Source organism: Odocoileus virginianus, chromosome 28 (assembly GCF_023699985.2).
Source record: "Odocoileus virginianus isolate 20LAN1187 ecotype Illinois chromosome 28, Ovbor_1.2, whole genome shotgun sequence".
NCBI classification, from domain to species: Eukaryota; Metazoa; Chordata; class Mammalia; order Artiodactyla; family Cervidae; genus Odocoileus; species Odocoileus virginianus.
Window position 1 is genome coordinate 25,025,174 of NC_069701.1, and position 143,420 is coordinate 25,168,593.

The following is a 143,420-nucleotide window of genomic DNA, read 5'->3' on the forward strand; positions in this document are numbered from 1 at the left end:
TCTCTGAAACGGAATCGGATGATCTCAGTTCAGCTTTGGGGGATCTGTAGTTTCGGCCTGTGCCTTTGCGTCGTTACCCCTTCTTGTCACGTGACTGGGCTAAACGCACCGCCCTTTCCGCCCGCGACTGCTTCGCGGTCCGCAGACCGACACGTCACTGCTCGTCCCTCAACCAAACTGCTCCGAGCGTGTTCTTTCCGCGCTCTGGCTCTCAAGAGCCGGCCTATCACGGCTGGGCAGTTGGACGAAGTCCCGCCTTCCAGCTACTAAGTGATATCTGTATTGTACAGTTAAAACGTGGGAGCGCGGCTGCGTTCACGCCTCCGAGTCTGACAGACAGCTCCAGAACCCTATCGCTCTCTTGAAGTGTCAGATTGTACCTGAACTAGCCAATGGGGAGCAGCCCGGGAGGCGGACCCGGCGCTGCCAGGGTTGGGTGCACCGTTGAACAGATGGCAGAGGGAGGCGAGCGGATTCCTGAGGAACGCCGGTCAGGTGAGAAGGCCTTGGGATGTAACTTGAGGATTAGCGGCAGGTGCAGTCCAAGGCGTTGGTGGGACTGAGCGAAGCGCAGGAGGTGGGGCTTTAATGGCGGCGGCCGTGGGCGCAGGCAGAGTCTGGGGCCTTGCAGAGGAGGGGGCGTGGGACGTGGTGTGGGGGGAATGGAAGGATGTGAGGTCTGGGATGGGTCGTGCACTTAGGCCAGGTGGGCGTGGGAAAGATGGGGCTCTGGCACCGACTAGTCCTGGAGGGGGTGGCGCTTAGGATCCTTAGGTGGTGGGGTGCCCCACGCTGGGTGGTGCCGGAGGTGTTGAGTTCTGGGAAGGTAGGAGACGGAGGGAGGGACCTGCTGTAGTGGGCAGAAGTGGGGGAGGGAGGGACAGGCGTGAGAAAGTGTATGGGCAATTGGGAACTAGAACCAGGGTGAGACAAGACGCCGCACTTTGCAGGCACAGTTGAAGTGGAGGACAGATGCCCAGTGTTTTAAGAAAAGTGTCTTTGCCGTTAAGCGATGTGCGAACACGACCAGTGAGCAAAGTATGGAAACTCCCTTGAGATCCTGGTCTAAATTACCAGCTTCTTTGCTCAGTTTTCAAGGAAAGGTTCTAGTGCTCTCATTTCATCCGCTTAGTCTTCTAGGCATGTGGCTCCTATCAGCTCAGTAGTGGTAAGTTTTCCTGTTTCAGGCGTTGGAGAAAACAAGTACAGTCTTGAGGGATGTAACTGGTTTATGGACTTCCTAGAGTTAGGTGTTTATTTTTGATCGCACGGTATGGTTTTCCTTTGGGACTGTAATTAAAAATAAATGTACAACTGTTCCTCTGGGACAGTTAATTATGGAAAAAGATGCTTGAGTTCTTACTGTTTGGAGCTAGGAATATATGATTCTTCATGCCCTCCACCTAGTCCAGTGTTATTTTTTTCCCCTCCTTTCCTCTAGTAATAGTTGGAAAAAGATCTGGAAGGATCCAGGTTCCTTTTATTTTTTTTCCTCAGTCTTTAGTGTTGCATATTCTTTATCACTTAGCCCTTGACCAGCTTATGATTTAAGAAGGCAGTGCTGTTTTAAACAGAAATAGCTAAGCTCCTACTGAGTGCTGATAAAATATTGTCCATCAGGTGATCACCGTTCTGAATGATCTGGAGACTACTTCCTTCCTTCAACATTTTATTTTAATCTAATACCCCCCTCACCCACACACACACAGCCCAATCTTTTTTTTTTTTTTTTTTGGCCTTAGTAGGAAAATTTTATTTTCTTTACCCTGCAGATTGTTATCTGGTTCTATGAACTGTCTCTCAGATCAATGGCTTAAATCAGCAGTGTCAGTTACAGGATGCTTTGAGACAGTTGATGGGAAGTGGGTGTAGATTTGAGCAGTAGTTAAAGTGTGATATAAGAGATTGAAAGTGCAGTGATCTATCTGTGTGCCTCTCACTCCCCTCCTGAGTGCATGACTACTTGTATCAGTGATTAGTCATGCTCTCTAGTTGACCCTGCAACCCCACTGGGATTTGGAACAGAAAGAAGCTTGTAGCCAGAAAGTTTGGAGCTGAAATTTAGGGCTGTAAACGGTGCCGATTCAGTCATGACTTCTGCTTCTCAGCCTTCTTCTTTCACTTCTGTGCTCATTCCCTGCTTTCTTTCATACATTCCTGCCTTTTCTTGAATGTTGTGTTTCTCCATTTAATCATTCTTTTCTCTGTTTTCAGTCTTTGCTGTTTTCTCTCTTAGCCTGTCTTCCTGCGACTCTCTTGTTTTCCGTGTGTTTCTTCTTTACTCCTGTCGTACTACACGATTGCCAGTTCTGCTCCTTGGTAGCTGCAAAGACTGAGAAACAGAATTATGGTGATAAGAGTCTCATCATTCCTTTTCATCCTTGACTGACAGCTCTGACAGGCCGACTTCCTTGTCTGTTGGTCATAATTCAGGCTCAGCTTGGGTCTTAGTTAGTCCTGACCCTCTCCTGTGTATTCACTTTTTCCTCTCTCTGTGGTTCTCTCCCACCATAAAATATGAAAGTGAATTAGCTAAATCGAAGGTGTTTAATATCTCATGGTCTTGGCTTTCCAGTTTTAGCTATTTGACTGTCATCTGTTGCTGCCCATTGATGTGAAGATGACCAAGCTGGGATTTTTGCGGTTGTCCTATGAGAAGCAGGACACACTTCTGAAGCTTCTGATTCTGTCGATGGCTGCTGTGTTATGTGAGTGTGCATGTGGACCTCTCTTTCTTCAGGATATGGAAGGGAGAAAATTTTGGAAAAAAAAAAATAGCAATGGCTTTCTTAAATGCTTTGCTTTTTTCCCAGCAGATTGTTGTGTTCTTTTTTTTTTCACTGTTCTCAACTAGTAGAATTTTGTGAAATCAAAAGAAACAAGGATTGTAGAAGTTTGAACTAGTGATCATCTGGAAAAGAATGGGAAACGTGCTGTGTTAATTTTGGTTTTTCTTAGAACTGAAAGTGGTACCAGAGACCCTGGGATACTGAGTTTTGTAAAAGATATTTGTCTTCTGTAGTTGCCTGCCTCAGTATTTCTGAAAGTCTTTCCAGCACTTATTCTGTTTTCTTAGGTTTTTATTGCTCTTCATGAGTCATAAGTAGTCTAGATTCCCTTACCTCTTAGTTCACTCCAAAGGTAAGGTTGTGGGAAGGGGAGGTCAACGTATGTAGAAGATAACCATGTATATTAGGTGCAACACTAGTAGGTAAATGTGTTGTTATAGGCCTTGATAATAAGTAGTTAAATGTGTCCTACTTGAGTGGAAATGTGGGTATTATTGTCACAGGAAAATGAACTTCCTTGTTTCTTGTGTGTGGGAGGGATGGATAAATACTTTATTCAGTCATTATTTTGTATCTCCTGTGACTTCTGTGCTGGATAATGGCTGTGTAACATTACTGTCTACTATTGTTTTTCATGGTATATTGCCATTAAAATATTAATTCTCTGTTTTGTGCAGCGTTCTCCACTCGTCTCTTTGCTGTCTTGAGATTTGAAAGTGTCATCCATGAATTTGACCCGTGAGTACCTTTGCTTGGTCTGGTATTTCCTTCAAGAAGCATTCAGGTTAATGAGTTTCAGATTCAAATTCCAGGGAACTCTTGGTGATGGGGATGTACTTCCTATGCATTTCTACAGTGGTCCCCTTTTTGAAACATTTCCAGTGGAATTTGAGATCAAGTGGTCTCTCAAACTTATAAAAAATGAGAGATGCCTTGCTGGTGTGCCTACCTATTGCTTAAGACCTGGCTAAGCTGAGAGAAGTCTGACTTCTCAGCTGGGTCGACAGTTAATGGTATAGGCTAAGGGCCTGGTGTCTGTGTGAGGTTCAAGAGAAAAATCAGAGGTCGTGAACTTGAGATCCATGACTTTTTTCCTGTTTAACAGTTTGTATGGTGTAAGGTGGGTCTGTAAGTTAAGTTCTAAGACATTGAGCAAAATTTAAAGTTGTGAGTTTGATTAGGGATTTTATTAGCTAAAAAGAGACATAAGTGAAAGATATTTACTGAGCTTCATTCTGTTCCAAGAGCTTTTGTACAGATTATCTATAAATCCTCACAGTAACCCTATGAGATGGAGGTATTAGTGTCCCCTTTTTACAAATGTAACTGAGGCTGGCAGAGGCCATTCAAGGTCACATGTATAGTAAATGTTACATATATGATAAATGTTACAGGTATAGTGAATGTTACATGTATAGTAAATGGAGGAGCCAAGGTTTGAATTGAGGTTTGTCTCTGTTTCTAGACACTGGAGTAACTTTTGTTACTGAAAGTTAAGGCTTCATTTAAAATTTAGAGAGCCAGAATCATAGATTCTTGATGCATCATTGAGATCATAAAAATAGAATATTAGGTTTATGGAACATTGATTCAAGTTTAATACCCACATGTGTTTGCAAGTTTGTCATATTGTTTTGTGTAGATATTTGAAAGCACTTTGGAGGCATACAAGTACTAATTTTTTTCCCCCAGGAATGAGATAACTTATATTCTTTTGGTTCTTGATCACCAGTATGTTAGGGCTTTTTCTCACACCCTCTAGATGAGTGAACATTGAGATGAGATGGTCAGGGAAAGCAAGAGTATCTGCTCTGTAGTCGTAGAGACAGAAGGGATGGTACAGATCATGTGATTTGACACTTCCTTTTGCAGAGCAGGAAACTGATGCCCAGAGTGTGACCCCAGACCTGACCTTTTCCCACTATCTTGCACTTCCTCTGTCTCTCTGCCTCTCCTACTGTTAGGTGAAGGACATGATTCTGACACCTGGTGACTGCCTGCTACCCCCATCCTTTCTGTCTCTCTGACAGTTACCAAAATATCATGCATCAGAATAAATGCAATGATAGAGATTTATGCCATCTGCTACTTTACTCACTTCAGCTGCTAAAATCTGACTGACCAAGGAGGAAATAGGGTTAGAGGGGTGGACAGGAAAGATGGTTAGTCATGATCATCTTTAGTGATTAAACTGTTCTTTTCATTTTACTTATTTGTTTATATATATATTTTATTATATGTAATAAATTTGTTAATATATATGTAATATATATAAATAAATTATATATATGATAAATTATATATATATAATTATATGTTATTTGTCTTTCTTTTTTACTTCTTTTTAAATGAGAAACTTAAGGGGCTTCATAGCTTGAGCGTAAAGAACTGTGTTTTTCTGTGTATAACTCTAAGCATTTTTGTATCAAATACTTTTTATGTAATTTTTATTTTTATGCTACCATGTAGGTGGCATTCAGAACTATTTTATTTTTTTATTTTTTCTTCAGAACTATTTTAAATAACAACATGAGTAGATCTGATTACAAATTTAAATACTCATTAAGAGATTTGTGTTATGAAGTAGACTAAAAAATGTTCATCCTGCGTCTGGTGTTACACCCACATCTTTAGAGATGCTCCTCACTTGAAGTTACCCATGTGTCCTCACATGTGTTATGGAAATGTTCTTTTGTGTGTTGCTGTCACTTGAAAAGAGTCGAATCTATTGGTGTCCACATCTCAGCTGTCCTGTCTTTTGAGTGCTTGAATCTTCTGACTGGGGCTGATGCCTACTACATGCCAGCCTGGTGAAGTGTCTTAGCCTCCAGTTGCATTTCCAAATGAGAGAAGCAGTGCTTTAACTGAGACAAACATGGAGCTGCAAATGAGGAGGCTTGTGGTAATATGAAGGGATTTTCCTGCTTCAAATACTTTTGGGTACCAAACTGACTTTGATTGGAGTAATGATAAGTTCCTCAGTGGTGTAACCTGAGGAGCCAAATTCACTGCACATTGGAGCAAATACTTGGGTTTGGGGAGGAGCAGACACAGTTCTTCCCTGTCTTGCTACAGGTACTTTAATTATCGCACCACCCGGTTCCTGGCTGAGGAGGGGTTTTATAAATTCCATAACTGGTTTGATGACCGGGCCTGGTACCCTTTGGGACGAATCATTGGAGGAACAATTTACCCAGGTGAGGGGAACAGGATTTTTTTTCCTCACAGCACCAACTTATTTGTGTATTATGGAACAGTGTTTTATTTCTAATGTCTTTGTTTTGTGACACTTGTAATTTCATTCTGATTACAGATTCCTAAATGTAGATCCTATATAGAAGGGAGAATGTGTATGAGAGAGTGGGGATGGGTAGCTTTTCATAAATTTTGGACTTCTGATCAGATCTACAGGATGGAAATTTATAGGCCTCCTGCAGCTGCTTTGTTAATATTTCTGGTGGGTTGTTGAGCCCTGTGTTGTCACCTTATTGATAACTTGGATTTTCCCTTCCTCTTTCCCTTAAGTTCTTTGTCTTAGGAGGATAACCTGTTGACCTTTCTTCTCCCTGTTGCAGGCTTAATGATCACCTCTGCTGCAATCTACCATGTCCTCCATTTTTTCCACATCACCATCGACATTCGGAATGTCTGTGTGTTCCTGGCCCCTCTCTTCTCTTCCTTCACCACCATCGTCACGTACCACCTTACCAAAGAGCTCAAGGTGAAGGATTTGGGGTGACAGGAGGCTTGGGAATGGATGTTGTTGAACGTCTCTAGTAGATGCTAAAGGGTGGGGGACTGAGAGCTTAAGAAGGGCAGGGAGCTAGGGGCTAAAGACAGCTTTCAATGAGCCAAATTGCTAGTTTCATCCCAGTTCCTCCCTAGAGTTTGTGCTGTCTTATCATTAACTGTTTGTACATATAAGGGAATGTTTGCTGTATATGCAAAAAGAGTTTTTGTGTTAGTTTATTCATCACAGGACTGCCTCTTTTTTTTTTTTTTTTTTTTTTTTGCTGTCTTTATTTTTGGCTGCATTGGGTCTTCGTTGCTTTGTGCAGAAAGCGAGAGGGGCTGCTCATTTGTGGTGGCATCTCTTAATGCAGAGCCTGGGCTGTAGGCACATGGACTTCAGTAGCTGCAGCTCGACTGCCCTAGAGCGCAGGCTCTGTGCTGGCAGCGCACAGGCTTACTTGCCCTGCAGCCTGTGAGTGTTCCTGGACCAGGGATCTAACCTGTGTCCGCTGCATTGGCAGGTGGATTCTTACCCACCAGGCCACCAAGGAAGTCCTGGAAAAAAAATATTAAAGTGAGATTTAGATTTTGAAACGAGTATCCCTTGCAATCTAAAGGAGAGAAAAATAGCTACAAGATATGTTCAAAAACAGTTAGTTCTTCCTATTGGAAATGGACACTTAGCTTAACAATTATTTGTTGATTTTTTAAAAAACATTTATTTAAAAATTCTGAAACCACTTGCTTCTTATAATTAGAGTCTGTGATATGGTCTCGCCTTCCCCAGGTTTCTGCCTTGCTGACCCTGGCCCCTGGGATGTTACTCTTTGTGGCTGTGGTGTCAGGGATATACCTGAGAGGTGCTAAACCAGTTGGAAGGCTTGGGAAACTTGAGTTTAGTTTGAAAGCTCTTTCATCCTTCTCCTTGCTGCCCTGTTCAAGATTTGACTCTTATCAACAGTCAGGTCCTTCCTCTTTCGGTGTGTGGGTTATATTTTGTTTTTCCTCTTTCCCGAGATCACAGATTGACTTGGAATATTCCAGCTCTGTTATCTAAGCTGGCATCTTTAGTCCACTGCAGATTATCACCTCTGTTTGTTGACTTTTTAGCTCAAATACTTATGTCTTCCTTTGTCCATGCTTGCATAGCTTTTAGGTATGTGACTGGAGTTTCTGTGGTGTGCAGATATTGTTGGGGGGCACTCAAATCTGGGGGTACTCCAACCCAGCTGCCCATTCTGGGGCAGCATCTGACTGATTTCATGATTTGTCTGTTCTTAGCGCATGTGTACTCAGTTTCAGACTTAGTAACATGGCAGGGAGGGAATTGGTGGTGAAGTGTGTAGCTTTCTTGTGCTGCAAGCATTCCTAGCATCACATCTCCCTTGCAAAGTGTTGGACTATTCTCTGGGCCCCATAGAAACAGATTGGACTAGTGGATCCTCTCCTCTCCCACAGATGTATTGGTGTTGACTTCCTGTTACCCCTCTTGTCTTACAGGATGCAGGAGCCGGACTTCTTGCTGCTGCCATGATTGCTGTGGTTCCTGGCTATATCTCCCGGTCTGTGGCTGGCTCCTATGATAATGAAGGTAAGACTTAAAGTTTACCTTATTATCCAGTAGAGCTTTGTGAAGGGCAGTAGAATCTGGGTTCAAATCTGCTATTTAGCATTAGCAAAAATGGTGTCTGGGTGAGAAGATTAGAAGTGGGCAGGAAGGGACCTCAGACTCTTAAGTTTATATTCTTTATCATTTTCTCTAGAAAGGTAGCTGGTAATTTTCCTTAAATAAGGCCTCTGGCTCATCTCTATTCCTAAAAGTAGAGTTAGGTTTTGGAGTTGGATGGATTTTTGTTATTGTTTATTCACTGAGTGGTGTCTGATTCTTTTGCGATCTTATTTACTGTAGCCCACCAAGCACCAGGGTTGAATGATACTATTGTTTTAACACTGTAATCATTTGCTTTATTTTAGATGAAAGGAATGGATATTCTTAAAAAACCGTAATGACTTTTATTGACTTATTTCCAAATCACTCTGTATTTATTGAATGTTATTGGTAAAACAGTGTTAGGTATTACAGAAATAGTTAATGAATAAGAGTATTGGCTTATAGTTAAGGAATTTCAGAGGTAGACAATGAACAAAATAATTTAGCCCATAATCTATTAATGCAGATTAATGCAGACCTATAAAAATAAATACTGAAGAGCAGATAGTATTGTATCCATGAGAGAAGAATGAACAGAGTACTTTGGGAATGCAGTGAGAGAAGAGATTCAGATTTGGGGATCAGGGAAGGCTTTTTGGAAGTAGCTGTGTTTGAGCTGGGCCCTGAAGTTGAAACTTCATCAGGCAAATATTAAAGAGAGAGGCAGTTAGGGCGTAAAGACCAGCTTGTGGTAAGACATGGAGGCAGGGTGGTGCTTGATAGTTTGGGATATCATTAGGACTCAAATAGCAGGGAGTGCAGTGCCTGAAAAGAACAGCAGCAATAATGACAGAACACCGAGTGCTTGCTGCGTGCTAGATTCTGTTGCAGGTGGTTTACATGCAGAGGTTAAATTCGTCTTTACGGCACGTGTGTGAAGTAGACACTATTATGGACTTTTTTTTTTTTACCAGAAACTTAAGACAGAGATATAGAGTAATTACACTGTTAATGGGTTGTAGGTCTGAGATATGCAGGTAGTTTGTTGCAGATCAGTATTTAATACCCTAGTGTGGCCTTCTGTTGAATTTTGTGTTCTTTCTACAGGGATTGCCATCTTTTGCATGCTGCTCACCTACTACATGTGGATCAAAGCAGTCAAGACTGGTTCCATCTACTGGGCAGCAAAGTGTGCCCTTGCTTACTTCTACATGGTAACTCTTCACTTCCTTCTTCTAGGAGTCTCTCTATGTCTGCATACCTGTTGGGATCAACTGATGTAAATTGGAAGTAGCTCTTGGGGCTTGAGACCATGGAGCAGAGGACAGAAGCCTTTATTGTCTCTTGTGTCCATACAAAGCCTAACCCAAGGCAGGCAGATGATAAGATAGAGGAAATTTTTTTTAATTTTTAGAGGTCTCCAGATACTGTATTTCTTAGGGATACATGTCGGTTTGCCAGCTCTCTTTTCTGATATGTTTCCCTTACGTTTTTCCTTTCCTAACATATTTTTTCTGTTCAATCTTTCATAAACCCTGAGACTTCTTCCCTTCACTGTTTCTGCTTGCCCACATTTTGCATGTATCCCCAAATCCTCCATGTGACCTTATAGTAGGTCACATCCAGATTAATGCCGAGGGTTAGGGGCCTTTTGTTTTGTGATCTCAAGGATAGGAGCCATAGAGAACAGAGGACTGAGTTACAGTAATGGGTTTAATTTGATTTTCCTGTTTAAAGGGGTCAGTTACTTAAACTGTTTAAACCAGTTGGTGTTAAAAAAGTTTTTGGTTACCATAAATAGATGTTCTTTAAAAAGGTCACAGGTGACAAGGAGGAGCCCTGAGAGGAACTGTCCTTTTTCATCCTGTCCTAGGTCTCTTCCTGGGGAGGTTACGTGTTCTTGATCAACTTGATCCCTCTTCATGTACTAGTGCTGATGCTCACAGGACGTTTCTCCCACCGGATCTACGTGGCGTACTGTACTGTCTACTGCCTGGGCACCATTCTTTCCATGCAGATCTCCTTTGTGGGTTTCCAGGTGAGCCCTATACTGAGTGGGGTCTTTAGTTTCTTGCACTTTTTCCCTCAGCATCTGCAACTAAATTGATTTATCTTGGATTCTGGTGAGGATGTTAAAACTTACAGGTCTGACCTTGGACTGCTTGTGTTAACTGAAACAACAGAATCGTTGGTCAATAAAGTCTGCCTCCTGAGTGTGTTAATGTTTGTTCATGCAGTTTAATTGCTCTTAATTTAGCTTAAGTTTGGGGAGAAGCAGGGGTATTTTGGTAGAACTGAGTTGATGCGAGTGATCACAGTGGTCGTTTTCAGTCCTTAATGTGAATGATCCCATTCAGTAGTAATGACCCCTGAACTTCTTATTGGGGCCAAGTGATTAAGTCCTTTAGGAAGCAGTACATACACCTTTTAGCCGCATTACTCCATAGGGTTAAGAGACAGCTATTAAATCAGAGGAATGATGTGGTACGTATGATTTTTCATGTAATATTTTTTTTTTTTCATTTATTTTTATTAGTTGGAGGCTAATTTCTTTACAGTATTGTAGTGGTTTTTGTCATACTTTGACATGAATTAGCCTCATGTATATTCTTATGAAAGTGGAACCCTTATTCAGCTCAGCAAGTATTTTCTTTGCTCATCCCCTACAGTGTGCAATTTGCTAATAACTGGGAAATGTAAAAAGTAAAGATGTGACCCTGGTCCCTAAGGAAGTCTTGCTGAGAAAGATACTCGTGCAGCTCTCTGGCATAGCGGTCCTAGAAATGTAGCTCTGGATCAGCAGGCTTAGCAGCATCAGGGAATTCATTAGAAATGCAAATTCTGGATTTGAATCTCCTGAGTTTCAGAAGCTCTGGTGGTGGGGCTCAGCCGTCTGTGTCTAAACACCCCCTCTTCACTCCACCATGATTATGCTGCCCGGTGGAGTTTGAGAACCGTTTGTCTTAAGTTACAGGAGAGATCTAAGGTGTGTGGAATGTAGAGGAGAGCGATGTATTTCAGCTTGGCAGAGTAGGAGGCAATGGTATTTGCTTGGGGCCTTGAATGATGGGAATTTCAATGAATGCAAATTTTGGGAAAATGAGAAAATTACCAACAAGGCTCAAGAAATAGCCTGAGCAAAGGCCAGACATGTGATATTGATAGAGTATGGTACACTTTGGACTCCAGGTATTCTGTGGAAATGTGGCAGGTGAATTAGACCCTCTCCTTGATTGGCCCTAATTCCTTGGTAGCCTCAGAACTCACTGGACTCCTTGGTCTGAACTTGGTCTGGATAATTCAGGTCAAGGCTGGACCCATTGTTTTCCTGACTTTCTCACACATCTGCTTTCACCTACAGCCCGTCCTTTCATCGGAGCACATGGCAGCCTTTGGGGTCTTTGGTCTCTGCCAGATTCACGCCTTTGTGGATTATCTGCGCAGCAAGTTGAATCCACAGCAATTTGAAGTTCTTTTCCGAAGTGTCATCTCCCTGGTGGGCTTTGTCCTTCTCACCATTGGAGCTCTCCTCATGCTGACAGGTAGGAAAGGCTTTTAGTATTAAGTGTAAATGGGTATGAACATAGCATAAACTCCAAAAACATGGGTTATTTCCTGACCACAGGAAAATGCATTCTTTTTCTCCCATTTCTCTTGATTTCATGAATATTAAATCCATATTACACACTCAATCCATTTGTCAGCCAGTATTTGGATTCAGCATAGAAAGATCTTATTCGATCAGTATTTAATCTCAGAAGATTCACACTTGGTAACAGAACTATATTTACCATGCTTATCTTTCTCTTTTTTTCTTTTGTCCTTTTCTTTCCTATTGGTATATTGGTAGGTTGGGAGAAATCCTAACATTGTCTGCCCTACAACATGACTTCATCTAATCCTATATGACAGAACTATGTCTGTTTAGTTTGGTTAGCATGGCACATTTTCCTCACGTAGATGTTGCAGAGTCTGATTTGATTTTGCCCAGGACTCTGTATTGTCTAATTCAGAGCAACACTGAAGGACAGCTTGACTTAGTTTATAGCATAGGCCTTGGTTTGACCAGATTTAGTTTAACCCTTCCAGGAAGCATTTCCACCTTCCTTCTCTGAGTTTACTTACAGCCTGACTTTATTCTGCTGACTGTGCTGACATAAGTACTCTCAAATTTGAAAGAAAGGAATCAGTGAAATTCTCAAGTTATTTGTGACATTTAGACAAAAACTTAGTCCTCCTTTGTGTCAGAGAATCTTATTAAAATGGAAAGTTATGATTAGTTAGGATCGGATGTTATTTTGTTTCAAAAGTAATTATGAAATATTTGTTGCCTCTTTACTGCCAGGAAAAATATCTCCCTGGACGGGGCGTTTCTACTCACTGTTGGATCCTTCTTACGCTAAGAACAACATCCCCATCATTGCCTCTGTGTCTGAGCATCAGCCTACGACCTGGTCCTCATACTATTTCGACCTGCAGCTTCTTGTCTTCATGTTCCCAGGTCTGTCTGCCTTGTTCTGAAGTGGTCTTCTTTGTAAGAATCATTTGATTCAAAATAAGTAAAATACCCCCATCCTTATATTTTTATTGTTTTCGTTTTTTGCCTGTATATTTATGTGGTACAGAAGATGGCTTAAACACATTTTTCTAATATTTGAAGCAGAATGGAAATCAGAAATTGAACAATTGCAGATACTGGCAAACTCAGAGTCTCATAGTTTTTTGTTCAGTTGTATTACAAAATTCAACCCTAATTCAGATTTTTTTTTAAGTACTTCTCATGTACCCAACCCGTCATCCCTGACTCCTTCCTGTTTATCTTCTTAATAGTATTGAATTTTGACAGTAGGCATAGCTGATTGTAAAGCCTCTTCATCTAACTTACCTTCTGGCCAGTTCAGATATAAGAATTTACCACTGATAGGGAACTTTTTTTTTAATTGAAATAACTTTATATTTTTTTCTTACTATGAAAATAAGTTGTCTTTTATACAAACAGAGGCAAATATTAAAGTTTCAGGAGTTCTCACCACATACCTGTTGCTCCTGTTAACACTTGGAATGTATATTCATCCAGTTGTTTACTGATTAAAAGTCAGATGATACAGTTTTTCTCCTGACTTTTAAAATTTTTTAATCATAATTTATGTTATTTAGGATTATGTCAGTGAACTAGTGTTTAAGATACAGCATTTGTTAATTTTTTAAGTACAGAGGTATGTAAAGAAGGTGGCAAATGGTCCATAAACTTATGCAGCAGTATTTTAATTGATGTGTTTTATTCTGTTTTATAAATATGCTGTAGTTAACTACCTCCCTTATGTTGGACATTTAGGTGGTTTCAGATTTTGTGCTATTTTAGAGTGCCATAGTAACATCTTTGCATGTGTCTGATTGTTTTTCCAGCTCTTCACTTTTTTCCCTTTATTTTTGTAGTTGGCCTCTATTACTGCTTTAGCAACCTGTCTGATGCCCGGATTTTCATCATCATGTATGGTGTGACCAGCATGTACTTTTCAGCTGTAATGGTGAGGAATCCCCTCAGTCCTGGTGACCCTTTCCATCCTTGACTCTGGGGGTTTTCTTCTTCCCCCGGCATGGGAGATTCAGTGCTGACCATTGTGCAGAGGCTTCCCTCTGAGCACTTGAGGGGCTGAGTGGTAAAGCTGCTCGCTGTTGTTGGTCTTTCCCAGCAATGTATTGGGTGCTCACATTTTCTGATTGTGAGGCCCACCTTTCTTGGTTTCATACCCTTGTGTCAGGCAGAGGCCCTGTGCAGGTTCCTTCCTCTCTCTTCCTGCAGTCTCAACAAGGGAGATGATGTTTTTTTTCTTAACGGCTTGGGTGCCGAGTGCCAGGTTGTTAAAAGAGAGGAGAAATTTTATATATTGCAGTTAAGACAGTACTTCTCAGACTTTTTTGATTCCAAACCACAATTAAGAAATACTTTTTATAGCCTATCATTACTCAGGATGTATATACATACTTACATGAAGAACTGGGGGAAAAAAACTAAAAAAAAAACCACATAACTTCTACTATAGGTGTGTCAAGTATTTTCTCTCCTATTTTGTTCTGTTCCATTGACAGACCATGTTTGTTGAAAACCCCTAAACGGATGTCATCATCTACTAATAGGTTGAAATCTGTAGTTTGTAAAACACCGATTAGATTGTGATCTCGCTTCCTGTTTTTTTAGGTGCGTCTGATGCTGGTGTTGGCACCTGTTATGTGCATTCTTTCTGGCATTGGAGTCTCTCAGGTGTTGTCCACTTACATGAAGAATTTGGACATAAGTCGACCAGACAAGAAGAGCAAGAAACAGCAGGATTCTACTTACCCTATTAAGAATGAAGTGAGAAGCAACACAGAACAGGCTGGGGGAACTGTGTGTGTTGTGTGTGTGTGCACGTGCATGTGCAAGCATCTGTGGGGTTTTTTTTGACTGAGGGGGAGTAAAGTAGAGCACTGTCACCAGAGGTCAGAATTAATTCATATAGCCTCTGACTTATTTTGGTTCATTTTTTCTAAATCATTGACTGTGTGTAAGAAGCTGTTCTGTGCTATGTAAATTTAATTTGGTTTACAACACAATTCTTCTTCCTTGTCTAGGTGGCAAGTGGCATGATACTGGTCATGGCTTTCTTTCTCATCACCTACACCTTTCATTCGACCTGGGTGACCAGTGAGGCCTACTCTTCTCCCTCCATTGTGCTGTCTGCTCGTGGTGGAGATGGCAGTAGGATCATTTTTGATGATTTTCGAGAAGCGTATTATTGGCTTCGTCACAATACTCCAGAGGTGAAAATTTGGGAGGTGTGGGATTGTGGGGTAGGAGGAAGGGAAAGACATTTGCTATTAAAGTGAATCAAATAGCTTTTACATGGTAGAAAGCTTGGAGAAATTGGAACTATAGAACCTGGTGTTGAATGGGCCTTAAAGGTCAACGTCAGTTCAAGTCAGGATGTCTTCTGTAGCAGGCCTTCCTGGTTCAGGTTATCTGCACTCTGCTTGGACACTTGTATTGACAGCATGGTGATATTGTGAGGTAGGCCATCCCAATTATAAAAGAGAAAGGTTAACAGTAAGTAATGCATGTTTATTGTAGAAAAATCAGAAAACAAGTAAAAGACAAAGACACAAATTTTCTATAAAGGATCACCTAATGATAACCACTTTTAATATTTTGGTTTATACCTTTGGAGCATCTGAAGTCATTTCCTTTCTAGTAGCTACTGAGATTGGCAATTGTGAGTTAGATTTTTATAAGAATTTCTTTTTCTTTATTCGTCATATCCTGTGATTTATCCCCTCCCACCTCCTACCTCCTTTCTTTATAGGAGCTGATTTTTGTGTTATTGTTTATGATCATGTTTTATGGTCATTTCTCTGATGACACCAAGTTGTTTATTTGGAAATATTACACAGCCCCCTATACCTCCCACGCCATTATGTTTATTTTTATAAGATGATCTGGAATGAAAATATTGGCAATGTTGGATTGTATAATTTGCATTGAGATTTCATTATGGTATACAAAGGTAGGACCAGGTGCCAAGATTTATTTTCCTGTTAGGCATATGTTATTCTGCAAAGAGTCGGACACGACTGAGCAATTGAACTGAACTGAACTGATTCTGTAAAGAAATTAATTAGCTGTATGTTAATTCCTGTCAAATGCCGTTCCATTCCTAGTATTTGATTTTTGGAGTTGGTAAGACACTTGTAATTTCAATTTCTTATTCTTTTCAGGATGCGAAGGTCATGTCATGGTGGGATTATGGCTACCAGATTACAGCTATGGCTAATCGGACGATTTTAGTGGATAATAACACATGGAATAATACCCATATATCTCGAGTAGGGCAGGTAAGGTGAAGGGGTCATTTGAGTGTTTGATGCACAGGGTCTCATGGGAAATACTTCTCCATGAGGGATCAAATGGCCTGGAATTTTGCTCTGAGAAATGTGCATGTGTTTTTCCAGGCAATGGCATCCACAGAAGAAAAAGCCTATGAGATCATGAGGGAGCTTGATGTCAGCTATGTGCTGGTCATTTTCGGAGGCCTCACTGGGTATTCTTCAGATGGTAATGAATTTGATTATATTTCTAGCTACAAAGCTAAGAAAACTAGATGAATCTCGTACTTTTCTATCCTTTTACTAATATTATCAACATATTTTCTTAGTTGATACATATTTGCAACTTGAGGTTTGGTTATTTTGATTTTTGTTTCAAACAAGTAGGAAGTAGATGTAAAGAATTCTCATGCAAGTATCAAAAGTCAAAGTGTTAGTCACTTTGGTTGTGGCCGGCTCCTTGTGACCCTATGGACTGTAGCCTGCCATGCTCCTCTGTCTGTGGGATTCTCCAGACAAGAATACTGGAGTGGGTAGCCATTTCCTCTTCCAGGGGATCTTCCCAACCCAGGGATTGAACCGGGTCCCCTGCATTGCAGACATATTCTTTACCATGAGCCTCCAGGGAAGCCCCATGTAAGTGTGGCATGCTATAATTGTCTGAAGACCTAGGAATAGTTCCACAAGCAGTGAACAATAAAGAACATAAGGCCTCTGAGAATGAGCTTAAGAATTAGCATTTTTTAGTGGGTTTAAGCCATAGAGTCATCTCCCAACTTAAAATGTTTCTCATATATGTGTGTGTGTGTGTGTGTGTGTGTACATATATATATGGCATATGTTAACCATGTTCCCTATAATTATTAGCAAATCCCAGGGTTAGAAGAATCATCCAAATATAGTTCTCTGCCTCAAAAAAAGCTCGAAAAGCTTAAAGCAATACCTGTTTCAACTTTAAAAGGTTAAACACTTCTGAAAGTTTATAATAAAAATGGTAGTCCTCTGTTTCTAAACCACCTTATAATATCAGTTCCCAGGAAAATTATTCCTTCAGTTATTTCTTCTAGTACTTATATTCATATTTCTAAATAATATGTATATTCTATTCACGGATTGATCATTTTAGATATGCTTTATCAACTTCTTATATTAGATAAGGAATTTAGTTCTCTGTATTTCCCTCTCCCCCTTTCCATCTTGCATCTTCTCAGTAGAGTTAATGATCAGTTTTTGGTTAAATCCAGATAAAGCGTTTTCAAAATCTTGACTAAATAAGTACTGTGTACTGCTGAGTCAACCTTTACACCGTGGTTAAACATTCTTATCTAGAATAACTTGTTTTCCTGCAGTTAATAATTACCTCTTAATTTCTGTCTTAATTTTCTTTGACTGTATGGTTGTTTCTTAGAGATGTTCAAATTTAGATTATATCTGGCTTCTGATATGGACAGACTTAACAGATTCACCTGCATAGAATGTATAAAGTGTCAGTATAAAGTAGTAAGACTAGTTTCTATGTGTGTCTTGTAAAGGCAGAGGAGGAATGACTATAGCAGGGATGTGTTCCTGTGGACTTGCACTTTCACAAACAGTTGCTTCAGCACTGTTTGGTTGTGTGTGACTCTAGGTGTTTTTCTTATTGATGATAATAATATATGCAAATAGTACAGAAAGTTTTTTGTGTATGTATGTTTGTGTGCTTATGTGTTTGTATGCATATGTATTTTTATATATGTGAATGTACACACATAGGTGGTAGAAATAGATGGTTCCCTGGAATCTTTAGTATTCCATGAGACATATATATATATCTGTCTACCACATTTTCTTATTGGATCATCTGTTGATAGATTGAGGTTATTTCCATATCTTGGTTATTTTGAGTAATACTGCAGTGAATACTGATTTCTCTTGGAAATAGTGATTTCATTTCTTCTGGGTAAGAAATGGGATTTCTGGATCACATGGTGGTTCTATTTTGAATTTTTTGAGGAACCTACCTACTGACTCCTATAGTGTCTGTACCAATTTACATTATGACCAGCAGTGCACAAGGATTCCCTTTATTTAGCATCTTTACCAGCATGACTTTTGTCTTTTTGATGAGAGTCATTCTAGCAGGTATGTGGTGATGGCTCATTGTAGTTCTGATTTGCCTGCGTGCATGCTCAGTTGTCCAAGTCTTTGTGACCCCATTGACTGTAGGGCATGCCAGGCTTCCCTTGTCCTTCACTGTCTTCTGGAGTTTGCTCAAACTCATGTCCAGTAAGTTGGTGACACTATCCAACCATCTCATCCTCTTTCGCCCCCTTCTCCTCCTGCCCTTAATCTTTCCCAGCATCATGATCTTTTCCAGTGAGTCAATTCTTCACATTAGGTGGCCAAAGTATTGGAGTTTCAGCTTCAGCAGCAGTCATTCCTGATTTCCTTTAGATGGATCGGTTTGATCTCCATACTGTCCAAGGGACTCTCAAGTCTTCTCTAGCATCCCAATTCAAAAGCTTCAATTCTTCAACACTTAGCCTTCTTTGTGGTACAACTCTTAACATCCTTACATGACTATTGGAAAAACCATAGCTTTGACTATACAAACCTTTGTCAGCAAAGTGATGTCTCCGCTTTTTAATACACATCTAGGTTTGTCATAGCTTTCCAAGGAGCAAGCATCTTTTAATTTCATGGCTGCAGTCACCATGAACAGTGATTTTGGAGCTTAGGAGAATAAAATCTGTCACTGCTTCTACTTTTTTCCCATCTATTTGCCATGAAGTGATGGGACCAGATGCCATGATCTTAGTTTTTTGAATGCTGAGTTTTAAACCAGCTTTTCACTCTCTTCTTTCACCTGCATCACAGTGCTAATTAGTAGCTTTCTTATTTTTATAACTTTAGAGTTAAATGGTACTGTATGCCACTAGGAAAGTATTAGAAATAGTGAATTTTCATTGTGATTTAGCTGTAGCTACCTTGGTGATAAATAGTTTTTTCTTTTTCTAGACATCAACAAATTTCTGTGGATGGTCCGGATTGGAGGGAGCACAGATACCGGGAAACACATCAAGGAGCACGATTATTATACTCCAACCGGGGAGTTCCGTGTGGACCGTGAGGGCTCTCCAGTGCTGCTCAACTGCCTTATGTACAAGATGTGTTACTACCGATTTGGACAGGTTTACACAGAAGCCAGTAAGTGATTCCTGAGAGCCTTAATAACAACAGTAAGAAGAGTAGTAGCTAACACATACAGGATATTTTTTATATTCCAGGCACTGCTCTAAATGCTTTATTTCTACTAATTCATGTAATCCTTACAGCAGTCCAAAAGGTTTAATATTCCCATTTTATATGTGATGAAATTGAGGTACAAATAGGTTCCTTAACTGCACAAGGTCCTATAACTAGTGCTGAGTCAGGTTAAACTCAGGCAGTCTGGCTCTAGAAAAGTCTATGCTTTTATTCATTACTTTTTATTACCTCTCAGTAAAAGGTGTTATACTGGAGAAAGGATTATGAAAGGGAATAGACTTTACATTTCTTCAGATAAATTGAAAAGAATGTGCTTACTTTAAGTTTTTCCTTCTGACTCACAATGTCTTGGTTCTGCATTTGGGACTGTTTTTGAAGTGGATGCAGGCTTGTGACATCTGGAAAGTTCTCTGTCCCATGGAAGGGTTACTAGTGTGTCCCAGAGGTCCTGGGTGGTAGTCCTCAGGAATAGAGGTGCTTAGAGGTCAGGCCTCTGTCTTTTAGAAGAGATAACTCCGTGGACTCTGCCAAGCACCATCTTGAGGAAGATGTGAGTTAGGATAGCACTCAATTTGCCCTTCCTAACTGATGTCCTTTTTTGTAGGCCCTACTCTCTACACAAACTGCATGCTAGGGAGTAACATTCCAGTGGGATGATTTACCACATGGACTTATTGTTTCCTTAGGAAACGAGCACTGTAGAAAGAAATTTGTCGTCTTTTTTCCTCCCTTTCTAGAGCGTCCGCTAGGCTATGACCGTGTCCGGAATGCTGAGATTGGGAATAAAGACTTCGAGCTTGATGTCCTAGAAGAAGCATACACCACAGAACATTGGTTGGTCAGGATATACAAGGTGAGCAGGTGTTGCACTGTGAAAGCAGCTCTAGGGCTTAAAAATAGGCCACGTATTTCTAAAATAGGAATATTTCTGTGTCTGAAAAACAGCCTGCTTGGAATTTTCTTTTATTTTAGATTGTTCTTAGTAGACACCCTAGTCTGCTGTCATTCTGGTGGTGGTTGCAGTGATATTTTCCCAGCTGGGGTTAGGCTTGATCTGTTTTATTGAGTATCAGGCTTGGGGGACGGGGGAGGTAGTAGGAGAGTGTGTATGTGTTTGAACTATGTTTTCTTCTCTCCCACTGAAGAATTTATGGCATAGAGAGTCACATCAGTTCAGTTCAGTCCCTTAGTCGTGTCCATGGACCGCAGCACGCCAGGCCTCCCTGTCCATCACCAACTCTTGGAGTCTACCCAGACTCATGTCCATTGAGTCGGTGATGCCATCCAACCACCTCTTCCTCTCCCCTTCTCCTCCCACCCTCAATCTTCCCCAGCATCCGGGTATTTTCAAATGAGTCAGCTCTTCGCATCAGGTGGCCAAAGTATTGGAGTTTCAGCTTCAATATCAGTCCCTCCAGTGAACAGTCAGGACTGATCTCGTTTAGGATGGACTAGTTGGATTTCCTTGCATCCCAAGGACTCTCAAGAGTCTTCTCCAACACCACAGTTCAAAAGCATCAATTCTTCAGCCCTCAGAGTCACATAGAAGTGTGTTATATCTCTTACATAAGAAAAGGTTGAGAACCTTTGCTATATTTGGAGGATAGATCATTTACACAGCTCCTTACAAGGTACCCTGAGAAGCTCAGCAGAGAGTAGCTAGTCTCACACCAGAGCCAAACCAGGGAGCAGAATCCAGTGTAACCCCTTCCTGTCTGGGTGAACCCAACTCAGTAGAGAAGCTCTCCCTTGCTGACCTGATTGTAAACGTTAAACCTGATACCTTTGTGTTGCAGGTGAAGGACCTGGATAACCGCGGCTTGTCAAGAACATAAATGTTACGTCTGGTTCTGATCTGCTTCGCACTGAGTGCGTCCCATTTAGGGCGCTGAAGACAGTTTAAAAAATATGCAGTTTGTAAGAACAGAGCGCGATGAGATTAGAATTGTCCGAAGGTTTTGCCCTGGGCAGTGTGGGCTGGGCCAAATGGAATGATCTTTATAATTCTGAGCAGGTTACCAAATGAAATGTCATGGCTTTACTTTGATCAATTAAAGGGGGGAATTTTTTTTTAAATGTGCCTTATTTGTTTTGACTTATAACTGATTTGAGGAAGCCTAAAGTTTATGCTGGGCTGGTAGAAGGACAGAGAGCAGACCTCATCTGTGGTCTTAGCTCTCTAAATGAGCCATGTATGGGGCATTCTGTCATTCTCTATCTCTCAAATCAGGAAAACTATCAATGACTAGCCGATCCTACATATACAATTTTGTCATTTCAAAAACTGCAGCACCTAGCCCAATGCCTTGCACATAGTGGGTGCTAATTAAGCACTTACTGAATGAATAAAAGTTCACGGGACCAGAGGAGTGCCATTTCTGGGCAGGAAAGGCAGCTGTGTTGCCAGGATGTCTCTGTTCTCAACATCGCTTGTCCTTAGAGGTGCTTTGACAACAAGGGACAGGAGGTGACTACCCAGACCTGATCACACCAGTCGTCTTCGGGACTAGCCTAGGCATTTTTGTGTGTTTTTATTTTTGAGCAGGAGTAAATCCAGGGAGACTAAATCAATAGTTTTGAAGACAAGGCAAACAGTACAGTGTTCTCAATGGAGAGGAAGAATCTCTTCCAATGTATGTACAGAACTTGATGGTCAGCAGGTGTTCTTGAATTAGCTGACTTGTAACCATACATATCTCTTTGAAATCGCGCTTTTCAGCACTCTCACTCACCCATGAGAGAGTCCATGTCTCTGCTGGTTTCCTTAAGCTTGTGCCCTCAGCCTGTTGGTTTTACCTAAAGGTGAGCCTCTCTTGTCCCTTCGTCTCTGCCTCTTTATTATTACATCTTACTAAGAAGCCCTATGATCTGGTTTTGAAGGCCTTGCCAAGTTAGCTACAGAAAGCACAGGAGTCCCATCATGTTTAATGTCAGGACAAACAGCCTTATGTTCAGTTATACTAGGGTATTTTAAGACTTATGTCAGTGATGTATATAAACCCTTAGTTATTTAAAAAGAAAAGAACACAAGGTACCTCTTTACTGTTACCTGTTTAAGAAATGGGAGCAATGACCTGACTTTCAGATAAGTCAAAGTGGTGTTCCTAAAGGATGCTCAGGTCTACCTGTGTACCCAGGAAGCAGCCTTCCAAGCCAGTTTATAAACCAGGTGCTTCAATTGTGGGTAAGATTTAGAACTGATGTTAAGACTTGACTTACTGTATGTAAATACATAACTTGATTTATATACAGAATTCCTCCCTAGAGGAAGAGGTGGTTCTAAGGTGGGTTTTTTTTGTTGTTTATTGGTTTTTTTTTTTTAAACCAGTGGGAGTAATACCAGAGATCATTAGTGTTTTCCTCTGTAAGGATGATAAGCCTTTAATTTATCACTGCACTTGCTGCTCTTATGATTTTAATTTTGTTAATTTCTAGACTACATGAAGCTATTTTTTTTTTTAATTACGTGTAATTTCCACTGTTAGAGTGAACTGAGTGTAAAAAAACATTAATTCTAAAAAGAGACAACACTGTTTTCGACCCCCATCAGAGGTACCCAAAAGTTCAGGTACTTTCAACTCTGCTGATTCTCACATTATTTACCTCCATATCATTAAATAACTTGCTTTATTTTGCTATGTGTTGGCTCTTCAATTTTTAGTATTATCTGTTGACTTTTTGGTGTGGAAAATGAGGATTTAGCTCTTTTTCACCATCCTGCTATTCCCATGGACACATCCTTGCCATCTCAAGGTTCTTTTACAGTTATGGTTTAGGCTAACTCAGTAGTTTATACGTTAAGGCTTTTCACAACGAGACCATGTGGTATACTGCAACAACTTTTTTTTCTGTATAACTTTTGAGGGGGGAGAGGTTTTCATTTGTGTTTTGTTCTTGTCGCTAATTTCTCCCCAGGCTCTCCTTCATTTGTGCCAGCTTCCTTACAGTATGTTCAGATTCATTAAGTATTCATTCTTAGAAATGTCTTGTTTTGGTATATTCCAGTTTGGACTTGGTGTCGTGGATCCCTTCACTGTCATATTGTGTGTTAATCTCCTGCCTTCTTTCTTAATTTATTACCACTACCTTCCTGAAAAAGTGTATGGGAGATAATTTCTTGAGATCTTGAGTGTCTGTTGTCACACTTGAATCATAGGTTGACTTGGTGTAGAGTTCCAGGTTGGGAGTAACTTTTCCTTAGAATTATTTTTTAAGGCATTGGCCCATTGTTTTCTGTCTTCCAAATGCTGAGAAGTGCAATGATACTCTGATTCTTAATTTTTTGTATGTGTCCATTCCATCTCATTCCCTCCCCAGAACTCTTAGTATTCTTCCCTTTTTATGTAAAATTTGAAATTTTCCCAATAATGTATCCAGAAAGCTGGGTACTTTAAACTCGGAAAAATACGAAAAAATATGGAAGGTCAAGTTCTTCAGTCTGGGAAATTTCCTTGAGTTGTTTCTGGATTTCCCCAACTCCCTTTTTCATTCTGAAAAACAAGTTATTTGGATTTTGGACTTCCTGGATTAGTCTTCCAATATTCTTATATTCCTCTGTTTTCTCTGTTTATTCTTCCTTCTAGAGATGTCCTAAACTTTTTTTTTACTATCTATTTTGTTTTCTTTTTTTCTACTGTCATATTTTTTTAATATCCAAGAGCTTTTTGTGTTTGAATATTCCTTTTTCTGGACATCTTTCATACTAAAGTCCTCTTCAAATTCTTGCTTGTCTGCTCTTTTTAAAAAGGACCCTAAAAAGGTGATTGGAAGGTCTTTTGGGGGTGGGGTAGAGAATTATTGAATGTGGGCTTCATTTTCCTGTGATCTGGCTGAGTTGTTAACATTATGAAGTCCCTGATATCAGTATTTTTAAATCTTTTCTGTGTAGGTAAGGTTTCCTTGAGAAGGCTTTTATGTTCTTGGAAGAATATAAGCCAGGCTGCCAGACTTCTGGGAGTCAAGTGAGGAAAAAAGGCTCAGAGGTTTAACCTTCAGTTCAGTTCAGTTGCTCAGTCGTGTCTGACTTTGCAACCCCAAGGACTACAGCATGCCAGGCCTCCCTGTCCATCATCAACTCCCGGAGTTTACTCAAACTCATGTCCATTGAGTCGGTGATTCCATCCAACCATCTCATCCTCTGTCATCCCCTTTCCTCCCGCCTTCAATCTTTCCCAGCATCAGGGTTTTTTCCAGTGAGTTAGTTCTTTTCATCAGGTGGCCAGAGTATTGGAGTTTCAGCTTTAGCATCAGTTCTTCCAATGAATATTCAGGACTGATTCCCTTTAGGATGGACTGGTTGGATCTCCTTGCTGTTCAAGGGACTCTCAAGAGTCTTCTCCAACACCACAGTTCAAAAACATCAATTCTTTGGTGCTCAACTCTCACATCCATACATGACTACTGGAAAAACCATAGCTTTGACTCGACAGACCTTTGCTGGCAAAGTAACATCTCTGCTTTTTAATATGCTGTCTAGGTTGGTCATAACTTTTCATCCAAGGAGCAAGTGTCTTTTAATTTCATGGCTGCAGTCACCATCTGCAGTGATTTTGGAGCCCCCCAAAATAGTCTCTCACTGTTCCCATTGTTTCTCCATCTATTTGCCATGAAGTGATGGGACTAGATGCCATGATCTGTTTTCTGAATGTTGAGTTTTAAGCCAGCTTTTTCACTCTCTTTCACTTTCATCAAGAGGCTCTTTAGTTCTTCACACTCTGCCATAAGGGTAGTGTCATCTGCATATCTGAGGTTATTGATATTTCTCCCTGCAATCTTGATTCCAGTTTGTGTTTCATCCAGCCTGGTATTTTGCATGATGTACACTGCATATAAGTTAAATAAGCAGGGTGACAATATACAGCCTTGATGTACTCCTTTTCCAATTTGGAACCAGTCTGCTGTTTCATGTCCAGTTCTAACTGTTGCTTCCTGACCTGCATACGGATTGTTCAGGAGGCAGGTCAGGTGGTCTGGTATTCCCATCTCTTGAAGAATTTTCCACAGTTTGTTGTGATCCACACAGTCAAAGGCTTTGGTGTAGACAATAAAGCAGAAGTAGATGCTTTTCTGGAGCTCTCTTGCTTTTTCGATGATCCAACGAATGTTGGAAATTTGATCTCAGGTTCCTCTGCCTTTTCTAAATTCAGCTTGAACATTTGGAAGTTCATGGTCCATGTACTGTTGAAGCCTGGCTTGGAGAATTTTGAGCATTACTTTTGCTAGCGTGTGAGATGAGTCCAGTTGTGAGGTAGTTTGAACATTCTTTGGCATTGCCTTTCTTTGGGATTGGAAAATAACCTGCAGTACATAAACTTAATACTTTTGTTTTCAGTTAGGTATCCAAGACTTAACTGGGCCTGATCCTCTGCAGTTTAGATAACCATGTATTTTCCCTCTCAAGTCTAGGACCTACTTTAGGGAGGGGCAGTTCATTCCCTACACAGAAAAGGGAGGAGACCAGGGATCTGTTTGCTTCATAAATAGCCCTTCACCATCTTTTAGCCCCACCTTTGCCTCATTCACCACCAGGGATTCCCTGGTGGCTCAGAGGATAAAGTGTCTACCTGCAATGCTGGTAGACCTGGGTTTGATCCCTGGGTTGGGAAGATCCCCTGGAGAAGAAAATAGCAACCCACTCCAGTACTCTTGTCTAGAAAATTCCATGGATGGAGGAGCCTGGTGGGCTACAGTCCATAGGGTCACCAAGAGTCAGACACGACTGAACGACTTCACCTCATTTTTGCCTCATTCAGTTACATGTATGTTGTGTGCTCAGTTGTGGAGTGGATTGCCACTTCCTACTCCAGGGGATTTTCCCAACCCAGGGATTGAACCTGTAAGTCTTGTGTCTCCTGCATTGGCAGGTGGGTTCTTTACCACTAGCGCCACCTGCAAAACCCCATTCAATTACATGTTGTCATATAACTAATTCAACTTGAGCCTTTAGGGAATTCTAAGATGGAATTCATCTTCTTTCATCTATGTTAAAATTTTGTTTTTTCATCTATATTTATAGGTTATTGCCTTTTAAAAATCTACTTTAAAATAGTAAACTTTATTCCTTTCTGAAACCTTACTAAAATAGTAAATTGTAATAGTAAATATTAAAATAGTAAATTGTAATAGTAAATATTAAAATAACTTATTTTAATATTTACTATTACAATTAACTGTTTTAGTAAGATTTCAGAAAGGAACAGAGCTTCTTGTATCTATTCTCCCATATGCTATCTTTAGCTAATACTCTGCCTGAAATGTGTATATCTCATTTTTCTTTCAGGGTAAGATACCTTTACTGTATCCAGACAGAAAAAACTGTGCAGGCCTTCGCTTCATATTCTTTATTTGTAACAGGTAGTGCAGAAACTAGACAAAATGGAGTAAACAATCTGGAAAACTTACCTGAAACCTCAAGTGTAGTTGAATTTCGAAGTGTTGACTCGTTTTTTGTCCCTGACTTTTCTTTAAATCCAGTGTGTGCATTTCTGTACACTTATTTTACCAGTATCACAATCAAGAGCTAATTATGCTAAATGTATGTGGCCCAGCTTTAAGAACTGGAGAGTTTGATGAAGGTGACCTTACTTGCGCCTTTGAGTTCCTAGTCTTTACGGTCGAGAGGGAATATCTATTTCAGTTTTTCCACATTGTTTTGTTCTCTAGCCAGTCTCTTTCCCAGACTTTATTTTCCCACCTAAACTGGTTATTCTGCTTTTAAACTGCATCGTAAAAACGCAGCGTTTTTGCTTATATCTGCCTGTTTCTTACACATTAAAGACAGTGGGTAGAACTAAGCTATGCAGTTGCACTTCCTTCACAAAGGTTGAGTGGGAGGTATTGTTTTGGTGCCAGTTCGGACAAGACAGGGCAAAATTGGTTTTCTTGACATTATCTCAAGGCACAAAACAATAGCATTCTTCACCCGGATGCCTTCCCACCCCACTGCGGTGCGGCCAGTGTTCGATGCTTCTCGCTCACATCACAAAGTTCCTTTCATGCTAAACAGGATCAATTCTCAACAGCTGTTCCTAGCTTCTAGGCTCCAGTTCTACCTGGGCCGAGCTTTAAAGTCACTGAAGCAGCTCTTACGGCGTGTGATCCTGGTTACCCTGCCAGGCTACGGGGCGAGGTGCTCGGGGGTTCGGGGTGGCGGGCAGCGAGCCCCGCGGTGCCGCTCTCCCCGGGAGCGCGAGGCTGGACGGCGGAGTCACAGGCCGGATCCCAGTTCGCGTTTGGGCCCGGAGGTCATTCGCAACCGATGCAGTCCGCAGTTCCAAAACCTCTTAGGCCAGGATCTAGTCCCAATTCCAAAGTAACCCTGGTCCTGCCGGTCTCCGCCGGCATGGAGGACCAACGCTGGCCCCAGGAGCTGCCAATCCGCAGGTCCGCCGGGCCGGGAACGCGCACCTCTTTGCTTTACGGCAAGGGAGCGCGCGTTTGCGACAATGTGACGCCAGCAAGTTTTGGCGGGAAAAGCCCTGCATTTGGATTCCTGTGGTGGCGGGCAAAGGACGGCCTGGTGAGGAAGGGCGGCCGGTAGAGTGGGAAAGGCGCCTGGAGCTGGAGTTCGGGGACCACATGATTTAGGAGGGGCACGGCGACAGGACGTTCTCGGTTCCGATCCCAAAGGATCGGAAAGGCTCCCTCGGAGGCGTGGTTTTAGGAGGGTGGAGGAGTATGGTGGCGGGGGTCCTCGTTATACCGGGACTGGAGAGAAGCCTCCTCTGCTGGCTGGGAGCCCCCAAGGTTTGGGGCCCGGCGGCCCGGGTGCCACCCAGCCCTTCCTTCCGCTTCTTGGGGCAGATGGCCCCGCCCCGGGCTCCTCCTGACCTTGGGGACGGGGTAGAGGTGGGAATTGGGAGTGAGCGGGTGGGGAGGGGTGGCTGCGGTCCCCGCGGTTATTTCCTCCTCCACTAGCCCTCGTCCGCTTACCCTAACCCGAGACTTCACTTCTCACCCTCTTCACCAGTCCCCGCCGTACGGCACTGGTCGCCCTCATCAGCGCTGCTAGTACATTTCCTCTGCCGCCTGGAAAGCGGGGTTTCAGCTTCGGGTTTGCGTGGCAGTGGGGCTTGTGAGTTATCAATCAAATGCCGCGGTTTAGGATACTTGCTCATGCTTTAAAAGACTTGGATAGAATACGGATGATGTGAAACCAGGAGCTGTGATTTATCTTGGGGGAATCACGACAAGAGGCGGAGCTCAGAGGCTTCAGAAATGATTGAAGCTCGTCCTCACCAACCGTCTTTTCTGGGTTCCTGCTTTTACAGCCGCGGGACTTAGTGGAGTCATGGCAGTGCCCTTTGTGGAAGACTGGGACTTGGTGCAAACCCTGGGAGAAGGTGCCTATGGAGAGTGAGTCTGAGTCCGTCTTACCCGCCTTCACACTTGCTGTAGTTTTCTGTCTCCTTTGAGTACATATTCATTGTTCTGGAATTGTTTGTTTAAACACTGTGGCACCCAAAAGAACAGATCTTTGCATGCAAATTCCGAAACTTTGGGAAACTGAAGCTACACAATCTTTTGTAAGGGTTAACTGTTTGTTTTTTCTTCTTTTTGGGGGAGGCGGGGGTGGGTGGTACAAAACAGAGCAAAACAAAACATTTTTTCCCTAAAATTTAGAGATTTCTGAAGTCGGTTTTCTCCTCCCATATATTCTTTAATGGGGTTTGAACATAGTGGTTAAATGAGCAAATGAACAGACTCTGGAGCCACATTACCGGCCTTTGTTTTGTGAAGTTTATGCAAGCTCGCTCTTTTTTGGCCGTGCCATCCTGCTTTCCGGGAGGCGGACCAGAAATTGAACCTGTGCCTCAAGCAGTAGAAACATGGGGTGGGGTCTTAACCAGGGGACCACCAAGGAAATCCCTCGGTGAGCTTCCAAATATCCTTGTGTGCCTGTTTTTTCAGCTGTAATATGGCAGGAATAGTCCATATCCTGTAGGTACTTAGAACATTTACCATAGACATATATACTATTAGATTAATAAATGTTAGGTTATGTTATTAAAATTAAATGAATAGAGCAAGAATGAAATCTTGACATTTGGGACAACATGGACCTGGAGGGTATTATGCTAAGTTTAAATAAGTCAGACGGAGAAAAACAAATACTGTATGGTTTCACTTACTAGATGAAACAAAACAAATGAACAAATGTAACAAAAGAGAAACAGAGTTAAAACAAACAGGTAGTTGCCAGAGGGGAGGGTGGTGGGAGGAGGAGAGAAATACTTGTACAAACCTCTAGTTGCAAAATAAGTCTCCAGTATGAAATGTACAGTTGGAGAGTATAGTCAGTAATTATGTAATATCTTTGCATGGTAGGTTATCCTAACTAGACATACAGTGGTGATCATTTTGAAATGTATACAAATATCAAATCACTATTTCGTAATGAACTAACACAGCATTATAAGGCAATTATACTTCAAAAACAGACTCATAGAAAAAGAGAAGGTATTTCTAGTTATCAGAGCAGGGTGTTGGGGGAGGGAGATTTGGATGAAGATGGTAAAAAGGTACCAACTTCCAGTTGTAAGATAAATAAGTTCTAGGGATATAATGTACAACATGATTAATATCACTAACACTGCTATATGTTATACATGAAATTTCAAATAGTAAGTACTAAGAGTTCTCATCACAAGGGAAGTTATTTTTCTATTTTTAAAATTTTTTATCTAAAAAATGATGGATTGTCACTAAATTTATTGTGATAATCATTTCAGTGCTTTATGTCAATTATAGCTCAGTAAAACTGGAAGAGAAATTAAATGAATAGAGCATGTATATGTGTGATGGCTTAGTATTGCTGTTATTCCATTTTAATTTATCAAATGTTTATATATTACTTTTGGATGTACAACATAATGACTTCTTTGGAGCATTAGCTATTATACTTCACATTTCAGAAAGGAGTATTATCTGTTGAGGACATGGCAGAAACCACTCCCGTGGTTTCTTCCAGGTGGCGAAAGTAATAAAGGTAAAATAGTTTTGGATGAGTTATGTTTAATCTTTTGAAGTTTTAAAAGAAATACAGTTCAAATGTCTGGAATATTGTATTTCTTCCTTTTTCTTTTTAGAGTTCAACTTGCTGTGAATAGAAGAACTGAAGAAGCAGTTGCAGTGAAGATTGTGGATATGAAACGTGCCATAGACTGTCCAGAAAATATTAAGAAAGAGATCTGTATCAACAAAATGTTAAATCATGAGAATGTAGTGAAATTTTACGGTCACAGAAGAGAAGGCAATATCCAGTATCTATTTTTGGAGTACTGCAGTGGGGGAGAACTTTTTGATAGAATAGGTATGGAAAAAATTTCAGATAATTCTTCTGCTAAATAAGTTTTTAAATTTGTCTTAATTTGGGGGTTTCTGTTTGTTCACTGTCTATTCAGAATTGCTTATGCGAGCAGCGCTGGTGGTATAGTGGTGAGCATAGCTGCCTTCCAGAATTGCTTATGCAATAGTGAAACGAGTAAATATTTTTGTTTTTGCAACTTATATCTACACTGAATGCATATGTAGAGTCATCAAAGAAATTTTTCCCCAAGTTGTATATGTAATTTTGATTGGCATTTCTGTTTTGTAAAGTTTAAGAATGATAAGCTGTGGTTTCTTGGTGCGTGAAGTATCATAAGTGCAATGTATTTTATGCCTATGCAGTTTTTTTCTTTGTAGACGTTCTAGTTTCATGAAATCGTTGCATTCATTTACAGATCTGAAATAAGAGGTTGTTATATAAGTGAAATAATTGAGAAGTTTATAGGATTTATTTATATATATACAAACTGTTTTTGCTACTTAAAAGTCTTGATATTAAAGAATACCGAGAAGTACATAAAATATATTCTGTGGACCTAAATTTATTATTTAGATATACTGTATTAATAGTTAAAAAGTGATTATTAGAATCTCCAAAAAAATGTATCTCAGAAAAGAGTTGAGTATAAAAGAAATAAGTTCACAGACATGTATGGCTTTGTGGTGTGAGAAATTATATGAAATTTAAATTTGTTGTTAAATATTTAGGAAATCAGCTTAGATTTGCTAGGCTTCCACTTTGACAATTACAATTCAGGAGAAGAGAAAATATTGGCATAACATTTAGAAGAAATTAGTGGTGAATTTGAAGGATATCAAGTAAATCATAAGTAGTACAAGTCAGGGCTTTCAAGGTATATCTTGCATTCTTTTTTTTTTTATTTTTTTTTTATTTTTTTTTTTAATTTTTATTAGTTGGAGGCTAATTACTTTACATCATTACAGTAGTTTTTGTTATACATTGATATGAATTAGCCATGGATCTACATGTATTCCCCATCCCAGTCCCCTCTCCCACCTCCCTCTCCACCCAATCCCTCTGGGTCTTCCCAGTGCACCAGGCCCGAGCACTTGTCTCATGTACCCAACCTGAGCTGGTTATCCGTTTCACCCTAGATAATATACATGTTTCAATGCTGTTCTCCTGAAACATCCCACCCTCTCCTTCTCCCAGAGTCCACAAGTCTGTTCCATACATCTGAGTTTCTTTTTCTGTTTTGCATATAGGGTTATCGTTACCATCTTTCTAAAGTCCATATATATGTGTTAGTATACTGTAATGGTCTTTATCTTTCTGGCTTACTTCGCTCTGTATAATGGGCTCCAGTTTCATCCATCTCATTAGAACTGATTCAAATGAATTCTTTTTAATGGCTGAGTAGTATTCCATGGTGTATATGTACCACAGCTTCCTCATCCATTCGTCTGCTGATGGGCATCTGGGTTGCTTCCATGTCCTGGTTTATCTTGCATTCTTGATTTGGGTTATATTTTGTTATTCTCTAATTTTCCTGTGGTGTTAACTTATTTTTGCCACTTAACAGTTGGGGAAATGTGAGTTGTTAGCAATGTATGTATTAGTGGACTCCAGAGTTATTTCATTGTAAGCATTAGATTCTTTTTGCAAAAGTACAATCATAGATGTTTAACTTTAGAATTAGGAGACTATGTGGTTGATGCCTGACTGTATTTACCTGATAAACTAACTTTCACAATTAATTTTTTAGAGCCAGACATAGGCATGCCTGAACAAGATGCTCAGAGGTTCTTCCATCAACTTATGGCAGGGGTGGTAGGTACAGGGGTCTCTTTTCCTTTTATTTAAAATTAGTTTTAGTGAAATAAGTTACTCTGTTCTGGTATGCTTCCCTCTGCTTCTCTTTTAGGTTTATCTGCATGGTATTGGAATAACTCACAGGGATATTAAACCAGAAAATCTCCTATTGGATGAAAGGGGTAAGTTGAGTATTTTGTCACTGCTACCAAAATCATTTTAATACAGCCATACAAAAGCAGGATCAAGGCTTTTGCATTACTGAAATTTCAGGGCAGCTTCTTAATTTGCCACTCAGTTATGGTAAATATTCAGTAAGTATAGTTAAGGTGAAAGTTCTGCCTACAGTTTGTGTGTCTTAAAGGTGGGAAGTTAGAGAGGAAATTTGCTCTTCTTATTTGTTTTTTGTACAGAGTTCCTCCTCCTTTTATAAACATAGCCATCTTGATGAGAAGCTCTGGAGGCTTGTGGATCTTAAGTTTCTGTGTGTCTTTATATGCTTCCTTCCAGCCAGCTGGGTTTTTACATCTCTGAGAAAGTTGTGCCTAGAGTATTATTGATACCTCCTGCCTCTGCACAGCCGGGTGAGGACATGGCTCTGCTCTCAGTGTTTAAGTGCTCTTTTCTAGAAGACCCTTTTGACTCTAGGATCTTTCTTTAACCTGGTCCATGCTGTTTGTATATTGACAGTATTTGTCTTAAGTTAGTAGAAGCCATGAGGCCTTTTTCTAGTTTTAGTTATATGATGATGTCTTTTATTTCTTCTTTATTACAATTTATTTTTGATCACTTTAAGGTAGAGAAGCTCCACAAATCTAAAATGACACCAGCAGTTTTCCAGTAAACCTTGACTCCTTTTAGTATTTGTGTGTGTGCTCAGTTGGGTCTGACTCTTTGTGACGCCATGGACTGTAGCGTGCCAGGCTCTTCTGTCCATGGGATTCTCCAGGTGAGAACACCGGAGTAGGCTGCGATTTCTTCCTCCAGGGATCTTCCCTACTCAGGGACTGAGCCCGAGTCTTGTGCATTGGCAGGTGTATTCTTTTGCCACTGCGCCACCTGGGAAGCCCCTGTAAGTGTACCTGTTTACCAAACATTCTCATTCGGCACCATCCTTTCTTCCTTTGACTTAGATAACCTCAAAATCTCTGACTTTGGCTTGGCAACCGTGTTTCGGCATAATAATCGGGAGCGTTTGTTGAACAAGATGTGTGGTACTTTACCATATGTTGCTCCAGAACTTCTAAAGAGAAAAGAATTTCATGCAGAGCCAGTCGATGTTTGGTCCTGTGGAATAGTACTTACTGCAATGTTGGCTGGAGGTAAGAGCTATTTAATCATGATAAAATTCCTGTCCTTTGAAAAGCCAGGTTTCCTGTACCAAAATAAATGAAATAAATCAAGGAGTTCCATATTTATGTGATAGTATTTTAATATTAACCTATTTATAACTAAGTTGGAACTTTTAATCCCAAAGATTAAAAAAAAAATGATTTATGTGTAGCTATTAAATGAAATATCACAATAGCTCTCTCTTAAAATTATGTGAATACTTTTGGAAATAGTAAGGCAGAAGTGGATTATCTATCTTAGAAGTATCTTTAAAATTTCTTAAACCATGTTTAATTAATTTGAAGGAAACTTTTAATGGATTTGTGTCACTGATTATTTTCCCTTAAAATCGTTACTGTAAAATGATTTGAACATTCAGAAAACTGAGTCTTGTTTCCTTTTAGAATTGCCGTGGGACCAGCCTAGTGATAGTTGTCAGGAATATTGTGATTGGAAAGAAAAGAAAACATACCTCAATCCTTGGAAAAAAATTGATTCTGCTCCTCTAGGTAACTGGGTTATCTTTAAAGTACTGATTTCCTGGTTAATGAAGCCTAGTGCTGTTTGAATTTTTTTCTTACATATTTTTTTCTTTTTAACTTTTAATTCATTATATAAATAATACATGATCTTTGTGGATAAAGTAGAAAAATAATAAATAAAATATTAAAATCCAGCCCTATAATTCTAGTACTCAGAAATAGCTTCCTTTAATATTTTGATATCTGCATGTGTTTTGTAGTAGAAAATATGTAAGTATATATGTTTGTTATATATGTATATTATTTATAAGTATTTTTTTCACACAAAAAATGACATCACACTATACATGTTATTTTGTAAACTTTCTGTGAGTATGTGTGTTAATGCTAAGTGAACACTTTTTCATGACTATACTTGTAAGTATTCATCACTGTTTTTAAAAGCTGTGATGGTATTCTGCTATATGGACATGCCTTACTATACTTCTCCAGTTCACCTTTTTAGAGATTCAGAATTTTTTCTAATTTTTCACTGTTGTGAAAGAGATACGATGATCATCTGTATACCTTAATCTTTGTACATATGTCTCAGTTATTTAAAGTGAAACCCCAGAAGTGGAATTGCAGGGTCAAAGATGTATACAGTGTTTAATTATTATGGTTTACTTTGCCAAATTGTTTCCCAGAAAGTTTGTACCATTTCATCACAGTCTACCTAGTTTACATGTAAGCTATTTTTTTGGCTACACTTTGAGGCATGAGTCTTTGTTTTCCCACCAGGGAATGAACCTGTACCCTTGCAGTGTAATCAGGGAGTCTTAACCGCTTGACCACCAGAGAAGCCCCTTAAACATTTTTCTTTTTGACTAATCTAATAGGCCAACCTGTAAGAAATATATTCTAACTTTAAAATTTTTATTTTAAATTTAGTATCAATGAAGTTTTATGGATTTATTAGCTTTTTAATCTATTTTTGTGGACTTGTCTATTTTGCTCATTTTTGGTAGGAAGCTTTCCTTTTATTCTATATGAAGTTTTTAAGAAAATATTAGTGTCATTATATCATTGCATTTGTTACAAATATTTTTGACAGTTTGTCATGCATTTTTACTTTGTTATGCTATTTTGACATACAGAAGTTTTATATTTTATTTATTTAAATCTAGTGTCTTATCCTTTTTGATTTCTGACTGTATTGTCATGTTTGGAAAGGTCTTTTCTACCCTCAACAGTAGAAAAAAATTACCTATGTTTTCATGGCTTTTGTTTTGTTTTGTTTTCCATTTAAATCTTTGGTCCATTAGAAGAGTTTTTTGGTGTTGGGAGATGTATGAATTCTTTATCAATTAATTAAGGTCTTAGGATGATGGTTGTTTTTATTACTGTCTCTTAAAAAGTTACTGGAAAGTAAATTTTCATTATAAAATTGTGTGAATGAGAACTTAGTATGACATGTTAGAACAATGAAGTTTGGTATTGAAAATGATGAGGTTTTTTTTATCTTTGTGTAAATAGAGGTTTTCTGGTTTGTGTTTTGTTTTTGTATCTTTGTGTAAATATCATCAAGTGGAGAGAAACATTTCCGCCCAGCTCTTGTTCTATTTACAAACAACTGTGAGTCTGGTCTGGGAAGAATATTCAAAGATATAGACAGTAGCAAGGAATAATTGCATGAAATTCAAGCAAAAATTTAGTGGCTTTGTTTTCTCTTCCCCAGAAGTGGTATTTGGACCTAACGAGAGCAATAGGGAATGTGTGTTTTACACCACAAGCTATAGGCTTTTCTAATCTGCATGAATCTTGTAAATGTTGTCTTAATATTTTGTTTTCAGCTCTGCTACATAAAATCTTAGTTGAGAACCCATCAGTAAGGATTACCATCCCAGACATCAAGAAAGATAGATGGTACAACAAACCACTCAAGAAAGGTAATATGCTTAAAATACAAGTTTAAAAAAAATTTATTTATTTATTTTTTTCTGTGAAAGAGAAGGTACTTGTAAAGTCAGCATAAGTCAACAACACAAGATAGCTGTGGCCTCTGTCCTCGTGGAGATGATAGCCTCTAGTACAAAAAACAGAAGTATAAAAAATAATTTTTAGTTCGTTAATAATTATAAAGTAGAAAGTCAGGGTACTGTAGCTAAGAATTTGACCGAGTCTTTTTTTTTTAGCCTTTTCATTTTGTATTGGAGTATAGCTGATTAACAATGTGGTGATAGTTTCAGGTGCAGCAAAGGTGCAGCCACACATATACGTGTATCCACTCTCCCCCTAACTCCCCGCCCACCAGGCTGCCACGTGACACTGAGCAGAGTTCTCTGAGCTATACGGCAGTTGACCTAATCTTAAGTGACAGAGAACATTTACCTTGCTGAGGAAATAACGTTAAATCTAAGATTTGAAGATTAAAGGGGAGCTAGCCAGATGAGTAGTAGCAAGACGAGTGGCAGATTCCAAACACGGAAGCAGCATCAGGGATGACCTGGTGGTTAGAGAGTAGTGCATTTGAGGAGCTTGAGAGAAGGCGTGTGTGGCATGGACCATGTCTGGCTTGTTCAGCATTACATCACCAGTGCTTAGTACAGTGTGTGGTCCATTGTAGGCATTTCATAAATGTTCATGGAGTGAATAAGTGAGTAGAGAAGGGGGGGAGAGAGATTTGAGATGAGGTGGTAGATAGGAACCAAGCCATGGAGGACCTTATAACTCATGCTAAGAATCTTGGGCTTTAACTAAAGGCCATGGGAAAACCTTTTGGTAGATTTTAAGCAAGAAAATGACATGCTTATATATTTGGTTTTAAAAGATCTTTCTAGAATTTCAGATTCTTTACCACTGAGCCACCAGATCCAATTGGGAGGAAGAAGCTAAAAGTCTAAGAGAGAGGGAAGAAAAAAGCAGCAAGGTCCCTAAGGAGAAAGGAGGGTATGGGGTCCTTTTCAAGTAAAGGAATGAACATTTGGTGGGAGGACGGAAGAGAGGACAGGTAGGAATGCAAGTAAGTTAGATTTGGTAGCAGCAAATCGAGGGAGCTTCCAATGACTGAAATGGGAGATGTATGTAAGTAATGAGGTACTGGAGCGGGTCTCGGTAATTTGGCAGGAGTATAGATGTTTTCAAAGAATCATTATGGGGAAAGGAAGAGAAAACTGATTAGAGAAATGTATCGTAGCCTGTTAGGGGTGAGGATCCAGTGGAGGGGAGTAGCCATGAATTTACTGTGGCATCCTATTCTCTATGATGATTATTTTCAGTAAAGATTTATCCAAGGGAGTGATAGCTTATGGTGAACGATCTTGGATTCGTGATCTCTGAAAAAGATTTAACTTTGGGACCAGGGACCAGCGTTGATCACTCAAGAGCTTTTGTATAGCAGAGTTTTATTAAAGTGAAAAGGGACTGAGAAAGCTTCTGACATGGACATTAGAAGGGGGACGGAGAATGCTGCCACCCACCCCCCTATCCCTGCCAGCTAGTCTTATCAAGGCCTTATCAGACCCATTCCCATAACATACATCTTAAATTAATAAGATTAGAACCAACAATAGAAAGATCTTACCACCCACCCCCATAATACACATTTTAAGATGACAGGATTAGTCAGAAGGTTCTTGTTAAGGAGAAACATCATTGAGCAAGATACATTGTTATATTGACTAAGACAAAGCAATGTAGAAAGAAGGTTTGACCTTTTCTCCTTGAGAGCCCCAGACCCCTTTCTTCTCCTCAGAAACCTTGGGCTTCTTATCAACCTACCTAGGAATTGACTCTCATGAGCAATGAAGGTTGAGTAGAGCAGATTCATAACATTCATTGTCATTATCACAAATTATTTTTTATTTTAAAAGGCTTTGATCCTGTTGCTGGATCTCTTAGTCTTCATAGAACATTGTTCTGCTACCAAAAATGGTACCATTAAAATGACTGCCTTAACATTGACACTGTGCCCTTGGGACAGACTTACAGGTCAAGATTTATGAAATGTGTAGTTTGCACAATTTGACAAGTGATTCTGAGTCAGAAGTTCCTAACCATGTTTCTCATAAAATCATATAGGAAGAGCCACTGTCTATCATATAAGTATTTTATGTTTAAGAAATGAATTTAGATATGGTTTTACTTCTTCAATTTGCTAACTGGGAAAGCATCTGTATTTATGTTCTCTTTTTTAGGGGCAAAGAGGCCCCGGGCTACTTCTAGTGGTGTATCAGAGTCTCCTGGTGGATTCTCTAAACATATCCAATCCAACTTGGACTTCTCTCCAGTAAACTGTGCTTCTAGGTAAGGTCGGTTAATAATTAATAAAAGATCAAGTAGTTGTTGGATATAATAGTCCCCATGAAAAACAATCCATGTATTTAATGTTTTAAGATGAATATAATTTTTTTCAGTGTGAGAATGGTAATGCCATATAAGAAAGGCCTAAAGAACTTTATTTAAAGGTATATTTTTCTCCATATCCTAATGCCTCAGTGAAGAAAGTGTGAAGTACTCCAGTTCTCAGCCAGAACCACGGACAGGCCTTTCCTTATGGGACACCAGCCCTTCATACATTGACAAACTGGTACAAGGGATCAGCTTTTCCCAGCCCACTTGTCCTGATCACATGCTTCTAAATAGTCAGTTGCTTGGCACTCCAGGATCCTCACAGGTAAGGGAATTTAGTTCCTCAAATAATAATGGCAACTCTTATTTTTTATTGTCTTAAAGTCTTTTTTTTTTTTTTTTGGTCAATCTAAGAAATACAGTATTAACACTTGATACAGTTTTGTTTTTGTTTTTGTTTTTTTTGACGTGGAGGAGAGAATTAGGGGAGACTTTTTTTTTTTAATGTTTATTTATTTGGCTGCACTGGGTTTTAGTTGTGGCACACAAGATCTTCAGTCTTCATTGCAGGATGTGGGATCTAGTTCCCTGACCCAGGATCAAACCTGGGCCCACTGCATTGAGAGTGCAGTCTTAGCCACTGGGCCACCAGAGAAATCCCGAGACTCAAGACTTTCTTTCCTCTTTTTTTAGCCACACCATGGCATGTGGGTTCTTAGTTCCTTAACCGGGGATTGAACCCTGGCCTCTGGCACTGGAAGCAGAGTCCTGACGCCTGGGCTGCCAGGGAATTCCCTAGGGGAGACGCTTATGTATAAGAATCTGAAGTCAGAAAAAAGAATTTTCAAGCCAAATAGCTATAGTATGATTACTTTTGGTGGTAAGTCTGATAATTTATTCAGCTTTCCTCTATTTGACTTGTAGAACCCCTGGCAGCGCTTAGTCAAAAGAATGACGCGATTTTTTACCAAACTGGATGCAGACAAATCTTATCAATGCCTGAAAGAGACTTGTGAGAAATTGGGCTATCAGTGGAAGAAAAGTTGTATGAATCAGGTATGTTTCATTGATTTTTGTTAGATCTTTTCCTGAAGAAAAATTTAAAATATTTGAGTAAAATAAGAGATATCATTCTGTGGTTGATTCATGTTGATATTTGGTAGAAATCAATACAATACTGTAAAGCAATTACCCTTCATTTAAAAATAAATTTAAAAGTGCTATCATTTTATGTATATATTAAAATTTAAAGTAATTAGTCTAATTTGAAAAAGAAACCATTGAAATTTAAGTACAGTGTTTTTTCCTTAAGAACTAGAATTTCTTAAAAGAAGACTTCTCTAAGGTTATTACAAATACTAAGAGATTCAAGTCTTATTTTCTTTAAAACTATACATTATACTTAAATTGTAACAGCAATGAGCTTCCTTCTGTGAAAGATGGGTCCATTAACAATTCCATGCTTCCTCCATCTTCCCTGCTCCCAACTGCCAATTTTTGTTGTTTACATTGTTATAGCATATTTATAATAGACATTCTGATCTGTCTTTAGGCTTTTCAAAAGTCTTAATATTGTGAAAAACAAAGAGAAAGGAATATTTTGTATTCAAGGAGACTAAAGAGGCTTGATAAATAATGTAATGCATGATCTTTCACTAGATCATGGATTTAAAGAAAAAGAAAGCTATAAATGATGTTATTAGAACAATTGGGGAAATTTGAATGTGAGTTTTATGTTAGATAATGTTTTTGTATCAGTGTCAGATTTCTTTTTTTTTTTTCTTCTTTCTGATAAGTGTCAGATTTCTTTGGTGTGATCATAATACTGTGGTTTGTAAGAGAATGTCTGCAGGAGATACATGGTAAAGTGTGTGTAATTTATAACTTAGTTTAAAAACTAAAAAAAAAAGACAATCACGTAAAAAAGAAGTAAACATGCTTATCTAGGTTTATAAGGCCAATAAACATTTGTGGTTATTTATTGTAGGATTCTTTCAGTTTTTCTGTAGATTTGTAAACTTTCAAAATTAAAAGTTAGGGGAAAATGTTACTATGAGGAAACCTGAAGCCAGCCTGATTATACTCTCACTTATATAGATATCTTACTCCTTTTTTTTTTTTTTAGGTAGATTTATTGAGATAAAGCTCACATGATATAAAAATCATCACTTTAACCATTTTAAAGTACACAATTTAGTGTTTTTAAGTATGTTCACAGGATTGTGGAATTATCACCATTTAAATATAGAACTTCCCACTGCCCCCCAAATAAACTCTGTACCAATTAGCGGTCATTCTTCATTCCTTCCTCCCTGGCAATCACTAATATACTTTCTGTGGATTACCTATTTCTGGGCATTTCCTCTAAATGGAATCATATAGTGTATGACCCTTTGTGTTTGTCTTCTTTTACTTAATATAGTATTTTCAAGGTTAATTCATGTTGTAGCATTTATCAATACTTTATTCCTTTTAATGGGTGAATGATAGCCTGTTACATGGATAGACTGTTTTGTGTAAGCATTTATCTATTGATGCACATTTGGGATAATTATCTACTTTTTGGCTGTTATGAATAATGATGAATAATGCTGCTGTGATCATTCGGGTTTCTGTGTGAAGACAGGTATTTTAGTTTGCAAGGGCCATCGTAACAACATACCACAGACTAGGAGGTATTTGTTTGTTTATTTACAGAAATTTATTTTCTCACAGCTCTAGACACTGAAGTCCAAGACCAAGGTTCTGGCAGGGCTGGTTTCCTCTGGAACCTTGGCTTTTAAGTGGCCACCCTCTTGCTGTCTGCTCCTATGCTCTGTCCTCTCTGCACACCTCCCCTGAATCTGTCACTTTCTGTATCCTGATTTCATTTTCTAATGAAGACACCAGTCAGATTGGATTAGGGCCCTCTGAATGGTCTCCTTTGAACCTAGTCACCTCTAAATTAAAAGACACTTGCTCCTTGGAAGAAAAGCAGTGACAAGCCTAGATAGCATATTAAAAAGCAGAGACATTATTTTGCCAACAAAGGACTGTATATATAGTCCAAGCTATGATTTTTCCAGTAGTCATGTATGAATGTGAGAGCTGGACCAGAAAGAAGGCTAAGCACCAAAGAATTGATGCCTTTGAACTGTGGTGCTGCAGGAGATTCTTGAGAGTCCCTTGGACTGCAGGGAGGTCAAACCAGTCAATCCTAAAGGAAATCAACCCTGAATATTCATTGGAAGGACTGATGCTAAAGCTGAAGCTCCAATACTTTGGCCACTTGATGCAAAGCCAACTTATTGGCAAAGACCCTGATGCTGTGAAAGATTGAAGGCAGGAGACAGGGACGACAGAGGATGAGATGGTTGGATGGCATCATCAACCTAGTGGGCATGAATTTGAGCAAGCTCTGGGAGATGGTGAAGGACAGTCCCTGGGGTCACAAAGAGTTGGACACAACTGAGCAACTGAACAACAAGTACCTCTTTAAAGAGGTCTTATCTCCAAAATAGCCATGTTCTGAGGCATTGGGAGTTAGGGTTTCAACATCTGAATTTTGAGGGGACACGTTTCAGTCCAGAAGGAGATGTTTTCAATTTCTTTGGTATATACCTGTGATCAGAATTGCTGGGCATACAATAACTCTTGTGTTTATCTTTTGAGGAACTGCCAAATGATTTTTCAAAGCAGTGACACCATTTTACATTCCTACCAGCCATGTATGAGGGTTCCAATTTCTCTTCATCCTTGTCAACACTTGTTATTGTTTCTTTTTAATGAAAGCCCTCCCTGTGTGACAGAGAAGGCAATGGCAAAGCCACTCCAGTACTCTTGCCTAGAAAATCCCATGGTCGGAGGAGCCTGGTGGGCTGCAGTCCATGGGTTTGTTACAAGTTGGACACGACTGAGCGACTGAGCGACTTCACTTTCACACATTGGAGAAGGAAATGGCAACCCACTCCAGTGTGCTTGCCTGGAGAATCCCAGGGACAGGGGAGCCTGGTGGGCTGCTGCTTATGGGGTCGCACAGTCGGACACCTCTAAAGTGACTTAGCAGCAGCTCCCTGTATGAGGTGAGAATTATTAAAAATGTTTTTGTACTTTGGGCTGGGCTTAGCTAGACAAATCTGCTGATCTTAACTTGGGCTTATCCGTCCAGCTGAAGTTGATGGCTTTTCTGTGGCTGGTGGTCCAAGACAGCCTCATCCACCTTTGGAGTCTTGGTACTGGCTGTTGGCTGGGCCTTTCTTTCTATGTCCATCTTCTAGCCTGTGCTTCTAAAACAGTGAAAGTGGAAGTTGAAAGACCTCTTAGAACCTTCGCCATCTTCTGATCACTGTTGTAGCTTTTTACCCAAAAACCTAACCTCTCTTTTTCTTTCTTCTGTTTTAATAATCTTGTTTTCCCTCTCATTCTGGTTTCATTCTCTTCAACTGTTTCTTCTTTCAGTTGTATTTTGATAAAACACTAAATTTCTTCTGTTGCTAAGTGTTCACATAGACTCAATCCCCAGTGATGGCGCTGCATCCTGTTTACAGGTCGGTCTGAGTGGACACACATGTACCCGTCGGGAGAGGAAAGTCCTGGAAGGAATGGGATGTTTGGCGGCACTGCTCCTGTTGTAGAAGCTTTTCTCAAGTTTGCATCCCAGCAGTATCACTGAACTGAGATTATAGTTTTTATTTAGAGTATTTTCTACCCACACATATGCTTTAACCTTATTTTTATTGTCTTAGGTTACTGTATCAACAACTGATAGAAGAAACAATAAGCTGATTTTCAAAGTGAATCTGGTAGAAATGGATGAGAAGATCTTAGTTGACTTCCGGCTTTCTAAGGTATATAGATTAGCACATTTTTTAAGAGAGAAAGCTTTGTTTTGCTATTTTTGAAGTATTACATGTTCATTTTAGAAATTTTGAAAACACAAAGTGTAAAGAAGAAAGTAAGAATCAAGTCATCCACAGAAAACAGATTTATTTTTGAGACTGTATTAGAATAACCTTACTATTACTTGTAATACATGCTATATGGAAATACTCTTATGTGGAGATTTTTTTTTTTACTGGCATTATATTTTAGATATATGTTAACTTGTTTTTTTTATTTAATATTATGAACATTTGTTCTTGTCATTATCTATTCTTCCAAAACAGTTTTTCAAATAACATTCCTTATTATAAAAGTTTTTGTTTTTTGTGTAATCTGTAAATAACAAAGAAAATAAAAATAGTCATAAATTATTTTTATCTTTAATTACCTTTGGCATTTTGTAGCATTCTGAGCTTTTTCTTATTGAATTTGTATATAGTATTTTTCATAAAAATTGTGATTTGTCAAAATGTTTGCACATTATAGTTAATGAAACTTTATCTGTTATAAGCTACTTTGTGATTCATACTCATATACAGAGTTTTATTCACATTTCTGATTCTTTCTTTAGAAATTAGTAGTTCTGAGGTTATAGTTTTAGAGCCCTTGATACACAAGACCAAAATAGCATTTTCTCTATTTCCTGAAAGATTGTACATGGCTCTAAACAAGGCTGGAAGAGTTGGTCACTTTCTTTATATTGGCAGCTTGCTGCAGTACTATTGTCCAAATGCTTGGTATGGAATTAAATTAAGATCCTAGAGTAGTGAAATCCTTCTCATAACTGAATCACTGGCTTTGTTGCCACAGTGTTTTGGCAAGACTTAAGTGTAGTCGTGTAGCTAATTTTTAGTTTATAAACTCCCAGTGCCTATGAAAAACAGTGACCTAGGTCCAGAGCTCTCAACAATTGAAATGAACAAGATGCCATTGGTTTCTGCTCTCTGGGCCCAGTGTAATGGGCCCAAAATCAAATCAGAATTATTTATGTAGGCATTTCTTCTACATGGGCTTCCATTTTAGCTCAGCTGGTAAAGAATCTGCCTGCAATATGGGAGGCCTGGGTTCGATCCCTGGGTTGGGAAGATCCTTTGCAGAAGGGAATGGCTACCTACTTCAGTATTCTTGCCTGGAGAATTCCATGGACTGTATAATCCATGGGGTCACAAAGAGTCGGATACAACTGAGCGACTCTCACTTTCACTTTTCTTCTATGAAGTTGTTTTGTCTTTGTAAGAGGACCTGAAGATGAGGATAGCTGGACATATCTATGCATGTTTGTCTCTATGTACCACTAAAGAAAGTTTGATTTTATGACATAGTCTTTTTTTTTTTTTAACATGAGTTTTGGCTTTTATTCCTAATATAGGGTGATGGATTGGAATTCAAGAGACACTTCCTGAAGATCAAGGGGAAACTGAGTGATGTTGTGAGCAGCCAGAAGGTTTGGCTTCCTGTCACATGATAGATCCACTGGTTCTGGGATTCCTGGTGAATATAGTGCTGCTATGTGGACATTATTCTTCCTAGAGAAGATTATCTATTCTGCAAACTGCAAACAATAGTCCCTGAAGAGTTGTCTTCCCTCTAGCCAAACATTTTCCAATTCTTCTGTATATTCTTCATACAAATAATATCTGTATCTTAACTGTAAGTGAAACTTTGGGGAAAGGGTGGATAGAATTCATTTAGATAGTCCTTCATGTGCATTTAGCATCTGAATTGAGACCCGCCTGGTGGAAACCATGCTCTGGGGTTACATGAGTTTACCAGCATTTATACCAATATAATGAAAAATTATACTCTTGTCCCATTCTACCAAAACATTTGGTTCCATCCAAAAAGTACATATTTCCTGCACATTGACTTAATCACATGGATAAATTAGTAAAAAAAACAAAAACCTGTTATTTGTGGGGCAGTAAATTTATCAGTCAGTCTGAAGTGAAGCCAGCTTCAAAATGTATACCCCAAGATTTGTACTTAAAAGGGCCTGACCAGGTACATAAAGCTGTTTTTGAACAATAATTAAAATTGCAAGTTGGTATGTTTTTTTCTGGTATAGTTAATATGTATGATTGGTCTTTCAAATAGAAGTTGAGCATAAATTCTAGTGCTTAACAATCTTTACTCGGAATTACTGTTGCACATTTTAAATATTTTTCTATATTATTTTCTACTTTCACAGCCATATTTTAATTCTTTATTACAGAAATAAATTCTATTTTGAAAATGAATAGCTAACTCTGTAAACTCATTGACGACTAAACTTCTAGACAGTGAGGAATGAAAGAGGCTGGAGACGTAAGAAAGTAATGGAAATTGATCTGATTCCTGGCTTTTTTCACCTGTTAGTTTTAGTAAGATCTTGTTCTTTCAATACAATTTATATTAACATTTGAATGTGTTAGATTGGGTCCCAGTATTCCCATTTCTTGGTGATTTATAAAAATTAGCCAGTTATTCTAGTCTGAAGCCAAGAACATGAAACTTTATAGAGTTTATTATATATTGTGTATCTTGGTAAATGGCATTATTGTGGTATAGCTGTCGTTTTTCAAATAGTCACGTACAGATGTGAGAGCTGGACCATGAGGAAGACTGAGCACCGAAGAGTTGATGCTTTTGAACTGTGGCATTGGAGAAGACTCTTGAGAGTCCCTTGGACTGCAAAGAGATCCAACCAGTCCATCCTAAAGGAGATTAGTCCTGAATATTCACTGGAGGACTGATGCTGAAGCTGAAACTCCAGTACTTTGGCCACCTGATGTGAAGAACCAACTCATTGGAAAAGACCCTGATGCTGGGAAACATTGAAGACAAGAGGAGAAGGGGACGACAGAGGATGAGATGGTTGGATGGCATCACTGATTCAATGGACATGAGTTTGAGCGAATTCTGGGAGATTGTGAAGGACAGGGAGGCCCGCGTGCTGCAGTCCATGGGGTCAAAAAGAGTCAAGACACGAGTGACTGAGCAACAACAACCCGCAGGAGGAATAAATTTAAACCGATAGGCAGCTTCTAAGAATTAAGCCAGTACATTCTCAAATAAGAAATTTTGTTCTTGAGAATTGTCAGCCAGGGAATTCTCTGGCAGTCCAGTGGTTCAGACTCTGAGCTTCCACTGCAGGGAGCGAGGGTTTGATCCCTAGTTGGGGAACTAAGTTCCCACATGCCACACAGCATGTCCAAAAGAATAAGAGAAGAGAGAGAATTGTCAGCCAGCCATTGGTAACTCTCATAAACAAAGTTGTCCCTGGCTTTGACATCTCCCCTGAACTCTAGACTTTTACAACCATGGTCTACCTGACATTTCCCCTTGACTAATAGTCATCTCCTGACCAAATAGAACTTTTGATCCCTGTCCTCCAACCTACTCCTCCCTAGTTCCCCCCACCTCAATAAATGCCACATTTAGCCCCCTAGTTTCTTAAGCTAAAACTCTAGAAATCATCCTTGATACAGTTTTATACTCTGAATTCAGTTCAGCAGCTCCTATTTAGTTCAGCAAATATGTACAAAATAGGGCTTCCCAGGTGGCACTGCTCGTAAAGAACCTGCCTGCCAATGCAGCAGACATAAGAGACTCAAGTTCAGTCCCTAGGTTGGGAAGATCTCCTGGAGGAGGGCATGGCAACCCACCCCAGTATACTTGCCTGGAAAATCCCATGGACAGAGGAGCCTGGTGGGCCGCAGTCCACAGGGTCACAGAGTCGGACACGACTGAGCCACTGAACAACAACATGTGCACTCCCATTCTGTGGCTTATTTCAGACTTTGTGTAAGATTGTAGTTTTAATATAGTTCAATTAAGACTTTTCCTCTGTCTAGCAATTTTTGTTTCCTACTTAAACACTCATTCCCTACTTCAAAATCATGAAGATTTTCTTTTCTGTTATCTTCCAAAAGCTTTATAGTTTTGGCTTTCACCTTTAGATCTACAGTTTACCTGAAAATGATTTTTGTGTATAATAGGTCAGGTAACATTTTTTCCCCATATGGCTATCTAATTTAGCACTGGTGAAAAGATTATCCTTTCCCCATGGGTCTTCATTGACATCCATCTAGTGTTCAGATTTCCAATTCTTACTTTTTACAGTTTTTTGAATCAGGATAGAAATAAAGTCCATACTAGAAATTGACTGATGTCTAAGGTGCTTCTGGTTGTAAGTGCCCACTTTGTTCTCCCTCTGTCTGATTTTTTTCTCCTTGTAATTTATTGGTATAAGAACCCAGCTGGTTTATTGTTTCATTCTTAGTCCGAATTTGCATCACTGTGGTTCAGTTTCTCCAGGTTTCACCTGCCCTCTGTGTTTTCTGTAAATGGAGACATTTGGGCTCCTCTGGTGGCTCAGATGGGAAAGAATCTGCCTGCAGAGAACGAGACCTAGATTTGATCCTGCGTCAGGAAGATCCCCTGGAGCAGGGAATCTTCTCCCTTCCCCAGGAATACCCACTTCAGTATTCTTGCCTGGAGATTTCCATGGACAGGAGCCTGGCGGGCTTCCAGGCCATGGGATCAGTAAGAGTCGAACACAACTGAGTGACGAACACTCACTTTTTACTTTCAGGATACTAGTCCTGTGTCAATTTTATGTGTTGCATACAAGTGTTTAAAATCATGCATTTCTCTCTCTAAGTTTCACTGTACTTAATGCCACAAATTTTCATGTGTTGTATTTTTGTTACCTGGCTCAAATTTTTTTTTCTAATTATTTTATTGTTTATATTTTGACTCATGGATCATTTAGAATTGTGTTTTTATTTCCAAACCTTTGGGAGTCTGTTTATTCATATGACTCTAATTTCCTTTAGGTTCTTTCCCCCCTTTTAAATTGATTTTAAAATTTTGGATTCATTTATCTTTAAGCATGATTGACTTGTATTTTATTATTTTCAGGTGTTAAATGTAGTGATTTGATATTTTTCTAGATTTTTTTTTAATGTGGGCTATTTTTAAAGTCTTTACTGAATTCATTACAGTATTGCTTCTCTTGTTTATGTTCTGGTTTTTTTTGGCCATGAGGGATGTGTGCTCTTAGTTCCCTAACTAGGGATCGAATCTTCACTCTCTGCATCGGAAGGTGAAGTCTTAACCATTGGACTTCAGAGAAGTCCTTGGTATTTTTATACGTTACAAATGATCACCACAATAAGTCTAGTTAACATCTGTTACCATACAGAGTTACTATAGTATTGTTCACTGTGTTTCCTATGCTGTACATTACATTCCCCTGACTTCTTTTGTTCCTGGAAGTTTGTACCTCTTAATCCTCTCCTTTAGGTTTTTGAACATATCTCAAATAGTTGTTTATTGCTTTTGTTCATTAATTTCAATGTCTGGTTCATCTTGAGACCAGTATCTTTTTTTAGCTATGAGTTACATTTTCCTTTTTTTTTTTTCCCTGATAATTTGTTTTATGTGGTGGACACAGTGAATGATGCATCTGAGAGATTCTGGACTCTGTGTTCCTCTGAGGAGAACTGACATTTGTTCTGGTGGGTAGGTAACTTGGGTTGACCTGAACTCCAAAGCTGGTCTTCCTTGAGGTGGACAACAGCCAAAATCTCTGCTCAGTTCTCTCTGCTTCCAGGTACTCTTGTTGAGCCTCCCAGAGTCAGTGTCAACCAAGAATTTGGTCACAGTTTATACTCAAGTTTTGGAGTTTATCCCCTCTGTAGTTCCCTTTCCAGGATTTCCCCCTAATTTTACAGCTGCTCTGCCAACTCCAGCCTATGTTCTCTGACCTCAAGCCAGTAAACTGGATTTTTGCCACTCTATGACATGTGGATTGAGAATACCCTTAGGCGTAAAGGCTCAGAACTATCTATCTCACACAGTGCTATCCTAGTCTTTTTAGGGGTGACTTCTCTCTGGTTCCCTTTCGAGAAATTTTTAAGTAGTTGTTTCTAATTTTTGGTTCATAGTTTTAAATTCTTATCTGAAGGAAGGTTAGTTCATCCAAACTAATCCACCATTCAATTCAGTTCAGTCGCTCAGCCGTGTCCAACTCTTTGCGACCCCATGGACTGCAACACAGCAGGCCTCCCTGTCCATCACTAACTCCCAGAGTTTACTCAAACTCATGTCCACTGAGTTGGTGATGCCAGCCAACCATCTCACCCTCTGTTGTCCCCTTCTCCTCCCGCCTTCAATGTTTCCCAGTATCAGGGTCTTTTCAAATGAGTCAGTTCTTCACATCAGATGGCCAAAGCATTGGAGTTTCAGCTTTAACATCAGTCCTTCCAATAAATATTCAGGACTGATTTCCTTTAGGATGGACTGGTTGGATGTCCTTGCAGTTCAAGGGACTCTCAAGAGTCTTATCCAACATCACAGTTCAAAAGCATCAATTCTTCTGCGCTCAGCTTTCTTTATACTCCAACTCTCACATCCATACATGCTGTTGCTGCTGCTGCTAAGTCACTTCAGTCATGTCAGACTCTGTGCCACCCCATAGATGACATCCCACCAGGCTCCTCTGTTCACAGGATTCTCCAGACAAGAATACTGGGGTGGGTTGCCATTTCCTTCTCCCCATCCATACATGACTACTGGAAAACCATAGCTTTGACTAAACGGGGCTTCATTGGCAAAGTATGTCTCTGCTTTGTAATATGCTGTCTAGGTCGCTCATAACTTTTCTTCAAAGGAGTAAGTGTCTTTTAATTTCAGTCACCATCAGCAATGATTTTGGAGCCAAAAAAAAAAAAAATAAATGAATAAAGTCAGCCAGCCACTGTTTCCCCATCAATTTGCCATGAAGTGATGGGACCAGATGCCATGATCTTAGTTTTCTGAATGTTGAGTTTTAAGCCAACTTTTTCACTCTCCTCTTTCACTTTCATCAAGAGGCTCTTTAGTTCTTTTTCGCTTTCTGCTGTAAGGGTGGTGTCATCTGCGTATCTGAGGTTATTGATATTTCTCCTGGCTATCTTGATTCCATCTTGTGCTTCATCCAGCCCAGCATTTCTCATGAAGTACTCTGCATATGAGTTAAATAAGCAGGGTGACAATATATGGCCTTGACATACTCCTTTCCCAATTTGGAACCAATCTGTTGTTCCATGTCCAGTTCTAACTGTTATTTCCTGACCTGCATACAGATTTCTCAAGAGACAGGTCAGATGATCTGATATTCCCATCTCTTGAAGAATTTTCTACAGTTTGTTGTGATCCACACAGTCAAAAGCTTTGGCATAGTTAATAAAGCAGAAATAGATGCTTTTCTGGAACTCTCTTGCTTTTTCAATGATCCACTGGATGTTGGCAATTTGATCTCTGGTTCCTCTGCCTTTTCTAAAACCAGCTTGAACGTCTGGAAGTTCATGGTTCATGTATTGTTGAAGCCTGGCTTGGAAAATTTTGAGCATTACTTTACTAGCATGTGAGATGAGTGCAATTGTGCAGTAGTTTGAACATTCTTTGGCATTGTCTTTCTTTGGGATTGGAACGAAGACTGACCTTTTCCAGTCCTGTGGCCACTACTGAGTTTTCCAAATTTGCTGGCATATTGAGTACAGCACCTTCACAGCATCATCTTCTAGGGTTTGAAATAGTTCATTCCTAGAATTCCATCACCTCCACTAGCTTTGTTCATAGTGATGCTTCCTAAGGTCCACTTGACTTCACATTCCAGGATGTCTGGCTCTAGGTGAGTGATCACACCATCGTGATTGTCTGGGTCATGAAGATCATTTTTGTATAATTCTTCTGTGTATTCTCGCCACCTCTTCTTAATATCTTCTGCTTCTGTTAGGTCCCTACCATTTCTGTCCTTTATTGAGCCCATCTTTGCATGAAATGTTCCCTTGGTATCTCTAATTTTCTTGAAGAGATCTGTGGTCTTTCCTATTCTATTGTTTTCCTCTGTCTCTTTGCATTGATTGCTGAGGAAGGCTTTCTTCTCTCTCCTTGCTATTCTTTGGAACTCTGCATTCAGATGGGAATATCTTTCCTTTTCCCCTTTGCTGTTTGCTTCTCTTGTTTTCACAGCTATTTGTAAGGCCTCCTCAGCCAGCCATTTTGCCTTTTTGCATTTTTTTTTTCTTGGGGATGGTCTTGATCCCTGCCTCCTGTACAGTGTCGCGAACCTCCATCTATAGTTCATCAGGCACTCTGTCTATCAGATCTAGTCCCTTAAATCTATTTCTCACTGCCACTGTGTAATCATAAGGGAATTGATTTAGGTCACACCTGGATGGTCTAGTGGTTTTTCCTACTTTCTTTCATTTAAGCCTGAACTTGGCAATAAGGAGTTCATGATCTGAGCTACAGTCAGCTTCTAGTCTTGTTTTTGCTGACTGTAGAGAGTTTCTCCATCTTTGGCAGCACAGGATATAATCAGTCTGATTTCAGCATTGACCATCTGGTGATGTCCATGTGTAGAGTCTTCTCTTGTGTTGTTGGAAGAGGATATTTGCAATGACCAGTGCGTTCTCTTGGCAAAACTCTATTAGCCTTTGCCCTGCTTCATTCTGTACTCCAAGGCCAAATTTGCCTGTTACTCCAGATGTTTCTTGACTTCCTACTTTTGCATTCCATTCCCCTATAATGAAAGTGAAAGTTGCTCAGTTGTGTCCGACTCTTTGTGACCCCATGGATTGAATAGTCCATGGAATTCTCCAGGTCAGAATACTGGAGTGGGTAGCCTTTCCCTTCTCCAGGGGATCTTTGCAACCAGGGATCGAACCCAGGTCTCCGGCTCCCGCATTGCATGCAGCTTCTTTACCAGCTGAGCCACAAGGGAAGCCCAGGAATACTGGAGTGGGACATCTTTTTTGGGTGTTAGTTCTAGAAGGTCTTGCATGTCTTCATAGAACTGTTTAACTTCAGCTTCTTCAGCATTACTGGTTGGGGCATAGACTTGGATATTGAATACTGTGATATTGAATAATCCACCACTATTGGAAGCCAAAACTCCCCTACCCTCCAGTTGTAACAACATATTTGAATTTATTTCCTCAAAATACATAGCTAATAGATTAGGCTTCCCTGGTGGCCCAGAGGGTAAGGAATCCCCCTGCAGTGCGGGAATCTTGGGTTGGGAAGATCCCCTGGAGGAGGGCATGGCAACCCACTCCAGTGTTCTTGCCTGGAGAATCACATGGACAGTGGAGCCAGGTGGACTACAGTCCATGGGGTCGCAGAGAGTCAGACACGGCTGAATGACTAAGCACAGCACAATAGATTTAGCTATGTTTAATAACATTTAGCTAATATTTATCTCCCTCCATCAAAAAAATAGCATCTATAATGTTAGTAGGATTTTATTTCTCTTTGTTTCTGACACCAGGGGTCCCCAACATGCACCACCATTGTTATATTTTTAATATATTTTTAAATCTGTCAGTTTAGATGTGTTGTACATGGTGTTTTTGACCTTGGCTGACAGGAGACTGTTCTGTGAGGTTTGCTTATCAGCTAATTTGACTTAGTGATCAATCTGTGCAGTACTTGTCTATTCTGGATTTTAAAAGTTTTTTACTATGTATATCAAATTTACCACTGTATGAGTGGAAATTAAGACCTAATATAGTTTTTATATGTTGTAACATTTCTTCAAGTAAATCTTTCCTACAAACACACACACAAAATCCTTGATAAGAACCAGAGCAAAAACATTGATTTTTCAGGGGCTTTTAAACAGGTGTGGGGAGCAGTGGCTGAGAAGAAATGGGCTTGTGTGGGACAGAGGTTTAATTCTGGTGTTGAAAGAACTATTTTAGCTAATATTTATACTGTGCTATTTGCTCAGATTGAGATCATACAGCTTTGGTTTTGAAATCTGACCCTTGCTCACTGCTGCTCTGTACCCTTGATATGTTTGGAATGACATGGAATCTGAATATATAAAACATTTCGATGTCAAACTTTCTTACTTGTGAACTCAGGGTGATGCTATCTTTCCTCACTGCCTTTCTGGGCTCTTTTCAGCGGATCAGATGTGAAAACACTTTGAAGAGTGTAACTCTAATACAAGATAAGAGGGGCTGTATACAGTTTCCACCTACCCCTCTATGCTGAGACAAGCCAGTGACATTGTGTGTCAGAAAAAGATTTAATTAAGATAATTATGATCTGTTCTATTTATGTAGCAGATAAAAGGAATCATTGTTATAATTCTGTTAAGCATCGAGTCTCTACTTAAAACTCTCAAGGTCCCAAGAAGGGGGGTGGGTTTTGAACATTGTGGTAAATAGAAGTGAGTTTAGTTTCCATAGGGATGGAAAGGTTGGGGTCAGAGATAAGGACTTGCTATATTATTTTAAGACCCTAAACACCTACTTCGCATTCGTCTTCATGGTCCCTGCCCTGGGGGACCCCTTCACTTTGAGAAATGTGGAATTGTTTAAAAATGCATCCACTTTAGGGCTTCCCTGGTGGTCCAGTGGTAAAGAATCCACCTGCCAATGCAAAGGACACGGGTTTGATACCTGCTCTGGGAAGATCCCACATGCCGTGGGGAAACTAAACCCGGCGCGCTGTAACTACTAAGCCCGCTTGCCTAGAGCCTGTGCTCCGCAACTGCAGTTAGAGAAAGCCTACACACAGCAGTGAAGACCCACCACAGCCAAAAATAGAAAAATGAAATAAATCTTTTTTAAAAATGCAACCACTTTAGTGTGTGGAGCAGAAGGAAGCTCAGGGTGACCCTGCCCCTGGTGGATGGGAAAAGACGTCTGCCTAGAGTCAGTATTCTTTAATTATGCATAATTTATTGAGAAAGAAAAGAATGTTGAGAAATGGGTAAGGGATAAGAAAGACGGAGGGCAGAGAAGGATGGATAACGACGCGGAGAGCAAAGATAGGATATTAGAGCTTCTGGTCTGACAGGCAGAGAAAGATGTAATTAGCAGTTGCCTGGGGAAGACACTAAATATAAATTGAGCCCAGTAGGGTGGTGGAGGATTTTTGCTGCCTGAGTCAGATCAAGAGGCCAGGGTAGAGGCTGCTAGATCTTGTTGCAGAAAGACTGATTCCGACAGCATATAATTTGCATCCTGGTTCCGTGGGAGAAAAGGTTCATGGATGGGCACATGTTCTCACAGCCCTGAACCATGAATTGAAGTTTTCCACCTGAAAGAAGCAGAGACAGACTGTAAAGAGCACAGGCTTCCTTGTTGAATCTTCCCTTTCATCCATGGTCCCCAGAGTCCCTGCAGAGCATGACCAAGTCCTACAACGTGCATGTTCTTTCTCCCCTCCCCTTCCACCTGTTTCTTCTGGGCTGTTTCCCCATCAGTCGCCTACTCTCTCTAGTGAGGGACCAGACAAACCACAAGGGAAGTCAGGCAGTGGGGTTCACAGGATAAAGTAACCAAGATCCCTTCCCTTATTTGAGGGATAAGGACTGAATATGGGCTTTCCAGGTTGCACTGTGGTAGAGCCCGCCTGCCAATGCAGGAGACACGGGAGATGCAGGTTCAATCCTTGGGTCAGAAAGAACCCCTGGAGTAGGAAATGGCAACTCCAGTATTCTTGCCTGGAGAATCCCATGGACAGAGGAGCCAGGTGGGCTACAGTCCATGGGGTCATAAAGTGATGGACACCTCTGAGCAGCCGAGCACAAGGACTGACTGTAAGGGTGGAGAGGTGTGGGAATACACTCAGACAGGTTTGGCAACTTGTGAACATAGACTAGTGGGCAGCGGTTGACTACTTAATTCATTTATTCAATGTTTACTAAATGCATACCATGGACTGGGCATTGTGCTAAGTGCTAGAATATATAGCCATGAGCAAGACAGACACATTCCTGAGCTTGCAAGTCACTGTTACTGGCTCAAGGGGCAACTCACACATTAATAGGAAGAGACAATCTCCCTGTCTTCTTTTAAGATATCGGAGGCCTTTGGGGAAGGGCCTCTCCCTCAATAGCTGGAATTCTACTCTTGATTCTTGAAAGAATTGAGGTCCTCTTGAATCTAAAAGCTTCTAGGGAATCCCAGCTTGATCCTTCCTCCGGCCCCTGCCACCCTAACCCCCCCCTCCCTCATCAGTACTCAAGCTGGGTGATGAGTTCTCTGTCAAAGACCAGCCCATGAAGTCCCCACATACCTTCAAAGATCTTCTTTAACATGCACTGCTGGGAGTTCTGGGTGGCGCAGACTCCCTCTCCACGAAGACATTTTCCTTGGTCATTCATATAAGAGCATGTGTGGCAGCTTAAGGACGGGCCTGAAAAGTTTAAGATCAGCCTGATTAAATAACCCTGTGGCCCAGGTGTGTAGCCTTGAGTCACACATCTGGGAAGGGATGATGGACAACAAACAGAACCATTTCGTGGGTCTGAAAAAGCATCTTCTCCTCCGTACCAGAGAAAAGGACTTCATCCTTACTGCTTCATCTATGATATTCATTACTGATGAATCCCACCTTTCTCCCTCTAGTACTGACTTTAATTCATAGCCCAGGGGCTTCCTGGACATTGCTCATTAGATGCCCTTCTGCTGTATCTAACTCCATAGGAGCAATGGAACTTTTCACTTGACGTTCATACTCCCCACGATACTCTCACTTATACACAAGGCACAGATATTTGCAGTAAAATTTGACTGATTAATAAGCTGTGTTAAGGACTTCCCTGGTGATCCAGTGGTTAAGACTCCTCCTCCCAGTGCAGGGTGGGGGGAGGGTTCAGTCCCTGGTTGGGGAGCTAAGAACCCACATGCCTCAAGGCCAAAAGATCAAAACATAAAAGCAGTACTGTAAAATTCAATAAAGACTTGTTAAATGGTATGCATCAAAAGTAAATAAGAAAGAAAAGAGAAATTGCTATTTTAAAAAAAAAGACAGCCTGAAAAAAAAAAAAAAACTGACTATGTTGTAATGTTCTAATGTTGCAAACCTATAAAGTGTTTGTATCAATTCTCTACTCTCAAATTCACCTCAATCAGGGCAGTTTGTCACAAAGAGCAGAGCCTCTCTGAAATGACTCAACATTGCCTATTTCCACTGCCAGTTTCCTAATTAAGGAAGCATAAAGTGGAAAGAATATGGGCTTTGGAGTCATACTTCAGTGTGAATCCAAGGTTTGCTTCTTTCTAGCCAGATGAGGTAAATCTCACTTCTCTCTTCTGAAAATTTGGAATGCTGCTACTTACACAAATGGGGTGAACATAAAGTGTTTATGTCTGGTAATAACTTGAGACGTTAAACCTTAAATCTTGTTTTCCTTCCTTGAACAAACCCTTCTAAGAACCAAAGAACTGCAGTTGTCCTGGGAACTTATTTCTGTATCGTGCAGACAGAAGTGTCGGCATGCTTTACTTTCCACTGATAAAAGAAACATTCACATATTGAGGTCTAGAGAAGTCATTCTGGCTTATACATGGGTTGAATTTTTTGCTAACTACATTAGCTTCTTTGTGGCCTATCAAACATACATTGTACATCTCCTTTAATTATTAAAGAAAAGGTCACATTGACCAGAAGTTAAAAAAAAAATGTCCACATTAAAAATAAAGATTAAATACCCTTCTTTCTGGGACACTGATTCTAGTCCTTCATTGATGATTAAACTCCCTTTCCAGGTGGGGAGCCCAAACTGTACGTGCTGTATGTGTATGAACTGGTCTGTTGTGTTTTTTAAAACCATGAAAAAATATATCCCTGATTTGTTCAATGTGCCTTGTTTGGATGAGATATAAAACTGTGCTGTAAACTGTTTCTCCAGGGCCGTTTCTCAGACTAATCTGCAAAGCCAACTAGTCCTCAGTTTGGCTCAAATAAAACTTTTCTATTATTAATGATTATTTATTATTTCCACTGACATCATGTTCAAACAAAAAAATCCAAGAGCTATCAGTTCTGGTGCTAGACATGTCGTTGTAGGATTTGCCAAGGTTTTAACATAGTTTGTGAACAGGCCGATTTAGCCTGAAGCTCACCAAGGTTGTCTTCCATGAGCCCCTTCTTCCAGTGGAGCCATGGGCGTTCATTTTCATAATTTCTTATGTGGAATGAAGTTGCAGGGACAGCTGGCCGTTTGTATTTTGTTTTTCTTAAAGAGGGCCCTCTGAACTGTTTAGCCTTCAAAAGCCCCACAACACCTGAATCCTGCCTCTGGGGATTCTTGCCAAGAAATGTAAAGAGATTCTTTGAGAGAGTTGTTTGTGCTGTGTCTGAACTGTTCTTTCTTCTGGATGCCTTAAAACTGGCTTTCCTGATGTGTCACCTACTTCCCACCGAAAGTCAAGGAAAGGCACCCATGCAAATACAACTCACCTGAAAATGTGCTTGAAGGCGGGAGGTCTGAGGGCTGTTCCCCTGAAGATTGATCGCCCAGTTTATCACCTGAGACCTGTTCAGCTGAGGCTGGTTCAACTGCAGACTGTTCCCCTGCAGGCTTATCACTTGCAAACTGTTCGCTTGTGGGCTGTTCGCCTACGGCCTGTTCACCGACAGACTGTTCGCCTAGAGGCTGCTCACCTATAGGCTGATCCACAGAAGGTTGTTCACCGGAAGTGTGCTCATTCAGAGCGTGCTCACTGGCAGCGGCCTCCCCTGGAGCATGCTCAACTGCAGTAGCGTGATCAACTGAAGCGGGCCCACCTGCATGTTCAACTGCCAACGGCTCACCGGAAGCATGTTGGGCTGCAGCTGTCTCACTTGAACCATGCTCACTCAAAGCGTTGTCGACTGAAGAAGTCTCATATAAGGCCTCATCCGGAGGGTTTGCAAGTGAAAAGTAGTCACTTGAGAGTTGCTGAACTGATGCTTGATGATCCATAGAGCCAAGAAGCTCATCAGATTGAGTTGATGCTCCTGGGATGGAGAAGTAATAGAAGAGAGATGGTGAGGGTGAGAGAGAATGTCCGGGTAAGGAGTCCTTTCCCATGGAGCAAGGCTAATGTTGTAGGATCGCTAGGTTTCTGGGGGTCTGGTCAAGCACCTGAAGGTACTGCAGAGGCTGGAGGCAGTCAACCGGTTGCTCAAGAGACCATGAAGGCCAGGGGTGTTAAGCAACCGCAGAGACTACCTTAGTGGTTGAAGGGAAGAATTTTAAGACCCACAACATTTGTGTGGATCTGTGTACCCTGAGTGGGCTCAGGGGCACCAAAAGCGCCTGTGCCTCCCTGACAAAGCCAGCATCAGGAAATCAACGTCCCATCGTTGATGTAACCAGAATTCCACCGCTGGCCTCCCTCCGGTTCCCCTGTAGGTGAAAGGTCGGAATGGGGATACGACAGAGAGAGACTCTGCAGTGTTTCAGCAGCTGAGTAATTCTAGCTGAAACCGAGGGCGGAAGATTTTAAACTCCAAACAAATGGGTTTAAAACTAGAGATGACAAATATTTAATGAGGCCACAAAAATTACCAGAAGGGATTAAGACCTTTATCTGGCAAGTTCATGTTTTTTTCCCACACCCAATCCCCTATCCATGTGGTTGGGAACCGGAAACCAAGTTGCTATGAATTATTAAGATAAAAATATGATCTACTTCTATATCTCTGCATTGAGATTCCTTTTGATGAACCATTTACTCCTACTTCATGGAGTTGTCATAAGTCTTCAATAAGGTAAACTGTGAAGTGCCTAGTCCATTGCTGATGTGCTCAATTAACTTTAATTTTTCCTCCTCCTGACCTTTTGGAATTACCAAACTCTTAGCTGGTCATTCTCTTCTGACCTATCTCTTCTACAGTTAATCCAGTTTATCAATGACCGTCAGACAAATACTCCTTAAGTACAGCTTTTATTTTAAAGGGTAGCATCATGCAGACAATTTGATTATTACTCTTTTTTAAATTATTATTACTCTTTGAGTAACTGATTTAGGTTGAATAACGTAGAAGAGGGTGGGGAATAGATTTTAATGATGAGTATATTATTAATCCTATCAAAAAGGTGAGAGGAATATAATATAGTCAGTATCATCCTAGTTATAATCCTGTAAGAATTTGTGTGTGTGTGTGTGTGTATCTTGAGTGATTTGAAGTCCTTATAGCCAATGACTTTCAAAAGACTAGCATTAGAATATGTTGATAAAGGAAAGATAAGATAGACTAAGGCTTTTGCATAAGTGCTGAGTTGTGTACACTCTTTGCAACCCTGTGAGTCTGCCAGGCTCCTCTGTCCATGGGACATTCCAGGCAAGAATACCAGAGTGGGTTGCCATTTCCTCTTCGAGAGGATCTTCCTGACCTAGGGATAGAACCTGCATAGGGATAGAACCTGCATCTCCTGCATTGGTAGGTGGATTCTTTACCACTGTGCCACCTGGGAAATCTGACTAAAGCTTTTAGGAGTTTTCAATTTTAAAAAGTTGTTACAGAAATACTACCTGCTTGACTGATTCTTCAAAAGTGAACAGAAGTTTTAACAAAGAGGTTTTTGATACAAAAAAAGTTTTGAAAAAGCACACTCCTTTCTTAGTCATTCTTGTCATTTATGACTCACTACCTCACCAAGTGGCTGGCACATACTACCATCTGGTAACTATGTAGCTTGTTTCTGAGTCAATTTTTGAAAACCGAAGAAGGCAAAAGACAAAATCTCAGAGAACTGACATTACAGAAAACACTCGTTTAACGGAGAGCTCGAAACTCATGGCCTCTCACTTCTGCAGGAGGAAGAAGGGAACAGAGCTCACCCTGAATGGGGATCCTGAAAGGGGAAGAACGGAAGACTGAACGGATAGACCAGAACCGGGAAGGGGAGGCTTCTAGGGTCTCTGGCCCCAGGATGACGTTCAGGCATACCTCACTCCCTCCTCCTGTTTCTCTCCTTCTACCTTAACTACACAATGATCCCACACACTCAGTTCACTGGGGCCAACCTTCCCAGGCTTCCAGAGCCCTAGACCTGTCTTCTCATTTCACAGAGCGTCAGATACAACGTCGAGTGGCTGAAAGCATCAGGGATGAGACTGTGCCAAGGTAGTCTCTGATGGTGAAGCCGTTGACTAGGAGGAATCAACCGATTCAGCAACTCTCAGAGTCGGCTGAACTGTTCAGCCAACTTCTACTTCCGAGTCAGATTGGTCTGGGTAACTAAGATGCTGGTCTTCCATCTTCAAGGGCCTTAACGAGGCCTCTCCATGTCCACCTAGAGCCAAGAGACAGGACTCACCTCTGGCAGATCCGAGGAAACACAGACTCACTAGTAGAAGGAAATTCTTCATCTGGATTTTGGGCAAGAGGGGCCCCTGGTGTGGGGCGCCCAAGAGCAGTGAAGAAAAACTGTGAGAAGAGGCTTCCAGTGCCGAGCCACAGAGTCTGGGAATTCTAGAACCTCAGAAACAATCCGTGATTCCTCACAATGGGCTGTGCTGATCAGGTGCATGTTGACGCTCTGGCAACCCCCAGCAAACCATACTGTGAGGGCTGATATGCCCCGTGCCTGGCACTTTACTGTGACTCTGCCTTTTCTTTAAAAAATCAAGTTGCCAAAATAACATATACTCTATGTAATAAATTTTAAAAGCCATCTACTCTCTTTTTAAAGTGTTCATGACCGTGAGGTGTGATTAGCTGGGTTTTTTTTGTTGTTGTTCTCTGGATCAGCCCTTTTATTTTGGTCAGGGGCCTCAGAAGGCTGATCTCTATTGAGCTGATCACCTGAAGGCTGGTGGCTTTGGCCTCAGATTGTGTTTAGCCAGGGGAAGACTGGAGAAGGGAACTCACACACAGGGAACGAGACTGAAGTATTTGTCCCTCCTATTGCCTTCCTGCCACGGTTCTGATGCTGGCTGCGCCTTGACAGGGCCGTTTCTGTTGGTGTCTCTCCTCGTGGTTCCCGTTCTCCACCAGGCTACGGTAGCATGGCTTCCTTCCCCTCCCCGTCTCAGGCCTAGGAAGGATGACGATTTCTTACTGTTGCTAAACCTGGATGCCCCGACTTTATTTCTGTTGTTGTTTCCTTAACCCTGTTCACTTCTGTCAATCATCTTTTCATAAAGGTCCATATCAACCATGGTTTTGGCAGGAAACAGAGGGCCAACTCAGATGGGTGACAGGAGAATGTACCTGATATGGATATGGAAAAGGGATCTACAGCCTCGAGCTGTGACTGCTGAGAAAATTGGTACAGCGAAGCATCTACCTGGTATTATGCTGGAACTTTTGGAAGATGGGGCCTCCCAGGTGGTGCTACTGGTAAAGAACCCACCTGTCAATGCAGGAGATGTAAGAGACGTGAGTTCGATCCCTGGGTTGGGAAGATCCCCTGGAGGAGGGCATAGCAACCCACTCTAGTATTCTTGCCTGGAGAATCCCATGGACAGAGGAGCCTGGAGGGCTACAGACACAACTAGTGGCAGAGATCTCCCAGCTCCCATCTCCTCCCCCTTCTTTGCTCACCTTTCTTGGACCCTTCATTACATATACCACGGAATGCTGGATCTAGAATAGATTTATTTGTCACTCTTATAATTATTGAATGCTCTTCTCTCCCATTAGACTTTAAGCTCCATGAAAGTGGTGTTTCAGTCTGTCTTGATCACTGTTGTGTCCTTGCTACCTGAGAGCATGCTGACACAGTAGGTGTTTAATACTGGGTTGGCCAAAAAGTTAACTTGGGTTTTCCATAAGCTATTATGGAAAAACCAGAATGAAGTTTTCGGCCACCCCAATACTTTTTTTTCCCTCCATGAAGGAATGAATGAGTTGCCTTTTCTCTACTTCATGGAGGTAGAGGTATAGGTAGCCCCTAGAGTGGGCTGGGTGAAGATTCTGGGTCAGTTGGAGAAAGCAGGACCTCAGGGGTCAGATGTTACAGAGGCCTACCCTACTTGGCTTGAGCTGGAGGACAAAACTAGGATTCTCAGGTCTTTCACTTCATCTGGGCAGTCCTACTGCCAGGGGGAGCCATCAAGACCGTGCAAAATTGCTGGGGTCCAGCCTCGGCAGGATCCAGGGGGTACCCTCAGGATGAACGGCATCGGCGAGAGAGAGAGAGAAAAGACATGTGAGACCAGCCTTGATGGGGCCAAGTCTGCGAGGGAGAGAGAGAAAAAGAGAGAGAGAAACCAGACGGGGGGTGCAGCAGAGTCTGGCAATGTTTTATTTTTTACCGTAGCTTTTATACCCTAAGTTAGTATGTTTCTAAGGGGAAGATAGTTTAATATTACATCAGCTTGTCTTTCATGAAACCAGGGTGTTTCCTGCATACTTCTTTGTTTATGAGGGTCTTGTACATTATCTTCTGGCCTTGGAGCCTATTAATATTTTATGCAAGTCAGGTGAATGTAAACCTATTTTTCATTTCTATGGTGACCTTAACTGAAAGGTAGCTGTCTCATAGGGCAACAGTACAGAGTAGAAGTATAACCCTGTTAACATAAAAATTAATCCTTCTGCAGAAGTTGTCAGTTGTGTTTATCTAAGATGTTTACCCCACACTGACTCTGCGACTTTGGTGAAGCAGCTTCTGCCTAGCACTCCTGGCTGACAATTAACAACCATCTCATTGTTACCACACTAGGGCTAAGTTCTTATTTCTCTCAACCTTTAACTATATTAACAATGGTTTCTATAACACAACCTTAGCACATTAAAAGCAAAAGCACAGCAAGCAAAAGACAGCAAGAAAACGTCAACCCAATAACCACCTTTAGAATAATTTTTCTTGTTTTCTAGTAGAACTCCTTCACCCTTCAAAAAGGCTCTATGTCTATTAGGGCTTTTATATAATCAGGTTCTTTATGCTATTTTATGATTAGGATATTATAAGCAATCATGCATATTAGTACCAAGGGCATAAATGCATTTGGCAAACAAACTACCAGCAAAGGAGTTTAAATTAAAACACTCCTTTCACCCTGGATAATCTCATAAAATACCACCACCTGGGAAACTTATTGATTAAAGTTCTAAATTGATTCTTATTTGGGAAGAGATCAGGGAAGGCCTTCTGCCTGTGTCACAGAAATTAGGGAGTAGTCTATTGAGACAGGCATCAGAAAGACAGATATCATCTTTAAGGTGAGCGCCGGGTGCAGCTTTTCGGAATCCCTGAAAACCTGATCTGCCTTGCCTGTCAGGCTTTCTCCTTGTGACCTGTCATGGGTGGGATCTCGTGAGCTGGCCTTTTCGAAATCCCTGAAAACCTGGTCCACCTTGCCTGTCAGGTATTCTCCCTCATGACCTTGTCATGGGTAGGGTCTTGTGTGTTGGCTCCCGGCACAAAATCTGTCCCAACATTTCCTTCCTCTGTCTTGTCCTTCTGTTCCTCCCCTCTCCTTCCTCCACCTTTATCCCAAGCTCCATCCCAAACCACCTCCATTGCTATTGTTCAGTCGCTAAGTCATGTCTGACTCTTTGCGACCCCATGGATTGATTGTAGCACGCCAGGCTTCCCTGTCCTTCACAATCTCCTAGAGTTTGCTCAAACTCATGTCCATCGAGTCGGTGATACCATCCAACCATCTCATCCTCTGTCACCCCTCTTCTCCTCCTGCCCTCAATCTTTCTCAGCATCAGGGTCTTTTCTAATGAGTCAGCTGTTTGCATCAGGTGGCCAAAGTGTTGGAGCTTCAGCTTCAGCATCAGTCCCACCAAGGAACACTCAGGGTTGATTTCCTTTGGGATTGGCTGGTTTGATTTCCTTCCTGTCCAAGGGACTCTCTCAAGAGTCTTCTCGTGCCTATACACGACTTCTAATTATTCTCTGAATATGCAATGCCCTCTGTATTTTTATGGTTCCCCTCCCCCCTTCCTGACACTGTACTTCTCCATCTCAACGTCCTGACAAGAATTAATTCTTAATCCATGTCAGTCACCACCTACCATTTGGAGACTCCCCAGATCCACCAATCTGTTGCACAGACACCTCTGTTTTTAGTTCAGACCCATATGTCTGAATACCAGCTGGACACTTCCATCTCCATGTCCCAGAACACGTGAAACTCAACATTTGTGATGCTGAAATTATCATGTGTACCACCACTACTGAGCTGGTGCTCTGGAGCTGGGGAGCTGCAACTACGGAAGCCCACCACAACTACCGAAGCCCGCCATGACCACGGAAGCCCACCACAACTACGGAAGCCTGCCCACCTAGAGCCCCGTGCTCTGCAAGAGAAGCCACCAGAATGAGAAGCCCAGGGCGCTGCAAGGAAGAGTAAGTGCCCCCTGGCAACAGCCAGAGAAAAACCTGCGCACAGCAACACAGACCCAGCACAGCCAAAAATAAATACATAAATAACATTATTTAAAAAAAATTAAAAGCTAGCTAAAAATAAGAGCAAAAGAAGCCAGGAAAGAATGTGGCTTCTTCGCTAGAGCAGGTGGAGGCGAGCAGAGCGTGTGTGCGGGACTGGAGGGCTCCCATCAGGCGCTGGGTTTACCGCGTCCTGAGGAAGCCCAGCCCTTCACCTCATCTCCCGTTGGGACTATAAGCTTCATTCAGTTTTTATTATTAGGGGAATGAGCTGTTGCAAAACGCCAAATGTCCTACCCTGATTTTACATGCTGAGATATATGTGGCTTAAAACACGCCCTGGGGCAACCAACACCTAACCCAGCCAAATCAAGAAACACAACAACAAAGAACAACCAACCAACCACCAACAACAAAAATAGGGGAATTCCCTGCAGTCCAGTGGCTAAGACTCTGTGCTTCCAATGCAAGGAGTGTAGGTTCAATCCCTGGTCAGGGAACTAAGATCCTACATGCTGTGTGGTGTGACCAAAAAAAAAAAGGTATTTGCATACACAGGGTTTTTGAGAGTCTGAGGTTTGAGGATGTAAACAACCACTGCATTGTTTACAACTGCTCTTGCCTCTCCACGCCTCTCTCTCTTCTCTGGAGCCCTAATAACCACAGATCTCTCCCAGTCGTCCTCACATCCTGGGAAGAACAATTTTCTTCTCCACCCCCTATCTTACCCTTGGTTCTGCCTTCACAGATGTACAGATTTCACCATTTCTCTACAAAAACAGAGGCCTTAGCTTTCAGAACTGGAAAAGTTTGTAGTTTTTTCTTTGCCATCATCAGTAGGGAACTTAATCTATCCAAGATGATGCCAATTCACTTTGAACCAGTGTTTGCAATGATTATATTTCTCCATTACATGAATTGTATGTTCTTCTCATTAATCTATAAGACCCATTTCTGCCAGTAGATTTCTCTAGACTTCTTAGCAGGCATTCAGAAAACAGTTTTTAACTTTGGCTATGTACAGGACTTTCTGCAAATCTGAGGAAGAAGTCCTGGGCTAAGTCTGAAGGCTCACACCTATGGAAAAGCTCAGAAGTCTAGTTCTGACAGTTGCTTCTTATATTAATTTTGTCAGACTGCTGGCTGCTGAAGCTCACACACTAAACTGACATGCCGGCAGTCCTATGCATTCCTACTTTTGTTCAGTACTGTGCCTAGGCGCTCAGTTGTGTCTGACTCTTTGTGACCCGGTGGACTGTAGCCTGCCAGGCTCCTCTATCCAGACAAGAATACTGGAGTGGGTAGCCTATCCCCTTCTCCAGAGGAACTTCCCAATCCTGGAATCAAACTGGGGTCTCCTGCAGATTCTTTACCAGCTGAGCTCCTAGTCAATCTGTACTTTTGAACATTAAATGCTAAATCTGGTGCAGCTACCGACAAAGAATGCTCCCATTTGACACAAGAGGGTGCCACTGACCAGACCCACCTCACTTAACTTGGGCAGCTTGGTCTCAGCAGTGTTCGGGAGATTACTCCAAAATTGTTTCATTTTGCTTCTCCTGATTGCAAATTGAACAACAAAAATGGTACCAGAAATAAGAATGTTAGGTTCCATAAACTTAGTATTTGAGCTACAAATGAAAAACAACTGCACCAAAATTAGGGCCCTAATGAATTCAGTAAAGTTGCAGAGTGTAAGGTTAGCATACAAAAATCTGTTGCTTTTCTATACACCAATAATGAACAAAAATAGAAATGAAAAAAAATTCCATTTAAAACTGGAAACTGGCAAAAGAAACTATACAACCAAACTATACAACCAAAGCTGTAAAAAAGATCTTCATGTAACCTAGTAGGATGGACAACAAAGGCATTGCATCAGAACCTGCACACTTGAAGGGATGTGTAAGGAAGAGAAGGTCCATACAGATGGACTCCTGCCCTGGGGGTGAGCAAGTAAAGCTACAATTAGGGCATCCCATCCAGGTTCCCAAGTGGAGGAGACAAGTCCCCTTGCCTCGCAGGAAATCCACTGGCACAGACAAAGGGCTGGAGGAGCCTAGACTGTACTTGTGAGGAATGCATGCATGCTGGCTTGCTGTTGCCTTGCTTTACTTCCCAACCTGAAGGTGCAAACACCCTGGCCCACTCACAGCACACCAAAGGCTGGGATAGGATCTGGGATAAGACTGGCCTTAGCTCTGCAGAAACAGACCAGGGACCCTGGGGTGCGATTGGACGGGAACCACAGAGCCCACTGAGAGCCCATGCGGGGCGGCAGGTCTCTGGCCACAGCAGACGTCAGAGTATGTACCAAGAGACGCCGCAAGAGGGCGCAGCCGCTAAGCACTGAGTCTCAGGCCCCGGGAGAGGACTTGGTGTCACTTCAGTTTAAGTCGTGTCCGACTCTTTGCGGTCCCATGGACTGCAGCACGCCAGTCTTCCCTGTCCATCACCAACTCCTAGAGCCTGCTCAGACTCATGTCCATCGAGTTGGGGATGCCATCCAACCATCTCATCCTCTGTTGTCCCCTTTTCCAACCTTTAATCTTTCCCAGCATCACTGGAAAGTCTTTTCCAGTGAGTCAGTGCTTTCATCAGGTGGCCAAAGTGTTGGAGTTTCAGCTTCAACATCAGTTCTTTCAGTGAATATTCAGAATTGATTTCCTTTAGGATTGACTGGTTGGATCTCCTTGCAGTCCAAGGGACTCTCAATATTCTCCAACACCACAGTTCAAAAGCATCAATTCTTTGGTGCTCAGCTTTCTTTATAGTCCAACTCTCACATCCATACACGACTACTGGAAAAACCATAGCTTTGACTAGATGGACCTTTGCTGGCAAAATAATGTCTCTGCTTCTTAATATGCTGTCTAGGTTTTAGCTTTTCTTCCAAGGAGCAAGCACGCACAAGTGGCTCAGATGGTAAAGAATCCGCTTGTGATGAGGGAGACCTGGGCTCAATCTCTACGTTGGGAAGGTCCCCTGGAGGGATCCCCTGGGCATGGCAACCCACTCCAGTGTTCTTGCCTGGAGAATCCTCATGGACAGAGGAGCCTGGTGGGCTACAGTCCAAGGGGTTGCAACAGTTGGACACAACTTAGCAACTAAGTACTCGGCACAGACAGACAAGGGGGGCTGGCCTATGACTCAGACAGGCCTTAGTGGCCACAGCCTCTGCAAGAGGCTGGGTGGTGCCACAAGCGGTACAGTGGTTAAGCGCTGAACATCGGATAGGCCGTGGGAGAGGACTTGGTTTAGCTATAGCCCAGGGTCTGGGGAGGACCGGTCTTGGGAAATGTCAGCCACCTCAATTCCTGCAGCCACAACAGCCCGACCTCCAAACCCACACCACCACTCCACACCGCAGGCATACCCTAGATCTGAGATGGACACAACAGAAAAGTCGGTGAAGTTGAGCTGGATTGAACAGAACCATGGATGCCTATGCAGGAGCGTTTGGACCCTCTGTGACTGCACAGGCTTCACCCACTTCAGCAATCTTCTCCTCTGGGGCAGGGAATGCACTCAATAGCATTGGAGCCTGATCAAACCAGACCCTTGGGATCTCTACTTCAGCAACTGGGGCGCAGATCCCACCCTTGCCGGAGCAGGGGCAGCACAGTGTGGAGAGGAAGCCCCACCTCATATCCTGCACAGGCTCTAAAACCCCAACACAACACACACAGCCTCCCAAGGGCATAATGGCCAGCACACTTGGAGGAAAGGCATGGCTGGCGTCCACACTAAAACCAGTCCTTGTAACAAAAATACTGGACACAGAGTACACAGGGATGCTCCCACGTAAAAACACTCCTTCAAGACCACAGCAGGTAACAGTTTCTCCTAAATTCATAGAGACAGATGAGTTCAGTAAAATGAAAATGCAGAGGAATGACTCAATTAAGAGAACAAGAAAAATCCCCTCAAAGAACAGTTAATGAAACTTTACCTCCCAGTCTACAAGACCTCAGGTTCAAAAGTCTTAGTTGCTCTGTCATGTCCAACTCTTTGGGACCCCATGGACCGGGGTCCCACCAGGCTCCTCTGTCCATGAATTTCTCCAGGCAAGAATACTGGAGTGGGCTGCCATTTCCTCCTCCAGGGAATCTTCCTGACCCAGGGATCGAACCCAGGTCTCTTGTGTCTCCTGAATTAGAGGGTGGATTCTTCACCACTGAGCCAGCCGGGAAGCCCGAAGTTGTTCTAAACAACTTCTGTTTGTGCTTGCCAAAAAAAACCCTCTGTGAGGCCAGGTTTTGAAAAAAGCCTGGAAGCTTCTTAGAAGAAATTAGAGTTCTTTTGGGAAGGAGAAGGAGGGAAGGATAGAGTGTGTCAGTTTGTTATCCTGCCACATAATTGGGGCATCTTGTGTGACTAATAGTGGCTTCCCAGGTGGCCCAGTGGTAAAGAATCTGCCTGCCAAAGCAGGAGATGTGGCTTCCATGCCTGGATCAGGAAGATGCCCTGGAGGAGGAAATGGCAACCTGCTCCAGTATTCTTGCCTGGGAAATCCCATGGACAGAGGAGTCTGGCCGGCCACAGTCTAGGGGGTCGCAGAGTTGGACACGACTGAGCGCGCACACACACACGGACTCACACACGACTAATAAACTGCGATCAATCTCCCCTGTCCAACTGCAACTTGTTGTGTACTTAGCCATCTTCATAACCTCAAGGTGGATATTTTCTCCTCTTAAATCAGCACTTGCCATCTGCCTCTCCGAGGATTAAATTATGTACTGCTGCAGCTGTTGACTTTGAACACCCCCCCCCCGAGAGAAGCTCAGGGTGCAGAACAGAGATGAGACACTCTGTTCTCTGGGGAAAACTGGCAGAACAAGTATTTAGATAGATATCTTCAGGAGCCAATTTTATGAACCCAGTTCTTTTATCCCCCCATATCTAGAAAAGCACTAAAATCCTTCACGATGATGTCTGTTCTTCATGACTAGCAGAAATCTTCTGGGGAAAAAAAAGTGCTTGATTGTATGTACTCCCCCTTCACCAAAGCATACACCAAATCACATGTATACTGACTTTCTCCACCTACCTCTGTGGAGCAGTTCCTCAGAGCTATCTGAAATGTGGTCTCCTGGGCTGTAGTACTCATTTTCCCCCAAATAAAACCAACCACAAAACCCTCATGTTGGGCTTTTTTTCCCCCTAATGTCAGCACTCTCCATCAAGGAGAGCAGTATGTCATTGTAACACCCACTGAGCTGGGAGCTTCCCTAGACTTGGATTCTTTGTAGAGAAGGTCCTAGGGATTGAATCCCTCAGGGCTGAGCTAAGCCGCAGGTTCCACTCCCTCTTTCTACCTGCTGCTGCTGCTAAGTCGCTTCAGTCGTGTCTGACTCTGTGCGACCCCATAGATGGCAGCCCATCAGGCTCCCCCGTCCCTGGGATTCTCCAGGCAAGAACACTGGAGTGGGTTGCCATTTCCTTCTCCAATGCATCAAAGTGAAAAGTGAAAGTGAAGTCGCTCAGTCGTGTCTGACTCTTCATGACCCCATGGACTGCAGCCTACCAGGCACCTCCATCCATGGGATCTTTCTACCTGAGCCCCTCAGAAACCACTTAATCAGGAGACTAGAAAAATCACTTGGTAAAGCAAATTTCTTCAGTCAATATGCTCATGGAGGCCAGAAGAGGGTGAAGCCGAATAGGTATCTGTGCCCCAACACCGAATTAAACCTCAGAGACAGAGTTTGGAGTGAAGTAGAAAAGAATAGCTTTTTTGCCTTGATAGGCAAAGGGGTCCAGAGCCATCAACACTGTGTGTTCCAACCTAGAGAGAGTAGTGAGTTTTATAGTGTTCAAGGAGCAGTGTGTGATCAGCTCATGGACATTCTTCTGATTGGTTGGTAGTGAAGTCAGTGGGAGTGGTCATCTTCAGCCTCTGGTTCCAGCTATCTGAGGTCTAGGTGCCTGTGGGCAGCTTGCCTCTCCCACCTGGAGGAGTTTCTCTATTTGAAAAACAACTCAAAAATATTGTTTTGTGTATGCCTTGAGGGGGGACCAGAACCTTGCTTCCAAGTCTACACTGTTGCATTCTGACCATTCCTCCCTTATCTCTGCATTTCATCCCTTCCAGGATCTGCAGCTGTCTGAACCTGCCCTTTGGAACTCAGGGAAGGGGACACAGAAAGGCTTTCATGCCCAGGAGCCCTGTGGGGTCCTACTCAGTTTCAAGGACCCCAAATGAAACTTCTCAGAAAGCCAAGACATTGACAAAGGGATAATTGGAAATGGCAACCCACTCCAGTGTTCTTGCCTAGAGAATCCCATGGACAGGGGAGCCTGGCGGACTACAGTCCATGGGGTCACAAGAGTCAGACAGGACTCAGCGACCAAAGAGAGAGAGAGAGATTTATTTTTATATTTTTATAAATAAGTCTTTACTTGTTTGTTTACTGATTCTTAGCTGTTCTGGGTCTTTGTTGCTGTGCAGACTTTTCTGCAGTGGTGGCGAGCAGGGGCTCCTCTCTAGTTGTGGTGCTCAGGCTTTTCATTGCGGTGGCTTCTCTTGTTGCAGAGAGCTCTTGGGCTCTAGAGTGCAGGCTCAACAATTGCTGTACACGGGCTTAGTTGCTCTGCAGAATGTGGGATCTTCCTGGACCAGGGATTGAACTGGTGTCCCCTGCCCTGCAACGTGTATTCTTAACCACTGGACCACCAGAGAAGCCTGATATTTTACTTCTAAAATAACTTTAAAATATAAACTTCTAAATGCTTTAAAATATTTTTAAAACACTGAACTCATGGTGTTGGGGTCCTTTAATGGACCGGGACCTGTTGGTACGGAGTCAACGATAAGAAAGTAAAAGAGAGAAAGAGGCTGATATCCCCTGGTTTACGCAGAGGACCAATAAAGCCCTTGACACAGGACTTGCATCACTCACCAAGGTACCAGGTGCCCTCTCGAGTGAGTCTTAGAAGCCCGGGCAGAAAAGTGAGCACGACGGGTCTCCACGCTCCAGAGAGTCAGCCAGAAAAGAGAGAGAGAGAGAGAGAGAGAGAGAGACAAAAAAGACCCGGGACCTAAGCTCTGATGGAGGAAAGGTGCTTTAATGATTTTTCTATGAGTATATACAGGCTGTGGTACAAGAAACTTCTTTCGGGAATGATAGAGATGAAAACCAAACATACAGTAACCGTTACCAAGGGAACAAGGGGTGATCCTAGTCACAAGGTCAGGAGACAATCCATATCTCATGAAGGGGGAGCAAGACTAAGCAATTTTGTCAAAAAGAGAATGTTTACTAAAGGAGACCCAAGCCTGCCTCACACAATGACCTCAGTCCCTGGGAGCAGCGTGCTGTTCCGCTTGAAGAGGGACAAAGTACTCAGGAGAGACAGTGTGTAGGCATCCTCCCGTCAAACACTCCCCGACAATTCCCCCTTATTTATTTATAATATTTGTAAGAAGAGTTCTGACCATCAGTTTGTTTAGTTTTGACAATCTTTGAAGGCAATGGTACAACAAATATAATTGTTAAGACAATCACCAAAATTATGGTTCCAGACCCAATGCTATGAGTAAGGCTTTGAAACCATCCACATGGGTCTAGCCCAGATAATTGATCAGCTAATTGTTTAGCTAAAGTTTCCATATCAATGAAAGAGGGCAGATTATTAGAAAAGGTTTCAAATATTTTTTTTGTAATAATTGTACATTCAGAGAGGCATTATCATGTATGTTTTGTAAATGAAACTTGATTTGTTCCCAGTTGTAGGCACTATTATTGAAATGAACAGGAGTAACACAAAATTGAGTAGAATTCCAATCACATTTTAGCATCACCTGTTTTTGTACATCTGTTAATTGATCTCCAACCCATTTGATGGCTGTTCTCAGTTCCTATATTTCTTCTTGAATTTCCTCATCTATCTGAGTCTGAGTGGCCCATATAGTATGGGCATCTTTAGTCCTATTTTGAATAAAATTATTAGAGGTTTGTAAAGCAACACCAGTGACAGCAGCAGTGGTGCAAATAGCTATTAATCCCAAAATACTAAAAATCAGCCATCCAATGAATCCTTTAGATCACCAGAGCAATTTAGTAAGCAACCGGGAAGCAAGTCCAGCCATGGGACCTTCTTCCCAGGGCCGTTGGAGATTTATTGGTAACCATAGACTACGTTGAGATCGAAGATTCAAAAGAGAGTCATATCTTAAGGAAATAGAGGAGTTAAGACAAGTATATAATCTTCAATTTATGCAAGTTACAGAACGTAAAGTCTTATTGAATTGTAAGTTTCCTATAGCTATAACAAAAGGAAATGGAGCACAGGTTCATATAAAATATGATTGAGTATAGCGAAAGAAATAATTGCTATGGTATGATTGGTCCTTGTGAAATGTCCAGTCCAAGTCCCAAGTTCCTCAGTGCTTGCAGCAAGCTTCCAAATATCCCATTGTTCAGGCCCAGTCTGTTTATGGAGGAGTCTGATTCGAGGACAAGGGGGGGCCATTCCACTGTTATGCCATCCAAGAAGTCCTTTGTCATGGTAATGCTCCATTGTAGTATTGGTAACCTTCCATGCCACTTGAGTAATGTAATCACATACAGTACTGTTAATATCATCTGAGCAATTAGATAACCACATACTGTGGGGTCCCCAATCAACAATTGTATGATTGGCTAGAAACATTAATTTTCCTGATTTGGCCTGACATTTGTCCCAATGAACAGGAATATATTTAAAGTTCTTATTAGTAAACCCTTGGCATGTTGTTCTTTCTTCTTTCCCTAATTCTTTCCCTAAAGTTTCAATAGTATAAACATGGTTCACTGACAAAGAAAGGGCAGTAAATAATCCAAGCAGTGTCCAAAAATCCTTTTTTGGAGGCAGGACGAAAGCCCAAGTTTGTCGACTAACGTTTATACATAATTCTGCTGGGCCCATACATAAAGGAAGGACTTCATAACCTAAAGAGATATTAATTAGTTTCCCTTCTTCTTCAGGGTGTGAGGGCCCTTTAAAGCTCCAGGGAGAAGGCATATGTGTGGAGTCATTAGTTAATACGATTGGTCCTCTTTCCGTCCAGTCTACGACCTAAAGTAAAGGGGGGTTAGGTATGTAAGCCCAGTAAGTGTGATTTATTGATTCAGCTTGAGCGGGGGAGGCGCAAGCAAGCAAAGCAAGCAGAGCAACTAAAACATTTTCAGGATTCCGAGGCATTCCCTGTTGAGAAACCAGATTTTCAGCTTGATTAGTGAGTGTTTTTATTTGTCCCCAAGAGGGGAGATCATAAGGTTGATGCCGCCGAGAGTGGCGTTTTCTGGAGATTTTTAAAGCTGTCATGGCCTGTATTGGAATTTCTTCTTCCTGGGGTTTTTGTTGTCTCTTCTCTATCTTGAAGGCTGGGGCCCCCCCTGGCTCGGATCTTCTGAAGAGGAAGCCACGTGAGCTCATTGGATCCATCTGGGGAAATACAAGCATACCCCTTTCCCTGTAAGATTAATTTCCCAGGTTTCCATTGTTTATTTAACCCGTCTTGGTACCAAATGGGCAGAGGAAAAGAAGAATCCTTCAATTCTTTGAAATGTTTTTCTGCTCTAGTCAAGATATCTCCTTGTGGTAAGTTTAAAAAATTTAAAACAAATAAAGCCATATTAACAATAGTTGTAGGTTTAGAAAATATCTTATGTTGGAATTTAGTAAAATCTGTTTTAGATGAGGAAGACAGCAATGTTCCTATGTATTTTCCTCTTTTTAATTTTTTTATTTGTAATTTTAGTGTGTGATGTGCTCATTCGACTATGCCTTGTGCTTGTGGATTATAAGGAATGCCAGTAATATGTTTAATAGAAAAGGATTGTAAAGATTGTTTGAGATATCTTGAAGTGTAGGCAGGGCCATTGTCTGTTTTAATAGAGCTAGGAGTTTCCATTATAGCAAAGCAGGCTAATAAGTGAGTTATAACGTGATGTGTAGCTTCACCGCGAAGAGGTGTGGCCCATATAAAAGAAGAATTGGTGTTGATACAGACATGTAGGAAGGAAGATGGAGAAAGTTCAGGACAATGAGTTACATCCATCTGCCATAGTTCATTAGGTTGCAATCCCCGAGGATTAGCACCTTGTGCAATGGGTCGAAGATGTAGGGGTTTACAAGTAGAGCAATTATTAATAATTTCTTTAGCCTGGCAGTATGGGATTTTCCATAGTTGGTGTAGGGAACCAGCATTGTTGTGCAGCAAAGCATGTTGTTCTTCCGGAGTAGCAAAAGAAACAAGTTTATCAGCCTGTTCATTACCATGAGTCATAGGACCAGGAAGGGAAGAATGTGCCCGAATATGGGTAATATAAATGGGAGAAGTGCGGCTTCTAATAATGGATTGTAATTCTGAAAAAAGTTGTTGAATAATAGGTTGATTGGAATTTATAATAGAGGTTTCTATATTCTTTAATACAAAAACTGAATATAAGGAATCAGAGACTATATTAATGGGGTAAGGATGTAGGCAAATAACTTGAATAAGAGCATATAATTCATTTTGTTGAGCAGAATGGAACTTAGTGTAAAAGACTTTATATTCTTTGAGAGACCAGAATGAGGCTTTGGCATTTTTAGTTCCATCTATATAAAAAACTTCAGCTTGTGGTATAGGCTGTGAGCTGACCATGTGGGAAATTGAAAAAATTCCACAGCTTGCTAGATGTATAATGGAATGAAACTTTTCCAAAATATTCTAGAAAGGCTATTTGAAAATCAGTGGAAGTTTGTAATGCATTTTCAAATTGAAATTTATTGATAGGTATTACAATTTTATGAGGATCAGAGCCAATTAGAGTTTTAGTTCTATTTCTTCCATTGATAATGATAAGAGCAATTAAATCAAGGTAAGGTGTAAGTGACTTTACTCCTCTAAAATGTGTATAGATCCATTCTATTGGGTGTTCTTGTTGGGCAAGAAGTCCTGTGGGAGAATGAAGAGAGGGCAGTACAAATAATTCTAGAGGTAAATCTAATCTGATGTGAGTAAGAAACTGTTTTTGTAATTTATTTTGCACTAAATAGAGTTCTTCTCGTGCTTCTCGAGAAAGTGAACGAGGGCTGTCTAAATTAGGATCTCCTTTCAAAGTATTAAATAGATTAGTTAGTTGATAATTAGCAATGCTTAATGAGGGCCTAATCCAATTTATATTGCCCAAGAGTTTTTGAAAATCATTTAAAGTTGATAATTTATCAGTATGAATCTGAGTTAATTGAGGAATAATACACTGTCTATTAACAATAAATCCTAAGTAATGGTAAGGTGTAGAGGTTTGAATTTTTTCAGGGGCAATGATTAACCCAGAGTTTTTTAAGCATAGTTGAGCTATATCAAACATGTGTTGAGTTTCTAAAACAGATGGAGCTGAAAATAATATATCATCCATATAATGAATAACAAGAAAGTCAGGAAACTGTTTTCTCACAGGCTCAAGGGCTTTAGCCACGTAGTATTGACACATGGTGGGAGAATTTCATCATTCCTTGAGGCAGCACAGTCCATTGATATCATTTATGAGGCCCGTTGTGGTTAGGAAAAGGGAGAGAGAAAGCAAATCTCTCTTGGTCTAAAGGGTGTAAAGGTATATTAAAAAAGCAATCTTGTAAATCAATAATAATAATATGCCAGTTTTGAGGAATAGTAGTAGGTGATGGGATTCCTGGTTGTAATGCACCCATAGGTTTCATAGATGCATCAACTTTTCTAAGGTCTGTTAAGAGGCACCATTTGTTAGACTTCTTCTTTATAACAAAAATGGGAGAGTTCCTTGGAGAGCAAGATTCCTCAATATGTTTCAATTCTAATTGTGTGTCTATCAGTTCTTCAGCAGTCTGTAAGTTTTCTTTTGTAAGGGGCCACTGCTCTGTCCAAATAGGCTCATCATTCTTCCAAATTATTTTAATAATTGCTTTGCTTGTTAAATGAGCAGTGGCCCCTAGGAAAAATGTAGAATGTATATTTGAGTCTGCCATTGCATAAGTGAGTCCCTTCCTATTAGATTAAAGGGTATATTTATCACATAAGGTCTTAATGTTGCAGGTTGGCCTTCTGGTCCCTCACATGGGTGTATTTGAACACTTTGATAAACTTCTTGTACTTTAGTTTGAGAAATTCCTGCAATATGGCAAGAGACCTTTTGTACAGGCCAGGATTTGGGCCATAAATGTTTGGAAATAATAGTAATATCAGATCCAGTGTCAAGGAGACTGGAAAATCTTTTACCATTAATTTTGATATTTATATTTGGTCGGGCATACTCAGATACTAATGATGTCCATAAAGATTGTTTTTGATCTGTACTGCCTAATCCACCTGTCCGTACATTATTAGAGGAGTTGATAGAAATGTAAGGTAAAAGAAGTAATTGAGCAATTTTGTCCCCCTTTTTGAATTGCCATAGAATCTGAGATGACATCATAATTTGAATCTCTCCTTTATAATCTGAATCGATTATTCCAGGGTGAACAGTAATTCCTTTAGAAGTCAGACTAGATCGGCCAAGCAAAAGACTGAAAGTTTGTGGGGGCAGGGGTCCAAAAAGTCCGGTAGGCACTCTAGAAGGGACTGCTTGAGGGTAAAGGAAAAAATCATTTAGGGCTGGTATATCGATGGCAGCACTGCCGGATGTTGAGGGTTTGAGGGAAAAGATAGAATTTGCCCCTGGTTTTTGTTGTAGGGGACCTGGGGGGTCCCCTGTTTGGAGTTTCCCGGAATAGGTTTTCCATCAATATCAAATTTAAATTTACAGTTTTTTGGCCCAATGCATTCCTCTACGGCAGCAAGGGCAAATTTTTGGTATTTTATTAGCCTTCTTAGGGCAGTCCCTTTTTAAACGATTTTTATCTCCACATGTAAAGCATCCTTCATTTCCCTTTCTAAAGGTAGCAGCCATTGCCTCAACCAGCATTTGCATCTTCTGAGTTTCTGATCCTAGATTGTGACAAGCTTTCAAATAATCAATAATAGTTCCAGTCTCACGAATTGGAGCGATAGCTCTTTGACATTCCTGATTTGCATTCTCATAAGCAAGTAATCTCTCTAGCTGTCTTTTGGCTTCTTCTCCGATTACAGTGTGGGAAATAGCAGTTTCTAATCTAGCCAAAAAATCAGCATAACTTTCATTAGGTCCTTGTAATATTTTAGTGTAACTACTTGTAGGCTCTCCTTGAGGAGTAATTTGATCTCAAGCTTCAAGGGCCACTGTTTTTAATTGTTCATGCAACAAAGGAGGGCATTGTATTTGAGCTTCTATAGTATCAAATTGTCCGGAGCCAGTTAACATTTCATAAGTAATTTGATTTGGGGAGTGCCAGCTCGAGCATTCTTGTTAGCATGATCTCTGGCTATATCATGAAACCACATTGTCCACTGAAGATATTCTGGTTTAAGGAGAGCTTTTATTAAAGTTTGTCAATCATAGGGAATAAAGTTTCCAATAGAAGATGTCACAACATTTAGAAGCTCTCTTGTAAAAGGTGAATGTGGGCCATACATAGTTACATTTGTTGCATGTGAAAAAGATTAATAGTGTCCTATTGAGGTATTATGTGCCCTTGAGTGTCAGAATTTCTTAAAACTGGAAAGACAGAAAAACCATTGGCATCAGAAACTTGTGACTGCAAGGCCAGTAAATCAGAGAGTCTCTGTTGCTGAGGAAAGCGGATAAGGGCTGATTTTTTGTAAGTATGAGTCTGCGTCAAGGACTTATCATAATTGTCCATAAGAGTGTTGCCAGTTTTGGTATCAATAAATGCCTCAGGAGAGTCGTTATCAGAATCATTAAGTTTTAACAAAGGAGAGACCTCTGGATATGTGCCTGCTGGCAGAGGAGAAGGAGGAGGAGGAGTTGGAGCAGCCGGGGCAAGGCTAGTAGGAAAGTTTTGAAATATTTTATGTTGTTCTAATTGAGCCTTTTGTAAAGTTTCATCATCTAATTCATATTCATGCAATAAGTGTTCTGTCTGTTGTCGAATATCTTGAGGGCTAGAATTACCTTGAAATGGTAGCATTACAGCTTTAATGAGAGCCCATAAGGGCCAAAAATCAATTGGAATATTTTCTCCTTGCCCGGCGGCTCGTTCAACATTTTCTTTGACCCGGTGCCAAATTTCTAAATCAAAACTGCCTTCATCAGGGAACCAGGGATTATGTTCAACTACTGTTTGAAGGCAAGCCTCTATTCATTGGTGTGAAACCAGAAGTCCCTGAACTTTAAACAAATGGTGAAGTAAAGTAGAAAAATGATGGGGCTTTCCAGCCATTTGACCCATGCCTTAGTACTTACCCACCTCAATAGGTCCCTGAGTCACTCTGCCTGATATGCCACGTATACCAGTGTCCCTGTTTCTTGGCACCACTTGTTGGGGTCCTTTAATGGACCAGAACCTGGTGGTACAGAGTCGACGATAAGAAAGTAAAAGAGAGAAAGAGGCTGATATCCCCTGGTTTACGCAGAGGACCAATAAAGCCCTTGACACAGGACTTGCATCGCTCATGAAGGCACCAGGCACCCTCTCGAGGGGGTGAAGGCACAAAGTGCCTTCTCGAGAGGGTCTTAGAAGCCCGGGCAGAAAAGTGAGCACGACGGGTCTCCACGCTCCAGAAAGTCAGCCAGAAAAAGAGAGAGAGAGACAAAAAAAGACCCAGGGACCTAAGCTCTAATGGAACAAAGGTGCTTTAATGATTTTTCTATGAGTATATACAGGCTGCAGTACAAGAAACTTCTTTCGGGAATGACAGAATTCAGCAAACCAAACATACAGCAACCGTTACCAAGGGAACAAGGGGTGATCCTAGTCACAAGGTCAGGAGACAATCCATATCTCATGAAGGGGGAGCAAGACTAAGCAATTTTGTCAAAAAGAGAATGTTTACTAAAGGAGACCCAAGCCTGCCTCACACAGTGACCTCAGTCCCTGGGAGCAGCATGCTGTTCCGCTTGAAGAAAGACAAAGGACTCATGGGTGACAGCACGTAGGCATCCTCCCGTCAAACACTCCCTGAACTCGTGGCATGTATCTTTATTAATTTTTACCTGAATGTGCATAGAAGATGTTCTGTGTCAAAGGTATTTTTAAATTAATGCTCTCATGGTAGTAATGTATGTGACTCCCCTTGCTCTAGACTTTACTCTTGGGGTGATGCAATAAAAGTAGAAAAATCTCCTACACAAGTGGCTGCATAGTCCATAGGCGAAAGTGGAAGAAAATGGATTTGGGGCCATTTATTTATCAGACAGAGAGAGAGAGAGAGAGAGAGAGAGTTGTCCTCAGACTTTCTATAATTCAGTTCAGTTCATTCACTCTGTCATGTCCTACTGTTTGCAACCCCAGGGACTGCAGCACGCCAGGCCTCCCTGTCCATCACGAACTCTCAGGAGTTTACTCAAACTCATGTCCATTGAGTCAGTGATGCTATCCAACCATGTCATCCTCTGTCGTCCCCTTCTCTTTCTGCCTTCAATCTTGCCCAGCATCAGGGTCTTTTCCAATGAGTCAGTTCTTCACATCAGGTGGCCAAAGTATTGGAGTTTCAGCTTCAGCATCAGTCCTTCCAATGAATATTCAGGACTGACTTCCTTTAGGATGGACTGGTTAGATCTCCTTGCCGTCCAAGGGACTCTCAAGGGTCTTCTCCAACACCACACTTCAAAAGCATCAATTCTTCAGTGCTCAGCTTTCTTTATAGTCCAACTGTCACATCTATACATGACCACTGGAAAAACCATAGCTTTGACCATATGAACCTTTGTTGGCAAAGTAATGTCTCTGCTTTTTAATATGCTGTCTAGGTTGGTCACAGCTTTTCTTCCAAGGAGTAAACATCTTTTAATTTCATAGCTGCAGTCACCATCTGCAGTCATTTTGGAGCCCAAAAAGATAAAATCTGTCACTATTTCCCCATCTATTTGCCATGAAGTGATGGGACCAGATGCCATGACCTTAGTTTTCTGAATGTTGAATTTTAAGCCAACTTTTTCACTCTCTTCTTCACTCTCATCAAGAGGCTCTTTAGTTCTTCTTCACTTTCTGCCATAAGGGTGGTGTCATCTGCATATCTGAGGTTATTGATATTTCTCCCAGTAATCTTGATTCCAGCTTGTGCTTCATCCAGCCCAGCATTTCTCATGATGTACTCTGCATATAAATTAAATAAGCAGGGTGACAATATACAGCCTTGACTTACTCCTTTCCCGACATGGAACCAGTCTGTTGTTCCATGTCCAGTTCTAACTGTTACTACCTGACCTGCATACAGATTTCTCAAGAGGCAGGTCAGGTGGTCTGGTATTCACATCTCTTGAAAAATTTTCCACATTTTGTTGTGATCCACATAGTGAAAGGCTTTAGCGTAGTCAAAAAAGCAGATATAGATGTTTTTCTGGAACTCTCTTGCTTTTTCAATGATCCAATGGATGTTGGCAATTTGATCTCTGGTTCCTCTGCTTTCTCTAAATCCATAAGGAGTTCAGGTTTTCCTGAAAGGAGGGAGGAAAACTTGCTCCTCGGAGACTTCCTGAATTCTCCCTGCACCTCTCTGCTATGTAAATGCCTCTAAGGGCCATCATTTGTCCTTGACTTTCTCAATCTAGGCTTCCCTTGTGGCTCAGGTCAAGAATCTGCCTGCAATGCAGGAGACCCAGGTTCAATCCCTGGAGGGGGAAGATCCCTTGGAGAAGCATGAATGGCAACTCACTCTGGTATTCTTGCCTGGAGAATTCCATGGACAAAGGAGCCTGGCATGTTACAGTAGATGGGATCGCAAAGAATTGGACACAACTGAGCTACTATCTTTCTTCTCAACCTAGAGTTGTCTCCAAGGCACCAGGCTCCTTCCTGTCTGAAATGTAAATGCCTAAGGGTGAGTGTTGCAGTCTTCCTGGGAGTTTAACCCAGGGACCTAGTTCAGGCAGTAACTTCTTGGCCCTTTCAGAGAGATAAGGGAGGTATATTATTCTCCTGAATCAGAGCAATTAAGTAGACAAGGAATTAGAGATTGAATCCTGGTCTGTGAAAGGGGAGTGTTCCCCAGAAGAGTGAGAGCAAACACTTCTTATCTTTAAACTGTGTGTGTGTACATGTCCCAGGAGGCTAGACCTTTTATATGAGCACTAAGAAATCCAGGGAATATTTATTTCTCAACAACATGTTCAAAATAATCTTTATTATACATGTGAGGGGAAGAAAACCCACTTTTCTCCTTTTAACATCTTTTATTGTGTCATTGTGCTTCCCCAGTGGCTTAGGTGGTAAAGTATCTGACTGCAATGCAGAAGACCCAGATTTAATCCATGGGTCAGGAAAATCCCTTGGAGAAGGGAATGGCAACCCACTCCAGTATTCTTGCCTGGAGATTCCCGGAGCCTGTCAGGCTACAGTACGTGGGGTCACAAAGAGTTTGACATGGCTTAGCAACTATCACTTTCATTGTGTCATTGGGATGCACTTTAAAAATTATTTATTTATTTTTTACACCAAAAACATTTTGTATTGGTGTATACCAATTAACAACACTGTGATAGTTTCAGGTGACTAGTGAAGGGACTCAGACATACATATACATGTTTCCATTCTCCCCCAAACCCCCCCACACATCTACACTGGCACATAACATTGAGTTCCGTGTGCTATATAATAGGTTTTTGTTGGTTATCCATTTTAAATATAGCAGACTGTACATGAACTCATTGGGATGCATTTTAGACATAGTATATGTTATTTGGCAGAAATCTCTCTAGTAGTGTGGAGAACAAGCCAGAGGATGGAATGCCTATTACCACCCGCCCACCCCTCACCATCTGCACTGGCTGTCCAACTGGGAATGTCTTTTATTTCACCTTCATTTTAAAAAGATTTCATGCGGTGCTGGGTCTTCGTTGCTGTGCGGGCTATTTTCTAGCTGCAGTATGAGGGCTTCTCATTGTGGTGGCCTCTTTGTAGTGGAGCATGGGCTATAGGCACATGGGCTTCAATAGTTGTGGCTCCTGGGCTTAGCTGTTCTGTGGCATGTGGGATCTGTGGAGCACTCTACCAAGGTCACAGGTGTGCAGCCCGGTAACAAGGTCCTAGGACAAAAATCTCTGAAGCTGACCAAGCCCCGTAGCAACTGTTGCCATGAACCTTTGGATCTAAACCGGCCAGTTCCCAGACCCCATACTAGATAAAATATCCACCCTATTACCCACCCTGTAGCATCCTAACCAACCACTTAATGTCACTCTTCCAGGAGGAATGTTCTTTGTCTTGAGGCTATAAAAAAATGGCTACTAGCCTGCGAAAGGGTTCGGCTCCCCCTTGAGCCAGCCTGTTCTAACAGTGTTGTTCAGTCACTTGGTCGTGTCTGACTTTTTGCGACTGCAGCACACCAGGCTTCCCTGTCCTTCACCATCTCGCGGAGCTTGCTCAAACTCATGTCCATTGAGTCAATCATGCCATCCAACCATCTCATTCTCTGTTGTCCCCTTCTCCTTCCGCCTTCAATCTTTCCCAGCTTCAGGGTCTTTTCCAGTGAGTCAGTTCTTCACATCAGGTGGTCACAATATTAGTGCTTCAGCCTCAGCATCAGTCCCTCCAATGAATATTCAGGATTGATTTTCTTTAGGATTGACTGGTTTGGTCTTGGTGTCCAAGGGACTCTCAAGAGTCTTCTCCAACACCACAGTTCAGAAGCATCAATTCTTCCATGCTCAGCCTTCTTTATGGTCCAACTCTCACATCTGTACATGACTACTGGGAAAACCATGAAAGTGAATGTGAAGTCACTTAGTTGTGTCTGACTCTTTGCAACCCCATGGACTGTAGCCTACCAGGCTCCTCCGTCCATCCATGGGATTTTTCAGGCAAGAGTACTGGAGTGGGTTGCCATTTCTTTCTCCAGGGGGATCTTTCCTACCCAGGGATAGAATCCAGGTCTCCTGCATTGTAGGCAGACGCTTTTACCTTCTAAGCCGTCAGGAAAAAAAACCCATAGCTTTGACCATACGGAACTTTGTCGGCGTAGTGATGTCTCTACTTTTTAATATGCTGTCTAGGTTTGTCAAAGCTTTTCTTTCAAGGAGCAAGCGTCTTTTAATTTCATGGCTGCAGTGACCATCCACAGTGATTTTGGAGCCCAAGAAAATAAAGTCTGTCACTGTTTCCATTGTTTCCTCATCTATTTGCCATGAGCTGATGGGACCAGATGCCATGATCTTAGTTTTTCAAATGTTGAGCTTTAAGACAACTCTTTCACCTTCATCAGGAGGCTCTCCAGTCCCTCTTCCCTTTCTGCTGTTATGGTAGCATTGCCATGTCCTCTGGCCTCCGCTAGTTCTGAAGAGAAGTCAGCTTTTAACTTTACTGAGGAAGTCCCTTGTATGTCATGGGTCATTTTTTTTTTTTAATGCTGCTTACAAGATTATTTTTATCTTTAAACATTTTTACTATGATAATCTTAGGTATAAATCTCTTTTGGGTTTACCCTATTAAGAATTTGTTGAGCTTTCTGGAGAATGTACCTGTCAGGGTTCCCCAGAGAAACAGAACCAACCATATTTTTATAAAGAAGTCAATTCTGACTCCAAGTTGAAAACTATTTATTTGACTTGCTTCTTCTTGCTTTTGTTATTACAATCATACACAATGGCCTGCATCAGTGGACCCTGCCTGTATGCCTGGCTATTAAACTTAAGAGCCTTTGTTCATCTCATAGAGAGATAATCTGGCCCTGCCCACCTGTGAATGGCTAGACAAAAAGAAGAGATTAACACACCCCTTCCATAGGCCGGTCCTTCCTGGAGATGTTTTGCAAGACTGAAGACCCTTTTTACTTCCTCACTGCCTCTCCCTCTCTATTCTTGTCTCTGATTTTAGTTCTTCATTGCTTCTCTCTCTCTGACTCTATAAGAACCTGGCATCCAGACTCTGACAAGATGGCTACTTTGAGACATTATTCTGCCATCTTCTCAGTCAGCTGTCTTTCCAAATAAAGTTGTAATCCCTGCCTCAACATCTCATCTCTTGGTTTTATTGACCAGTTTTCAAAATTTGCTCCAAGCTCGCTCTGCTCACTGCACGAAAGGCCAATAAATCCGAGGCTGACTGAGAAGATGGCAGACTAATGTCTCAAAGCAACCATCTTGTCAGGGTCTGGATGACAGATTCTTTCACAGAGTCAGAGACAGAGAAGCAATGAGGAACTAAAGTCAAAAGGCAGAATAGAGAAGGAGAGGCAGTGAGGAAGTAAAAAGGGTCTTCAGTCTTGCAAAACATCTCTGGGAAGGGCCAGTCTTTGGAAGGGGTGTGTTAATCTCTTTTTTGTAGCCACTCACACATGGGCAGGGTCAGATTATCTCTCTCTGAGTTGAACAAAAGCACTTTAGTTTAACATTCAGGCATAGGGGTAGGGTCCTATGAGGCAAGCCATTATGTATGATTACAATAACAGCAGCAATGAAAAGCAAGTCAAAGAAACAGCTTCCAACATGGAGTCACAATTGGCTTCTTCTCTGCAACACTGGTGAGCCCCGAGGGAATTTAGGATGTGCTACTAGCCCCAGAGAGCTGAGGTGCATAGCAAAGGAATGATTTCAGTGAGCTTAGACTCTTGGGTCTTCCCATACCTAGAAAAGCACTAAATTCCTTAACTTGGGATATCTGATTTTCTTTAATTATCGATAAACATTTGACATAACTTTCAACATGGACTTCCCCAGTGGCTCAGTGGTAAAGAATCTGCCTACTAATGCAAGAGACACGGGTTCAATCCCTGGGTCAGGAAGATTTCCTGGAGAAGGAAACGGCAACCCACTCCAATATTGTTGCCTGGGAAATCCCACGGACAGAGGCACCTATTGGATACAGTTCATGGGATCAAAAAAGAGTTGGACACAGCTAACTGACTGAACAACAACTCAACTTTTAGACTGCACTTTTTTTTTCCAGCTGAAACCCCTACCAGCTTTATTGAGATATACATGCATGTTAAGTTGCTCCAGTAGTGTCAGTTTGTGTGACCCTATGGGCTGTAGCCTGCCAGCCTCCTTTGTCCATGGGATTCTCCAGACAAGAATACTGGAGCGGATTGTCATGCCCTTCTCCAGGGATCTTTCTGATTCAGGGAATCAAATTTATGTCTCTATGTCTCTAGCATTGGCAGGCAGGTTTTTTTACCACTAGTGCCACAGGGAAGCCCTTACTGAGGTATAATTGATAATGACAATTATGCATGTTTAAAAGATACAGTGTGATGGTTTCATGTATGTACACACTGTGAAATGATTACCACAGTCAAGCTAATTAAAATATCTATGGGACTTCCCTGGTGGATAAGTGGTAAAGAATCTGCCTGCCAGTGTAGGAGACACAGGTTCGATCTTGGTCCAGGAAGGTCCCACATGCCACAGGGCATGTGGTGCATGGGCCACGACTACTGAGCCTGTGCTCTAGAGCCTAGGAGCCTCAACTACTGAGGCCATGTGCTGCAACTGCTGAAGCCCACACACCTAGAGTCTGTGCTCTTCAACAAAAGAAGCCACCAATAATAAGAAGCCACAACTCTGCAACCAGACAGCAACCCGTGCTTGCCACAACTAGAGAAAAGCTGGCACACAGCAACAAAGACCCAGTATAGCCAAAAACAAATAATAAATAAATAAAATTATTTTTAAAAATCTATCTTACATAGTTATCTTTGGGGGTGTGTGTGTGTTGTAAGAACGCTTAAGATCTATTCTCTTAGCAAGTGTCAAGTCACCATGCTGCACATTAGATCTCCAGAACTTAGTCATCTTACAGTGAAAATTTGTGCCCTCTGACCAACATCACCCCCTCCACACCTCCCAACCCCAGTCACAGGAGGTTTTTCTTGCCTGTTTTTTCTTTTTTTCTGTGTATGAGTCACACTTTCCTGTTTCTTTGCATGTCTCATGATTTGGGGTTGAAAACTGAACATTTAAACAAATTATCACTGCAATTCTGGATATTGATTCCAGCTCTTTCACCTTACCTCCCAGCATTTGTTGTTTTTGTTATGATTTTCTGTTTATTTGTTTAGTGAATTGGTTGGACTACTGTGATAGGGACAGAGTAAAGGGACAAAGTAGGTGATTAGTTAATTCCACTAGAGGATTGTAAGTGGAAAAAAATATGAGACCCCTTAAGCTAATGATTACTCAAGAAAGCAGGTTTGCTTAACCACAAAACCAAGCAGGCTTGCTTAGCAACAAAACCATGAAACAGAAGCATGAGACATGCCCCAAAACAATAAAACAATGGTGGCATGAGACCCACAGCCTACCTGGTGAGCTCAGTAAATGAATGATCCCTAGGACATGTGCTCTGCACACACAAAAACAGTAATTTGTGAGCCTAGCTTGACCATGTAGGAACAAGAAAATTCCCCTGGTCAACTGGAGAAGGAGCTGATGACAGAAGCATGATGTCTATTCAAAAAAGACCAAGAAGTTCTTCTCCACATCCCCACTTTTCCTTTGATTATAAACCTGTAGCCCCATAAGTTCTCAGGGCGTGGTACCCCCCCTTCCACCTACTTGTAAGCCTCACAAGCATCTTATTCTAATACATCACTTCTTATCTATCACTCTGCGATATGTGCTCAGTAATACAGCTGTGTCCAACTCTTTGCAGCCCCATAGACTATAGCTCACCAGGCTTCTCTGCCCATGGAATCTTCCAGGCAAAAATAGTGGAGTGGGGTGCCATTTCCTACTCTAAGGGATCTTCCCTGACCCAGAGATTGAACCTGCGTCTCTTGCATCTCCTGCATTGGCAGAGCGATTCTTCATCACTGCATCACCTGGGAAGCTCACCTATCACTTTGCCTCTCACCGAATTATTTTTGTGCTGAGACATAAAGGACTATGGTACCAGTGTTCTTCAGAGCCGCCCGAGATGACACTCCAGCAGTTTCAAGTGTAGAGAAATCTATTTCCCCTGTAGTGTGCTTTGATGTCACCTTAGAGGGCACAGTTTAGAGCATGGTCACAGTCTTCCTGGGATGAGAGGGGTATGCCAGATCTTTCCCTGATTTTCTGTGAAACTGTCATTACACAAAGCTGTGGACTTCATGCTTACCGGCTGATGGTCTCCTGGGCATGAAAATCTTCAGAGTCTGATCCAATTATTTTCAGGCCCTTTTGCAAAGGTCAAACTTCAGGCCAGTCTTTCATATCTGTTCTGCCCCAAGTAGGATTTTCTTAGCTGTTTCTCTCTCTGGGTCTCTCTAGTAAACTAGCTAACCTACAGTTTACGGTGTTCCTTGCAGGGAGGTTAAGAGTCTTTTCTTTGCTTACCACCAAAATCTCCATTGTTTTTGAAGGCACCCTTTTTCTTGAACATCCCCACACTCTGTTTAAAAATCAAGTTTGTTCTTTTGGGGGAGAACTTCAGATTCTTATATTCTTATGGACTGCTGACATCCAAACTAAAGCAAACTTTCATTTCATCAACCTGGCCTCTTCAAAGACTTTTGAGTGACAAGCATCTGGATTCCACTTTTGGTGGCATTACCTGCCTAGATTCTCACTGTTCCTACTGAGATTTAGTAGATTTTCTTGAAAAAAAAAAAAAAGTTTCTTGATTTTCTGTATGCCTTTATGACAATTTTCAGAGGTTTAGAATGATTGTATTTAATATCCTTTTTGCCAGTGATAGTTATTTCATTGGATCGTGTGGGGATAGGTCAGCAGGTTTTCTCCTGACAGCGTTCTGGAAAGTGAGTTCTCCACTAGCTGTAGTTCAGCATCCAGAATAGAAAAGAAAATTTCATTTTAAAAGGAAAAATGAGATTCAAAATAATAATGAGAACTCTGGGTCGCTTGTGAAACAGAGCAGGACCCTATCTATGGTCCTTCCCCCACCCCACCCCCCATGTCCTCTACCTGCCTTTTTTCTGGGAAGACTTTAGTCAAAGAATAAGTTTAATCAGAGAAATTAGAAATATGGAAATAAAGGAAAACAGTCAAAGGAGACCAAATAATAATAATACGGTCATTAAATATAGTCAATGACTTTTAGTTCTTTCTTAAGAGAAGTGAAAGTTACTCAGTCTTGTCCAACTCTGTGACCCCATGGACTCTAGCCTGCCAGGCTCCTCTGTCCGTGGAATTCTCCAGGCGAGGATACTGGAGTGAGTTGCCATCACTTCTCCAAGGGCTCTTCCTGACCCAGGGATTGAACCCAGGTCTCCTGCATTGCAGGCAGACTCTTTCCCATCTGAGCCACCAAAGACTATAGATAATATTTTGAGCTACATCCTGAGAGCTGTTTTATAGATATGAAAACACTAGGGTGAAGAAATTAGCTACATTATGACCAAAGAGTACCCATGACATAAGCTGCCACAATTCTCTGAGAATTCATCTAAAAAAGAGGGGAACAAATGGACCCTGGACCTGAAGATTCACTAAACCTGAAACAGTCAAGATGATGCGGGCCAGACCATCAGTGACCAGTGTGAGGCCGCTGACTGTGCTGTTTCTGCATGTGGCCCCTTCCTTCTGTCTATAAAAGCTCTTGCCCCACTCATTGCCAGGGGAGAGAGGGGAGTCAGCCTTTGGACAACGTCCACCACCCTCCCTGCCCACCTCCCCCTACCCCCCAGGTGCCAACACCTGAAATAAAGCAAACTTTCCACCAACCTGGCCTGCTTTTTGGCTTTTGAGGGGTGAGCAGCTGGACCCCCCAACACTCTTTTGGTAACACTTATAGTACAGATTTTGATGACCTGGGGAGAAATACTCCATTTTGTTCCTATTTGCCAAAAAGTGAAAAAAACAAATGCAGCTGTGTTTCATTTCCAAGAAAGGAGACAATACTACCGAGACCGGCAGGGATCCTTTGCTCAAGTGCTTGTATCTGATAAACAGGCTGGGACAATTTGCTCCAGGGCTTGTAACTGACAAATGTCTCCTTGAGCAAAAAAACCCCCACAGAAACGAAAAATAACTGTGTACATGTGCAGTTGGAACAGATTATGGACAACAAGATAAAAAGAGACCAAAACCCCAATTTCTGAAGAGCTGGGAGCAAATGTAGGGTATATGCATGGCCCCTGCACTCACCACCACTAAAGGGGTGGGCAAACCACCTAAGTAACCCCTCTTGCCTGACCCCTGGACACACCCCTACCGTCACCCCATGTAAGGAACCAGCTCGCCTCCCCTGAGCGAGTAAGTGACCAAGTGAACCTGTTGCTTGTTCCCACTTCCCCTGCTGCAGCAGGGGCCCCAATAAAGCTTTGCCTGAATTTTCTGTCTGGCCTCTGATCAATTTCTACTGATTAAGGCCAAGGATCCTGGTTGGTAATGCTATCATCAAAATCTATTTGTGTCTGGCCTGCACTTTACAAAGTCTAAGCGTGTGTTTATTTCCCTAGCTTATTTTAATGAGAGAATCCTCAGTAGCAGTTTTTTATCCACACCATACTTCAGTAGTTAGGTTCAATATGGTAAACCTCTTAAATGGTAAAACATCACTAATTCAACTGAATTCCCAGGTCCCTAGGTGATGTAAAACAGACTCTAGTCTTCAATCTTACCATTGTGCAATGGGGACACGAGAGAGTCAGCTCTTCTTACGTACCTTGGCTTCCTCAGTAGGGCCAGTGGAAGTGAGCAAAGCCAGTAATTGCTGGAAAGAATGTAGGGCCCTGGTTCCTTCAGGCACTCTGTGGTTTTTGTCTGGGAAAGTGCAAGGCTTTGCCTGTGCTGCCATTGGCTGCTCCTCCCCGCCTGGAATTATAAAGCCGGGATCTCAGAGGCTCTTGAGGCTGTGGTTCAGTCCTGCCTTCTCTAAGTCTTTGGGGCTGGAGCCAGATCCAGAGATGGCTAAGTGCCTCCTGCTACTGCTGCTGGCGGTCCTGTCCTCACAGCTCGGACTACTGCAAGGTGAGCTTCCCTGCTCCCCCCACCGCCCCCCTAGCCCCCAGCATGTAGGAGGACAGAGGGGAACCTGGGTGAGTGGCAGCCTATGGTTCTAGGCATTGCCTGTCTCTTCCACTCTTTGTCTACCTGCCTAGACATTAGAATGTCCAAGAGATAAGATTACCATTTACCCTATAATCTGGGGCATTCTGCTTTTGTAGGAATTCATTTCAATATCTCTTTTGCTTGAAAGTCTGTGTTTCATAATTTCAACTGGTTAAACATTTTTGAAAGCTGAAATACTTGGGTGCTTCATTTGTTGAACACTTGAAGATGTTAAACTGTTGGGGTTATACGATAGAAACAGGATGGATCCTCACCCAAACTTGGATTATATGTCAAGACTGAGGATGCCACATACGTACCAGGAGGGTATGAAAAGCCTTGTTAGTTATCTCATGAGGCTTTCTTGGGAGAGCAGGGCTTACTGCCAGGTGTCTTAAGATGGCTTAGGGGAGCAGAGAAAAGAGACTCTTGAATTTAGGTGATGGTGAGGAAGAGAGACAGGGCGATGGTTCCTGCATTCAGGTAGGGGCTTGTGTGGTGTGAAACTCCCACCAATATTGAAAGAAGGAGCTCCTGGGGCCCACATGTGGGACACAAAGCGCAAGACTTCAAGGTTGCCAGTTGTGAAACGTCAAAAACTGGAGTCAGACTCTCTATTACAGGACCAGAATGCAATTAATACTTATGGGACCTTTTACAAAATGCCCTTTATTTGTTGTAGAACACTTAGATTGAATCCCAATGTAGTTCTTCAGAAGCTTATCCATTTTCTGATCTGCTTGATGCCAGGGAGCAGGGAGAATTTTTGATGAAGACTATTTTTTATTTCACATTACCTTTACCACAAAACTTTTACAGTTCAGCTATTCTACCTGTGGGTGTGTATGTGCACATACATATAGAATATATATTTTCATATATATAGCTCATCATATATGCTATATAAATACATCAATTATTTTAATATTTATATATTAATAGATATTGTATATATTAATATTTTATATATTTTAATGTACACATATTTAAAATATACTTGCATATACATTTATTTATATTCTTTGTGTTTTCCCATTCATACTATATGAATAGTATATATTCATATACTATCTTGTTTGGACACAGGATACAATTCACAATTATGTGTGCATCAAAACCAACTGCAAGGGCATTTTTTGCTCTCTGGGCTCTCAATTTAGTAACATTTGCTGCCAATATTCTACTGGCATTTGTATTTATTTTTCCACTGTAAAAATAAATGAGTTTATGTGCTTTGTGGATTTTTCAGTTAAATTTATTATAGCATTACAAAAAGGTGTTTTACCTTCTACAGAATATACTTTCATAGTTTTTTTTTTACTCCATGATTGATTAAAACTGGAATGATCATTGGCATTAACAGGCACCACTTTTTTCCAATGTTCTTTAGCAAATGGAATCAGCCTGCTAATAGTCGGTGTTTTGTTTGTTCTGTAAAAGCATAAGAAGACTTGGAGTACAAAATATGAAAAATTAATTTACAAGAGCATACACGATCTAAATGAAAACCCATCCTCTGAAGCTGATAAGAATAAAAAATCATTTGTCTGGAAGCTGATTCCAGGAAATACCAGGAGGAGTGTGGGGACAAAAGACAATGTGCAGGCATGCATGGTTGCTTCAGTCCTGTCCAACTCTCTGTGACCCTATGGACTGTAGCCTACCAGGCTCCTCTGTCCATGGGATTCTCCAGGCAAGAACACTGGAGTGGGTTGCCATGCCCTCCTCCAGGGGATCTTCTCAACCCAGGGGTCAAACCCGAATCTCTTACGTCTCTTGCATTGGCAGGCAGGTTCTTTACTACTAGGGCCACCTGGGAACACACAAAGAAATTAATAAGCTGGACACCATGGTGAACAAATGGAGCCCATCCTGCTGGAAATTGTAGAGGACAGTGTAAGGGATCCAACTCATGGGAGGAAAGTTGGCGTATTCATCCACCAATTCCCCATCTGTTCTTGGGAGAAGGATGCTCCCAGGCGTATTTGCTCTCCACTGTTTGAGCTGCCCAATGTGCATGATGAGTGTGCCAGTCACTTATGCTGCAGGGGCTGCCTCAGGAGGCTGAGGAGGTTGTGGGCTGTGGGTTGGGCAAGAGGAACTGCACCTGCTTCAGCCAGTGACACGTGAGGCCTTTGTTGCAGCTGCTCATATGAAATCATCCAAGGGCAAAGTTCTAATAAAATGACTATAACTTTCAAAAGAATCACTGAAATTCTCAAGCAGAGTTGTATCTCCAGTAGGGTTTCATGTGCTCAAGGACATCACAGATCCAGGGGTGACGGTAAATATTGACAAGACAGATTGCTCAGGTTATACAGTCATCATTAAGTTTACAGGAAGAGGAATCGAGAGCTCAGTTTTTTTTTTTGAGCGTGTATTTTTCAAAGTTCATTATCTTCAAAATTTTGAAAACTTTTTTGCAAAATAAAAATGTGTGAGTAAATAAAAACATAAATGTATAGTTTTAAATGACACAAAAAGATAAAACTATGACAAGCACCTTCTATTTGCTCTGTTGTAGGTTTCCTAGTCCCTGTTTCCCACATACATACCTCATTTATGTGTGCATGCTAAGTCACTTCAGTCGTCTCTTACTCTTTGTGACCCTATGGACTGTAGCCTGCCAGGCTCCTCTGTCCTTGCGGATTCTCCAGGCAAGAATACTGGAGTGTGTTGCCATGTTGTCCTCCACGGGATCTTCCCCACACAGGGTTCGAACCTGTGTCTCCTGCATCTCCTGTATTAGCAGGCGGGTTCTTTACCACTAGCACCACCTGGGAAGCCCTATTTCAATATACCTGACCTATAATTTCTCACATTTTTGCTTGGACACAGTTGACTTGTGGCTTCCTTCCCAACTTCCAGTTTCCACCAACCCTGTCCTGGGCCTCTGTCACTCTCTTCTTTAAAGTCTATTGTCTGCAGAGCTGCCAGAGTGTACATGCAAAAAGCTAGTTAATGTCACTGCCTATTGAAAAAGCCTCTGATGGCCTTTCCCAACTTCAAATACAATCTCAGTTCTTATGATGGCCTAAATGATGGTCCAAATAAGATGCAAGCCAGGCTGCAGACATCATTTTTACTCTTCCAGTAGGCATATTAAAAAACTCAGAAATGTGTAAAATTAACTTTAATATATACTTTATTTAACCCAACATATCTAAACTATTGGGCTTCCCTGGTGGTTCAGTGGTAAAGAATTCTCCTGCAATTCAGGAGCCGCAGAAGATGCAGGTTCAATCCCTGGGTCAGGAAGATCCCCAGAAGGAGGGAGTGGCTACCCACTCCAGTATTTTTGCCTGGAGAATCCCATGGACAGAGGAGACTGGTGGGCTACAGTCCATGAGGTCACAAAGAGTCGGACACGACTATCATTTTGGCATGTAATCAACATCAAAGTCACTGATCAGCGATTTAAACGATTTGTGTGTGTGTGTGCTAAGTGTTTGAAATTGACTTACAGCCCATCTGTTTGGACTACTGTCATTTCACAGGCTCAACAGCCACACATGGTCCACGGATACCGCCACAGCAGCACAGGTCTAAGCAGATACGTGCTTGTGGTCTGACCACTATCAACCTCTTCAGTCCTGTTTTACAGTACTCTCGCCCTTTTCCACTTTGCCTATGCTGATGATTCTGTTTCTCAAACTGGCCAAGCTAATGGGAGCTCAGAAACTTTCTGTGCACTTGCCCAGTTATCTTCCTGGAATCAGTTTGCCAGCTACTGCCAGTTGTTTTAGTGGTTAGCATAAAACAAAAAAAATTCAGATTTGAGCTCAAATCACCCCTGAGAAAGCTCTCTGCCCACTCCCCGACCCCCCAGCCTCCTCACGCTCACTCCTCCATGATCCTCCTTCCCATTGTCTTCATGAGTCACCAGGACCTGAAATAACCTTTCTTATTTCTTCATTGTCAGTCATTTCCCCAGTTTATTTGTTTAGTGTTTGATAGATGGAATGGATGTTTCGGTGCTCCCTTCAGCACCTTATTTCCAACATTTAGAATAGCGCCTCTCACTGACAGGAGCTCACTGTTTGGTAAATAACTGGGGGACCAGCGACAGCTGGGTGCTCATCGCACGGAGGAGGCAGTGAGGAGCTGTGACCCCGGGCACAGGCGTTTGTCCGGCAGACCCCTCCCTCTCTCCTCGTCCCCGTCTCCCTCCCTCCCGCTGTCAATCACCCTCTCTCCCTCCTCCCCCCTCCTCTCTCTCCCTCCCCCCTCCTCTCCCTCCTTCCCCTCCTCTCCCTCCTCCCCCTCTTCACCCTCCATCCCTCCTCTCTCTCTCCTCCCCCCTTCTCTCTCTCCCTTCCTCTGCTCGCTGTCTCCCCTATCTTGCCTCACTCTCTCCTGATCTCTTTTTCTTCCCAACCCCCTCCGCCCACCTGTCTTGTCTCTCCCTTCCCTGCCCCCTTTTAGGCTGAGTTCTGGGGTCCTCGGGGTTGTCTCTTCAGATGAACAGGAAGGGTGGAGGATGGGGCGCTCTTCCAAAAGGAGAGCAGCAGATGGTGCTGACTTCTCACTCCAGCCCTCATCCGCACAGCTCCTGCAGATGCCGTTCACACGGAACATCTTCAGTGGCGGCCCTGGGGTTGGGGTGATAATCAGCTGGCAAGTGGGATCCGGGGAGCCGCAGTGAAGAACTTGCCCTTCCTCCAGCGGCACCGTGGGTCCCCGGGGAGGACGAGGAGCTCTCTGTGCTCAGGTGCAGGTCTTGTTCCTGGGGGCACGCATGCCTCCTCCCAGGTGGAAGCCCAGCAGGGAGTAATCACCTGCCTCCAGAACATTCATCAGGAGGAGGGAAACCGTCAGCGCCCAGGCGCCCATGGGTCATGGGTGCACAGCCTCCTGAGCTGCCAGGAGGCTGGCCTGGAAGAACCTTGTTATGTTGGTTTGACTTTCCAGCTCTAGAATGTTTCCAGTGCTACAGAGTCAACGCCAGCGGGGTCTGCGAGTCTAGAGGAGGCACCTGTCAGACTAAGGAGAACCAGCAGTGCTTTCTGAGGAAGATCTACGAAGGTAGGTGGTGCCTGACAGGTCTCGGGGTGAACTTTGCTGGAGGTTAGGGGTTGACAGTGGGTGTCTCTCAGGACCCCTGGGAGCAGGAGCTACATAGAAAGGGGTTGGATTTCTTTTTTTAACCTAAATTAGTGAAGGAAATGGCAACCCACTCCAGTATTCTTGCCTGGAGAATCCCAGGGACGGAGGAGCCTGGTGGGCTGCTGTCTTTGGGGTCGCACAAAGTTAGACACGAGTGAAGCGACTTAGCAGCAGCAGCAGCAGTGAAGCATTATCCCCTCGTTCTGGTACTGGGCTGCCACTGGCCCTTAACTGGAATGGGGACCTTTAAGGGAGGGAGAGGAGAGGGGAGGGAGGAGGGTGGGAGGGAGAGAGGGATGAAGGAGAGAGGGAGGGGTGACTGAGGGAGGGAGGAGGAAGGAAGAGAGGGAGAAAGCAGGGAGTTTAGCTCCTGAAGGTAACTGGAATTAGGCTGAGCGGGACCTGACTGGGATGGGGTTTTGGGGAACTAGGGACATGGATTGGGGGAGAAATGGGCAGGGCGGAGCGAACAGTTTCTATTCATCCTTTCTGTCTTCTCTTGCAGGGGGCTGGGTGGGGGAGGAGATGGATTTCACTCTAATATACAGAGCTTGGGCTTCCCTGGTAGCTCAGCTGATAAAGAATCTGCCTGCCATGCAGGAGACTCTTCCCTGGGTCGGAAAGATCCCCTGGAGGAGGGCATGGCTCCAGTATTCTTGCCTGGAGAATCCCATGGGCAGAGGCACCTGGCGGGCTACGGTCCATGGTATCGCAGAGTCGGACACGACTGAAGCGGCTGAGCATGCAAGCTTGAATATAGAGCTTGCAAAGCTGTCCCAGGAGAGCCCACCAGGGGCCCTACCTCCAGTCTCTCAGTTCTAGGTGGCAGACGTTCTCTCTTCTGAGGGTATGAGTCCTCCTCCATGAAATGTGCTATTTCCCCCTCATTCTTGATTAGTTGGTTGATGCATTAATCCTGTGCTTCATTCAGGAATATTTAAGGAGCAGTACCCCTAGGATATGCTGAGCCGCACACCCGTGGGGCTGCGTCCTGGGTTCTGGGGTCTCACTTGTCTTCTCTGCTCCTCTCCAGGTGGCAAGCTTTCCTACGGACACCAGGGTTGTAGCCAACTATGTATTCCCATGAAGCTCTTTAATCTCAATATTATTGTGGAATATAAATGCTGTCAAGACTCGCCTCTCTGCAACAAGTTCTAAAGACAGGGCCCCCAGCTTTTGCCCTGATCTTTTGGATGAAGCTAATTTAGGAATCCCTAAATTGCAAGCCTCCAAGCCACCGAAGCCTCCAAGACTCTCTGATCTGAATGTGGATCCCCTATGAGAAGCAGTCCCAGACTTGATCTGTCTTCAGACTCCTTTTCCTTCACTGCGAGAAGCCCCAGGGATGTAGTCTTTGAAACCAAATTGGGATGAAGATTAGTGGGCATAGCTAGGTCCAAGGGTACTTTCTCCCTTTTCAGGTCCTAATTGGCAGTCACACTGATTGGCTGCTTAAAAAGGCAGGGTCTGGGGAAGGCTGAATTTATGATTCTGCATGTTCTGGAGGCAGGAACTAAAGGAGGAGGGGGAGTCTTCCAAGGCTGAAGAAAGTAGAAGTGTGAGGGGCTCCATAAATGATGGGCTAGTTCAGTGGGCTAGGTGTTGTAACTCAAATCTCTTAAGTATCAGTGGCTTAAAAAAAAAATGGAGTCGCTTATGTCAAAGGGATCTAAGATGGAGCTGGGAGGCATTAAGGAAATGAAACTTACACACATCCACTGCTAAACCCAACATAAACTTTGAACCCAGCCATCCTGAGACCACCTAGAACTTTTCCTCCTTTCTCCTTAGAGAGCACAGCTTAGCAACCAATCTGCTGCCAGCAAGTGACTGAATGCCTGCCAGCACCAATCATAGTTCTGTAATGATAACCTTTGTTTCTTCTCTAGAATGTCTCTGTTGCCTTTATAATCCCCCACTATTGTCTATTGCCCCACCTAGAGCACGTTTGAGTTGCCATTCAAATGGTTGCCTCCCAAAATGCAATTCTTAGGACTCTCAATAAACTCTTTTTCTTATTTGCAGCCTTCTGCATTTTTGGGGTTATTACCTGATAATGGTCTCTGGATGGCCATAGCATGCTTTTGTATTCACAGAATACATGCCACAGGCTGGGTGGAAGAATGGGTGTATTAATAGATACATCTCCTCGAGGGTGCAAACCATATGAACATACTAAGATTTTCCTCTGGTCTGGGTTGACTGGGTCAGTGGTGAACACTTGCCAAGTTGTGTCAATAAAATTCTCTTTCCTGGCATTTTCTTACTGGATTTTAGAGACTAATTCTTTGAACATGATTAGAACTGTAATATGAAACTCAGCTGCTTTGGGGTACCCATCTTCAGTCACATGATGGAAAATCAGAGAAAGTCCATCTGCGAAGAACAGAAGACTGGAAGCGTGTTGAAAGATGGCGGAGGAATAGGACGGGGAGAGCCCTTTCTCTCCTACAAATTCATCAAAAGAATAACCGAATGCAGAACAAACTTCACAAAACAACTTCTGATCGCTAGCTGAGGTCATCAGGCGCCCAGAAAAGCAACCCATTGTCTTCGAAAGGAGGTAGGACAAAACATAAAAGATAAAAAGAGAGACAAAAGAGCTAAGGACGGAGATCCGTCCCGGGAAGGGAGTCTTACACTGGCGGGCCTGGGGGAAGTTTTTGAATCTCAGAGGGCAACCTGACTGGGAGGGGAACAATAAATAAAACCCACAGATTACGTGCCTAAAAGCAACTCCCAGCAGAAAAGTACCCCAGACACCCGCATCCGCCACCAGCAAGGGGGGGCAGAACGGAGAGGAGCGGGCGGCATTGCTTAGGGTAAGGACCGGGCCTGAGTGCCCTGAGGACAATCGGAGGGAGCTTTTGTGAGTTACCAACTTAAACTGTGGGACAGCAAAAGAGAGAGAGAAAATTAACCGGCCCGAACACACTGCCGGCCGTTCGCAGAACAAAGGGACCGAACAAGTCCAGAGAAGAGCTCGCAGGCTGCGGACCAGCCCAGCCCGGCCAGAGACTGGAGGCAGGGGGGAGGGGAAAGGGGCAGGCTCGGCCCCAAGGACCCGCAGCCCCTACCGCACTGCAAACAGGCCTCCAGTCTCTAATCAAAGACCTCCTAAGATTCTGGATGGTCGACATCCGCCGGGAGGGTCGCGGCGAGACACAGGGTGCAGGCACCTGACCGGCGCGGGCGGGGACTGGGGCTGGGGACACGGAGGGCAGAAGGCGCGCCGCACCCGGGGAGAGTGCGCCCGTCAAGCCCCTGGCTGCCTGAGCCGCTCTGACGGGGAAGGCACAAAAAGCAGGTGCAGCTTTTTGTTCCGGGCTTTTGTGGAACACCCGAGGGCTGGAACCACGCGCAGTGCAGGGCACGCTCCATACAGAACAGCCGGGAGCCTGAGCATCGTAGAGGGGAAAGCAGCACCAGCCCCTCTCCGCAGTGCGATGTAACTAGCAACCTGAATAAGAGTCCGCCTCCGCCCGCCTGTGTCAGGGCAGAAATTAGGCACTGAAGAGACCAGCAAACAGAAGCCAAACAAAGGGAACCGCTTCAGAAGGGACCGGTGCAACAGATTAAAATCCCTGTAGGTGACACCGACTACACCGGAAGGGGCCTGTAGATATTGAGAAGTGTAAGCTGGAATGAGGAGCTATCTGAAACTGAACCGAACCCACACTGACCGCAACAGCTCCAGAGAACTTCCTAGATATATTTTTACCTTTTTTTTTCCTTTTTTCTCTTTTATTTTCTTTTAAAATTCCCTGTTACTCCCCCATTACTCCTTAACTTTCATTTTCATAGATTTTTACAATTTTTTTAATTAGGAAAAAATTTTTTTTCTTTTTCTCTTCTATTTTCTATTTTTCTTTTTCTCTTATTTCCTTTTAAAGTCCTCTATTACTCCTCTACTACTCCTTAATCTTCATTTTCATTACACTATAACCTTACCAAAAAAAAAAGAGAAGCCCTATTTTTAAACCAAACTTCATATATATTTCTAAATTTTTTTTGTGTGTTTTGGTTTTTGTTTTTAATCTAGTATTTTTAAGAGTCTAACCTCTACTCTAGATTTTTAATCTTTGTTTTTTCAGTATATGATATAAGTTGTGGACATTTAAGAATCCAAGATTCAGTTCCCATTTTTATTCAGGAGTGTGTTGATTATTCTCTCCCAATCTTGACTCTCCATTTTCTACCTCAGAACACCTCTATTTCCTCCTTTCCCCTTCTCTTCCCAATCCAATTCTGTGAATCTTTGTGGGTGTCTGGGCTACGGAGACCACTCTGGGAACAGACAACTGTGTAGATCTGTCTCTCTCCTCTTGAGTCCCCCTTTTTCTCCTCCTGCTCATCTCTATCTCCCTCCTCCCTCTCCTCTTCTTCATGTAACTCTGTGAACCTCTCTGGGTGTCCCTAATGGGGAAGAATCTTTTCGCCATTAACCTAGAAGTTTTATTATCAGTGCTGTATGGTTGAAGAAGTCTTGAGACTACTGGAAGAATAAAACTGAAATCCAGAGGCAGGAGAATTAAGCCCAAAACCTGAGAACACCAGAAAACTCCTGACTACATGGAACTTTAAGTAATAAGAGACCGTCCAAAAGCCTCCATACCTACACTGAAACCAACCACCACCCAAGAGCCAATAAGTTTTAGAGCAAGACATACCACGCAAATTCTCCAACAACGCAGGAACATAGCCCTGAACGTCAACATACAGGCTGCCCATGGTCACACCTAACACATCGACCCATCTTAAAACTCATTACTGGGCACTCCATTGCACTCCAGAGAGAAGAAATCAAGTTCCATGCACCAGAACACCTACGCAAGCTTCCCTAACCAGGAAACCTTGACAAGCCAATCGTCCAACCCCACCCACTGGGTAAAACCTCCACAATAAAAAGGAACCTCAGACCTCCAGAATACAGAAAGCCCACTCCAGACACAGCAATCTAAACTAGATGAAAAGGCAGAGAAATACCCAACAGGTAAAGGAACATGAAAAATGCCCACCAAGTCAAACAAAAGAGGAGGAGATAGGGAATCTACCTGAAAAAGAATTTAGAATAATGATAATAAAAATGATCCAAAATCTTGAAAACAAAATGGAGTTACAGATAAATAGCCTGGAGACAAAGATTGAAAAGATGCAAGAAATGTTTAGTAAAGACCTAGAAGAAATAAAAAAGAGTCAGTTAAAAATGAATAATGCAATAAATGAGATCAAAAACACTCTGGAGGGAACCAAGAGTAGAATAACGGAGACAGAAGATAGGATAAGTGAGGTAGAAGATAAAATGGTGGAAATAAATGAAGCAGAGAGGAAAAAAGAAAAAAGAATCAAAAGAAATGAGGACAACCTCAGGGACCTCTGGGACAATGTGAAACGCCCCAACATTCGAATCATAGGAGTCCCAGAAGAAGAAGACAAAAAGAAAGGCCATGAGAAGATACTCGAGGAGATAATAGCTGAAAACTTCCCTAAAATGGGGAAGGAAATAGCCACCCAAGTCCAAGAAACCCAGAGAGTCCCAAACAGGATAAACCCAAGGCGAAACACCCCAAGACACATATTAATCAAATTAACAAAGATCAAACACAAAGAACAAATATTAAAAGCAGCAAGGGAGAAACAACAAATAACACACAAAGGGATTCCCATAAGGATAACAGCTGATCTGTCAATAGAAACCCTTCAGGCCAGAAGGGAATGGCAGGACATACTTAAAGTAATGAAAGAGAATAACCTACAACCTAGATTACTGTACCCAGCAAGGATCTCATTCAGATATGAAGGAGAACTCAAAAGCTTTACAGACAAGCAAAAGCTGAGAGAATTCAGCACCACCAAACCATCTCTTCAACAAATGCTAAAGGATCTTCTCTAGACAGGAAACACAGAAAGGTTGTATAAATGCGAACCCCAAACAACAAAGTAAATGGCACCGGGACCATACCTGTCAATAATTACCTTAAATGTAAATGGGTTGAATGCCCCAACCAAAAGACAAAGACTGGCTGAATGGATACAAAAGCAAGACCCCTATATATGCTGTCTACAAGAGACCCACCTCAAAACAAGAGACACATACGGACTAAAAGTGAAGGGCTGGGAAAAAATATTTCATGCAAACGGAGACCAAAAGAAAGCAGGAGTCGCAATACTCATATCAGATAAAATAGACTTTCAAATAAAGGATGTGAAAAGAGACAAAGAAGGACACTACATAATGATCAAAGGATCAATCCAAGAAGAAGATATAACAATTATAAATATATATGCACCCAACATAGGAGCACCACAATATGTACAGCAAACGCTAATGAGTATGAAAGAGGAAATTAATAGTAACACAATAATAGTAGGAGACTTTAATACCCCACTCACTTCTATGGATAGATCAACTAAACAGAAAATTAACAAGGAAACACAAACCTTAAATGACACAATGGACCAGCTAGACCTAATTGTTATCTATAGGACATTTCACCCCGAAACAATCAACTTCACCTTTTTCTCAAGTGCACACGGAACCTTCTCCAGAATAGATCACATCCTGGGCCATCTGGTCTTGGAAAATTCAAAAAATTGAAATCATTTCAGTCATCTTTTCTGACCACAGTGCAGTAAGATTAGATCTCAATTACAGGAAAAAAATGATTAAAAATTCAAACATATGGAGGCTAAATAACACGCTTCTGAATAACCAACAAATCATAGAAGAAATCAAAAAAGAAATCAAAATATGCATAGAAATGAATGAAAATGAAAACACAACAACCCAAAACCTGTGGGACACTGTAAAAGCAGTGCTAAGGGGAAGGTTCATAGCATTACAGGCTTACCTCAAGAAACAAGAAAAAAGCCAAATAAATAACCTAACTCTACATCTAAAGCAATTAGAGAAGGAAGAAATGAAGAACCCCAGGGTTAGTAGAAGGAAAGAAATCTTAAAAATTAGGGCAGAAATAAATGCAAAAGAAACTAAAGAGACCATAGCAAAAATCAACAAAGCTAAAAGCTGGTTTTTTGAAAAAATAAAATTGACAAACCATTAGCAAGACTCATTAAGAAACAAAGAGAGAAGAACCAAATTAACAAAATTAGAAATGAAAATGGAGAGATCACAACAGACAACACTGAAATACAAAGGATCATAAGAGACTACTACCAGCAGCTCTATGCCAATAAAATGGACAACTTGGATGAAATGGACAAATTCTTAGAAAAGTATAACTTTCCAAAACTGAACCAGGAAGAAATAGAAGATCTTAACAGAGCCATCACAAGCAAGGAAATCGAAACTGTAATCAGAAATCTTCCAGCAAACAAAAGCCCAGGACCAGATGGCTTCACAGCTGAATTCTACCAAAAATTTAGAGAAGAGCTAACCCCTATCTTACTCAAACTCTTCCAGAAAATTGCAGAAGAAGGTAAACTTCCAAACTCATTCTATGAGGCCACCATTGCCCTAATTCCAAAACCAGACAAAGATGCCACAAAAAAAGAAAACTACAGGCCAATATCACTGATGAACATAGATGCAAAAATCCTTAACAAAATTCTAGCAAACAGAATCCAACAACATATTAAAAAAATCATACACCATGACCAAGTGGGCTTTATCCCAGGAATGCAAGGATTCTTTAATATCCAAAAATCAAAGTAATACACCACATTAACAAATTGAAAGATAAAAACCATATGATTATCTCAATAGATGCAGAGAAAGCCTTTGACAAAATTCAACACTCATTTATGATTAAAACTCTCCAGAAAGCAGGAATAGAAGGAACATACCTCAACATAATAAAAGCTATATATGACAAACCCACATTAAGCATCACCCTCAATGGTGAAAAATTGAAAGCATTTCCCCTGAAATCAGGAACAAGACAAGGGTGCCCACTCTCACCACTACTATTCAACATAGTGTTGGAAGTTTTGGCCGCAGCAATCAGAGCAGAAAAAGAAGTAAAAGGAATCCAGATAGGAAAAGAAGAAGTGAAACTCTCGCTGTTTGCAGATGACATGATCCTCTACATAGAAAACCCTAAAGAGTCTACCAGAAAATTACTAGAGCTAATCAATGAATATAGTAAAGTGGCAGGATATAAAATTAACACACAGAAATCCCTTGCATTCCTATACACTAACAGTGAAAAAACAGAGAAATTAAGGAAACAATACCATTCACCATTGCAACAAAAAGAATAAAATACTTAGGAGTATATCTACCTAAAGAAACAAAAGACCTATACATAGAAAACTATAAAACACTGATGAAAGAAATCAAAGAGGACACAAACAGATGGAGAAACATACCATGTTCATGGATTGGAAGAATCAATATTGTCAAAATGGCTATTCTACCCAAAGCAATCTATAGATTCAATGCAATCCCTATCAACCTACCAACGGTATTTTTCACAGAACTAGAACAAATAATTTCACAATTTGTATGGAAATACAAAAAACCTCGAATAGCCAAAGTAATCTTGAGAAAGAAGAATGGAACTGGAGGAATCAACCTGCCTGACTTCAGGCTTTACTACAAAGCCACAGTCATCAAGACAGTATGGTACTGGCACAAAGACAGAAATATAGATCAATGGAACACAATAGAAAGCCCAGAGATAAATCCATGAATCTATGGACACCTTATCTTCGACAAAGGAGGCAAGGATATACAATGGAAAAAAGACAACCTCTTTAACAAGTAGTGCTGGGAAAACTGGTCAACCACTTGTAAAAGAATGAAACTAGAACACTTTCTAACACCATACACAAAAATAAACTCAAAATGGATTAAAGATCTAAATGTAAGACCAGAAACTATAAAACTCCTAGAAGAGAACATAGGCAAAACACTCTCCGACATAAATCACAGCAGGATCCTCTATGACCCATCTCCCAGAATATTGTAAATAAAAGTAAAAATAAACAAATGGGACCTAATGAAACTTAAAAGCGTTTGCACAACAAAGGAAACTATAAGCAAGGTGAAAAGACAGCCCTCAGATTGGGAGAAAATAATAGCAAATGAAGCAACAGACAAAGGATTAATCTCAAAAATATACAAGCAACTCCTCCAGCTCAACTCCAGAAAAATAAATGACCCAATCAAAAAATGGGCCAAAGAACTAAACAGACATTTCTCCAAAGAAGACATACAGATGGCTAACAAACACATGAAAAGATGCTCAACATCACTCATTATCAGAGAAATGCAAATCAAAACCATAATGAAGTACCATTACACGCCAGTCAGGATGGCTGCTATCCAAAAAGTCTACAAGCAATAAATACTGGAGAGGGTGTGGAGAAAAGGGAACCCTCTTACACTGTTGGTGGGAATGCAAACTAGTACAGCCACTATGGAGAACAGTGTGGAGATTTCTTTAAAAACTGGAAATAGAACTGCCATATGACCCAGCAATACCACTTCTGGGCATACACACTGAGGAAACCAGATCTGAAAGAGACACGTGCACCCCAATGTTCATCGCAGCACTGTTTATAATAGCCAGGACATGGAAGCAACCTAGATGCCCATCAGCAGATGAATGGATAAGCAGTCTGTGGTACATATACACCATGGAATATTACTCAGCCGTTAAAAAGAATTCATTTGAATCAGTTCTAATGAGATGGATGAAACTGGAGCCCATTATACAGAGTGAAGTAAGCCAGAAAGATAAAGAACATTACAGCATACTAACACATATATATGGAATTTAGAAAGATGGTAATGATAACCCTATGTGCAAAACAGAAAAAGAGACACAGATGTACAGAACAGACTTTTGGACTCTGTGGGAGAAGGCGAGGGTGGGATGTTTCGAAAGAACAGCATATATGTTATCCATAGTGAAACAGATCACCAGCCCAGGTGGGATGCATGAGACAAGTGCTCGGGCCTGGTGTACTGGGAAGACCCAGAGGAATCGGGTGGAGAGGGAGGTGGGAGGGGGGTCGGGATGGGGAATACATGTAACTCCATGGCTGATTCATGTCAGTGTATGACAAAACCCACTGAAATGTTGTGAAGTAATTAGCCTCCAACTAATAAAAATAAATGAAAAGAAAAAAAAAAGAAGACTGGGAATAATTCTGAGTGGTAAAATTATTTTTAGAATAAGAAGCAGAATGCAAGAACTTCCCTGGTGGTCCAGTGGCTAAGACTCCATGCCTCCAAAGCAGGGGGCCTGGGTTCTATCCCTGGTCAAGGAATTAGATCTCGGATGCTACCATTAAGACCCAGAGCAGCCAAATAAATAAATAATTTAAAAATAAAGAAATTTTTTTTAAAAGCAGCAGAGTGCATATGTGATCTAATTCTGGCACAATGAGTACCCAGTTTTCATCCACCCATACTTGATGTCTAAATATTTCACCCAAAGGTGCATTTCATTAGCAAAGGTGTTGAGTGTCATTACCGTGTATCCCACCTTTGTGACTGTGTCTGCTGTCAACATTTATATCTTTCTGTGAAGTAGCCAATAATAATAATAATAATCACAATGATAATCATAAGTAGCACATATCAAAAGCAGTACCCTTGTATCGATTGTATCTTTTTATTCTCACAGCTCTGTGAGGGAGGTACTATTATTCCCATTTTATAGATGAGGGAACTAGAGACTAGAGGAGTGTGGTAAGTTCCCAAAACTATGGCAGTAGATTTCCACCCAGACAATCTGTCTACAAAGTTCACAGTGCTGCTCTCCAATCCAAAAGTTATTAATTGGAGTGAGAACAGATCAGTGTTCTCTGTAAGGACCAGAGAGTAAATATTTTAGGTTTTACAGCATGGACTGTAGCCTACCAGGCTTCTCCATCCATGGGATTTTCCAGGCAAGAATACTGGAGTGGGTTGCCATTTCCTTCTCCATTAGGAGTCATAAGGCCTCTTACAACTATTCAACTCTGCCATTTGTAGCAAAAAGGGAGCCACAGAAAATAGGTAAAGGAATGAGCATGGCTGTGTTCTAAAATTCATATAGATTTTTTTAGGTTTTAAAATTTTTTTAATGAGAGTATAATTGCTTTACAATATTGTGTTTGAATTTCTTACAGCATTTGCATGTTATACAATACTATTCTTCTCTTGAAGTTTCCAATCTTTAAAAAGGGTTTTTTTTTTTTAACTTTTTATTTTGTATTGGGGTGTCGTGGATTAACAATGTTGTGATAGGACCTCCTAGGTGGTCCAGTGGTTAAGAATCTGCTGCCAGTACAGGGGATGTGGGTTTGATCCCTGGTCCAGGAAGGTTCCACATGCCTCAGGTCACCTAAGCCCATGCGACACAACTACTGAGCATGCATGCTGCAAGAGGAGAAGCCCCCCACCCGCTCGAGAGAGCCCTCGCACAGCAAAGACCCTGTGCAGCCAAAACCGACCAAAGGAAAAAGAAAATAGAGTAAAGGAAACTATATACTAAAAAACCACAATGTTATGATGGTTTTAGCTGACCAGCAAAGGAGCGCAGCCACACATTCACATGTATCCCTTCTCCCTCAAGGACTTCCCTTGTGGCTCAGCTGGTAAAGAACCTGCCTGCAATGTGGGAGACCTGGGTTGGATCCCTGGGTTGGGAAGATCCCCCTGGAGAAGGGAATGGGTACCCACTCCAGTATTCTGGCCTGGAGAATTCCATGGACTATACCGTTCATTGTGTCACAAAGAGTCGGACATGACTGAGCAGCTTTCACTTTCTTTTATTCTCCCTCTCACTCCCCTCAAATCCAGGCTGCCACAGAACATTGAAGAGTTCCCTGTGCTATACAGTAGATCCTTGTTGGTTATCCATTTTTAATATAGCCGTGTGTACATGTCCATCTCAAACTCCTTTTGAGAAAGAAGAAAACCCAAAGATGAAGGCACAGCTGACATTTGAAAGCACTTACCATTTCTCTATAGTTCTTCGTTTGCTCAATATTACCCCATGCTGTGTCATGTTAGCAAAGAAGAGCAGAGAGCATTGCTCACCCCCCAGTTTCTCTAGGGTTAAATTGTAACCCACTGCAGGGCTCCCTGGGCACTCTGAGTGGAAATTCAGATGATAACAGATGAAGCACCCTGTGCAGTGGACAAGCAGGCCCCTGAGGTACTTAGATATATATCTCAGGAAAAATGATAATAACCTCATAGTCTTGCATCTTCCTATACAGTGGAAAAAACCTTAAAGTCATTAACTTGAGATAGGTGTTCTTTTTAACTAGCAGTTAACCTTCATCAAGATGTATACTTGGCCTCATGTACTCCCTAGCCAAAAACCACAAACTGGCTTCTCCTCTGCCTCTTCAGATAATCCCCTTAGTGTTACTGAGAGGCTGTCATCCAGGCTATAGTCCTCAGTAAATCCTTGAATAAAACATGAACTCACAACTCTTGGCTGTACACTTTTCTTTAAGTAGACAAGTATGCATCAGTACAGCATTTCTTTTTATTGCTGAAAAATATTCCATTGTATGGACAGGGTTTTTTTCCCCTCTACTTTTTGCCTGTTATGGATTATGCTACTATGAACATCTGTGTGCAAATTTTTGTGTCAGCTTGTTTTTAATTTTCTTGGGTGCATGTGTGCCTGCTAAGTAGCTTCAGGCGTGTCCAATTCTTTGTGACCCTATGAATTGTAGCCCCCCAGGCTCCTCTGTCCATGGGCTTCTCCAGGCAAGACTACTGGAGTGGGTTGCCATGCCCTCCTCCAGGGGATCTTCCTGACCTAGGGATCAAACCCAGATCTCCTGCATGTCCTGCATTGGCAGGCAGGCTCTTTATCACTAGCATCACCTGGGAAGCCCCTCTGCCTCTTCAGATAATCCCCTTAGAGCTACTGAGAGGCTGTTGTCCAGGCTATATTCTTCAGTAAGTCCCTGAATAAAACAAAAACTCACAATTCGTAGCTGTACATGTATACTGTCAAAGAAAAAATTAATCAATAGTCAATCCAAGAAAGAAGAGGGGAATTTTTTTCAACCCAATCTGAGGATTATAACCTAGGAAACAGTCTCTCAGAAAGAGATCAAAGCACAGTTATGTACATTTTTGAGACAAAATGTTATATATCAAAGTAGCATATGGAGAGTCTACATAGTCCATATCTGTACTTCCAAAACAAGTCGTGGATCACCGTGACCCCCCCTTACAGGATTGAGAAAGAATGTTATTTCCTAAGGACTTACCTTGCTGGCGTCAGAAGAAAATTCTCTTTTCAGTCAAGCAGGCATTCTTACATCTTTCAAGGAGATCTGGTTAATGTATAATGTGGATGTTATAATGCACAGTCCATGGGGCTGCAAAGAGTCAGACACGACTCAATGACTGAGCATGCATGTAATGCACAGTGAAGAGGGGTAGCTCAAGTGGAATTCCATCACCTCCACTAGCTTTGTTCTTAGTGATGCTTTCTAAGGCCCACCTGACTGCACATTCCAGGATGTCTGACTCTAGGTGAGTGATCACACCATCGTGATTATCTGGGTCATGAAGATCTATTTTGTACAGTTCTGTGTATTCTTGCCACCTCTTCTTAATATCTTCTGCTTCTGTTAGGTCCATACCATTGCTGTTCTTTATTGAGCCCATCTTTGCATGAAGTGTTCCCTTGGTATCTCTAATTTTCTTGAAGAGATCTCTAGTCTTTCCCATTCTGTTGTTTTCCTGTATTTCTTTACATTGATCACTGAGGAAGGCTTTCTTCTCTCTCCTTGCTAATCTTTGGAACTCTGCATTCAAATGGGTATATCTTTCCTTTTCTCTTTTGCTTTTCGCTTCTTTTCACAGCTATTTGTAAGGCCTCCTCAGACAACCATTTTGCTTTTTAGCATTTCTTTTCCATGGGGATGGTTTTGATCCCTGTCTCCTGTACAATGTCACGAACCTCCGTCCATAGTTCATCACTCCGTCTATCAGGTCTAGTCCCTTAAATCTATTTCTCACTTCCACTGTATAATTATAAGGGATTTGATTTAGGTCATACCTGAATGGTCTAGTGGTTTTCCCTACTTTCTTCAATTTAAGTCTGAATTTGGCAATAAGGAGTTCATTATCTGAGCTACAGTCAGCTTCTGGTCTTGTTTTTGCTGACTGTATAGAGTTTCTCCATCTTTGGCTGCAAAGAATATAATCAATTATTTTGGGAGGCTCCAAAATCACCACAGGTGGTGATTGCAGCCATGAAATTAAGACGCTTACTCCTTGGAAGGAAAGTTATGACCAACCTAGATAGCATATTAAAAAGCAGAGACATTACTTTGCCAACAAAGGTCTGCCTAGTCAAGGCTATGGTTTTTCCAGTGGTCATGTATGGATGTGAGAGTTGGACTATAAAGAAAATTGAGTGCCGAAGAATTGATGCTTTTGAACTGTGGTATTGGAGAAGACTCTTGAGAGTCCCTTGGATGGCAAGGAGATCCAACCAGTCCATCCTAAAGGAGATCAGTCCTGGGTGTTCATTGGAAGGACTGATGCTGAAGCTGAAACTCCAATACTTTGGCCACCTCATGCGACGAGTTGACTCATTGGAAAAGACCCTGATGCTGGGAGGGATTGGGGGCAGGAGGAGAAGGGGACAACAGGGGATGAGATGGTTGGATGGCATCACCGACTCGATGGACATGAGTTTGAGTAAACTCCGAGAGTTGGTGATAGACAGGGAGGCCTGGTGTGCTGCGATTCATGGGGTCACAAGAGTCGGACACGACTGAGCAACTGAACTGAACTGAAAGAGGGGCAATGGCCCAAATGGATAGAGACAGGATTTTATGCTTGAATTTTTTTTCTTGTTCTGCCTTAAACAAATTTTTATTTCGCCAATTCCTGGGTATGAAATTGCTATGTCACACAGTAATTTGTTGTTTAACTTTTTAACGAAAAGTTGAAAGAACTACCAAAGTGTTATCAGAAGTGGCTACACCATTTTATAATCCTATGGGTTCCAATGTGGTTTTGATTTGCATTTTACTGATCGATGACTTCTCTTTTCTTCCTAAAACATGGCTTACTTGCTTTGAATGCCTCCTTCACCTTGTTTGTCTTCTCTTGTCAACACACTCATGGGTGAATGCCCAGCAAGGCATAAGGGCAAGAAAATCATGACTGGGATCAAGTAGTTTGTCTGGCAAATATGGAACCTACACAATTGGCTAGAGCCTGTTTCGGACTGTTAAAAGATTAAGAACAATCCCACACCCTCCCACTGTATGTTGTCTTCTACAGTCACCTCTCTCTCATGGAATCGCTGGCCCCCATCCCAATCAGCCCTTCAATCAGTTTCCATGTACCAGTTCCAAGTCTCTTCCTTCCGTCAAAATTACAGTGAAAACCCTGATAATTGACACAGAGAAAAAACATTAAGAGGTAAAAATATGCTAAGCCCTGGGAGGGAGGGAGGGAAGTAGGTTTAGAAGCCGAGCTGAGAAGCAATGAAAGGGACTGGTTTCTATCATTTGGTGGCTCAAGCCAAACACAGAGACATACATGGGTGACAGGAAGATCTTTATCTGTTTATCAGCACACTTCTAACTTCTCCCTCCACTGGTGGTTTCAGTGAGAACATATGGAGCAAGCAGCTTTCCAGGTAGTAGTGGATTGCAAAGGGAGCCTGAGTTTGACCAGTGGACAGTCCCATCTTAGATTTGGGTCTTTAATCCACTTTGAGGTGGTTATTATTTATTTATTTATTTATTGGTATACGGTGTTAGAGACTGTTGTAATTTCATTATTTTACATGTATCTGTCCAATTTTCCCAATATCACTTACTGAAGAAGCTGTCTTTTCTGCTTCATGTATTCCTGCCACCTGTCATACCAAAACCAGATAAAGACACTACCAAAAAAATTAGAGACCAATATCTTTGATGAATAGAGGTGTAAAATTCCTCAACAAAATCTCAGCAAACTGAACCCAACAACATATAAAAAGGATCATACACCATGATCAAGTTGGATTCATTCCAGAGACACAAGGATGGTTGACTGATGTGTAAATGAATCACGTTTCTGTACAGCTATTGTATAGCGTACCTATTGTACACTAATACAATATTGTAAATCAACAGTACTTCTTTAGAATAAAAGAAAAAAAAAGCTGCCCTGAGAATCTAACCACCACAGGTGCAAACTGCAGCCACAAGCAGTTTCACATTTCCAATTACATCAACCTTAATTAAGGAGCTGGTGATCCTACACAGGGAGTCATAAATGATGTGCTGGGTATGATAGGACCAACAAGTGACATTTGTTTGGTTGTGAAAATGATTTTTTGTGCACAAAAAGAAAAGTGAAAAACACTCATAATTATATCACCTAAAGATATCTGTTGTTATATTTTGGTATGCATGTGTGCATGCTAAGTCACTTCAGTCATGTCTGACTCTTTGTGACACCATGGACGATAGTCATCCAGGCTCCTCTGTCCTTGGGATTCTCCAGGCAAGAATACTGGAGTAGGTTGCCATTCCCTTCTCCGGAGAATGGAGAAGGGGCTGCAGTCCATAGGGTCACTAAGAGTCGGACACGACTGAACGACTTCACTTTCGCTTTTCACTTTTATGCACTGGAGAAGGAAATGGCAACCCACTCCAGTGTTCTTGCCTGGAGAATCCCAGGGACAGGGGAGCCTGGTGGGCTGCTGTCTATGGGGTCGCACAGAATCAGACACGACTGAAGCGACTGCGCAGCAGCAGCAGCCCTTCTCCAGGATCTTCCCAACCTAGGGGTCGAACCTGGGGTCTCCTGCACGGAAGGCAAATTCTTTACCCTCTGAGCCACCAGGGAATTTTGTTATGGTGGCCATAGCAGACCAACACACTCTCCAAGCTGCTTCCAGATAACTTCCCCCAGGGGAGATGGTTTGGGATGGCGAGGAAGGAACCCCGACCCCTGCTTCCTGCACTCAGCACTCCCCGCAGCCTGCAGAGCAGAACTGCTCCCAGCAGCTGCAGTGGGTCCACTGCCCTCAGGAACAGAAGTTTTCCAAGAAGATGAGCTGCCGGCTGCACAGCCCCGCTTCCCAGAACCCTGGCTTTGGAGGAAGCAGGGCCCCCACATGCCTCAGGGAAGCTTTTTCTTTCATTGTCCTCAGAGAAGTTAAATACAATCCTCACCTCTTCCAAACATAAAAAGGAAGGACATGCTTGAAAGAGGCAGGTAATTCATTCCTGTGAGGGTCTCAGAGCAGAAGGACTTCACAGAGCAAAGCTGACCTCTCCCTAGAGTCACCGGGTGGTGTCTTAGTCAGCGCGGGCTGCCATAACCAAACACCACAGACGGAGTGGCTTAAACCACGGAAATTTATTTCTCACAGTTCTGGAATCTGGGAAGTCCAAGACTGAAATGCTGACTGATTCTGTTCCCTGGTGGGGGTTATCTTACTGGTTTGCAGCCGGCAGCCGTCCTTACCTGGCAGAAAGCAGCAGAGAGAGAAAGGGGACAGAAGGAGACAGGAGGAGAAGGAGAAGGAGAAGGAAGGGAAGAGAGGGTGAGAGAGCAAGCGAGCTCTGCTGTCTCCTCTTCTAAGGGTGCTAACTCCATCACGAGGGCTCGGTCTCACAAAGCGAATTGCAGGTTTCCCTTGCTATCTGGAAGCAGAGCGCTTCTGTGACACCTTTCATAAGCTGAAATAGTGTCAAGTAAGGAAGCGATTACCTTAGGACATATCTTTCTAACAGTTGCACAAAATAAATCCAGACAAAGCACATTCACAGACACAGTTCTAAGCACTGGTAGCTTGAGGCTGAGATGCTGAGTGTAGTTACTAGGGAGGAGTTCGACAATGAGGCTCTGGCTGTCTCTATAAAGACTGGTAAAAAACACATGCTGCAACACTATCTTCATTTTTCGATCGCTTTTATTTATTTATTTTTTTGTAAAAGCGACTTCTCTCCAGGTTCCTTTTCGTTAGGGAATGTGAGGCTGCCAGGGCTAACGCCATGACAGAGAGCCTAGACTAGGAGTAGACCTGGTTTTCCGGGGTAACATGATTATCAGGCCACCTGGAGCCAGCCAATCAACATGCGCCTAGTAAGAAAGAGGGAACCTATCAGGGGAAAGCTGAAAAGCCCGCGAACGCCCAAGTGTGAAAAAAAAGCCCGCGAAGGTTTGGGCCAATAAGATTGCTTTGCAAACATGTAACCAATCCGCTTAAGCCAGCTACCAACTGCTTATGCACACCCTATAAATTTGGGTAACAGCTGGGGCTCGGGGCTCTCTGACCTTGCACCACTGCGTTGGTTGCGGCAGGAGCCCTGGCTCGAGTCAGTAATAAACTTTCTTTTTGCGAGTGCATTGTCTTGGAAGCCTTCTCTATTCCCGCTCGGGGACTCGGACATCGGGCAAAACAGGGAAAACAGGTACAAATGTAGGTATCTCCTAAAAGCAAGGGGCATAAAGCAAACTTTTGAAAAGGCGACGTATACCTATACCCCCCAGAGCCCCCCCTCCAAATACGATCACACTGGAGGTAGTGCATCAACATGAATTTGGGGCCCACTTTAGTTTAAACAGATAGTGACCCCAGGGGAGGGAAATCTAAGGAAAGTTCTGTGAGAAGCTGGTGGGGAGGAGTTGTCAGGGAAGAATTCTCTCATCCAAGTTAAGGCAGAAGAAGCTGTGTGCTCACAGTAACTGGTCAAAGAATCAAAGCCTGATTCATGGAGCTCTTGAAGGAATGTGTCAGACCCATTTCCTTCTACTTATCCATCCTCACAGCTGCCCCAACTACCCCGCCTCATCCAACCATGCCTCACACACAACATGGAGAGTCTTGCCTGCAGCCCAGCAGGGATGAAGTACAGATAAGTCCTCCCCGTGTTGCTGGCGGGGATGGGGAGGGGGGTGCCACGGTGGGGCGTGGAGACAGAGGCTCCTGCAGACACACGGGTGTGGCTTCTGGGAAGTGGGAGCTGAGAAACAGAACTTACTTGCCCTGATGAGTTTCTGCCCAGTGAGGCTGACCCCATGCTGCCTGCGATTTTTCACTACAGTCCCTCAGTGTGGCTGATCTGAACGGGCTGGCACGATGCTGTAAGAGGATGCCATTTCCACTGGCTTAACTCAGGAACTGGTGAAGAACTCTTGGGCTGGGCTGTCTGTCCCCGTTCCAGCCTGCATCGTTCCCTTGTCTTTTGGCCTGTGGCTGAGATAATGGCTGTCCTGCATAGAACATCTGTGAGAGTGAAGCTTGTGAGACAGGGTACAGCCATGCAGGACTAGGCCTGCCCTTAGGCTGAGCTGAAGCAGGCTGTCATGTTCTGTGATGTGAGGGGAAGGAGAAGTGTAGCTGTGTGTCTGCGTGAGGGGGTGGCGTCTGCTCATGTTGGGGAGGTGTAGGGCTGCCCAAAAGAATACAAGAAACAGAGGAAGAGAAGTTGGAGGGTCATCAGACTCAGTCTTCATCTCCTTCCCAAGCCCAAAGTTTTATGTAGGACTTGCGATGGCCTGCACACAAAGATATAACAGGGATAAGACACGCATGAAAAGAGTTAACACATCAAGTACCTATAAGGCATCGTTTTATTTAACCTCGGCAAAACTCCAGCAGGTGGGTTCCACTGTGGTCCTTATTTGCCTCATGAGGCAGCTGATGCTTTCAGAAAAGTTAAGTAACTTGGCCACGGTCCTGGCCAGTAAGTATTGGAGTCAGGATTTGAGCCCAGACCCGACCAGTTATGGAGCTTGTGCCATTAATCACCCTGCTCCATCTTGGTCCCAGCCTGAACCCCTATCCTGGAAGCCGGAGAGACTGGAAGTCCCCCATCAGGGACTGGAGAGGAAGAGGCTCCTGCAGAGAAAGGCAGGCCTCTCAGGTCCCTGCCAGCTTCTCTGTAATCACGATCATCAGGGCTCCCTCTGGTCTTCCTCATGGATCTCCCAAGCCTTCTCTTTCCTTGAATAATCTAGAAAGCTCACAGCTTGGCATTCAAGGCCCAGCATCATCCAGTCTTACCAGACCATCCCCTGGAGGAGGCAATGGCAGCCCACTCCAGTATTCTTGCTTGGGGAATCCCACGGACAGAGGAGCCCCGAGGGCACAGTTCACAGGGCCGTGGAGAGTCGGACACGACTGACTTGTATGGACTAAGGCAGAGACTTGGGGACTGGTGCTCAGGACCCTGGGGCTTCCATGCTGGCTCAGCGGTAATGCAGCAGACCCAGGAGATGCAGGCTCGATCCCTGGGTTGGGAAGATTCCCCTGGAGAAGGAAATGGCAACCCACTCCAGTATTCTTGCCTAGACAGAAGAGTCTGGCGGGCTGCAGTCCATGGGGTCGCAGAGAGTCGCTACAGTTGCTGCAGCCACTACAGTCCATGGGGTCAGACACAACTGAACAACAACGATACAAAGTCTTACCTTATTTATTTCTGAGGACTGAGGCATGGGGATATGTCAGACCCTTTTTCTGAGTCAGTTCAGTTCAGTTCAGTTGCTCAGTCATGTCCGACTCTTTGCAACCCCATGGATGGCGCATGCCAGGCTTCCATGTCCATCACCAACTCCCGGAGCTTACTCAAACTCATGTCCATTGAGTTGGTGATGCCATCCAACCATCTCATCCTCTGTCGTCCCCTTCTCCTCCTGCCTTCAATCTTTCCTAGCATCAGGGTCTTTTCCAAGGAGTCAGTTCTTCACATCAGGTGGCCAAAGTATTGGAGTTTAAGCTTTAGCATCAGTCCTCCCAATGAACAGTCAGGACTGATTTCCTTTAGGATGGACTGGTTTGATCTCCTTGCTGTCCAAGGGACTCTCAAGTGTCTTCTCCAATACCACAGTTCAAAAACATCCATTCTTTGGTGCTCAGCTTTCTCTTTAGTCCAACTCTCATATCCATACATGACTACTGGAAAAACCATAGCTTTGACTAGACAGACCTTTGTTGGCAAAGTAATGTCTCTGGTTTTTAATATGTTGTCGAGGTTGGTTGTAACTTTTCTTCCAAGGAGCAAGCTTCTTTTAATTTCATGGCTGCAGTCACCATCTGCAGTGATTTGGGAGCCCCCCAAAATAGTCTGTCACTGTTAAACATTCTCAACTATTTCATTGCAGGGACTTCCCTGGCATTCCATTGGTTAGGACTTTGTGTTTTCTCATCTCTCACACTGGTTTTAGCTCCTCGCTGAATGGGTGGCTTGTTTTTTAATCATACAGAGTCTGAAAGGGAGATCCTTTCTCTGCAAACATAATGAATTATTTATTGGGCACACAGGAAATGATGGGCTTGGTAGCTGGATACAAAGGCGTGAACACTTGGATAATTGTACAGCTGGAGATGTGAAGTTTGGGATCATAAATGGCTACATGCTAACCGAGGATGTATAAGCTGCTAAAATCCTGAGTTAGGTGGTTTTCCACAGACCCAGGTGCTGAATGGTAGGAATTGCATGGAATTCTGCTGCTGCTGCTGCTGCTAAGTCGCGTCAGTTGTGTCCGACTCTGTGCGACTCCATAGACGGCAGCCTACTAGGCTCCACCATCCCTGGGATTCTTCAGGCAAGAACACTGGAGTGGGTTGCCATTGCCTTCTCCGGCATGGAATTCTAAGGAACATTAAAGATAAAGGGTTGAAGAATTCCCTGGTGGTCCAGGGGTTAGGACTCTGTGCTTTCACTGCAGAAGTCCCAGGTTCAATCCCTAGTCAGGGAGCTAGGATTCCTCAAGCCATATGGCGTGGCCAAAAAATTAAAATAAATACAAGGTTGGATGAGGAAAGCACCTTTGGAATGAAGGGCTTCTGGTCAGATAAGTAGAAGTCTAACTAAAAGGAACAGCATCCAGAATTCAAGTCAGAAGTTCTAAGAGGCAGGGATGTGTCAACATTGTTCGAGAAATAGGCAAGGTCCAATCATGACCTTGGTGCCTGCTCTGACCTTAGTCAGGGCAGGTTCTGGTGAGAATTGATGGCAGAAGCCAGATCAGAGAGGATTAAAGAGTTAATCCACAGAGAGGAAGTGAAGATAGTAAGTGAAGCCTTCTTAAAAGAAGCTTGAAGAAGATAAGAAGATAATGGAGTGGTAGCTAGAGGGGAGACTGAATCAAAGGACAGCATTTTTAGGAAAAAAAGATTTTAGCATCTTTTTAGACAAAGATAAATTTCTGTCATCTTTTTCCTTTCCTTACATTAGTGCAAAAAGTCTACCTTGTCAGTTTAGGAATCTCTATTTTCATCCGTCTCTCTCTGTCTCTCTCTCTCACTTTTTTTAAGAGGAAAAGAGAGAGGAGCTTAAAAAAATTTTTTTTTTTAATTTAATTCTTTTTTTTTTTTTGGCCATTCCACTTGGCTTGGAGGATCTTAGTTCCCCAACAAGCGGTTGAACCCAGGTCCCCTGCTGTGGAAGCATGGAGTCTTAAACACTGGACCACCAGGGAAACCCCTCATCCATCTTTTTATCTCCTTTATCTTTAATTTTCCATTAGATTCTCCCTCCCCTTCTCTGTATCATGTTTCACACCTCTCCTGTTTCTTTTTCTCTTTCATTTTCTTCTTTCTCTCTTCTGCCTTTTCCTTCTTTCTCCCCCAGCCCTTTTATTTAAAAAAAAAATAGGCTTGAGATAAAATGAAGAATATTTATATTACTATTAAATCTATTTTTAATAATAATATTTACATTGTTATTAAATCATCATATTATTAACATTTATATTACTATTAAATCTATTTCTAATCTTTCCCCATTTTACTCAGTATACTTATAATAGTTTAAAACATTTTCTTTTTCATAAATAAACTTCAACAAATATATACTTAATACTCAGATAATATTTTTCCGGACTTTTTAAAATAATGAGAATGACAAAGGAGAGAATTGGATGACAGGTGAGTCTGGGTCTGGTTATTTCTCTGTCCCAATACAAGAGCTTGCCTGAAACAGAAACAACCATCAATCCCAAATTCTCCAGTCTATATAGGTCAGTGTGGGTCTAGTCCTAACCAGGAAATTCAGGGATAGGCTATTGATGATGACAGCTGAAACAATGAATGCAATTAGTATTGCTTTAAAATGACTTTTATAATTCCCCCAGCTTCCTGTTTAGCAAATTAAAATGTGGTCATTGAAGACAAGTTTTAAAAGTCTTGTCTACAGCAAAGTGGTCTGTAGCTAAGTGATTCAGTTATACATGTATCTATTTTTTTTAATTCACTTTGTTGTACACCTGGAACTAAAACATCATTATTAATCAACTATACTTCAATATAAAATAAAAATTGAAAAAAAGAAAGTGCATTGTCCATAAGAAGCATTGCCACCATTCCTATGCTGAGAATATAACCAAACTTTTCTGGACTCAAAAAAAAGTATATAAGGTCATGTACAATACAAGTAAAATAAACTATTAAATAATCTATTAACCAGAGTTAATCAATATAAGGAGATCAAAACACTCAATACTAAAGAAAATCAACCTTGAATATTCATTGAGAGGACTGATGTTGAAGCTGAAGCTCTAATACTTTGGCCACCTGATGCGAAGAGCCGACTTATTGGAAAAGACCCTGATTCTGGGAAAGACTGAGGGCAGGAGAAGCTTGCAGCAGAGGGTGACATGGGTAGATGGCATCACCAATTCAACGGACATGAGTTTGGGCAGACTCCAGGAGATCGTGAAGGACAGGGGAGCCTGCTGTGCTACAGTCCATGGGGTTGCAAAGAGTCAGACACAACTGAATGACTGAACAACAACAATCAACATAAGCATGTTAGTCCCTATACTTCTATTGTCATGTACGTAAATGTTTAACCATCTCACATTTGCCTGAGAAAAAAGAGTTTTTCCAGGATGTGAGACTTTCAGTGCTAAAGTCAGGAAAGTCCCAGGCTACCTGTGATGAGCTGATCACTCTGTTATAGTTTTTTGGTTTTTTTTTTTTTTAGCAAATAAGTTTTAATACATCTAAGTTTAACATCTTAAGTACATTTTAAAACTTTTAAAAACTGAAAAAAATTTAAATGTATTTGTATCAGCATTTTTTTCCCTTTTTTTTATTATAGCATAGTTAATTTACAAAGCTGTGTTATTTTCAGGTATACATCAAAGTGAATCTGCTATACTCTGTTATGGTTTTTTGATGTGTTTTTAAAAAATTGTTTAAAAGAATGTGTTTTACACGAAGATGATGGAAATGTAGTACATGGCTTTCAAGAGGCAGTTCTTCCTTGGGTGGAGCCTCTGAGCCAGCTGACCAGTTTACCAGGGTCACTAGGCTGTGAGCCTCCCCACCCACCCAGCACTCACCAGGCAGGAGACAGAACTAGAGCTGCACTCAGCCCTAGCAGCTTGTCCATCGGCCTCAGGAGGCAGTTCCTTAAGTAGGTCAAAGGGCCCCCGCCTCCCCCACCCCAGGGCTATGGCCTTATAGTAGTCCTTGGTAGAAAGTGAAAAGTGAGTCACTCAGTCATGTCCGACTCTTTGCGACCCCCTGGACTATACAGTCCATGGACTTCTCCAGGCCACAATACTGGTGAGGGCAGCCTTTCCTTTCTCCAGGGAATCTTCCCAACCCAGAGATTGAACCCAGGTCTCCTGCATTGCAGGTGGATTCTTTACCAGCTGAGCCACCGGGGAAGCCAAGAATACTGGAGTGGGTAGCCTGTCCCTTCTCCAGCAAATCTTCCCAACGCAGGAAGTGAACCGGAATCCCCTGCATTGCAGGCAGATTCTTTACCAACTGAACTATCAGGGAAGTCCTATCCTTGGTAGAGACAGGGGCCAGTCATTGGCAGAGCAGGTCCACCAACAGAGTCTTTTTTTTTTTTTTCAATTGAAGGATAATTGCTTTAAAATATGTGCTGGTTTCTGCCATACATCCACATGAATCAGCCATAGGTATACATATGCGCCCTCCCTCTTGAGCCTCCCTCCCACCTCCCTCCCCATCCCACCCCTCTAGGTTGTCACAGAGCCCCAGTTTGAGCTCCCTGAATCATAGAGCAAATTCCCGCTGGCTGTCTATTTCACATATGGTGCTGTGTATTTGCAGGGCAGCAGTGGAGATGCAGACATAGAGAACAGACTCATGGACCCAGGACGGGGTGGGAGAGAAGGTGGAACAACTGCGGAGAAGCTTGGAAACACGTACACTGTTAGGGTCTTTTAACAAGCTCGGTGCTAAAATAAAAAATAAAATAGAAAGCTCAGTGCTCTTCTACCACTGACTCCTCGTTCCAGGAAGTATCACAGGCTCTCAGAGTAAATCCCCAGTTGATGAAACTTTTTCTGTTTCTCAGGGAAAGTGAAAGTGTTAGTCACTCAGTTGTGTCTGACTCTTTGGGACCCCATGGCCTGCAACACGTCAGGCTCCTCTGTCCTCCACTATCTCCCAGAATTTGCTCAAATTCCTGTTCATTGAGTCGATGACATCGATGACACTATCTAAACATCTCATCCTCTGCCACCCCCTTTCCTTTTGCCTTCAATCTTTCCCAGCATCAGGGTATTTTCCAATGAATCGGCTCTTTGCATTAGGTGGCCAAAGAACTGGAGCTTCAGCATTAACATTAGTCCTTGTAGTGAATAAAAAGGAGCCCAAGAAACAGGCAGAGAAGAGAGGTCACTAAATATAAACCTGTGCTATTACTTAGTTCCAGTTTTTAAATTAAAATTTTCTTAACTGGATTTTCTAGTTAGTAGTTAAACAGAAGATGAATATAAAGAATTGAATGCAGAACCGAGTGACTTAAGTGGTGTTATATTCCCTATTTCCCTGATGGGGAAACTGGGGCCTATAGATTAATGACTTGCCAAGGTCTCCAGTATTCTTGCCTGGAGAATCCCCATGGACAGAGGAGCCTGGTCGCACAGAGTCGGACACGACTGAAGCAACTTACCACATACACACACAGGGTTTCATAGCCAGTAGATGTTGGAATGAGTCTTCAAACCCAGATTCACCTAATTTCTGAGTCTGATCTCTGGCTGGGACACTTCCTGGATGGGTTTCTACCTAGACACATTACTGCAAGATCTGATGGAGATCAGCGTGGGCCTGGAAGCCTGTGGTAGTTCTAGACGCCACTTGTCTGGCTGCTGCCCTGGAGAAGATTCCTGCACTGAGACAGAGATTGTGCCTGATGACCTCTAGGTCAACTGACCATATAATTTATCTCTAGACTGAAGCTCTGGAGAAGGCAATGGCACCCCACTCCAGTGCTCTTGCCTGGAAAATCCCATGGACAGAGGAGCCTGGTGGGCTGCAGTCCATGGGGTTGCTAAGAGTCGGACACGAATGAGCGACTTCACTTTCACTTTTCACTTTGATGCATTGGAGATGGAAATGGCAACCCACTCCACTGTTCTTGCCTGGAGAATCCCAGGGACGGGGGAGCCTGGTGGGCTGCCATCTATGGGGTCACATGGAGTCGGACACGACTGAAGTGACTTAGCAGCAGCAGCAGCAACAGACTGAAGTTCTGGGGAGTGAAAGGGGAGTTTGCTAAGTAAGCTTGGAATACCGTGAATTAGAACTAACTGTTAGATCTCTCCCAACTTTGGAAGTCTCACAGGCTCAGGATAAATTTAATATATGACATTATCAAGCTCTCAATTTCTGATGGACCTCTGAAGTTTCCTCTCCTGAAAAACCAGAAAAATTTCACAACACATCATTCACGGAGGTGCATGTCTTATCCAGAGTAACTCCACCATTTAAACTGACCATTATCTTCCAGTGCAGCCTAGTGTGGATGCATTATGGAATGTTGTTTAAGAAATTATGAGGAAGAATGGATGAAGGAAGGCCAGCCAGGAATGTGGGGCAGTATATTCTTCTTTGAGGCAAGCATGGCCTTTTGTGGTGTGGATTTAACTTACAATACTTCTAAATGATTTATGTGAGGTTCAGATACACAAGTGGAGCTATTTTAGTCATATCACTTTTCCATTTTATTTCAGCATAATCAGATAGCTGTCACAGGCATTTTCCAGTTGGGCCACATTCCCTAAATCTTTTCTAAAAAGTATAGTTAGTTGTTGGTGATTCACATTTACTGTCCTTGAAGTAAAGTATAAAAGTCTTTTTAAAAAAGCATAGTTGATTTACATTACTGTATTAGTTCCTGGGGTACAGGAAAGTGATTCAGCTTTACATAGACAGACCACACACACACACACACACACACACACACACACACACACATATATATATATATCCTTTTTCATATTCTTTACCATTCTGGGTTATCACAGGATACTGAATATAGTTTCCTGTGCAAAACAGTAGGACCTTGTTGTTTATCTATTTTATGTATAGGAGTGTGTATCTACTACTCCCAAACTTATAAATAGTCCCACAACTATCCACTCTCACTTTTGTTAATCATACCTTTGTTTTCCAAAGTGAAAGTGCTAGTCACTCAGTTGTGTCCAACTCTTTGTGAGTCTATCACATGGACTGTGGCCTGCCAGGCCTCTCTGTCCATGGAATTCTCCAGGCAAGAATACTGGGGTGGGTTGCCATTTCCTTCTCCAGGGGATCTTCATGATCCAGGGATCAAACCTGAGTTGCAGGCATATTCTTTACCATCTGAGCCACAGGGGAAGCCTTGAGTCTATTTTTGTTTAGTAAATACGTTCATTTATGTCATATTTTAGGTTCTATATACAAGGGATGGCGTGTGGTATATGTTTTTCTCTTTCTGGTTACCTCACTTAGTATAATAATCTTTAGATTTTTCTACATTGCTGCAAATGGCCTTATTTTGTTCTTTTTTATGGCTATGTAATATTCTATTGTGTATGTGTACCACATCTTCTTTATCAATTCATCTGTTGATGGACATTTAGGTTTTTTCCACGTCTTGGCTATTGTGAACAGTACTCCTACAAACACTGGGCTGCATGCATCTTTTTGAATTAGAGTTTTCTCCAGATATATGTTCAGGGGTGGGATTTCTGGATTTTATATATATATATATATATATATATATATATATATATATATTTGGACTGTTTTCCATGGTAGCTGCACTAGTTTACATCTCCACCAGCAGTGTGGAGGCTTCCCTCTCCTCATCCTCTACAACATTTGTTATTTGTAGAGTTTTTCACAATGGCACCAAGATCCTTCCCTGAGGAAGCACCATCAGGATGTTTGAGGAGCATAAACTTCCATGAGAAGTTTTCGCCAGCTCATTATCTGCTTTCCACGCTCTTTTCCTAGCTTCCCCAGTGATAACATGCCCCTTTCCAATATCACAGTGTGAATTGTGTCCTATGCACTATTATCATCAATACATCCTTCAAGTTTGCATAGACCAGGGTGGAAGTGGGTTCATCAGTGCCAGTTTTCTAGATTCCATATATATGCATTAATATATGACATGTGCTTTTCTCTTTCTGACTTACTTCACTCTTCATGACAGACTCTAGTTCTGTCCATGTCACTACAAATGACCCAATTTCATTCCTTTTCAAGGATGAGTAATATTCCATTGCATATATGTACCACATTTTTGTTAATCATTCATCTGTTGATTAACATTCAGGTTGCTTCCACGTCCTGGCTATATTTTAGAGTTTAAAGACAAAGCTCTGGCTTAGGTGGTGCCCTACAAAGGCTAATCTAACTGGCCTTATATTTTATTTTCTATCTCACCTCAATTTTAGGGAGAAAATACCATAAAAATATTTACACTTGACATTCTGAAAATAGAAGTAGGCTATACAGAAGACTTTCCCACAAGTTCAAAAAATTTTACTGAAATTAAAAAATCATACAAACATGAATTTTTAGACTCTACAAAAGAAAAAAACATTATTCATACTTTGTTTTAACTTATGAAAGAGAAGTATAAGATTATAGTAAAAAAGTAAAGTAAGATGATAATATTCTTGCATCATGAGTGGTTAGGGAAAGAAAATAAAGGAAAAGGGTAAGGAGAGAGGAAATAACACAAAGGAGAAAAGAGAGGTCAAAAGGTCAGAAAAAACACACGCAGAGCGAGAATGATAATAAGATGGTGACAGATATTTCTAGTCATAATAATAGAAGCATTTTTACACTAAAGAGAAGACATAAATCTTCCTATGCCTGCCAATTTACTAAACTCGTTGTTCTTATAAAGGTGCTATTCCGCATTCCCAGTTCTTCCCAAACTCCTTGGAAGGGCTGCCCACCCTCACTGCGTCCTCCTGTCCTGGTCCATTCATGCCTCAACCAGCTGTGAGGTGGCCTCAGTTCCACTTCTCCATGGAACCCACTCTGCCAATAACAAGCACGTCATCATGGAAACACTGAATCCAGCTCTTCTGTCCTGCTTCCCCACCAGCTTCCAGGACCGTCACCCATGACCGTTTTTGCAGAGTGACCTTGACCCACTTTTTCTTTGGGTAGCCTCTAGTGTCAATGACTTGTCCACCCCCTTTCCCACCTCACTCCCTAGAGAAACTCTGTAAGCCTTATCACCAAAGCTGTCAATAGATTCTGAGCATGTGTGTAGCATCTAAATCTGATGATCCTACTTTTTCTTCTTTGGACCTCGGTACTTGGTATCTTCTTGGACTTTGAGGCCTCTCTGTCCATCTGCCAGGTGGACACATTTTCCTGAGTTTTCCACTACCCCAGGAACTCCTGATGTGGAAAATGGAACCCATCCCCTTTCTGGGCACATTGCAGTCACTTCTGAGTGGGTGGGATCAGAAACCAGGTGTCCAGAGGAGCAGAGTAACTGTGAGGGATGAGGGTGGGATGGTGATTTACAGATGTGAAGGAAGCCAGAGATGAACCAAGGGTGGGCTGAGCCGAGAGCACTTGGTGTTGAGGGGAAGGAGCTGGCGGCCAGGAGGGAAGTGAGGAGGGAATCTTGGAGGAGAGAGGAGGACACTGAATGCTCTGCAGGAGAGAGTGTGGAAGGATCCAGGACAAGAGACGCAGGGAAGAGAAGGGTGAAGGGACACCGCCTCTGACAGGGAATTAGCAGTTAGTGATTCTTCCAATGCAGTGATCTTCCTCTGTACATATTGCAGAAATCTCGGCCTTTACAGCAAAAACTTGAAACTTTGAAGTGTCCGCGCAGCAAGTTCCAAGCTCTACATTTATCGTAACAGTCCAGTTGCGTGTGGTTGTAGAGCCAGCCATCTGGATGGGAAGGATGTTGACGCTCAGCACCGGAGAACCGTACCTGGAACCTCTCCCAGCCACATCCAGCCCAGCCTCAGACCAGAGACATATCCACCACCCAGGGAGGGCCCCTCAGACTGCAGCCCTTCCCCAGGGTCAGGAATGAGGTGCCCGCTCAAGGCAGAAAAGCCCTACGTGACAGCATTACCTTTCACATTGAAGAAGAACATATCGGAAGTTCTGCAACCGGGGCCTTCTTCGGCAGTGCAGTTCCCCTCCCCATGCAAACATATGCCCTTCTTAAAAATAGTGCAGACCTTACATACGGTGGCTGGAACTGCAGAGAAACACACAGGGAAGTGGAAGTCAGGGTAGAATGGGCTGCGACCAAGGTATGTAAGACACAGTAGGACCTAGGAGTTGAGGGGAAAAGTCTGGCTCTAAGTACTTGCCCTCCATGCCATCTGGGGAAAGAAATACCCCTACTAGGTTGCTCCCATTGGATATTTAAGGAAATGGGGTCTTTGACATGGGAATCTCAAAATCCATTCAGGATAAATAACTTTGTATATAATTTATGAGCGAATTGCATACTATGTGAATGATGCCCCACTAGAGCTGTTTGTTTTTCCAAAATAACCTTGAACAACAATATGGCACATTACCTGCTGGGAGATATGGCAGAAACTAGAAGGTGAGATATGAGGGGTGGGGGGGAAGGTATGGGTTCTAACCAGGTGAGTGAAATTTCCAAACTTGCACCTGAATAGCACTAAGAGATTATGTCTGCTCAGCATTTGTTCCCTGGGATCTGGGCTGAACACCCCCATAGTACCAGCCCTGTGCTCACAAGCTGCCTTTAGCTTTGGAGCAATTGTGCAGAACACACTTAGTGCCTTCCATATAGCTACCCTGGACCAGGATCCCTTGGGAAAGGGATGGGGCATAAGGACTACACTGGTTTAAGGATGAGGAGGCAGATTCTGGTCTCCAAAGATTTTCAAGGACAGCATCAAAAGTCATCCAAAGTATACACATATTTAAGTAAAAAGAGCACTGTAAAAATTGTTGCTGCTGTTTAGTCATTGAGTCAAGTCTGACTCTTTGTGACTTCATGGACTGTAGCCCTATAGGCTCCTCTGTCCATGGGATTTTCCAGTCAAGAAGACTGGAGTGGGTTACCATTTCCTTTTCCAGGGGGTCTTCCCAACCCAGGGACTGAACCCAAGTTTCCTGCATTGGTTGGTGGATTATTTACCACTGAGCTACCAGAGGAAGATGTACAGTAATTACTTTCCAAATAAAACAGGAACAAAAGCATTATATAGGACTAGTCTATTTTATAAAGTATGAAACAATTCCTGCTATATTACTCATTTCTCTAGACCACAAAGGAAGCAGATGATTTTTTTTAGTTTAAAATTTTGTTCTTCAAAGGAACACCTATGTCCCAATACCACTGAAAGGAGTCTGACAGTATCCTGAATTCATCAAGCATACATAATATTACAAGACTAGCCAATTCTGTAAAAGTATTGGTTCAAATAAGCCATCCAATTACCTCCTCTTAATACACCACTGCCCCTTGGCTGTGTCTTTATGGAAAGTCTGGAGCAACCATTGACTCTGCCTCATAGGACCAGCCCAGCAAAGTACACATCGTGCCCCCTTGAGAAGGGACCCCAGCCCCAGTCTGCCCCCAAGGAGGGACTGACCCCACTCAGAGACCTCAGAAAGGAACCTGAACTCTTCCCCTGGGAGCAATCCGAGTGGGGACAGCAGAAGGAGCCCTCGGATCCTTGCCGCTCAAACCATCCCACAACCTCATCCTTGACTTTGTCCCCTCCCGAGCAGGTCGGATCACCAGGTGGGCGCCGCTGCCAGGCCCACCTCCACATCCCCAGCCCCGGCCCAGCTCCCACAGGGACTCACCCACTCCTTGGAAGAGCACGAAAGGGAAGACCCCCAGCAGCAGGAGCAGCAGTAGGAACTTGTCCATCTTGGTCTGGGGGTTCAGGGAGGTGGAAAGGTGCAGAGGTGGCTGGCGCAGAGTGCCCGGGGAGGGTGAGGACAGACCGCGTGTGTGTGTAGATGAGAGAAGGCCGGGCGCTCTGGACAGAGCTGCCCCTGGGCTGTGGGCAGGAGCTTCCTTTTACACACCTGCCAGGGGGTGTTTCACACCAAGTGGGCCCAGGAAATGTTCCCACGGACCAGCCCCCTTGGACATTTAGAAGGACAAATGTCCCAGGTGCCACCCCTGTTCCCTTGAGGCTGCTATCTAATCAGTGGGGGATATGAGGCCTGATCAGATCTCTGGGCCCCTCAGCAGTCCCCGATTCTTTAGTCTCTGGGCATCTTGCTGCTCCAGGCCCAAGAACAAGAGCTTCTCTTGTGGGTAGGGCTTTGCTGAAATAGCCACTTCTTCTCCGTCAAACGTCCCCCATGACTACCTCTCCTCCAGTTCCAGAGCCCAAGCCTGCACCCAGCCTGGGGGGACACCTGCACTGAGGCTCAGGATACACTCACTGTAGGTGCAGCCCATGCTGTTTGCTTTTGCTACCCCTCCCTCCGTTTCCACTCACAGTTAGGACCATGGCCTTCTGCTAAATGAAAAGTACTCATGGGGCTTCCCTGCTGGTGCAGTGGCTAAGACTTAACAAACTTCCAGTGCATGGGGTGTGGGTTTGATCCCTGGTTGGGGAACTAAGATCTCACATGCCTCACACTCAAGAAACCAAAGCATGAAACAGAAGCAATATTGTGACAAATTCTATAACAACTTAAAAAATACTCAGGACATTTGTTAAGAGCAGTAAGGTAGATTTTATTCCAGGGAAGAAGTCTAGTGGGGTTTGGTGGTAGGGAAAAGAGCTTAGACTCAATTCTGAGTCCAACAAGGACTAGTGAAGATTTATAGACAAGGGGCTGGTTGGGGCTGGGAGGGCTAGCATCAGTGATGTAAAATGACTAAGAGGAAACATCAGATCTATGAGAAACCTGCTAGGCTGACTCAACAGGATTCTTGCTGAAGGCAGCATGATAAGATATGGAGGCAGGGAATGAGGAATTTGACCAGATTATCAAGGTGGAGGGTTTTACTAAACTGAGCCAGAAGATTCTTGCTAAAACTGGACTGGCCGTGACAAGGACATGGTCCAGGTCAGGAAACTAGACAAAAAGAGAGCTTAGAGGAGCTTGACTCACTTTTGGTGAAAGTAAAGAGTCCCTGACCTCTTGGTGCCAAGTCGGTGTTGGCAATTGTGAGAGTAGTTAGAGCAACAACACTCATTTAGTATTTTCAGAACCCAGGATCTACAAATGCAAATACATCATTTGAGATTTATCTTCAACCTATCATAACACATCATAAACAAATACGCAAAAGCAAATCCTATCCACACAACAGAAGTAATCGAGACCTTAGAGCTAGGTAGATGGCTATGTTATTTTACAGTGTATAAAACAATTTCTACCATATTCAACTCTTTTATTTTTCTAGCCCCTAAATGCACAGATCCGTGTTCACCACGTTGGATCTTTATAGACAGAGATGATCACTGCTCCAGGACTAAATAGGAGGGCTCAGAATTTTTACAGACCCTTGGTCATTGGCATGGACTAACTAGGTGACCCACACAAGGCAAAGAGGGTGCAACTATTTTTCTTATATTTTAACAATTTTTTTTAGAACTATGCCAGTTTTAGTTTTTCTTAATTGGAGGATGATTGTTTTACAATATTGTGTTAGTTTCCGCCACACGTCAGCATGAATCAGCCACAGGCACAGATAAGTCCTCTCCCCGTTGAACCTCCCTCCCACCTCCCACCCCATCCCACCCCTCCAGGTTATCACAGAGCACCGGGTTGAGCTCCTTGCATCATACAAATTCCCACTGGCCATCTATTTTACATATGGTAATGTATATGTTTCAATGTTACTCTTTCAATTCGTCCTTACTACTTATATTCTCTGGAGTGTCTTCATGTTTTATAAAAATAGTCAGTTCCCCAACAGTGATATTCATGTTTGGAGATCCAGCCAAAGGAAGGAGAAAGATAATGGAGCAAGGTCCCAATGTGCAGGTTGGGGGCTAGAGAAACCGTTCTGGGTCACAGTGTGGGGTGGGGAGTGGGGTCTCCCATTCCCTTCTCTCCTTCTCCGTCAGAACAACCTTTTCATGGCAGAGACCCTGACAGTCACTCTCACCATCCACCAGAAGCTCTCCGCACACTGCATGGTACAGAGCAGGTGCTCAGTCCTATTTCTGACTCAACAAGAATAGTAGGACAAATGCATGTATGCGTGAGGGTCTGCCAGCCCAGAAAGCAATCAGGGGGGCAAAGGGGCCCAGAGCCCCCACGTGCCACAGACTGGGAGTCCAGCTCCTCCCACACTGTGAGAAGAGAGAACTCCCCTCCACCGCCTTCCAAGGACAAAGGTGATTCAGTGTAGATTCTGCAGCAGTGTGGGGTGTGTGGATGAAAGACGTCATTGAAACCCAGTCCCCACACTGAGGAACTTTGCTGAATGATCCAAGGTCCCCAGTATGCTCAGCAGCCCCTCTCACAGGATAGTGGGGTTCCAGAGCTGCCCACGGGGCCCCGAGTCTCACATCACCCCTGTCACTGCTGTGCAAGAGCAGAAGGTGAGGCAGTAGTAGAAAATGGAGAAAACAGGATATGAACAGATTATTGGAGCCACCAAAGAACAAAATTCTTCTTCTATAGCATTACTTCCACCCTGGTCTATGCAAACTTGAAGGATGTATTGATGATAATAGTGCATAGGACACAACACGCCCTGTGATATTGGAAAGGGGCATGTTATCTATCTATCTATGTTATCTATCTATGTTATCTATCACTGGGGATGCCCAGGTGGCTCAGTGGTAAGGAATCTGTCTGCAATTCTGGAACTGCAGGAAACATGAGTTTGATCCCTGGGTCCAGAAAATCCCCTAGAGGAGGGCATAGCAACCCATTCCAGTATTCTTGCCGGGAGAATCCCATGGACACAGGAGTCTGGCAGTATACAGTCCATAGGGTCACAGAGTCGAACACAACTGAAGTGACTTAGCATGTACCACTGGGGAAGCTAGGAAAAGCTAGTGGAAAGCAGAAAATGATCTGGTCAAATTCTCAGGTCAATGCTTCGCTCTAGAGAATAAATTATATGGTCCATTGACTTTGAGATCAGTTCAGTTCAGTCGCTCAGCCGTGTCGGACTCTGTGCAACCCCATGGACTGTAGCACTCCAAACTTCGGGCAGCATCTCTTTCCCAGCACAGGAAGCTTCCCTGGGCAACAGCCAGACAGGGGGTGTCTAGAACCACCACAAGCTTCCAGGCCCACTGGATGACATCCTTGTAAGTGTCCAAGGGGGCTGGTCCGTGGGAACATTTCCTGGGCCCACTTGGCTGTGAAACACCCCCTGGCAGGTGTGTAAAAGGAAGCTCCTGCCCACAGCCCAGGGGCGGCTCTGTCCAGAGCGCCCGGCCTTCTCTCATCTGCACACACGCGCGGTCTGTCCTCACCCTCCCCGGGCACTCTGCGCCCCTGCTCCAGCCACCTCTGCACCTTTCCACCCCCCTGAACCCCCAGACCGAGATGGACAAGTTCCTACTGCTGCTCCTGCTGCTGGGAGTCTTCCCTTTCGTGCTCTTCCAAGGAGTGGGTGAGTCCCTGTGGGAGCTGGGCCGGGGCTGGGGACGTGGAGGTGGGCCTGGCAGCGGCGCCCACCTGGTGATCCGACCCGCTCGGGAGGGGACAAAGTCAAGGATGAGGTTGTGGGATGGTTTGAGCGGCAAGGATCCGAGGGCTCCTTCTGCTGTCCCCACTCGGACTGCTCCCAGGGAAAGAGTTCAGGTTCCTTTCTGAGGTCTCTGAGTGGGGTCAGTCCCTCCTTGGGGGCAGACTGGGGCTGGGGCCCCTTCTCAAGGGGGCACGATGTGTACTTAGCTGGGCTGGCCCTATGAGGCAGAGTCAATGGTTGCTCCAGACTTGCCATAAAGACACAGCCAAGGGGCAGTGATGCAACAGGAACAGGTTGCTGAAAGTCATCTTGAACCAATGTTTCTGTTACAAGGACAATATTTCCATTGTCACTTAGATACGTTTGGACATCAGATTCCTTGTGGGAAGGGAGGTATGGTGGGAAGTTTTGTGAGACTGCAATCCTACCTTGGGGCCAGCACGGTTCGTATGTCCTACAAGAGTCTGGCCTCGGGTGTCTGTATGTAGATGCTCTCATTGTGTTCTTCATAATAGCATCATAGCTAAGGGGACAGCTTTCATATTATTTTTAATAAGCCAAAAATCCCTGTGTAGGGACTCCCCTGGTGGTCCAGTGATTAAGACTCTGTGCTCCCAATGCAGGAGGCCTGTGTTCCATCCCTGGTCAGGAAACTGGATCCTACATGCCACAACTAAGACCCAGTGCAGTCAAGTAAATAATTAAAAAAAAAATCCCTGTGTAAGAAACGCCTGTCCTTATAGAATCCACGGTCATAATATGATGCAAATGTTCCCAAGCTTTAAGAGTATATTGGAAGGAAATATTTAGGATCGTGCTTTTCCCTCAACCCCTTGACCCTACCAGTGTTCTAGCCCACCATAATATCAGCCCATTCAACTCTGTAATCAATCTTCACTTCTATTTTCTATAGCTCCAGATACATTATGTATGGTCTGCCAAAATTTTAAGAAAGGTCAGTGTTTGCAGGGCAAAGGCAATTGCACCATGGAACAAGGTCCTGGATGCAGAACCAGAGATTTCTTCTTTTTCTCAGAGAAAGGTAATGCTACAAAGCCAGGTTCTTCTGGCTCCAGCTGGCGCCTCACTCCTGGCCCCGGGGAGGGGCTGTAGTCTGAGGGGGCCCTCCCTGGGAGGTGGACATGTCCCTAGTCTGGAGGCCGGACTGGGTGTGTCCGGGGGAGGTTCTGGGTATGTTTCTATGGTCCTGAGAGTCACTGTCCTTCTCTTCCAGGTCGATGGATCTACAACCACACTGAACTGGACTGTTATGATTTCTGTATGTCTTCAAGTTTCTATTTTAGGGACATGAAGATTTTAACATTTTGCTGTAAAGGTCATGATTTCTGTAATAAATATATCGGAGAAGGAAAAGAATGATCAGGTCACTAATGCTAATTCCCTGTCAGTGGCGGTGTCCCCTCACCCTTCTCTTTCCCGCATCTCTTGTCCTGGATCCTTCCACACTCTCTCCTGCAGAGCATTCAGTGTCCTCCTCTCTCCTCCAAGTTTCCCTCCTCACTTCCCTCCTGGCCACCAGCTCCTTCCCCTCAACACCAAGTGCTCTCGGCTCAGCCCACCCTTGGTTCATCTCTGGCTTCCTTCACATCTGTAAATCACCATCCCACCCTCATCCCTCACAGTTCCTCTGCTCCTCTGGACACCTGGTTTCTGATCCCACCCGCTCAGAAGTGACTGCAATGTGCCCAGAAAGGGGATGGGTTCCATTTTCCACATCAGGAGTTCCTGGGGTAGTGGAAAACTCAGGAAAATGTGTCCACCTGGCAGATGGACAGAGAGGCCTCAAAGTCCAAGAAGATACCAAGTACCGAGGTCCAAAGAAGAAAAAGTAGGATCATCAGATTTAGATGCTACACACATACTCAGAATCTGTTGACAGCTTTGGTGATAAGGCTTACAGAGTTTCTCTAGGGAGTGAGGTGGGAAAGGGGGTGGACAAGTCACTGACACTAGAGGCTACCCAAAGAAAAAATGGGTGAAGGTCACTCTCCAAAAAGGGTCATGGGTGTGGTCCTGAAAGTAGGTGGGGAAGCCAGACAGAAGAGAAGGATTCACTGTTTCCATGACAACGTGCATGTTATTGGCAGATCGGGTTCAGTGGGAAAGTGGAACAGAAGCCACCTCACAGCTGGTTGAAGCTTGAATGGAGCAGGATGGGAGGACACAGTGAGGGTGGGCAGCCCTTCCAAGGAGTTTGGGAAGAACTGAGAATGCAGAATAGCATCTTTTATAGGAAGAGCAACCTTAATGAATTTAATCAAAGAAAAGTTGTTTTCTTCTTAATGTTTATTTCTTGGTGTTTACATTTGCTTAATGTAAAAATCCTCTTGTTATAACTGTAGCAATGTATGTTTGTACATCTTCTCCTTTTCTGTATATATATATATATATATATATAACATTTTCTGCTCTTTTTGTCTATCTCCTTTTTTTTTTTCTTTTCTTTCCTTCTCTTGTTCTTAACATTTTTTTCTCTTTTCCTTTGCCATGGGGAAATGGAGATCATTATTTGTGTTTTTATTGCTTATTTTGATTATTTCCATTCACAATTTAAAGCAAATTAAATTGGACATGCTATATTTTTCTTGAAAAAGCAAATAATAAATTAAACCACTTCATGACTTTCATTCATTTTTAAAATATTTGTTTTATTTTTATTGTTTACTTAGCTGCACTGGGTCTTCGTTGCAATGTGTGGATATTTAGCTGTGGCATGTGGGAATCTTAGTTCCCTGATAGGGATCGAACCTGGGCAGCTTGCATTTGGAGCACAGAGTCTTAGCCACTGGACCACCAGGGAAGTTCCACGACTTTTATTTAGTTAAAACATTTCAAAGTCATAAGAAAAATCTAAAAACCTACTTTTCTTTCAGAATATCAAGTTTAAATATTTTTTAAAAAATATTTGAGCTGAAATAGGAGGTGGAAAAGAAGACAAATTGGCTGAGCCACTGAGGAGTATGGCTTAAGCTAAAACCTTGCTTTTATTTTTTTTTTCCATTTATTTTTATTAGTTAGAGGCTAATTACAACATTGCAGTGGTTTTTGTCATACATTGAAATGAATTAGCCATGGATTTACATGTATTCCCCATCCCGGTCCCCCCTCCCACCTCCCTCTCCACCTCATCCCTCTGGGTGCTTTTAAATGCGAAGGTGGGAGCAACAGCTCCATCAAGACCAATGGCAATAAAAGCCAACTCAAATATTCCAGCCTATATTAAGCTAGGTGTACTTATATTCGGTTCCACCAAAAAGAACTATGGATGGGTCATGGTGATGGAACAGGATCAGTGAGGGCTTTTAATTATTTTAAAGACTGCCTTTTATCACTTATCACCTAATAGGATAGATAACATCAAAAAACCAGAAAGCAAAAGTGTTGGTAAAAATGTACCAATATGGGAAAGCTTGTGCACAGTTAGTGGAAATGTAAAATGGTACAACCATTATAGAAGATGGCATAATGATCGCTCAAAACAGTAAAAATAAAATTCCCGTATTATTGTTATTAGTGTATCCTTGTTACCAGCAATTTCAGTTCTGGGTATGTAACCAAAAGAGTTGAAAGCAGGGTCTCGAAGAAATATTTGCACACTCATGTTTATAGCAGCATTACTTATACTAGCTAAAGGTGGAAGCTACTCAGGTGTTCACCAACAAATACTGTAAATGGGTAAATAAAGGTATGCTGCTGCTGCTGCTGCTGCTGCTAAGTCATGCTAGTCGTGTCCAACTCTGCGACCCCATAGGTGGCAGCCCACCAGGCTCCCCCATCCCTGGGATTCTCCAGGCAAGATCACTGGAGTGGGTTGCCATTTCCTTCTCCAAAGCATGAAACTTAAAAATGAAAGTGAAGTCACTCAGTCGTGTCCGACTCTTAGCGACCCCATGGACTGCAGCCCACAGGCTCCTCCATCCATGGGAGTTTCCAGGCAAGAGTACTGGCGTGGGGTGCCATTGCCTTCTCCAAAATGTAGTATTCCAATCCCAAAGAAAGGCAATGCCAAAGAAAGTTCAAACTACCCCACAACTGCACTCATCTCACATGCTAGCAAAGTAATGCTCAAAATTCTCCAAGCCAGGTTTCAATAGTACGTGAACCAAGAAATTCCAGATGTTCAGGCTGGATTTAGAAAGGGCAGAGGAGCCAGAGATCAAATAACTGATATCCGTTGGATCATAGAAAAAGCAAGAGAATTCCAGAAAACCATCTTCTTGTGCTTTATTGATTACGCCAAAGCCTTTGACTATGTAGATCACAACAAACTGGAAAATTCTTTAAGAGATGGGAATACCAGACCACCTTACCTGCCTCCTGAGATATCTGTATGCAGGTCAAGAAGCCACAGTTAGAACTGGACATGTAACAACAGACTGGCTCCAAATCGGGAAAGGAGTATGTCAAGGCTGTGTATTGTCACCCTGCTTATTTAACTTATATGCAGAGTACATCATGTGAAATGCCAGGCTGGATGAAGCACAAGCTGGAATCAAGGTTGCCGGGAGAAATATCAATAACCTCAGATACCAGATGATACCACCGTTATGGCAGAAAGTGAAGAAAAACTAAAGAGCCTCTTGATGAAAGTGAAAGAGGAGAGTGAAAAAGTTGGCTTAAAGCTCAACATTCAAAAAACTGAGATCATGGCATCCAGTCCCATCACTCCACGCAAATAGATGGAGAAACAATGGAAACAGTGAGAGATTTCATTTTCTTGGGCTCCAAAATCACTGCAGATGGTGACTGCAGTCATGCAATTAGAAGATGCTTGCTCCTTGGAAGAAAAGTTATGACCAACCTAGATAGCATATTAAAAAGCAGAGATACTACTTTTCCAACAAAGATCCACATAGTGAAAACTATGGTTTTTCCAAGAGTCATGTATGAATGTGAGAGTTGGGCTATAAAAAAAGCTTTTGAACTGTGGTATTGGAGAATACTCTTGAGAGTCCCTTGGACAGCAAGGAGCTCAAATTTTCCACCCTAGAGGAAATCAGTCTTGAACATTCACTGGAAGGACTGATGCTGAAACTGAAACTCCAATACTTTGGCCACCTGATGTGAGTAACTGGAAAAGACCCTGGTGCTGGGAAAGATTGAAGGTGGGAGGAGAAGGGGACAACAGCGGATGAGGTGGTTGGATGCATCACCAACTTGATGGACATGAGTTAGAGCAAGCTCTGGGAGATGGTGATGGATAGGAAAGCCTGGAGTGCTGCAGTCCATGGGGTCACAAAGAGTTGGACATGACTGAGGGACTGAACGGAACTGAATATATACAAAGGAATATCATTTAGTTAGTTAAGTCGCTCAGTCATGTCTATCACCTGTCTATCACCAGCCACTGGAGCTTGTTCAAATTCATGTCCATCGAGTAGGTGATGCCATGAAGGAACACCACTTAGTCTTAAAAAGAAAGAAAATTTTGACACATGGTTTCACGTAGATGAATCTTGAGGACATTGTGCTAAGTAAAAGAAGCCAGTCTCCATCATGTGACAAATACTGCATGATTCCACTTATGTGAGGTTTCTCAACGAGACAAATGCATATGCAGGCATACCTCGATTACCATGCTTCACTTTATTGCAATAGTTGTTTTATTGTGGTGATCTGGAACAGAATGAGCCATAACTCTCCTGCATACGTGTTGGAAAGAAGTGGAATGTGGCTGCCAGGGACCTGGAAGGTGGGAGATGGAGAATTATTACTGAAAGGATACAGAGATTCAGTTCTGCAAGATGGAAAAGTTCTGAAAGTCAGTTTCACAACAGTGTGAATATACTTAACATTACTGAACTCTACTCTTTGGAATGGTTAAGGTGATACATTTTATTTATGTGTTTTACCATAATGGAAATTTTGAAAAGCAAATAGAGAAATTTAAAAGATGCACTTTTACCCTTTCAGTAAAAATGAAGATAAAACAATTCCCCCAAACTCCTGCTTTTTGTTATCCTTCCCTCTTCACTAATGATTGATGCAAATTCTGTAGGTATTGTAGAAAATTTGGAATATACAAATAATCACAGAAAATAAAATACTTCTGCAAGAGGGCTACACTTATCGACTCGCTCCAAAGAGCAAAGCACAAAAATGGGAAGGGATGGGAGAGGACCCTTACAAGAAATAATCTGGCAAATAATTACTCAGTAGGTAATCAAGGTTAATGTCATCCATGATAAGACATGTTGGTATTATCTACACATAACCCAGGTCGAATAAAGCATCACAAAAACCCATACTGAGGTTCCATACTCCTCAAAAAGATTGAATGCTGTTTAAAAAAACAGGGAAAGTCTGAGAAACAGCCACACCCAGGGGAGGGAAGGAGACATGATGAGAAAATGAAATGTGAAATCCTGGAAGAGAGAGCAGAAACTAGGCAGGAACCTAATGAAATCTGAATGCAGTATACAGTTTGGAGCTAAATCAACATTTTCTCATTAGTTGTGATAAACTTTTCCTGTAAATTGAAAAATATTGCAGAATTAAAAGTTGTTGGAAAAAACCACCCAAACATGTCACTAGAGAGAAACATTGTGATAATTTAATGTATAATGTGTATCTAATTGGCTCTTTCATAAGTATATACACATACACAGGGCTTCCCTGGTGGCTCAGTGATAAAGAATCTGCCTACAGGGCAGAAGATGTGGGTTCAATTCCTGGGTCGAGAAGATCCCCTGGAGAAGGACATGGTAACTCTTCTTGCCTGGGAAATACAATGGACAGAGGAGACCTGGCAGACTGCAGTCCATGGGATCAGTAAGAGTCAGACACAACTGAGCGACTAGACAACAATAATTCACTTGGTTGCTGTATATTTTTGTTTACCTGAGCTCCTATAAAGTTGTTTTAGCTAGTCTCTAGTTATCGTTGTAAATTTTCAGTGCAGTTGGGTAAATATGAAGGAGTGTGATTGCTGAATCATATGTTAAGAGTATATATATTTTTGTAAGAAGTTGCCAAACCATCTTCCAAAATGGCTGTACCATTTTGGATTCCAAGCAGCAATAGATGAAACTTACTATTGCTCTACATTCTTGCCAGCATTTCAGGTTGTCAGTGTTCTTGGTATTGTCCCTTCTGATAGATGTATAGTGGTATGTCACAGTTGTTTTTATTTGAATTTCCCTAAAGATGTATGATGGGAACATCTTTTCATGAACTTATTTGCCTCCTGTAAGTCTTTGGTGAGATCTTTTTAAGGTCTTAGCTGCATTTTTCAATTGGGTTGTTTGTTTTCTTGTTGAAAGGTTTTTTTTGTTGTTGTTTTTTAATTTTTATTTTATATTGGAGTATAGATGATTTTACAATGTTGTATTAGTGTCAGATGTAAGAAAAAGTGATTCAGTTGTACACATACATACATCTATTCTTTTTCAGCTTCTTTCCCTTTTAGGTTATTATAGAATGTTGAGTCCTGTTGTTAACTTTTTAAAAATTCATAGTATGTTTTGGATAACATTCCTTCATCAGCATGTCTTTTGCAAACATTTTCTCCCAATCTATAGCTTGTCTTCTCATTCACTTGATAGTATCTTTTGCAGCACAAAAATTTTTCACTTTAAGGAAGTTCAGCTTACCATTTCTTCCTTTCATGGGTTGTAGATTTGGTGTTACATCTATGTTATCACCAAACCCAAGGTTATCTAGATTTTTTCCTATGTTCTTCTGTAATAGTTTTATAGCTTTGCAATTGCCCTTTATGTCTGTGATCCAGTTTGAGCAAAATCTGTGAAAGGTGTGAAGTCTGTGTCTAGACTTTTTTTTTTTTTTGCACATGGATGTCCATTTGTGATCTATTTTTTGACAATACACTGCAGTTCTTCTTTAATAAACAAAAATTATTTTCAATTAAAAATCTCACAGTGAAGATCAGCATTGGATGAACGCTCTGATGAGGCAGAGGCGAAGATTCAGAGGGAGGTCCTCGAGGCACTGAGTCTCAGGCTTATTCTCCTCCTCCATGCCCTGTGAGTTGATGTGCTGCCTGTGTGGCTAGTTTGCCATTGCAAGCACTTAGTGCTTCTGTTGTGTTATCTCAGTAGATTAGTGATGCTTGATATCTTTTCGTTTATTCTTTGGCCTTGGAGAGCAAGAAAGTTCTGCTTTTCCATCAAATGTCTGTTCTGTATCCCATATTTATTTCTTTTTAAAAAAATAGTTAATTAATTTGGCTGCACCGGGTCTTAGTTACAGCATGTGCAATCTTCAATCGTCTTTGAGGTATGTGGGATCTTTAGTTGGGGCATGTGCGATCTAGTACCCTGACCAGGGATCGAACTTGGATCCCCTACATTGGGAGCCCGGAATCTTCACCACTGGACCACCAGAGAACTCTCTATATCCCATATTTCTTGGAGAAACTGTACCTGGGCCATGGACTTTCCACTCTGGCCTTCTTTACTGTTTGAAGGTTAGATCTGATTTACTGTTCTCAGATGAAACTCTCTGTCACAGTCCTGCACTCACAAAGGGCTTTCATTGCCAGGGAAGGTGGGCATCTTCCGGAGCAGCTCATCAGGAGGGAGGCAGAGTGCTCAGTGGCATTAGGTGTGGGTGGTATGTTTCAGTACAGGCTCCATGGGTAACTGCACAGAAAACAGAGGGCTTCGGGAGGTTGACAGGAAGGACGCTATGGGCTCATGATTAGGAAATAGACATGGATAAGTACAGAAGAGCATGCCAGCACATCCCAGACATATTAGCTAGAGTAGCACTGATGTATGAAATTTCTTACCTAGCCCCTGGCCCACTCTGGGGGTCATCGAATCCCAATTCTCCCAGCTAAGAGAGAAAGGGCTGATATGGGGACAAGCCCTCCAACCCCACAGTGCATCTGAGAGGTGCTGGGAGGAAAAATCAGAAATCTTGATCTCAGAGACCCTTGGCACCAGCAGCAAAATTGATTAAAAGATGAGGACTGCTAGGAGGGCATCCAAGGGTCATTTCTTAATCCCACTGGTATAACCTCCAGCTCTCGGCTATATCCAGGGAAATTCACCTCCTCTGAATATACCACTTTCTACTCTTTAATTTGGCTGTCTTTGAGATCTAGCTCATCCCCACTGCACTGAGATAACCTCCCTTGCATCCCTGTGTTTGTGCTAAGGTCTCTGGTATACACAGCCTGCTGCTGTAGTGAACTTACTTTGCTTTCTTTATAAATCTTTTTCCCCTCTGGCTAAGTGGAGAGTTGCTTAGAAGAGGGAGCATTTCTTACATTAAAAATTTTTTTTTAATTGGAAGATAATTGTTTTACAATATTGTGTTGGTTTCTGCCGTATATCAACATGAATCAGCCATAGGTGTACATATGTCCAATCCCTCTTGAACCTCCCTCCCACCTCCCATCCATCCCACCCCTCTAGGTTGTCACAGAGCACCTGATTTAATCTCCCTGCATCATGCACCAAGAACGACAGACCTACCTTGCCCCAGTAAGCTAGGCAATTAGCATGCTGTCCATAAAACTTGTTAACTTTGAGGGACTTCCATGATGGTCCAGTGGTTAAGAATCCACATTGCAATGCAGGGGACGTGGGTTTGATCCCTCATCAGGAGAACTAAGATCCTGTATGGTGCAACTACAAAATCCTGTAGGCTTCCCTGTTAGCTCAGCTGGTAAAGAATCTGCCTGCAATGCAGGAGACCCTGGTTCAATTCCTGGGTCGGGAAGATCCCCTGGAGAAGGGATAGACTACCCACTCCTGTATTCTGGCCAGGAGAATTCCATAGACTGTACAGTCCATGGGGTCGCAGTCAGACGTGACTGAGTGACTTGCACTTATGCTGCAACTAAGACCCAATGAAGCAAATAAAATAAAAAATATATATTTTATTTTATTTTATTTTTAAATATATTTTAAAAACATTCTTCTGGTGTTGCTCACCACACCACCTCTAGGACTTTTCATTGAGCTTGGAACTCAGCAGGTTTTCAGCAAGTGCTTCCTGCTTCGCTGGCTTAGAGGGAGAAGCTGCTGTATGCAGTCAACAACTAGAACCACAGCTCCCCCTGATGGTGCTAGTTCCCTCGAGCTAAGTCATTTCAGTCATATGGACTGTAGCCCGCCAGGCTCCTCTGTCCATGGAATTCTCCAGGCAAGAATACTAGAGTGGGTTGCCATTTCCTTCTCCAGGGGATCTTCCCGACCCAGGGATCAAATCCGTGTCTCCTGGGTTGCATCAGCATGCTGGTTCTCTACTGCTAGCACGGTACTAGCGAATCTTGGGAGAAGAACCTCAGATTGGACTTTTGAGAGGCATGCTCCATCCTGGAGCCTGTCTGTTCTATAAATCTCTCTTTCCTTAAAGCAGTATGGCTTCCTGCAGATTTGGCTTTGGGGAACAGTTTGTTCTGCTTTTTTCTTTCACAGGGAATGTTCTGACATGAACTGAGACTCCGGGTTCAACTTGCTGCCATGATGAGGAGTTTATTCAGGGAACTGCTCTTGAAAACCTGCTGCAGAATAAGGGATTCCCTCCCAAAGCTGTTTGCAATATAATAGTGTGAGATGGGGGTCACTTGGTCATATCTTCTCCATCCTTATAACTCAGGCTTATCTCTTTTCTTCTCTTCAGGATTCATATTTATTTATTCAGATTTCTCTTGTATCACTGTGTCTGGTGGGTACATTGACCTTGGGAAGTCTGTTCTCTGGTCTTTCTGTAGCCGCATTGCCCACACAACGTATGCTTGTTCCCTGCACACCCCACCCCGCAAAAAGCCTGCATAGGGCTGCTTCTGTTTTAGTAAATACTTTTTGTTGAGGCAGTCCAGGCGCGGGATGGAAAAGAATTTCCAAACACAGAGTATTTTAGAAGAGAGTTTATTGAGAGCAAAAGACTAAAGTAGTGAGAGGCGCTGCAAAGACAGTGGGCTGACTTCCCGAAGGCGAGGGAGAGCCGACGGAAGGGAGAACGGAGTGGGAGACCGGCTCAGTTAGAACAGCAGGCTGGCTCAAGGGAGACCGATGCTTTTGTGGACTTGCAGTCGATTTTTATAGCCTCAGGACAAGGCAAGTTCCTGTGGCAAAGGTTTGCATTAGGTCATTGGTTAGGATTCTACATGGCATACATGTTACCTAATATGGAGATGGAAGTTGGCTGGTTAGGGACAGGATGACTTATGAAAATCAGGATGCCATAGCTCATGACGAACAGGATGGATCACGACAATAGCTGCCATGGAGCTTGGCTAACTCTCGATATACTGCACTGTGACCCCAGCATGGGGCTCCACACTGTGATACAGAAGGAAGATGAGGGTACAGATGCATGAATGAAGATGTTACAGACTTTGGGAAAGGAAGAGAACATTCAACCACAGTGAAACCCATTTTGCCTATTGGTTTGATTGAGATAAACCTTGCGTGCCATACAGTTCACTAGTTTAAAAACTTACAATTCAGTGGGTTTTGGTATATCCACAGAATTGTGCAACCATTATCGTATCCCACATCAACATGCTCCTAACTGTGTTGACCACAGACCCAGTGAAGGCAACATGATGTGCATTAAATGGATGTTTATCAGAACACTCCTTTCCTGTATAACTCTCTTCTAAGATTTCCAGCACAGTCAATCCATCCTGATTTCCAATTGTGTAATGTGGTTGCAGATTCTAAAGTGAAATAAATATTCAAAACTTAAAAATAAAGAGGCTTAAAAAAATAAAGAGCCTTGGTGATGGAGAGGTTGAAGAAGAGAGAGTGGAAAAGCTAAAAAAGGAGGAAGGTAAAAAGAAAGGAGGAAAGAAATGTCTGTCTGTTAAAAAAAAATGTGACTCTTACCGTGGTCAGTTGCCCTCCTCCCTGTATTCAGCTTGTGATATATCTGCCCACCCCATCTGTGCTAACGTTCTCCCTTCTGATTCATAAGAATGGACTAAAAGCCTGAATCAGCTCTATATATGTTTAATAGAAAGAAACACCAGCCAAAAAAAAAAAAAAAAAGACTGACTGAACAAGCACTGAACTTATCTTTTTAGAAACTCCTCATTC

At 42.3% G+C, this 143,420-nt stretch overlaps 4 protein-coding genes and 1 non-coding gene across 9 annotated transcripts; 4 read left to right on the forward strand and 1 right to left on the reverse strand.

The window, feature by feature from the left end:
• The first annotated feature begins 387 nt into the window (after window positions 1-387).
• STT3A (STT3 oligosaccharyltransferase complex catalytic subunit A) lies at window positions 388-21,354 on the forward strand. Of its 2 annotated transcripts, none has more exons than XM_020877678.2 (18): window positions 388-495; window positions 2,576-2,708; window positions 3,467-3,527; window positions 5,865-5,986; window positions 6,365-6,510; window positions 8,022-8,112; window positions 9,280-9,386; window positions 10,046-10,210; window positions 11,534-11,714; window positions 12,518-12,673; window positions 13,609-13,700; window positions 14,372-14,527; window positions 14,785-14,973; window positions 15,925-16,041; window positions 16,159-16,261; window positions 19,030-19,218; window positions 20,016-20,131; window positions 21,075-21,354. In XM_020877678.2, exons 2-18 carry the CDS (start codon window positions 2,621-2,623, stop codon window positions 21,111-21,113), a joined length of 2,118 nt encoding a protein of 705 aa, XP_020733337.1. In that variant the 5' UTR covers window positions 388-495; window positions 2,576-2,620; the 3' UTR covers window positions 21,114-21,354. The 2 variants fall into 2 exon arrangements, with proteins under 2 accessions (XP_020733337.1, XP_020733338.1); XM_020877679.2 differs by lacking the exon at window positions 388-495 and adding an exon at window positions 499-577.
• Window positions 21,355-27,699: 6,345 nt separating this feature from the next.
• CHEK1 (checkpoint kinase 1) lies at window positions 27,700-53,258 on the forward strand. 4 transcript variants are annotated; one of them, XM_020877685.2, is made up of 13 exons: window positions 27,700-27,796; window positions 28,548-28,632; window positions 30,366-30,589; window positions 32,334-32,398; window positions 32,493-32,562; window positions 33,514-33,702; window positions 34,117-34,221; window positions 36,027-36,122; window positions 38,370-38,478; window positions 38,671-38,848; window positions 39,448-39,579; window positions 43,248-43,349; window positions 44,753-53,258. In XM_020877685.2, exons 2-13 carry the CDS (start codon window positions 28,568-28,570, stop codon window positions 44,846-44,848), a joined length of 1,431 nt encoding a protein of 476 aa, XP_020733344.1. In that variant the 5' UTR covers window positions 27,700-27,796; window positions 28,548-28,567; the 3' UTR covers window positions 44,849-53,258. The 4 variants fall into 4 exon arrangements, with proteins under 4 accessions (XP_020733344.1, XP_020733346.1, XP_070313459.1 ...); XM_020877687.2 differs by lacking the exon at window positions 27,700-27,796 and adding an exon at window positions 28,156-28,351; XM_070457358.1 differs by lacking the exon at window positions 27,700-27,796 and adding an exon at window positions 30,192-30,265 and having other exon boundaries at window positions 28,157-28,632.
• Window positions 53,259-54,084: 826 nt separating this feature from the next.
• Window positions 54,085-60,631, reverse strand: ACRV1 (acrosomal vesicle protein 1). The gene is made up of 4 exons (XM_020877701.2): window positions 60,464-60,631; window positions 57,616-58,155; window positions 55,447-55,566; window positions 54,085-54,465 (listed from the first exon to the last, which is right to left on the reverse strand). The coding sequence occupies exons 1-4, from the start codon at window positions 60,513-60,515 to the stop codon at window positions 54,341-54,343; spliced, it is 837 nt and encodes a 278-aa protein (XP_020733360.2). The 5' UTR covers window positions 60,516-60,631; the 3' UTR covers window positions 54,085-54,340.
• A 29,632-nt stretch (window positions 60,632-90,263) lies between these two features.
• On the forward strand, window positions 90,264-97,595 carry LOC110127451 (secreted protein of Ly-6 domain 1-like). The gene is made up of 3 exons (XM_020877682.2): window positions 90,264-90,384; window positions 95,377-95,490; window positions 96,605-97,595. The coding sequence occupies exons 1-3, from the start codon at window positions 90,321-90,323 to the stop codon at window positions 96,727-96,729; spliced, it is 303 nt and encodes a 100-aa protein (XP_020733341.1). The 5' UTR covers window positions 90,264-90,320; the 3' UTR covers window positions 96,730-97,595.
• A 19,555-nt stretch (window positions 97,596-117,150) lies between these two features.
• TRNAE-UUC (transfer RNA glutamic acid (anticodon UUC)) lies at window positions 117,151-117,223 on the forward strand. The gene has a single exon. It is a non-coding gene; the product is annotated as a tRNA-Glu (tRNA).
• Window positions 117,224-143,420: the final 26,197 nt, after the last annotated feature.

Excerpts from the sequence above, each read along its gene's own strand:
- STT3A (XM_020877678.2), top strand. The coding sequence starts at position 2,621 with ATGACCAAGCTGGGATTTTTGCGGTTGTCCTATGAGAAGCAGGACACA. Across the intron at positions 6,511-8,021 it reads ACCTTACCAAAGAGCTCAAG|GATGCAGGAGCCGGACTTCT; the intron begins GTGAAGGATTTG and ends CTTGTCTTACAG. Across the intron at positions 20,132-21,074 it reads GGTTGGTCAGGATATACAAG|GTGAAGGACCTGGATAACCG; the intron begins GTGAGCAGGTGT and ends TTTGTGTTGCAG.
- LOC110127451 (XM_020877682.2), top strand. The coding sequence starts at position 90,321 with ATGGCTAAGTGCCTCCTGCTACTGCTGCTGGCGGTCCTGTCCTCACAG. Across the intron at positions 90,385-95,376 it reads ACAGCTCGGACTACTGCAAG|CTCTAGAATGTTTCCAGTGC; the intron begins GTGAGCTTCCCT and ends TTGACTTTCCAG. Across the intron at positions 95,491-96,604 it reads TCTGAGGAAGATCTACGAAG|GTGGCAAGCTTTCCTACGGA; the intron begins GTAGGTGGTGCC and ends GCTCCTCTCCAG.
- CHEK1 (XM_020877685.2), top strand. The coding sequence starts at position 28,568 with ATGGCAGTGCCCTTTGTGGAAGACTGGGACTTGGTGCAAACCCTGGGA. Across the intron at positions 28,633-30,365 it reads GGAGAAGGTGCCTATGGAGA|AGTTCAACTTGCTGTGAATA; the intron begins GTGAGTCTGAGT and ends TTTTCTTTTTAG. Across the intron at positions 39,580-43,247 it reads AGAAAAGTTGTATGAATCAG|GTTACTGTATCAACAACTGA; the intron begins GTATGTTTCATT and ends TTATTGTCTTAG.
- ACRV1 (XM_020877701.2), bottom strand. The coding sequence starts at position 60,515 with ATGAAGAATTTCCTTCTACTAGTGAGTCTGTGTTTCCTCGGATCTGCC. Across the intron at positions 55,567-57,615 it reads GCCTTCAAGCACATTTTCAG|GCCCGTCCTTAAGCTGCCAC; the intron begins GTGAGTTGTATT and ends TAAACTTTTCAG. Across the intron at positions 54,466-55,446 it reads GTTAAAGAAGATCTTTGAAG|GTGGAAAACTTCAATTCATG; the intron begins GTATGTGGGGAC and ends TGCTTCTTTCAG.